This window comes from Macaca nemestrina, chromosome 5 (genome assembly GCF_043159975.1).
Source record: "Macaca nemestrina isolate mMacNem1 chromosome 5, mMacNem.hap1, whole genome shotgun sequence".
Classification (NCBI taxonomy): Eukaryota; Metazoa; Chordata; class Mammalia; order Primates; family Cercopithecidae; genus Macaca; species Macaca nemestrina.
The window spans coordinates 149,454,144-149,576,039 of record NC_092129.1 but is presented as its reverse complement, the minus strand read 5'-3'; the positions used below and the strand labels follow the sequence as shown (position 1 = coordinate 149,576,039).

The 121,896-nt window shown below is 49.3% G+C and overlaps 10 protein-coding genes and 1 long non-coding RNA gene across 25 annotated transcripts in view; 4 read left to right on the top strand and 7 right to left on the bottom strand.

Moving 5' to 3' along the window:
• Positions 1 to 2,396: 2,396 nt before the first annotated feature.
• Positions 2,397 to 30,271, bottom strand: LOC105474449 (VPS52 subunit of GARP complex). Of its 3 annotated transcripts, none has more exons than XM_071097203.1 (20): positions 30,189 to 30,271; positions 23,326 to 23,410; positions 23,126 to 23,178; positions 22,871 to 22,946; positions 22,617 to 22,684; positions 22,138 to 22,313; positions 21,623 to 21,773; positions 21,232 to 21,332; positions 20,992 to 21,124; positions 20,809 to 20,866; positions 20,315 to 20,448; positions 19,685 to 19,840; positions 17,570 to 17,688; positions 17,162 to 17,285; positions 16,797 to 16,892; positions 16,561 to 16,668; positions 16,271 to 16,336; positions 4,329 to 4,440; positions 3,985 to 4,103; positions 2,397 to 3,100 (listed from the first exon to the last, which is right to left on the bottom strand). In XM_071097203.1, exons 1-20 carry the CDS (start codon positions 30,207 to 30,209, stop codon positions 2,954 to 2,956), a joined length of 2,103 nt encoding a protein of 700 aa, XP_070953304.1. In that variant the 5' UTR covers positions 30,210 to 30,271; the 3' UTR covers positions 2,397 to 2,953. The 3 variants fall into 3 exon arrangements, with proteins under 3 accessions (XP_070953304.1, XP_011727386.1, XP_070953305.1); XM_011729084.3 differs by lacking the exon at positions 30,189 to 30,271 and adding an exon at positions 24,402 to 24,712; XM_071097204.1 differs by lacking the exons at positions 23,126 to 23,178; positions 30,189 to 30,271 and having other exon boundaries at positions 23,326 to 23,343.
• Positions 24,799 to 29,310, top strand: LOC105474448 (ribosomal protein S18). The gene is made up of 6 exons (XM_011729082.3): positions 24,799 to 24,936; positions 25,442 to 25,540; positions 28,605 to 28,691; positions 28,773 to 28,874; positions 28,988 to 29,079; positions 29,192 to 29,310. The coding sequence occupies exons 1-6, from the start codon at positions 24,934 to 24,936 to the stop codon at positions 29,265 to 29,267; spliced, it is 459 nt and encodes a 152-aa protein (XP_011727384.1). The 5' UTR covers positions 24,799 to 24,933; the 3' UTR covers positions 29,268 to 29,310.
• Positions 30,208 to 36,821, top strand: LOC105474447 (beta-1,3-galactosyltransferase 4). Its single transcript, XM_011729081.3, has 2 exons — positions 30,208 to 31,803; positions 36,342 to 36,821. Exon 1 carries the CDS (start codon positions 30,208 to 30,210, stop codon positions 31,357 to 31,359), a length of 1,152 nt encoding a protein of 383 aa, XP_011727383.1. The 3' UTR covers positions 31,360 to 31,803; positions 36,342 to 36,821.
• On the bottom strand, positions 31,912 to 41,433 carry LOC105474450 (WD repeat domain 46). Its single transcript, XM_011729086.2, has 15 exons — positions 41,109 to 41,433; positions 40,802 to 41,011; positions 40,618 to 40,698; positions 40,362 to 40,474; positions 40,152 to 40,239; positions 39,960 to 40,021; positions 39,594 to 39,698; positions 39,335 to 39,485; positions 39,069 to 39,204; positions 38,771 to 38,870; positions 33,360 to 33,673; positions 33,115 to 33,209; positions 32,581 to 32,676; positions 32,310 to 32,423; positions 31,912 to 32,189 (listed from the first exon to the last, which is right to left on the bottom strand). The coding sequence occupies exons 1-15, from the start codon at positions 41,184 to 41,186 to the stop codon at positions 32,079 to 32,081; spliced, it is 1,854 nt and encodes a 617-aa protein (XP_011727388.1). The 5' UTR covers positions 41,187 to 41,433; the 3' UTR covers positions 31,912 to 32,078.
• A 4-nt stretch (positions 41,434 to 41,437) lies between these two features.
• LOC105474451 (prefoldin subunit 6) lies at positions 41,438 to 42,901 on the top strand. Of its 3 annotated transcripts, none has more exons than XM_071097207.1 (5): positions 41,438 to 41,453; positions 41,777 to 41,927; positions 42,155 to 42,225; positions 42,307 to 42,431; positions 42,689 to 42,901. In XM_071097207.1, exons 2-5 carry the CDS (start codon positions 41,864 to 41,866, stop codon positions 42,816 to 42,818), a joined length of 390 nt encoding a protein of 129 aa, XP_070953308.1. In that variant the 5' UTR covers positions 41,438 to 41,453; positions 41,777 to 41,863; the 3' UTR covers positions 42,819 to 42,901. The 3 variants fall into 3 exon arrangements, with proteins under 3 accessions (XP_070953308.1, XP_011727390.1, XP_070953309.1); XM_011729088.2 differs by lacking the exon at positions 41,438 to 41,453 and adding an exon at positions 41,535 to 41,635; XM_071097208.1 differs by lacking the exon at positions 41,438 to 41,453 and adding an exon at positions 41,647 to 41,662.
• A 726-nt stretch (positions 42,902 to 43,627) lies between these two features.
• On the bottom strand, positions 43,628 to 51,473 carry LOC105474452 (ral guanine nucleotide dissociation stimulator like 2). Of its 6 annotated transcripts, XM_011729091.3 has the most exons (18): positions 50,825 to 51,473; positions 50,409 to 50,605; positions 49,013 to 49,096; positions 48,586 to 48,764; positions 48,402 to 48,452; positions 48,016 to 48,313; positions 47,496 to 47,747; positions 47,310 to 47,413; positions 47,118 to 47,202; positions 46,969 to 47,037; positions 46,673 to 46,747; positions 46,018 to 46,050; positions 45,779 to 45,900; positions 45,589 to 45,684; positions 45,397 to 45,508; positions 45,001 to 45,291; positions 44,416 to 44,530; positions 43,628 to 44,299 (listed from the first exon to the last, which is right to left on the bottom strand). In XM_011729091.3, the coding sequence occupies exons 2-18, from the start codon at positions 50,562 to 50,564 to the stop codon at positions 44,088 to 44,090; spliced, it is 2,334 nt and encodes a 777-aa protein (XP_011727393.1). In that variant the 5' UTR covers positions 50,565 to 50,605; positions 50,825 to 51,473; the 3' UTR covers positions 43,628 to 44,087. The 6 variants fall into 6 exon arrangements, with proteins under 6 accessions (XP_011727393.1, XP_011727392.2, XP_011727397.1 ...); XM_011729090.3 differs by having other exon boundaries at positions 45,779 to 46,050; XM_011729095.3 differs by lacking the exon at positions 50,409 to 50,605 and having other exon boundaries at positions 50,825 to 51,401.
• Positions 51,474 to 51,651: 178 nt separating this feature from the next.
• TAPB (TAP binding protein) lies at positions 51,652 to 66,892 on the bottom strand. Of its 3 annotated transcripts, XM_071097205.1 has the most exons (8): positions 66,575 to 66,890; positions 66,261 to 66,431; positions 65,783 to 66,043; positions 56,986 to 57,384; positions 56,295 to 56,636; positions 56,126 to 56,215; positions 55,951 to 55,985; positions 53,568 to 53,734 (listed from the first exon to the last, which is right to left on the bottom strand). In XM_071097205.1, the coding sequence occupies exons 1-8, from the start codon at positions 66,609 to 66,611 to the stop codon at positions 53,723 to 53,725; spliced, it is 1,347 nt and encodes a 448-aa protein (XP_070953306.1). In that variant the 5' UTR covers positions 66,612 to 66,890; the 3' UTR covers positions 53,568 to 53,722. The 3 variants fall into 3 exon arrangements, with proteins under 3 accessions (XP_070953307.1, XP_070953306.1, XP_011727401.2); XM_071097206.1 differs by lacking the exon at positions 55,951 to 55,985 and having other exon boundaries at positions 51,652 to 53,734; positions 66,575 to 66,892; XM_011729099.2 differs by lacking the exon at positions 53,568 to 53,734 and having other exon boundaries at positions 53,741 to 55,985; positions 66,575 to 66,892.
• A 97-nt stretch (positions 66,893 to 66,989) lies between these two features.
• On the bottom strand, positions 66,990 to 70,307 carry LOC105474454 (zinc finger and BTB domain containing 22). The gene is made up of 2 exons (XM_011729097.3): positions 70,216 to 70,307; positions 66,990 to 69,549 (listed from the first exon to the last, which is right to left on the bottom strand). The coding sequence occupies exon 2, from the start codon at positions 69,478 to 69,480 to the stop codon at positions 67,579 to 67,581; it is 1,902 nt and encodes a 633-aa protein (XP_011727399.1). The 5' UTR covers positions 69,481 to 69,549; positions 70,216 to 70,307; the 3' UTR covers positions 66,990 to 67,578.
• Positions 70,308 to 71,113: 806 nt separating this feature from the next.
• On the bottom strand, positions 71,114 to 75,520 carry LOC105474456 (death domain associated protein). 3 transcript variants are annotated; one of them, XM_011729101.2, is made up of 8 exons: positions 75,399 to 75,520; positions 74,268 to 74,527; positions 73,286 to 74,117; positions 72,933 to 73,141; positions 72,552 to 72,777; positions 71,930 to 72,395; positions 71,547 to 71,769; positions 71,114 to 71,354 (listed from the first exon to the last, which is right to left on the bottom strand). In XM_011729101.2, the coding sequence occupies exons 2-8, from the start codon at positions 74,472 to 74,474 to the stop codon at positions 71,295 to 71,297; spliced, it is 2,223 nt and encodes a 740-aa protein (XP_011727403.2). In that variant the 5' UTR covers positions 74,475 to 74,527; positions 75,399 to 75,520; the 3' UTR covers positions 71,114 to 71,294. The 3 variants fall into 3 exon arrangements, with proteins under 3 accessions (XP_011727403.2, XP_011727404.2, XP_070953303.1); XM_011729102.2 differs by having other exon boundaries at positions 74,268 to 74,524; XM_071097202.1 differs by having other exon boundaries at positions 74,268 to 74,457; positions 75,399 to 75,485.
• Positions 75,521 to 82,120: 6,600 nt separating this feature from the next.
• LOC139363184 (small integral membrane protein 40) lies at positions 82,121 to 82,360 on the bottom strand. Its single transcript, XM_071096088.1, has one exon. It carries the CDS (start codon positions 82,358 to 82,360, stop codon positions 82,121 to 82,123), a length of 240 nt encoding a protein of 79 aa, XP_070952189.1.
• Positions 82,361 to 119,739: 37,379 nt separating this feature from the next.
• Positions 119,740 to 121,896, top strand: part of LOC105474457 (uncharacterized) — a 5,269-nt gene continuing 3,112 nt past the window's right edge. The window contains exon 1 of one of the 2 annotated variants that reach the window (XR_982778.2): positions 119,740 to 120,280. This is a non-coding gene — a long non-coding RNA (uncharacterized lncRNA). The remainder of the gene's footprint in view (positions 120,281 to 121,896) is intronic. The other variant, XR_982777.2, reaches the window with a different exon arrangement.

The window sequence follows — 121,896 nt, the reverse complement described above, 5'->3', positions numbered from 1 at the left end:
TGTTGAACATAAGACTTTGCTGTTGAACACGAAGTAAACGTTTCCCAGAAAGCCCAGTTTAAGGAAACAATTCAGGGCGAAGTGAGGGCACAAAGGTAGAGAAATAAAGGGAAATGATATCTCTTTAAAGGACAGAGATCCCTGAATAGCACTGGGGGCTGTTACAGCCCATGAGGACATCTCCAAGTCCTTCTATATAACACTAGGAACCCCTGTGCCATATACAGACACTGTTCTCAGAGATTAGCAGGGGGAAATAGGATAATGACACAGTTATGTCCTTCGGAATGATTCCAGATGCTTCTGAGTCTGTGAGGCCCCTGTGTCCGTCATCAGCAAAACAAGTGTGGGAGAAGTTTGAGGAGTTACGAGTTTAAGCCTGGGAATCTTAAACCACAGAGCAGAGGATTTTGGGCTGAAGAAACAGACCCTCCGCAGCTTCAGCGCGAAGAGGGCGGCGGGGGCCGGCGGTGGTGGGGGTGGAACCTCGCAGCCTTGGGAAGCGGGAGTAAGCCGCAGAGGCTGCGCGGGGGTTTGAGCGGAGCGTGAACAGCTCCTTCCCTTGATCATGCTGCCCTCCGGAGGTCAGTGTAGGCATCGCTGCTCCCTTTCACGCTAGTCTGTCTCTTCATCGTCTGTTCTGGATCACCCTGTCCAGAGAGACCGTTGGGTCAGAAGGTTCCAGTGGACCCCCGGGGCGAGCTTAATGTCCCTGAAAACTGCGTGCTTCAGTATCACTTGAATGCCCACCGGGTTCCGGAATCTCGAGCCTCCGGAGCTGTCCCTTTGCCCCACGGCTCACATTCCACGCGTCTGCCCCTCAGCGACTTCAACAACACGCGCTTTTCGGTCAGCTCTGAGGATTTGGGTTCTGCGACGGACAGGGGAAGGAAAGAATGAAGGCTGTGAAGAACCGTGGTGGCTGCCTGCACAGCCCTCCCCGCATGCGAGCATTAGTTGACTAAAGCCGTCTGTCTCGACAGTCTCCCCTGAGGGGTATCTGGGGACCCTTTCTTTGGGAAACCACGCTCTTTGTCAGAGTAGCTAAATGCCTCTCCTGTCCCAAATCTCATACCCTTGGCCTTTCTCCCGTCCTCGCGCTTAGGCTGGAGTCAGGTCAAATGCCAGAACATCTGGATGCCCCAAGAGTGACACCTGGGAGTGGGTGGCCAAGAAAGCAGCAGCGGGAAGGGAAAGTGGAGGAGCAGAGGATTCCCGGGGCTGGCGTCTGGGGTGAGCTCGCGGCCCCTCAGAGCCTGGCACACCGCCGCCTGGCATCCAGCAGGTGTGAGGGAACGCATAGCGCAGTGAGTCAGGCGGTGTAAACCCTGAATAACGCGGAGCGGGTGAGCGGGGCAAGTGCGAGGTCACTTAAGGACGCAGTTCTGGCCCCGCCCTCAAGACACGCCTGGCCAATCAGAAATCGCTGATTCTCCAATCCTCTCCGCCTGTGCTCGCCCTCCTCTGCACTTCGGTCTCAGGCGCAAACACTTTCAAAGTCGCTAGGCCAAAGCGCTGAGATACGGCTTCCCAAGCCAATCAGAGAGCGGCTCTCAGATATGGGGCGGAACCCTGAAAAGGCGAGAGCTGAGATCCCGCTCCTTTCTGCCTTACCACGCCACCTCCCGCGTCCGCCAATTAGGAGAGCCCGGAGCCGGACCCGCTCTCAGCCTCAGCACGCAGCAGCCTCCGCTCCGCGGCGGGTGTGCTCGGCAGACTCACTCAAGACACCTCCGGTCGCCGGCGGTCTAGACCCGCATCCGGAGGGCCTAAGGCGGGGAGTAGAATCCGCTTTCTTTCCACCACTCTCCAGGGACCTGGGAAGGGAATGTTTAGGCCGTGGGGGTGGAGGAGACAGGAAACATCCCCAAATTACCATTTTTCCTCAACTGCACCTTTCCTCTTAGGCCTTAAAGGGGTCCCTGTGTCTCTCCAGTCTAGAGCCTAAAGTCAAACGAAGCGTATAGGCATGGGCAGCAGGAAGGCTCCAAGTCAAACAAATAGATGACATGGATGAATTTTGCCTCGTCTACCCCTGCCCCAGCGGTGTGGGTGTGGGTTGGCTGCTGCAGCCCAGGAGGCAAGGGACTGTGACAGCCACAACCAGAGGAGCTACGGAGCTGCTACAGAGGAGGGATTCCAGAGTCAGCTTGGGCTTGTCCCAAGGGAGCCCTCGAGATAGTGTCTGGGGCTGCGCGGCCTGGTTCTCAGCCCTTGCAGCATCTGCTTTAGCCAGGGGCCACCTTCCTCCTCTGGCCTGGAAGTAGCTAGAGGTTAGAGGTTACACCCGCCATAAGGGATATAAGCCCATGAAGCAGTCAGAAAGGAAAGGTCACTCTAGAGATGGGGCCACCTTAAGGCCTTCAGGAGGAAGGAGAAAGGAAATGGGAGAAGTGTCATGTCATATTAAATATTTATTTTCTGCATACCGACTTGGGATTAATTCTTGAGCCAGGAGGGGAGGGGTTAGTGTTCAAATTGCTGAGATCTCAGGTCAAAAAACTACAGAAATCACTTTGAAAAACACAATGACAGAGGCAGTCACCCCTTGCCAGCAATTCCAAGAGCTGAGGCTTCATGCCTCAAGACATGGTGACTAGTTGAGTGAACCAGAGATTGACGCAGTGAAGGTTTTTACAGGGGAAGAAACAAGCCTTGGGTGTATGGGAGCAGGAAAGGAGGGTGACAGACTGGAGAAATGATAAAGGCCATTTTGGAAGCCCACAGGGAAGTGGTCTTGGGAAACCTGAAGACACTGGGAAATTTAGACGGCCAAGGAGATCCAGCTTATCCTGTTGGGCAAGGTGCTGGGAGGGAAGGCAGGTAAGCCATATTAAGGGCCTGGGAGGCAAGGGAAAAACTGGAAAGGGGACCCCCAGGTGAAGAAGGGTATGGAATGGGGTGCAGAAGTCCATGGAGATGACTGGCAGATCTCAGGGTGGTTTCCGGCACATCAGAAGTTGGGCTTATGCTTCTTGAGCTCCACCATAAGGTGGTGAATGTTGATGAGCTCAGCCCGGGCAGGCAGGGCTCGGAGCTGTGGCTGGGACAGCACCCGGTGGAAGCGATGATAGACCTGGATCAGCTGGGTCAGCGCTCCCTGGTCAAAGAAAGTCATTGAGGGATCAAACTGTAAAGTGGTGCTAATAGTAATGATTAAGAATCAGGTTAGGGCCGGGCGCGGTGGCTCAAGCCTGTAATCCCAGCACTTTGGGAGGCCGAGACGGGCGGATCACGAGGTCAGGAGATCGAGACCATCCTGGCTAACACGGTGAAACCCCGTCTCTACTAAAAATACAAAAAACTAGCCGGGCGAGGTGGCGGGCGCCTGTAGTCCCAGCTACTCGGGAGACTGAGGCAGGAGAATGGCATAAACCTGGGAGGCGGAGCTTGCAGTGAGCTGAGATCCGGCCACTGTACTCCAACCTGGGTGGCAGAGCGAGACTCCGTCTCAAAAAAAAAAAAAGAATCAGGTTAGGCAGCCAGGCGCAGTGGCTCACACTTGTAATCCCAGCACTGTGGGAGGCCATGGCGGGCAGATCACGAGGTCAGGAATTCAAGACCAGCCTGGCCAACACAGTGAAACCCCATCTCTACTAAAAAATACAAAAATTAGCTGGGTGTGGTGGCAGGTGCCTGTAATCCCAGCTAATTGGGAGGCTGAGGCAGGAAAATCACTTGAACCCGGGAGGTGGAGGTGGAGGTGGAGGTGAGCCCAGATCGTGCCACTGCACTCCAGCCTGGACAACATAGCTAGACTCTCTCAAAAAAAAAAAAGAAGAATCAGGTTAGGGCTCATCCAGCACTTTGGGCACAGCTAGTAACTGAAGACCAAGGGTAACTTAGATGATGCTGAGCCCAGCAAAATGATGGGAGAAAATAATAAATGATGGGGTAACTTAGATGATGCTGAGCCCAGCAAAATGATGGGAGAAAATAATAAATGATGGGGTATCTGAGTGGGGGCTGGGACTTGCAGGTCACCTGAATGATACTGGTGCCATTTCTGAAGTTGGTGAAACTCCGCATTACATCCTGACTCAGAGATTCCACTGAAGATTTCCAGGAACTACCAAAGCCACGGATCAGCTGAGTTACCCGGGCTAATAGCAGGAGGAAAGAGAGTGTCAGAGACGGATCTGGCTGATCTTCAACTCCACTAAGTTCTCCCCAAGGTATAGCCATCCTTACCATCAAACCCTCTTTTCTGGTATTCTCTCAATCCAGTCTTTCATACTCTATTCCCCCACCATGTAATCTGCATCCTTTCATTTTTCTTTTCCACTTCCCTTACCACTGACCCCATCATTACCGCATTTTCCTCATACCTTCTTCCCCTCGAAGTCGCTCAGCCTGTCCACGCTCAATCAAAGCCTCAGCCTCCTTCACAAATGCCACTAAACCCCCAAAAGGGGGAGACAGCAACTCTTCAATGAATTCCTGGAAAGACAAACACATATACACAGGTGTCCTGGTGTCAGCAGATTTGCCCAATTCTGGCATCATGACTAATGTAGATCCGTGTGAATGGCATCTTTCAGCTGCTGCAGAAGTGAAGGAAAATTCTCTATGGAGAAAAATATCCTCAATCCTAATTTTGGCCCATACAATTCCCCTGGTTAAGATCAAACAATGAACTCAAAGATAACTAGACACAAAAGAAGGGCAGCTACCAAGAGAGTCAGCAGACACAATAAGCAATAGCTGCTGACCTTAGAACTATCAGATACAGATAGCAGTTGCACTGTTTGCAATGTCAGAAGTTAAGGATAGGCCAGGCACGGTGGCTCACACCTGTAATCCCAGCACTTTGGGAGGCTGAGGCGGGCAGATCACCTGAGGTCAGGAGTTCAAGACTAGCCTGGCCAACATGATGAAACCCCGTCTCTACTAAAAATACAAAAATTAGCTGGGCATGGTGGTGGGTGCCTATAATCCCAGCTACTCGGGAGACTGAGGCAGGAGAACTGCTTGAACTCAGGAGGCGGAGGTTGCAGTAAGCTGAGATCGCGCCACTGCACTCCAGCCTGGATGAAAGAGCAAGACTCTGTCTCAAAAAAAAAAAAAAAAAAAAAAAAGAAAAGAAAAAGTTAAGGATGTAAAAATGACCAATTAGTAAGAACTATTAGGAATGAACAGACTTGAAAAAAGGAAATTTTTTAGATACGAAAAGCCAATTTTAGAAAGTCAACAGATTAACAAGAATTATACAATGAACTACAATTTATAACTGAAGAAAGGACTCAAAATGTAGCACAGACAGAAGATAGAAAATTCTGAGATAGTAGGAGATACAGAAATCTAATTAATGTATCTAGGCACTGAAATTGATGGCTACTAACATCACAAAGAGAGCCAAGAAGACATTATGCGCTTCCTGATGGAAATGCATACCACTACCTCTCAAATATCCCTGTAGAAAAAAAAAACTAATTTAAATCTGATCAAACCTTTCCATCTAATTACACATTTATGAGAAACACACCAGACAGAGGAACAGTTTGGCCACACCATGGAATGCAGTCAGCAAAATCTAAACTGTACATCATTCTAGATGACAAATGACTTAGTAACTCAGTTTCTTCCACAAATAAATTGCAGAAGAGAGGAGGTTAAGATGGAAGGGAAATCTATAGATTAAAAAAAGACACATATATGGACTTTATATGGATCCTGATTTGAACCATAAAAATCATTTATGAAGGCTGGGCGCAGTGGCTCATGCCTGTAATCCCAGCATTTTGGGAGGCCGAGGTGAGTAGATCACCTGAGGTCAGGAGTTTGAGACCAGCCTGGCCAACATGGTGAAATCCTGTCTCTACTAAAAATACAAAAAAGGGCGTGGTGATGGGTGCCTATAATCCCAGCTACTTGGGAGACTGAGGCAGAAGAATTGCTTGAACCCAGGAGGCAGGCAGATGTTGCAGTGTGCTGAGATCGGGCCATTGCACTCCAACCTGGGGGCAACAAGAGTGCAACTCTGTCTCAAAAAAAAAAAAAAAAAAAAAAAATCATTTATGAAATAACTGGGGAAATCTGAATAGTAGTTATTTTAAATAAGATAATATTTTTAAGTGTGATAATGTAGTTTTTAAAACCATTCTGTTACCAGGTGTGGTGGCACACACCTGTAGTCCCAGTTACTTAGGAGGCTGAGGTGGGAGGATCACTTGAGCCCAGGAGTTCGAGGCTACAGGGAGCTGTATCATGCCACTGCACTCCAGCCTGGGCACTATAGCAAGGCCCTATCTCAAAACTAATTTTCTTAATAAAAAAGAAAAACATTCTGATACAGATGAAGTGATAATAATGTATAAGATTTAATCCAAAGTAACCGGGGGACACAGAAGGAGGATAAGCAATAGGTGTTGGTATAGATGAAACAAAACTGTCCATGAATTGTTATACACAGAATATCACTGATGGTGCCGGGGGGTTCACTATGCTTTTCTAATAGCATATTGAAATTTCCCATAGCCGGGCACGGTGGCTCAAGCCTGTAATCCCAGGACTTTGGGAGGCCAAGACGGGCAGATCACAAGGTCAGGAGATCGAGACCATCCTGGCTAACACGGTGAAACCCCGTCTCTACTAAAAAAAATACAAAAAACTAGCCGGGTGAGGTGGCGGGCACCTGTAGTCCCAGCTACTCGGGAGGCTGAGGCAGGAGAATGGCGTAAGCCCGGGAGGCGGAGCTTGCAGTGAGCTGAGACAGCCTGGGCGACAGAGCGAGACTCCGTCTCAAAAAAAAAAAAAATTTCCCATAATAAAACGTTAATTTTTGTTTAATGTAAAAGGGAGATTCAAACAAAAAAAACCCATAAAAACAACCCAGACAATAAGATCTGGTAAGAAGAAAGTGAAATTATTATTCCATTTAAAAATAAATTATTAATACAAAAATTAGCCAGGTGTGGTAGTGCATGACTGTAATCCCAGCTACTTAGGGAGGCTGAGGCAGGAGAATCACTTGAACCGGGAGGCAGAGGTTGCAGTGAGCCGAGATCATGTCACTGCACTCCAGCCTGGGCGACAGAGCAGCAACTTGTCTCAAAAAAAAATATATATATAAATATATATATATTTATATATATATATATATATATATATATATATATATAATTGCATCTTTTCTATTCTTCCCTCAAAATATTCACTTATATACACTGATGGTGTCAGATAACTAATGTGAGACTAGGGAGATATGCTGCAAGGAAGGATCTTTCTATAATCAAGGCATCATTGTGATGTGATTTTGGACAGAGATTAAATAACCAAATTCAACCTATTACAGTTGTCTAAATGCAATCTCACACACACATATACAACAACAGTGCAGCAGTGTAGTGTGGGGCACAGGGAGTGGACTGCCAAAGAAAAGTTGAACTAACAGTGATAACCCCTGCTATGCAGTAGCCATAAATTACATGTGTTGTAAGCATGATATATACACCTGATTTTGAAGACTTCATATGGGAAAAAATTTTAAGTATATCTTTTTTTTTTTGAAACAGGGTCTTGCTTTGTCACCCAGGCTGGAGTGCAGTGGCACAATCACAGCTCACTACAACCTCGACTTTCCTGGTTCAGTGATTATCCCACCTCAGCCTCCTGAGTAGCTGGGACTAACAGGCATGTGCCAACACGCCCCACTAATTTTTTTTGTATTTTTTGTAGAGATGGGGTTTCACCATGTTGTCCAGGCTGGTCTCAAACTCCTGGGCTCAAGCGATCCTCCCTGCCTTGGCCTGTGCTGGGATTACAGGTGTGAGCCACCGTGCTGGCCTCAGTACTATTTTTTATTGATTATATGTTGAAATAATAGTATTTTGGATGTAGTGTTTTAAAAAATTATTTCATCTGTTTCTCCTTTCTAATGTAGCTTCTAGAAAAGTTAAAATTATTTAAGTGGCTCACATTTGTTTCTCCTTACTTTTTAATGTAGCTTCTAGAAAATTTAAAATTATTTACGTAGCTTCTAGAAAATTTAAAATTATTTACGTGGCTCACATTTGTGGCATGCATTATATTCCTATGGGAGTACTGGTCTCGACTTGGATGAACTTTAAGCTTTCTATTACACAAAAGACAACACATTGATAGCAGAGGAGTGACCAGAGGGAAACAGTGCACTGGGCTTTAACAATCTTTCCTACATAGTATCAAGCAGCAGCCAACCAAAAAAGGACTAAAAGCATTGATGGCAGCTGGCCAGTCTCTCTCTATACCTGGCAAATCTAGTGACAAATCCCAGCTGCTCTCAGCAGAAACAACTGGTTTAAGTGCATCTTTGTGGTGCCTTAATCTCCTGCAATTATCCCGCCTCAGCCTCCCAAGCAGCTAGAACTACAGGTGCATGCCACTATGCCTGGCTATTTTTCTTTTTTTTTTTTTAAAGAAATGGGATCTCAGCCGGGCATGGTGGCTCACACCTGTAATCCCAGCACTTTGGGAGGCAGAGGCGGGTGGATCACGAGGTCAGGAGATCGAGACCATACTGGCTAACATGGTGAAACCCTGTTTCTACTAAAAATACAAAAAATTAGCCAGGCATGGTGATGGGCACCTGTAGTCCCAGCTACTCGGGAGGCTGAGGCAGGAGAATGGCGTGAACCCAGGAGGCAGAGCTTGCAGTGAGCCGAGATCGCGCCACTGCACCACTCCAGCCTGGGAAACAGAGTGAGACTCTGTCTCAAAAAAAAAAAAAAAAGAAAGAAATGGGGTCTCACTATGTTGCCCAGGCTGATCCCCTCAAACTCCTGGGCTCAAGAGATTCTCCTATCTCAGCCTCCCAAAGTGCTGGGATTACAGGCATGAGCCACAGCGCCAGCAACAATTCTTTCAAAATCAGGAATAGGAAAAGGGTTCTCACTATCACCTTTCTATTCAGCTTCTAAACATCATCCTGGGAGTGTTAGCCAATAGAATAAGAAATCAAAAACATAAGACATTAAAGACAAAAGATTAGAAAATATTTATTCCTAGTAGGACTAAACATACATATTATGCCCAACTAAAAATATGGCAAATGACTTACAGTGTCTTTGTGCTGAAAATTTAAAAACGTTATCAAAAGGCATTAAAAGATTATCTTAAAAATTGGAGAAGGAGGCCAGGTAGAGTGGCTCAGGTCTGTAATCCCAGCATAGTGAGACACTATAAAAAATTAAATTTTTAAATTTTGTATTCTCACAGAAAATTAAAAAAAATTTTTTTTAATTTAAAAATTTTTTTAAAAAAGGCAAGTGTGGTGCTGTGTGCCTCTAGTCCTAACTACTCAGTAGGCTGAGATAGGAGGAGCTCTTGAGCCCAGGAGTTCAAGGCTGCAGTGAGCTATGATTGTGCCACTGCACTCCAACCTGTCTCAAAAAAAAAAAAAAAAAAAAATCACAAAGTATCAATTCTTCCAAATTAATCTATAAACAATGTAATTCTAATCAAAATCATTAAAGACTTTTTAAAATGTGAAAACTTGTCGAGACCAGCCCGGCCAACATGGTGAAACCCCGTCTCTACTAAAAATACAAAAATTAGCTGGGCGTGGTAGCACATGTCTGTAATCCTAGCTACTCAGGAGGCTGAGGCAGGAGAATCACTTGAACCCAGGAGACAGAGGTTTCAGTGAGCTGAGACTGTGGCCCTGCACTCCAGCCTGGGTGACAGAGTGAGACTCTGTCTCAAAAAAAAAAAAAAAAAAAAAAAAAAAGGAAGAAAAAGAAAAGATTTTCTATAAATGGTTCTGGGCCAACCATCCACATAAAAAAATGAAATAGATCCCTACCTCACATCATACACAAAAATTAATTCCAAGTAAATTTCAGACTTAAAGGTAACAACAAAATTCTCTCTATATATTTGCTTATTCTCTAATTTTATTATTATATTTTTTTGAGACAAGGTCTCGCTCTGTTGCCCAGGCTGGAGTGCAGCAGCGCAAACAGGGCTCACTGCAGCCTCGACCTCCCAGGCTCAAGTGATCCTCCCACCTCAGCTACCTGAATAGCACAGACTACAGGTGTGTGCCACTATGCTTGGCTATTTTTTTTTTTTTTTTAATTTTTTGTAGAGATGAGGTCTCACTATACTGTCTAGGCTGGTCTCAAACTCCTGGCTTCAAGCAGTCTTCCTGCCTTGGCCTCCCAAAGTGCTGGAATTACAGTCTTCAGCCACTGCACCCAACCAAAATTCTACAATATTAAGAAGAAAATGTAGTATAATATTTTTCTGGCCTTGGAGTAATAAGGAATGTCTTTTTTTTTTTTTTTTTGAGACGGAGTCTCACTCTGTCACCAGTCTGGAGAGCAGTGGCACAGTCTTGGCTCACTGCAACCTCCACCTCCCTGGTTCAAGTGATTCTCCTGCCTCAGCCTCATGAGTAGCTGGGACTACAGGTGCGCACCACCATGCCCAACTAATTTTTTTGTGTTTTTACTCGAGACGGGGTTTCACCATGTTGGCCAGGATGGTCTCCATCCCTTGACCTTGTAATCCACCCCCACTCGGCCTCCCAAAGTGCTGGGATTACAGGCATGAGCCACAGGTGAGATGGATAGTGGCTGTAAGCCCAGCACTTTGGGAGGCTGATGCGGGAAGATCACTTGAGGCCAGGAGTTTGAGACCAGTCTGGGCAACATAGTGAGACTCTGTCTCTACAAAACAACAACAACAACAAAAATTAGCTGGGCGTGTGGCACACACCTATAGACCCACTTACTTGGGAGGCTGAGGCAGGAGGGTTGCCTGAGCCCAGCTGGTTGAGGCTACAGTGAGACATGATCACACTACTGCATTCCAGCTTGGGTGACAGAGCAAGACTGTTACTAAAAACAAAGACATAAAAATGAAAGACAGATAAATTCAATCACATTAAAATTCTAAATTTATTTCATCAAAAAGCAACATTAAAAAAACAAAGGTTGGACGCGGTGGCTCATGCCTGTAATCCCAGCACTTTGGGAGGCTGAAGTGGATGGATCACCTGAGGTCGGGAATTCAAGACCGGCCTGGCCAACATGGCAAAACCCCATCTCTACTAAATATACAAAAATTAGCCGGGCATGGTAGCACACACCTGTAATCCCAGCTACTCAGGAGGCTGAGACAGGATAATTGCTTGAAGCTGGGAGGCGGAGGTTGCAGTGAGCCGAGATCATGCCATTGCACTCCAGCCTGGGCAACAAGAGTGAAACTCCGTCTAAACAAAAAAAAAAAAGAGGTGCAAGGATCTCCATAGAAAGACCCTCATCTCACCAAAAAAAAAAAAAAAAAGGTAAAAAGATACATACTAAAAGATAATCTGTAACCTATATATAATCAACAAGATTAGTATGTAGATGATACAAAGAACTCTTATAAATCAAAAAATACCAGCAGACTTATTTTTTTCTTTATTTTTTGAGAGAGTCATGCTCTGTAACTGAGGCTGGAGTACAGTGGCATAATCTTGACTCACTGCAACCTTCACCTCCCAGGTTCAGCGCCCTTGAGGAGCTGGGACTACAGACATGTGCCACCATGCCTGGTTAATTTTTGTACTTCTAATAGAGACAGGGTTCTGCCATGTTGGCCAGGCTGGTCTTGAATTACTGGCCTCAACTGATCCATCCACCTCAGCCTCCCAAAGTGCTGGGATTACAGGTGTGAGCCACCATGCCCAGCCACAACCCGATTTTTAAAAGGTCAAATGCTATGACAGCCATTCTACAGAAAAAAAAAAAGATGGTATAGTTGTGGTGATGCTCCTCACACAGAGCACCAGCTGCGGGGAGTCTGTCCCTTGCAGACCCCTGACCCGGCGACGGATGAATGAAGTACACTGACACAGATATTCTGCTTTGCCAGTCCAGCTGAGTGTGTCCAGGCTGCTTACAAACTCCCTGTAGAGTACTGTAAACAGTTGCGATGGCAGCCCTGACCAGCTAGTGAGACTCTCATTTATTCAGTAAAGATTAATTGACAAAGACTTGAGTCAACACCACTACAGGGTAACTGACACTGTGGACTTCCTGAGTAGAAAGCAGTTAAGCACCTGCGGTACATGAAAGGTTAGTCTTAAGACCACATGAGTAAACAAGCTAGCTAGCTAACTTCCCCACATTCCTTTGTTATTACTCTAATTTATTTAACTAAAGGTAAAGATCAAGTCGCCTTCAACCATATCTATTACTGAAGTTATGCAAACTCTCAGGCCTTCGAAGAGGGTTTGTGGCTATCATAACTAATATTTTTCCTACCAGCCTGACTGAACCCCTACATATAGTTACTAAACATTTGAAATGATACTCAATGTTATTAGTAATCAGGAAATTACAAATAAAGACCCACTGAAATACAGGTTGAGTATCCCTAATCCAATAATCTAAAATCCAAAATGCTCCAAAATTCGGAAGTTTTTGAGTATCAATATGATGCTCAAAGGTAATGCTCTTTGGAGCATCTCAGATTTCAGATTTTCAGACTACAGATGCTAACCAGTAAAAATAATGAAAGTAATCCAAAATCCAAAAAAACTCAAAATCTGAAACATTTCTGATCCCAAGCATCTTTAGCAGCATCTCTGGTCTCTTAAAAAAAAAAAAAAGAAAAAAATGGCAAAGATCTGGTAATACCACATGTTGGAGAAAATGTGGCTCAGAAGGAATTCTTACATATTGCTGGTAAGAAGGAATTACTTAGGAAAACAATTTATCGTTGTCTTATAAAGACTAATACTGCCTATCTTATAAACAGCAAAAATACTGTCCTAGGTTTATACCCAAGAGAAACTTCTGATGAAGATAATCAGTATCTATGTGTGCTAAAAGACATGATTATTCATAAAACAATGCTCACAGAAGCAAGAAACTGGAAACAATCCATTTATAGAATATGTTTAATCACACAAGTCATATATGGCAGTGAAAAAGAATGAGCTATAGCCATATGCAATAACATGACAATATTAGAAAAATTATGCATGAAAAAAATCCTGTGATTCTGGGGATTTTTGTTTTGCTGTTTGAGACAGGGTCTTGCTCTGTTGCCAAGGGTAGACTACAATGGCATGATCACAGCTTGCTGTAACCTCGAACTCCTGGATTTCAAGTGGTCCTCTCGCCTTTGTCTCCCATATAGCTAGAATTACAGGTGCACACCACCATGCCTGGCTTTTTTTTTTTTTTTTTTTTGCCTTGCTGTTTTCTTGCCTTGTCTCATCAGTGTTTATATCATTAAAAAATAAAACAACCCAGTGCAGTGGCTGTTTTGTTTTTTAATGATATAAACACCCACGAACACACCACACAATCCAAGAAGTAGCAGCTTGGCAAAAGCCACTATCAAACTATGAAATCCTCCTGAAACTATCCCTGTGCCTCTCATGCACAGGTACTCGTTGATCTAAACGTTGCATTTATTGTACTCCTGCTTTTTTCCCCCTTTTGTGTGTGTGTTCTTGCTTTTAAAAGTAGAGCTATATATATGCCAAAACAAAAATTCATTCTGTTTTTCAGTGTCATTAAAAACAGAATCTGGGCCGGGTGCAGGGGCTCACGCCTGTAATCCCAGCACTTTGGGAGGCTAAGGCGGGTGAATCACCTGAGGTGAGGAGTTCACGACCAGCCTGGCCAACATGCTGAAACCCCATCTCTACTAAAAATACAAAAAGTAGCTGGGCATGGTGGCACGCACCTGTAGTCCCAGCTACTAAGAGGCTGAGGCAGGAGAATCACTTAACCTGGGAGGCAGAGGTTGCAGTGAGCCGAGATCGTATCGCTGCACTCCAGTGTGGGAGACAGAGTGAGACTCCGTCTCTAAAAAAACAAACAAACAAAAAAACCAAAAGAATCATTAGATTTTTCACTTGAGGGCAGTAATTCAAGAACAGTCCAGGCAACATGGCAAGACACTGTCTTTACAAAATTAAAAAATTAGCCCGCACACACCTACAGTGAATTCATTTTTGATAAAAGTGCCAAGAACATACACTGGGGAAAAGATAGTCTCTTGGTCAGGCACGGTGGCTCATGCCTGTAATCTCAGCACTTGGGAGGTCGAGGCGGGAGGATCACTTGAAGTCAGGAGTTCAAGACAAGCCTGGCCAACATGGTGAAACCCCACCTCTACTAAAAATACAAAAACTAGCCTGGCGTGGTGGCAGGCATCTGTAATCCCAACTATTCAGGAGGCCGAGGCAGGAGAATCACTTGAACCAAGGAGGCGGAGGTTGCAGTAAGCCAATACTGCACCACTGCACTCCAGCCTAGGTGACAGAGCAAGACTCCGTCTGAGGAAAAAAAAAGAAAAGAGATAGTCTCTTCAATAAATGGTGCTGGGAAAACTGGCTATCTATTACACAGAAGAATGAAACTATACCCCATCTCTCGCCACATATGAAAACCAATTCAAATGGATTAAAAACTTAAATCTAAGACCAAACTATGAAACTACTACAAGAAAACACTGGAGAAAATCTCCAAGACATTGGTCTGGGCAAAAATTTCTTGAGCCATACCCCACAAGCACAGGCAACCAAAGCAAAAATGGCCAAATGGGATCACATCAAATTAAAAAGCTTCTGCACAGCTGGGCACGGTGGCTCATGCTGTAATCCCAGCACTTCGGGAGATGGAGGTGGACGGATCACCTGAGGTCAGGAGTTTGAGACCAGCCTGACCAACATGGTGAAACCCCATCCCTACTAAAAATACAAAATTAGCCAGGCATGGTGGCACATACCTGTAATCCCAGCTACTTGGGACGCTGAGGCAGGAAAATTGCTTGAACCTAGGAGGCGGAGGTTGCGGTGAGCCAAGATCGCACCATCGCACTCCAGCCTGGGCAACAAGAGCTAAACTCCGTGTCAAAAAAAAAAAAAAAAAAGCTTCTGCACACACAGCGAAAGAAATAACAAAGTGAAGAGACAACGAATATTTGCAAACTACCCATCTGCCAAGGGATTCATAACCAGAATATATAAGGGGCTCAAACAACACTACATGACAAAGTCTAATAATCCTATTAAAAAGTGGGCAAAAGATTTGAATAGACATTTTTCAAAAGAATACAAATGGCAAACAGGCATATATGAAAAGGGGCTCACCATCACTATCATCAGAGAAATGCAAATTAAAACTACAGTGAGATCTCATCTCACTCTAGTCAGAATGGCTTTTATCCGAAAGACAGGCAATAACAATGCTGGCAAGGATGTGGAGAAAAGGGAACCCTTATACACTGTTGGTGGGAATGTAAATTAGTACAAACACTTTGGAGAACAGTTTGAAGGTTGCTCAGAAAACTAAAAGTAGAGCTACCATACGATCCAGCAATCCCACTGCTGGATATATACCCAAAAGAAAGGACATCAATACATTGAAGAGGTATCTGCACTCCCATGTTTGTTGCAGTATTGTTCACAATAGCTAAGATTTGGAAGCAACCTAAGTGTCCATCAGCAGATGAATGGGTAAAGAAAACGTGGGACATGTACACAATGGAGCACTATTCAGCCATAAAAAATAATGAGACTCAGTCATTTGCAACAACATGCATAGAATTGGAGATCATTATATTAAGTGAAGTAAGCCAGGCATAGAAAGACAAATGTCATGTGTTCTCACTTATTTGTGGGATCTAAAAATCAAAACAATTGAACTCATGTACTCATGTACGAAGAGAGTAGGATGGCTACCAGAGGCTGGGAAAGCTAGTGCAAGGCTGGGGATGATTAATGGGTACAAACAAAAATAGGAAGAATGAATAAGACCTACTATTTGACAGCACAACAGGGTGACTATAGTCAATTATAACTTAATTGTACATTTTAAAATAACTTAGAGTGTAACTGGATTGTTTATAACACAAAGGATAAGTGCTTGAGGGGATGGATAAAGAAAAAAATAAAATTCATTCTAAAAATAGAAAATTAGCTAGGCGTGGTGGCTCATGCCTGTGGTCCCAGCTACCCAGGGGCTAAGGTGGGAGGATCGCTTAAGCCCAGGCTGTCGAGGCTGCAGTAAGCCATGTTCATGCCACTGCACTCCAGCCTGGGTGACACAGCGAGACTCTGCCTCAAAAAAGGAAAAAAAAAAAAAAAAAAGCAAAACCAAAGACAAAATAAAATAAAGTAGACCAATAATGACAGTATGTTGTGGATCAAGAGTTACAGTAATTCCATGTACCTGAGGTCCATTATGCCACTCCCTACACACACACACACACACACACACAAACACACAGGAGCTGAAAACAGCACACAAAGCTGTCCCTTCCCTTTTCCCCACACCCCTACCTGTGTCCGAGCATTGAGCAGCTGCTGGAAGCTCTCAACCTCTTTGCTGTCATCTGCAGCCCGCTCCTAAGGGAAGACAAAGGGAAATGTCAAGTTTGGGGAAAGCAGTCCTTCACTTCAGGATGTCCCCTTCATTCCACACTTATTGTACTAAGCTGGACACTGTGCCAGACTCCAAGAGTAAAACGCTGAACAAGACAGGCATCATCTCTGCCCTCACAGAGCTAACAAAGCAGTGGGGGAAACCAAATTTTCTGGGTAGGAAGACAAGGAGAAGGAGCACCTATTACCATCAGCACACCCAGCATCATGTCATAGTTGTTGATCAGAAACACAAGCTGCTCCTTCCTTGAGGAGAACTCAGCTGCCACTCGAAGGACAAAATTCTCCACCTCCACCTGAAAAGGCAGAGAGGAAGAGGTGACACCAGAAAGCAAGGCCATCACATCCCCCTCTGGCTCCTCCTCAGCCTCCACCCACTGGCAGCAGCCCTGCTGCTGGTAAGTCTCTCCTGTCTGACCCTTACCTGCAGCTGTCCCAGCAATTGCATGGTCCGTTCATTGGGAATTGTCTGGTTGATGCTGACAAGAGCGGAGGAGAACTCTGCGTAGCGGCGTGTGATCTAGGACAGAATGGGAAGGAAAATCACACCCACCTCCTGGCCCAACCACCACCACCTCCCAACTCCCTTGGTCAACCTGCCACCATGTGATGTGACTCTACCTCCAGTCCCTCCTACCCACAGTGCACCACTCACAATGAGTTTTATCACCCTCCCAGAATGCCTGCTCATAGCGTGGCCCATGACACAACTGTGACCGTGGCCAACCCCACAATGATGCTTAGAGCCCTGCCTTTCAAGAACCCTTTGTTACCCTTGCCCTCCCTCACATAGTGGGGCCGAGTATCCAACCCCCCTAGGCGCTGGGGGTCAGTGCTTCGGACGCTCTGGACATTCATCTCCAGGATCAGCTCAAACCGTGGCCATAGCAAGGCAAGCACCTGTTCCCAGTACCTGTGGGCTTAATCAGAATCTGAGGTCAGCCGGCAAGGAATGTTGGAGAGGGATGGGAGGGAGTGGGGCACCATTCAGTTTAATGGTCAACAGTTAGTTGTGGGGATGGGGGGGCAGTGGTTGGAGAAAGGTGAGTCAAAAAGCAGCAGTACTGCCTCTGGAGCAAATCAATGGGAATAAAGGTTAATGATACCAGGTCAGTAGAAGTCTAAGGTCAGGGCAGAGTCATGCAAGACCAAGAGAGTTTGTGGCCTGTTGGGCATCAAGGACCAGAATTCAGTGACCTGTCCAGAGCAGGAACATCCCTCTTTGCTGCAATGTTACGGAACCGGAGAACAATGTGGATACAAAGAAAAACAGCAATGGCATCGTAGCAGTCAGCGAGATAGGACTCCAGGTGTTTCTATGTGATTGGGGAACAAGCAGAGGATTAAAAGAGAATGTCAGTTTGTTTTCCTCAGTGACTATGAACAAACGCATGTGTTTCTTTGGGGATGATGCACTGGATAGGACAGAAGGGAGAGATGTAAAATGCAACTGCCCCCTGCTTTCCTATCCACTGCCCCGGGGTGGTCCTACTGCCTTACCCACCAGGATCTATGTTTTTGGCTTTTTTTTTTTTTTTTTTTTTTTTTTTGAGACGGAGTCTCGCGCTGTGTCACCCAGGCTGGAGTGCAGTGGCGCGATCTCGGCTCACTGCAAGCTCCGCCTCCCAGGTTCACGCCATTCTCCTGCCTCAGCCTCCGAGTAGCTGGGACTACAGGCGCCCGCCACCACGCCCGGCTAGTTTTTTGTATTTTTAGTAGAGACGGGGTTTCACCATGTTAGCCAGGATGGTCTCGATCTCCTGACCTCGTGATCCGCCCGCCTCGGCCTCCCAAAGTGCTGGGATTACAGGCTTGAGCCACTGCGCCCAGCCGTTTTTGGCTTTTTTTGTTGTTGTTTTTTTGAGATGGAGTTTCGCTCTTGTCGCCCTTGTCGCCCAAGCTGGAATGTAGTGGCGCAATCGCAGCTCACTGCAACCTCCGCCTGCCTCCCAGGTTCAAGTGATTCTCCTGCCTTAGCCTCCTGAGTAGCTGGAATTACAGGCGCCTGCCACCACGCCTGACTAATTTTTGTATTTTTAGTAAAGATGGGGTTTCACCATGTTGGCCAAGCTGGTCTCGAACTCCTGACCTCAGGTGATCCGCCCACCTCAGCCTCCTAAAGTGCTCGGATTACAGGTGTGAGCCACTGTGCCCGGCGTTTTTGACTTTAGAGACAGGTTCTTGCTTTGTCACCTAGGCTAGATTGCAATGGTACAATCACAGTTCACTGCAGCCTCAAACATCTGGGCTCAAGTGATGTTCCCACCTCAGCCTGCCAAGTAGCTGGGACCATGGGTGTGTACCACCATGCCTGGCTTATTTTTAAATTTTTGTCAAGACAAGGTCTTGCCATGTTGCCCAGGCTGGTCTTGAACTCCTGGCCTCAAGCAATCTTCCTGCCTTGGTCTCCCAAAGTACCGGGATTACAGGTGTAAACCACTGCACCTGGCTGCAGCAGGATCTACGATCACAAGCCTATCACAGCAGAGTTCCAGGCTGAGCTTGGGTCAGGGGTTTGGAGGACCCTCAGTTTTCACGTGCTATTGCCTGATTGTGGGGCAGCAGCAGGGGGAGTCTCAGGGACCCTACACTCTGAGGATTTCATGGGAAGTAACACTGTGACAAGTCTAAGTAACAAGGCTTAGACTTTTTTTTTTTTGAGATGGAGTCTTGCTCTGTCACCCAGGCTGGAGTGCAGTGGCACAGTCTTGGCTCACTGCAACCTCCTCCTCCTAGGTTCAAGCAATTCTCCTGCCTCGGCCTCCTGATTAGCTAGGATTATAGGCTGCGCACGCCCGACTAATTTTGTATTTTTAGTGGAGATGGGGTTTCACCATGTTGGTCAGGCTGGTCTCGAACTCACAGATCCTCCCGCCTCAGCCTGCCAAAATGCTGGGATTACAGGTGTGAGCCACTGTGCCCAGCTTTTCTTTTTTTTGTTTTAAGAGATAGGTCTCACTCTGGAGTGCATGGCTCACTGCAGCCTTGACCTCCTGGGCTCAAGCAATCCTTCCACCTCAGCATCTCAAGTAGCTACGACCACAGGCATACATCAACACACAGCTGGCTAATTTTTTATTTTTCATAGACAGGCCAGGCTGGTCTCAAACTCCTGAGCTCAGGCAATCCTACTGCCTCAGACTCCCAAAATGCTGGGATTATGGGCGTGCGCTACCGTGCCCAGCCAAGGCTTAGACATTTTAGAATGAGGATCCTGATTGATTTCAGTTCTACCAGAGTCATGACCCCACTATGCTGCTGATGAAGACTGGGGACAAAGGTGTTGAATAGTACAGGAAATAGGAATCTTACCAGGGTCATGCTGAGTGTACGGCCCATGACAGCATGGAACAGGTCATGTGCAGCCGGGCCAGACACAACAAAAAATTCACAGATGAAAAGGTATTCGCGGCAGGAATTGTCTAGGAGGGCGTAGTGCTGGCTGCGGAAGAGGGCCTCAAATGGATACTGGGAGAGGAGAAGTAAAGAAGAAACACAGAAGGGATGGACCCCAACACTGACTTCCCATGGATATGGCTGCAAAATCAGTAAACCTGGGTAATAAGAGCTGGGCAGACCCTTGGCATCCATCTAGGTCCAGGCTGTCAAAGAGCAAGCTGAATGGGCACTGAAAAGGTGGGGGAACATAGGGGTACAAAAAGGGCCTACACCCACCTGCTGTTGCTACTCCTGCATCCACCTCAACACCTGCCTCTGACCGTCATTCCCCTCATCCAGTCTCTCCCCTCTGCATGCCCTTAAGTCAATGGTTCCCAGCTCTTTTCACATCACAGCAGGCTGGAGTGATTGGAGAAGGCCACTCCCAAGTCTAAGGGGATCGAGACAGGGCCTGCAGGTTGGGAAGCTCTGCCCTGAGGTCTGGCCTTCCCTCCCTCCATGCTCAGAGTCTCTTTCATGACTGAAGCTTGTTCCTCCTCATACCCTCTGCTCTCCACGCTGGGCTGTGTGAGGCACCAGGATGGGGGCCTCAAGTTCAGTGGGGGAGATGACAGAGCCACGGGTTCCTAGGGTGAAAATGGTGTTCCTGCTGCGGAGTGATGGCTTTGAGAAGAATCGTAAGATGGGTCAGAGTCAGGGAAAACAATGAGACCATAACTGGGCCCAAAGACTCACTATCTGCAGGGACCCCAGACAGCGAGACATGGCCTAGTCAGCCCTCTTTCCCAGTACTAGGGCCCCACGTGATGACATCTGTGAACGGACTTCAGGGTGTCTCCCCACCTCCTGCAATCATATGCAAAACTATGTGTCAAAATGACGTGTGCATCTTTCTTAGGAGGGAGGCTATAGCTTTCATCACATTCTAAAAGGTTTCAGTCCCATAGGAAAAGGTAAGGAACAGTGCCTTGGTGGCTGCAGCCGAAAGTCCTCCCACTCTCAAGACCTGGCATGAGGGTTCCCCAGGACTAGGATATCTTTCTTCGCTGTATCTTCCACGCCCATTAGATCATCTTTCTCAGCAACTTCCTCATACTAAGAAAACAGAAAAGAGAACTGATAACCGTCTCTTCCGACAACACAATAAAATATTCCTTGCCCAGGGATGTCCCCTCCTCCCAGTCCACGTGCCCAGGAATGCCTCTCCCTCCTGACCTTACCTGCACCTTCATGAGCCGCCCCAGGTAAGAGCGGTAGTAAGACAGGTAGATCTTGCTCAGCGTCTCCACGTATTCATCCCTGATTTCCTTTGCTGTTGCTCGTTCATTGCCCAGCAGAAACTGATAGAAGAACCTAGGAGGTCAGGAACATGTCAGTCTACCTGTCTCCCAGGAAACCAGATGCCATTAGGCTGCTCAAAAGCTCAAAGGCCATCCCATGCACTTCCTTGGGGTTGTGACCTGTACTTCAGCAGGGCCGTCTGGGGGATCTGATAGTTGGTCATTGGTTTCCTGAAGGAATAAATCTTCTGGAGGATAAACTCTCGGATCTTCATCACTGCCTAGATGTGGGGAACCAAGCACAGAGCATGAAGCTGCAACCTTTTTGCTGTATGAGAGGAATTGGGGGAAGCAACAAATGGTAAACATAGGTTGAAAAGTGGTGCATATCTCTTTGGTATTTCTCAAGATTTTCAAGGAAACCCAGAGAGGCAAGAATGGGGCTGCCCAGAAAAGGCAGGGTGAAGTTCTTGGAGACAGGCTACAGTGAGCTCTGCCAAGAAAATCCATAGTGAAGATCTTGGGAGGGCTGCTTCTAGTAGCCTCCAGGGTATCCATCCCTACTTCCCACCTTGACCCGGAGCCGATCGAGCACGCCTCTGACATCCGCGCAGGCTGCTGTGCCTCTAGCTTCCTGCTCTCTGACTGCAGCTGCCTTGGCATCCAGCTCCTGTAGCTGCTCCAAGAACCTGGGCTCTGTCACTGGAGCCTCCAGAATTGCCCTGGGTAGCAGGAAGGGGTGGGATAAGTTACAAGGGAAACCCAGACATCCCTAAACCAGACCCAGACCACACTCCTTACCTCCAGCTCCTATCATCTCTACCACCTTGCACTGTACCATATAGTCAGGACACATGTACAAAGTTTTCTATTCCTGGACCTTCCCACTATACACCTGATCTTACATCGTTCTTAATCTTAATCTTTGATGCCTAATGCATGCCTAAAAAAATGGTGGTTAACCTGGCTACTAATTTCTAAAAAGCACTTAATCTGGAGCCAGTAGACCCATATGGTAAATAAGGTAGGTCACCCCAGCCCATTCACCTGCCACGGACATCATGACCCTTCAAACCGGTAACTCACGTGACCAGAGCAGAAGGCACGACCAGACCATCAACAAGCTCCCCAAGTTTCCCCCGAACTGCCTGGCGATTTCGAAGTCGAATGTTCATGGCTCCTGACTGTTCCTGCAGTGTCCGGATCTCAGAGCTGATGGAGCTGAGGTCACTCTGAAAAGCTCCCAACATCTGCTCCATTCGCTGTAGGGAAGGTAGAAGATGTTGCTGGAGTGCTATAGGGTTTGTAGGGGATAAGTGGGCCACCAAAGCCTCTCTGTGAAGTCCTCAGTATTCATCAGTCCATGAGGGTGGCAGAGGATGAGATACCCCAGATTACCAGGAAATAACATTAAATATGGCAGCAATAACAAAAAAGGCTCCTGAAGTCATCTTGAAAATGACCCTAACTTGTCCCCATCTTAAGGCTGATGACCTAAAAATGGCACCAGAGTCCATGATCTGGTTCAGAGCAGCTATTAGGGGTCACAGTTCAGGATTACTAACCTCCAGGACAGCATCACAGGCTGTGATCTGGTTGTGCAGAGATGCTATATTCTCACTCTCTTGAATATCTGACCCACAAAAAGTCAAGGGGCCTCGTGGTGAAAATGGGAGAGCCTCAGATTTGTAGTACCTCTCCAATTGCTCTCTGAAGTGACCGAAACCTCACAGATGTTGACCCCAGCTGAGACATCTGTACCACACACCACAAAATCCCCATATCAATAGCACCGCCCCTTCCCTCTGCTGGAGGATACAATCCCGAATGGATTTCTGTTCAATCTGCTGTAGCTCCAGTTCAACTTGTTTTGAATAGTGACGAAGATCTACACCCTGGGAGGACATAAAGATGACAGGTCAGAAAAAAGTCTCAGTAAAGGGACACTGTAACAGAATCAGTGAAGGACTAAAGGATCAGATACCAGGCTGATATAACAAAAGCAAAAAACTGTTGTTTTTCCTTTTGGGGGAGAGTAGATAGAAGGGCAGATTAGTATAGGGGAAATCCTCACCGTTTTAAGAGCTTCCTTTACTAACTCATCCTCCAGATTTGCCTGAATGTGAACTGGAAATAGAAGTTTATCGTAAGGGTTCAGCTCCACAGCTCCCTCTCCCCACATTGAGTATCTGCACACCAATCCCTACCTTATTCCTTCCAGCTCCCATGCCTCTCAGATTACAGGTACTGCACCCACTCCACGCCATCACTTACCATCCACTTCATCCAGGATGAACTCATCAGAAGTGATATCCAACTCCCCAAGTTGCAGTGATTCCTGGAGCCCAGCACCACCCGCCTGAAAAGGAATAAGTTAATGGGAGTAGGATACAGTGAAAGACAGAAAGAAAAAATGTAATTGGATATCCCCAGTCCTTCAAGTGAGAAGGAGGTGCTTTTGCTGGAAGCCACAGGTACCGCTTTGAAAAACTGTAAGTCTCACATTGTACCCACTCTCCTATTTTGTGTTGATAGGTAAGGAATACGACAAGGAGTGAGACGATCCAATGAGACAGTGGAGGTAGCCCAGCATGGTGGCGGGCTCCTTGTAGTCCCAACTACTTAGAAGCTGAGACTGGAAGACTGTCTGAGGAGATCAGGAGTTCAAGGTCAACCTGGGTAACACAGGGAGAACCGTCTCAAGAAAAAAAAAAAAAAAAAGTAAAAGACAAGACAGTGGAGATGACCTAATGAGGAAAGCTAGGAATTGCAGAGGATGGAGCTGAACTTGCACTTAAATTTAGGACCCTCAGGCTCCTGCCATCTTGGATGTTCTATCACACCTCTGGGGAACCCCAGGCTTTCTATAAATGTCAAAATACATAGTGTTTACCTGCGTGCGAGATGCAATCTTAAACATACTCATTCATCTAATCCTAACAACGATGTATACAGTAGGTTCTATTTTCCTCATCTTATAGGTCTGAGAAATGATGGCACAGAAAAGCGGGTTAACTTGCCCAAGGGAACACAGCGTGTAAGTGGCAGAGATGGAATTAGAACCCAGACAGTCTGGCTCCAGAGTCCATGTTCTTAACCTTTACACTATATTACTTCTTGACTCTACCCCAAAATGTGGAGCGAAGTTGAAATTGTGCCCCAGAATATGAGTTTCAGCCACGAGGGTCCCGCTCAGGGTCGGGTCTGATCACAGGGAAGGGTACGGGGAGTCAAACAGGTAATATCACAGGTAGCAGCCAAGTTCCCACCCTTGTGCCTAAACCCAGCTCAGGTCTTTCTGAAGCTAGGAGCACCGGGACTACGGAGGAGAAACAGTTCCGCGCTCTCACCAGCGGGCCCTCTTCCTCCTCCATGTCTGACGTCCCAGCCCGCAACACCAGTTCCCGGGCGGCAGCCGCCATGGTCGCAGCGGCGGCCATTCCCCGCAGCCTCACTTCCGGCAACTGTCAGGCCGGCGAGTCTGTTCCCCGGAGTGGAGCTACAAGTCCCAAAGGGTCTTCCTCAGCGCGAAATCGTTCCCAGATATTTGAGTTAAATTGTTTGACTCCAGCTGTTCCCTTTCAGTTCTAACCACTTCACCCAACTCTAAACGGAAATGTGGAAGTCTGAAGCACAAACTAGCCCGGAACCTTCGCTTCTCTTAAACCTATGAACTTTACGAACTGTAAAGAAAGGCGCACCGGAAGTTGTGGTACCCGAGCCATACTCTCCTAAGTCCAACTAGGTCAGGCTGAAACAGTTTCCGGAAGCACTTCTCCTAGATCGCTCCGCCTCTTCCTCCTGAACGCTATATAATGATACCGCGTCACTTCCGCTCTCTCTTCCACAGGAGGCCTACACGCCGCCGCTTGTGCTGCCGCCATGGTAAGCCTGGAATCCGTGCCGTGATCCAGCGACATCGCAACTCGGGCAAGGAAAGCCGGCTGTTGGGGTTCTGGAAACGCCCTGTCCTGAGGGCCTGAGACTTTCCGTATGAAGCCTTGGATCGCGCCCCTGGAAAGGGACACCAAAGATTTCCAGTTCCGGAGAGCGGGCCCGAGGAAGGGTCACTGCTCTGGCGCACGGAAGCTGCCTAAGGCTTGGGCGTATATGGGGAACTCTGGCTTCCGCCACGCACTTTTGGGAATGGGCAGGAGACCTGCCTCCTCTCTCCAAAGGTTGCATTTTCCCAAGCTTGAACGCTTCATGTACCTACTCTGCAGGACTGAGGAGTTTGCTGTGTGGTGTGAAAACCTTAGGGGTGGGGATCGGGTGCCTTTGCCACTTGTGTGACAGGCTTAACCGTTTTGTATGAAGTTCGTTTGCCTTATCAACCTTACTGTTTGATAGTTTACTGTGTCTAATTTCTCCCCCGTACTTTTTAAACCAGTCTCTAGTGATCCCTGAAAAGTTCCAGCATATTTTGCGAGTACTCAACACCAATATCGATGGGCGGCGGAAAATAGCCTTTGCCATCACTGCCATTAAGGTAAGTAAAGTAGGGTAAGGAATAGGGAATGTAAATGAGAATTGGGTTGTGAAGACATGAGCAAAAATGAAGCAAGGTTGAGGAGACTTGAGTCTCATCCAGAGCACCTTGACTGCTGGATTAAGAAAAGAAAGTGGTTTAGGGAGAGACTAACCCCTTTAGCACTTACCACATTTACCACAGAAAATAAGTGATTAAAGCCAAGAGAGTGGTCTAAGGTCAAGCCAAAACATTTCACCCGGGGGAGTGGGAAGGAGGTATGGTTGCTCACCCGAATTCGCTAAGATTTTCCTGAACCGTGAGATTCTTCTAGATTCGGTTTCTTTACCCACCCTGCCATTATAACAGCAACCCTTCCTGTGAAATTTATATTCCCTCAGAATTGGAGGATTATTGGGCATCTTGAGGGATGAGTAAAAATGCCAACAGATAAAAAGTGTGAAGAAACTTGTAGATGGAGGGTGGAAGAAGTATGAGCAGGACATTTACTCATATGTCAGAGTTGACACTCCTGTTAAAGTGTGAAGGAGTACATCTCTCTCTTCGGCTTTTAAGAATCGAATCAGTGAATGCAAGAATAATTATTTCACTTGGGTATTTCTCTCCACAAACCTAATAAACTCCTGGCTTTCTAGATACACACGTTCTTTTTTTTTTTTTTTCTTAAGTCAGAATTTGTAGTTAGTTGTGGAAATAGCCTACCAGTATGTGTCCACTTCATGGGTGCAGGGCTAGGCCTGTCTTACAGTTCTTGGCTTCTGTTGCATGGTAGATACTTAGGCGATGTTAGCTAATGGATAGTAGTAGGGATACTGTTGGCTGGTTTAAGGAATGTGTAGAGGAAAATTCCTTCTGTTGGGTGCTCTGTGAAACTAATAAGGCAGTGTGAAATACTGTAGTTAGATACTTGCTGTGAGGCTTAAGTAGAGGTGCACCATTCAGAAGTGTAATAGAGAATAACTTTCATGGATGAAAGTTATTCTAACTAAAATTAGAAATCTCATTTTATCTATCTGTCTTCCCACTCTCATTTTGAAGTAAATATTCATTTGTAAACATATAATTAAATTTGAGGCTGAGTGCAGTGGCTCACTTTCAGAGGCTGAAGTGGGTGGATCCCCTGAGGTCAGGAATTCAAGACCAGCCTGGCCAACACGGTGAAACCTCGTCATTTAATAAATAAATAAATATATATATTTGAAAGACCCTGCTCTCTTCTGAATAAACCTAATAATTTGACCCTTGGTCACGTTTATTTATTTATTCTGAAACAGAGTCTTGCCCCATCACCCAGGCTGGAGTGCAGTGGCGTGATCTCATCTCACTGCAACTCCAGCCTCCCAAGTAGCTGAGATTACAGGCACACGCCCAGCTAATTTTTGTATTTTTAGAAGAGGGGGGGTTTCACCATGTTGGTCAGGCTGGTCTTAAACTTCTGACCTCAGGTGATCCACCCACCTTAGCCTCCCAAAGTGCTGGGGTTACAGGCTTGAGCCACTGCGCCCAGCCACATTTATTTTTTGAAAGGCTGGAGTGGCGGAATCACCATTCACTGCAGCCTTGACCTCCAGGGCTCAAGTCAATCCTTCTGCCTCAACTTCCCAAGTAGTTGGGGCTATAAGTGTGCACCACCACCACGTCTGGCTAATCTGGATCTTGCTGTGTTGTCCAAGCTGGTCTGGAACTCCTGGGCTCAGTGATCGTCCACCCTCAGCCTCCCAGAGTGCTGGAATTACAGGCATGAGCCACTGTGAAGCCAACCCTTGATCTCTCTCTCTCGCAGAGAGGAACTGCCATTTGTTTTAGTTTCCTGGGGCCTACTATAATAAGTTCATATAAACTAAGAAAATTACTTACGGTGCTGGAGGCACTTAATAACCTTGCCTCTTCCTATCTACTGGTGGTTGTCAGTAATCCTTAGTGTTCCTTGGCTTGTAACTGCATTACTCCAATCTGTTGCTGTCATCTCATGGTCCTCTTCATGTCTCTCTTATGATTTGTCATTGGATCTAGAGCCCACCCTAATCAAAGATAACTTCATTTTACCTAATTATTTCTGTGAAGACCTTATTTCCAAATAGGGCCACATTCTGAGGTTCTAGTTGGACAAAATGAGGGGCAGGGCTTACTATTCAGTTCATCCTTCACTCTCCAAATCACTTTGGTTCATGAATTTAGATAGCATGGGTGCTAGTGCTGGTGTTGATATGATGCTACCAATGTAAGCATTAGGCTTTTTTTATAATCACTTGGGCGGTCAGTTCTGGGCACTGACAAAATTCAGTTTGTGATCTTGGAATACTTTGATTATAGGGATACAGTGATTTGCCTTAGAGATTCTGAGGAACTGACAGCCCAAATACCTTAATCAAATCCTGTAACTCATAAGACTCTGGTTTACTGCATTAGCTTGGAGAGGCAGGCCCCTTGTTCTCCTAAATGCAAGAATCAGAAGGCACTTAGTGACAAATACATATGCTGAGCAATGAGGAGAAAAAAAAAAGATACTGCCTGCTTTCAAAGGGTTGTCTATAACACTAAATTCTGTGTTCATGATTCAGTTGTGCCCCTGAACAAAGTAACCTTTTTTTTTTTTTTTTTTTTTTTGAGACGGGGTCTCTCTCTCTCGCCCAGGTTTGAGTGTGGTGGTGTGATCTCGCCTTGCTGTGACCTCCGCCTCCCAGGTTCAAGCAATTCTGCCAAAGCCTCCCAAGTAGCTGGGATTACAGGCACCCACCACCATGCTCGGCTAATTTTTTTGTATTTTTAGTAGGGTTTCACCATGTTGGCCAGGCTGGTTTCAAACTCCTCCCCTCAAAGTCATCCACCCACCTGGGCCTCCCAAAGTGCTAGGATTACAGGCGTGAGCCACTGCGTGCGGCCCAAAGTTAACCTTCTATCAAATGGTTTATATCTGGAAAGGTGGGTGACGAAAGGGTGACCTAGGGAATTGCAAAATAGATTATTGCAGATCCTACCTTTGTGAGCTTTTTGAATAATGAGGCTATAAAGGAATTTAAAAATCAGATTGAACCCTAATTCCGAAAACCCTCACTTCATTCAGGGTGTGGGCCGAAGATATGCTCATGTGGTGTTGAGGAAAGCAGACATTGACCTCACCAAGAGGGCGGGAGAACTCACTGAGGATGAGGTGAGGACAAGGAAGGGGGCTGGGGGTGGGGTCAGCCTCAGAAAGGGGGTCATGTAGATCTGACCTTGTCCTGCCTGCCAGGTGGAACGTGTGATCACCATTATGCAGAATCCACGCCAGTACAAGATCCCAGACTGGTTCTTGAACAGACAGAAGGATGTAAAGGATGGAAAATATAGCCAGGTGTGTACTGAAATGAGGGCAGGATTAGAGGAAGGGTGGAGGGTCCTGATAGAATTGGGCATAGGTAGGTGGTCAGGGGATAAAACATCCCTTGCCGCCGCCTCTCAATCCAGGTCCTAGCCAATGGTCTGGACAACAAGCTCCGTGAAGACCTGGAGCGACTGAAGAAGATTCGGGCCCATAGAGGGCTGCGCCACTTCTGGGGGTGAGTGGAGGTCTCATCTCACTGCCTACCTCGACTCACAGCATTCCTCCTACTCGCTCTTCCTTTTCTTTGTGCTGTGTATGACCTATGACCCTTCTCTTTTTACCTGCAGCCTTCGTGTCCGAGGCCAGCACACCAAGACCACTGGCCGCCGTGGCCGCACCGTGGGTGTGTCCAAGAAGAAATAAGTCTGTAGGCCTTGTCTGTTAATAAATAGTTTATATATCTATGGCTTCCTGTCCTTTCTGTCCATTCTAATAGGGAATGTTAAAGTGCTGGGTCCCTTTTCCATTTAGAGCTGCCCTACTCAGTTGCCCACACAGTGCTATTGGTTTTAGCAGTGGTGATGCTGCAGACCCCTCAGTCTTCCTATGTGTAGCTAGTGATGTCTCTCTCTGTAAAGAGAAATGTGAGGGGAAAACAATTCCCAGCCTCGAGAGGGTGACCCAGACCAGTTTAGAGACCAGTCCCCTGGGGTTGGTGTGCAGCATGGTTGTGGAGTGGGTAGCTGAGCCTAGACAGTTGCAGTTCAGGTGAGTTTGCAGGTCTTAGTCACTGGGTTTTTTTTTGTTTTGTTTTTAAAAAAGGGGTCATCTAGTTATAAGAGAAAATCTTCGGGGCTGTGACCAAAGCAACAAAGGCAAAAACACAGACGTTGGTTATGTAGGGTGTGGTCCCCCTGGTGGAATACGTGGGTGGGTTGGGATGGGGAGTGGCTGGACAGAGCGGTCTCGCTCCGTTTGGTGCCACTCCACCCGCCCGGGTTTCCGCGCCCTGCCGCGCTGCTCCGACGCCGCTTCCGGCGGGGATGGGAGCGCGCAGCGCGGAAGCGGGTGGCAGGCCGGCCGCCGGGGCGAGGCGGGGGAGGGGCCGTGAGTGCCGCAGTCGGCCAGCCATGGAGCGGAGCTTGCTGGCGGCGAGGCCACGACAACAAGGTAGCCACCCCCGCAGCATACCTCGACCGCGGTCCGCACCGCCTTCCCCCGACCCCCAGGGTGCGCTGGTCCCGGTCGCGCGCTCCGCCCTCCGCATCCCAGGTGTGGTCGGTTAAATCCCCGCCGTGACCCAGGCCCGGGGAGCTAGTCTCCGCCCTTCGCTCTCCGGATTACCCTTGGAGTGCGCCACACCATGCCGCTCAGGCTCTTCCGGCGCCTGCTCTTCACCGCTCTGCTGCTGGTGATCGTCTGGACCCTCTTCGGGCCTTCGGGGTTGGGGGAGGAGCTGCTGAGCCTCTCACTAGCCTCCCTGCTACCAGCCCCCGCCTCACCGGGGCCGCCCCTGGCCCTGCCCCGCCTCTTGATCCCCAACCAGGAAGCTTGCGGTGGTCCCGGGGCTCCTCCCTTCCTGCTCATCCTGGTGTGCACGGCTCCGGAAAATCTGAACCAGAGAAACGCCATTCGGGCCTCGTGGGGCGGGCTGCGCGAGGCCCGGGGACTCAGGGTACAGACGCTATTCCTGCTGGGAGAGCCGAACGCACAGCACCCCATGTGGGGCTCCCAGGGGAACGACCTGGCCTCGGAGTCAGCAGCCCAGGGGGATATCTTGCAGGCCGCCTTCCAGGACTCCTACCGCAACCTCACCCTCAAGACCCTCAGTGGGCTGAACTGGGCTGAGAAACACTGCCCCATGGCCCGATACGTCCTCAAGACGGACGATGATGTGTATGTCAACGTCCCCGAACTGGTATCAGAGCTGGTCTTGCGAGGGGGCCGTTGGGAGCAATGGGAGAGAAGCACGGAACCCCAGAGAGAGGCTGAGGTTGGAAATGAACAGCAGGAAGGAGGCCAGGCCTTGCACAGCGAGGAAGTGCCTCTTCTGTACCTGGGCCGGGTGCACTGGCGAGTAAACCCCTCTCGGACACCAGGGGGCAGGCACCGTGTATCAGAGGAGCAGTGGCCTCACACCTGGGGCCCCTTCCCACCCTATGCCTCAGGCACGGGGTATGTGTTGTCAGCGTCTGCTGTGCAGCTTATTCTCAAGGTGGCTAGCCGGGCACCCCCTCTCCCGTTAGAGGATGTCTTTGTGGGGGTAAGTGCCCGAAGAGGAGGCCTCGCCCCAACACAGTGTGTCAAGCTGGCTGGTGCCACCCACTACCCACTAGACCGGTGCTGCTATGGGAAATTCCTGCTGACGTCCCACAGGCTGGACCCCTGGAAGATGCAGGAAGCCTGGAAGCTGGTGGGTGGCTCTGACGGGGAAAGGACTGCGCCCTTTTGCTCCTGGTTCCAGGGAGTCCTGGGCATCCTGCGGTGTCGAGCAATAGCCTGGCTTCACAGCTGAGAGTGCCTGGGGCCACAGGAAAGGCAGGAACAGGACCTTCTCTCTCCCAGGCCCAACGCAGGGGCCCTCACTGGCTGGAGCTGATCTGTTTCCTCATACCAGATCCTCAGTCTCACTAAAGACAGGGATATGGGAGACACCCAGGGGCCTGGCCCGCCAGCCTGAAAGATGGTCATCAGGAAGAGAAAAAGAAAAAAATGCTGCAGCTGTTCTCTCAAGCTAGGGCAGAAGAGGGCTGTCAAGCTCCTCAATAAACTTGTCTCCACTTCTTCGAGTGCAGTGTGGTCTTCACCAGGACCCCCAGAACACCACAAACCTGGAGACCCCAGAGGCTGCCAGACCCTGCTTCATGGGAAGGACATCTCCAGGGACATGGGAGAGAGGACAGCCTCTCTGAGGAGGAAGGCCCCTAAAAGGCAAAGCTAAGGCCACAGCAGCCACAAGGTATGGGGGTGGGGGTAGAGGCAGGACACTGACTCCTCTGATCCTAGAATGGCCTCATGCTGGGCAAGGGGGAGGGGAACAGGTCCACAAGATGATCCAGACACATGATCCAAAAAACCGCTTTCCTCTTTAATACCAACCCACCCCAGGAGCCAGCTGTCCACCCCCAGTTGGGGAAAGGACCACAGTGCCCCACCTCCTTGTTCCAGGGAACACTCTTTTCCCTACAGGTGATCTTGGGGAGAGACTGTTCCCAGGCAACCCTGGAGTCTGGCTCAGCGCACAAATCTGTCCAGGGCAGATGGCCGGGCCCCTGTGGACTTGGCCTTCGCTTCCTTCTGCTGCTGCTGCTGCTGCTGCTGCTGAAGGCTCTGCCGGACCTTGTCCTGGGGACCGGAGAGGGGGAGGACACAGGGACAGTGAGAAGTGGCAGGCTGACAAGGGCAGAGGCACAAGCAGGAGGGTGCAGCCTGTGGAAGGCCCGGCCCATCCCAATACTCATCTACCCTGTGTTCCTCATCCATGACCTTCCTCTTCCTCTTCACCAGGCTTGCTGTGGAGCTGCGGCCCTTCTGCTTTGGCTTTGGCTGGAAGGGAGCCTTAGCCTCTGGGTCATAGCCCTGAGGGAGGGGACAGGAGTGAAATCTGTTAGAGCCTTTGTCGGAGTCAGGGAACTGGCAGCACCCACCTGCTGGCCACACTTCTGGGGACAAGCCATGGTGGGGAGAGGATGTGGGGGAGAAGACAGGCCTGGGCATTCAGGGGCCTGCTCCATACCAGCCTCTCTATCCGCTCCTTCTTTCCCTGCTCCAGAGAGATGACATCCACCTCGGCCAGGGCTCGCGGGTCAAGACAAATAAGCTCTGCAGGTACCTGAGGGTTTCACAGAGGGATAGGACTCAGCAAGGAGCCACAGGAGGGTAGCACCAAAAAGGGAAGCCAGGAAGGCTGCTGAACCCCTCTACCCAGGACCCCCAGCATGAGACTTCAGGATAGCTTTCTCTACCTCCAACCCAAAACCACATGCATACCTTCCCCAGCAGCAGGGGCCTCACAAGCATGCTGCACACCAGCCAGCAGGGGAACCTCACCTTCTCCAACAGGGGCAATCTCACCCTCTCCGCCAGGGGGAACCCTGACCTCTCCAGCAGGGGGAACCCTGACCCTCTCCAGCAGGGGGAACCTGACCGTCTCCAGGAAGGGGGAACCTCACCCTCTCCAGGAGCGGGGAGCCTGACCCTCTCCAGCAGGGGGAACCCTGACCCTCTCCAGCAGAGGGGAACCTCACCCTCTCCAGCAGGGGAGCCTCACCTTCTCTAGCAGGGCCTTCACCTCCCACTCCTGGCGTTGCTTCCGGCTTCTGTAAGGATTACTCTCCAGGCCATCAAAGTTGGGCTCACCGGCCCCTGAAGGGAGGGAGGGAGGAGCATGGAGCCGTAAGGAAAGACCTAAGTCCAACAGCTCCAGCCCAACCAATCCCCCAGCTCCTGGGTGTCTCAGGCCCAAACTTCCACCCAGAGTTCATTCACTTCAAGCCCCATCCCTGGCCCACTCACCAGGGACCAGCATGCTGGTGACGCCCCCACTGTGCCCCACCCCTAGCACATCTTCAAAGGGGCAGAACTGAAGGCCATGCACAGGGCCTGAGAGCCGGTGGGTGAGGTAGGGCTGTTCAAGGGAGGGTGGGCTGGCCTTCCCCTGCCCTGCCCAGATGTTGACAACATCACCCATTCCCGCCACCAGCAGTCCCCTCTGGGAGAAGGCCAGGTGCCCTGCTCCATGGGGCAGGGTCCGAGTGCTCAGAGGCTGGTAGGTCCCTCTCAAGTCAAAGATCTTCAGCTGGTGGTCTAGGCCAGAGGTGGCCATGTACCTGGTGAGAAAAGAGGGATCAATTAATCTGTCAGTAAATGGGTTTACGAAGCAAACTGTGGCCAAGTCCAGGCATCAAGTCTGGCTGGGGAGAAAAAGATTAATAGTAATAACCACTATCATCACCCTGAACACTCCACAGGCATCCTCTTGGTTAAGCTGCACACAACTCTTACGATTTTTATTTCCCTTTAAGAGGTGAGGAAACAAGCTCAGAGAAAGGAAAGCTAGGTCAGTGGATGGTCAGGCCTATCTCTTTAGCATCTGCCTCTCTGCTAACACCACACAGCCCTCTCAAGACACGGGAGTCAAAAGGAGCACCCACACGACAGGCTGCACCTAAATGTGATGTCCCCCTGTACACACATGCAGCACACAGCCCAGCGAGGGGAAAGAGCATCGGCAGTCGTCAGAAAGGCTTCATGGGAAAGGTGGGATTTGACCCATTCTAGGTAATTCTCAAAAAAGTACAGGAAAGAGATACACAGCAGGTTCACATGCATTAACACCAGAGTGTGGAGACTGAGAGGGAAGCAGAGGTTATGTTAGCAGGATTGGTGGGAAACATGGTCAGGAAAATCAGGAGCGGAAAATTTGTGGGGTTTCTTTAAAGTCAGACCGAGGACCCACAGCTCACAATCCCAACGTTGCTCTCTGGCAATAACAAATCACAAACTGAAGGCTCCAAGGACTTGAGAAGACCTACTCAGAAAGTGGTGAAGTATCCCTTGGCTTGCCCCTCTGTGTGCTTTCCCTGGAAGGAGGGAGTGAAGGTTGGGACCAAATCCTCTCCAGGAATCATGTACAGTATAAGTTGTTTACTTTCAGAAGTTGGAATTTTTTTTTGAGACAGGGTCTCACTCTGTTGCCCAAGCTGGAGTGCAGTGGCGTGACCTTGGCTCACCGCAGCCTCTGCCTCCCTGGTTCAAGTGATTCTCGTGCCTCAGCCTCCCAAGTAGCTGGGATTACAGGCATGCGCCACCATGCCTAATTTTTGCGTTTTTAGTAGAGTCGGGGTTTCGCCATGTTGGCCATGCTGGTCTTGAACTCCTGGCCTCAAATGACCTCAAATGACCTCCTCTGCCTCCGAAAGTGCTGGGATTACAGGTGAGGTTGGAGTTTCTATGTTCAAGTTATTCCTTAAAGAGGGAAGCTGAAGGGGAACCAGCCAGGTAGGGGATGTATGTTTGCCAAGAGGCCAAGGACTCTCTTTTGCCTTGGCTGTGAACCCAGAAGGGAACTAAAGAGTTTTTATGAGCAGAGACTTGCACAGTGATGGAGCCCAAGGGAGGCCCAACTGGATGCTTCCGACAAGATAATCACGGCCCTGACTTTACCACAGAGAAAGGCCATCAGTGCAAACCAGGAATTACCGAGCACTCCTGGAACACAGGGTCACATCCTTTGGTGAACTAACAACTCAAGGATGCATGCTGGCTCTTCTCCCCTCCACATACCCATCTATGGGATCCCCTGGGTAAAGACCAGCCCAGTGCCAGATGGGAGTCTGGGCCATACTACTGTACTACTAAACTTGCAAGCAGCAGTTCGACTCTGATAAGTCAACCCAATCCAATCCTAATGCAGGCTACCAGAACACCTCTTATGAAAGATGGTCGGCTTCATCGCTGGAGTCCCCGTGGCCTATCTGACAAGCTCCTGAGAAGGACCAGAGAAAAGCAGGGATGGGCTGAAGATCACAAGGACCAGAGCTGTTCAGCATCAAGGTGTTGATTAAACTTCAGGCCTCAGCTAACTAGTGATTAAGCGCTAAGCAGAGGAGTGGCTGACCCAGGTAGCCCATGGAGGGCAAGCTACAGCTTTGGCCCAGTGGCCCAGAGAGGGCAGAAACCCTTGGGCAGGCCTTCCGACTCTCCTAGAGCCAGGCTGGTATAGATATGGAGTAAAAAGGGCAGAACCAAATCACTTGTTCACAAAGATACAATTACAGAGGCCAGGAACAGTGGCTCAGGCCTATAATCCCAGCACTTTGGGAGACCAGATGGGCGGATCACAAGATCAGGAATTCGAGACCAGCCTGGCCAACATAGTGAAATTCCATCTCTATTAAAAATACAAAAATTAGCTGCGCACAGTGGCATGCACCTGTAGTCCCAGCTACTCAGAGGCTGAGGCAGAAGAATCACTTGAGCCTAGGAGGCGAAGGTTGCAGTGAACCCAGATCGTGCCCCTGCACTCCAGCCTGGGTGACAGATCAAGACTCCATCTCGAAAAATAATAATAATAAATAAATGCATCACCTGGCCAGTCATTCTCAAAAACCATAGCCATGGCCAGGTACAGTGTGGCTCATGCCTGTAATCCCAGCACTTTGGGAGGCTGAAGCAGGTGGATCACAATGTCAGGAGTTCAAGACCAGCCTGGCCAAGAGGGTGAAACCCTGTCTCTACTAAAAATTTAAAAATTTACCGAGCGTGGTGGCGGGTGCATATAATCCCAGCTACTCAGGAGGCTGAGGCAGGACAATCGCTTGAACCCCCGGGGACAGAGGTTGCAGTGAGATTGCGCCACTGCACTCCAGCCTGGGTGACAGAGTGAGACTCTGTCTCAAAAAAAAAAAAAAACCCATAGCCACAAGTTTTTATACCCAAAGGGTAACTGGAGCACCACACCAAGGCAGGCTCAATGATTCATCCTTTTATCTCCAGAACTTCAGCACAGAGCCCCGCCCACAGCAGATGCCCAGTGAATACCTGACAAAACGAATCAGAGGAAAATACAAATCAGAGAGAACAGCTGTGGAAAATGCAGATACTCTCTCAGGAACAGCAGAAATCCAAAGCAGACACCACCTCTACCCTCACATCAGCCAGACCTGGAGAGAACGATCATCTTGAATGACAATGATGAATACAGCACTCCCTATTTGCTAAGCACTGTGCTAAACTATATGCCTTAACTCATCTTAATGTCTACAACAGCTTTTATAAGGGCTTTAAACTAGGGCTTGGTAAACTACTGCCCATGGGCCAAACCTGGCCCATCATCTAGTTCTGTATAGCCCACAAGCCAAGAATGGTTTTTACATTTTTAAGTGGTTAAAAAAAATCAAAAGAATATTTTGAGACCGTGAAAACTGTATGAAATTCAAATTCCAATATCCACAAATAAAGTTTTATTGGAACATGGCCACTCAGTATTTATTTACACCGTGGCTGCTTTTGCTCTACAACACACAGCCGAGTGGTCATGACAGAGACTACGGCATCCTGATTTGCACTCCTGCTTTGTACGCTACAAGTCACAGTGACACAATCATAAGTGCTTCACAGCATTTTGAGCACCTCACATATCACCTATCATTACCTAACTGTGTGAAAAGATATTTTCAAAGATGAAATACATGAAATCTCTACAGATCAGCATGAACATGAGTATCTACAGTAAGTTTGATCATTTGGAACACTAACTTTGTACATGAACTAGGCAAAATGTTATCCTCAAAAAGAGAAATTCAGTTCTTCCCATTAGTAGATCTGTATTACACAAATATCATATTTATTATTATTTTTTAAGACAGGGTCTCCCTCTGTTGCCGATGGAAGAGTACAGGGGGATGATCACAGCTCACTGCAGCCTTAACCTCCTGTGCTGAGGTGATCCTCCCACCTGAGCCTCCTGAGTAGCTGGGACTACAGGCATGCACCACCACACCCGGCTAATTTTTCTATCTTTGTAGAGACAGAGTTTTGCCATGTCACCCAGGCTGGTTTCGAACTTCTGGGCTCAAGCGATCTGCCTACCTCAGCCTACCAAAGTGTTAAGATTACAGGCATGAGCTACTGTGTCCAGCCTCATATTATGTTTAACTTTTTTTTTTTTTTTTTTGAGACGGAGTTTTGCTCTTGTTGCCCAGGTTGGAGTGCAATGGCACAATCTCGGCTCACTGCAACCTCTGCCTCCCAGGTTCAAGCAATTCTTCTGCCTCAGCCTCCCAAGTTGCAGGGATTACAGGCCCCTGTCACAACACCCGGCTAATTTTGTGGATTTTTAGTAGAGACAGGGTTTTGCCATGTTGGCCAGGCTAGTCTCGAACTCCTGACCTCAGGTGATCCACCCGCCTCAGCCTCCAAAGTGCTGGGATTACAGGCGTGAGCCATTGCACCTGGCCATATTATGTTTAATTTTATAACTTAAAAATGTGTGGGCCGGGTGCAGTGGCTCACAGCTGTAATCCCAGCACTTTGGGAAGCCGAGGCGGGCAGATCACCTGAAGTCAGGAGTTCAAGACCAGCCTGGCCAACATGGCAAAACCCCATCTTTACAAAAAAATGCAAAAATTAGCTGGTCATAACGGCAGGTGCCTGTAATCCCAACTACTTGGGAGACTGAGGCAGAAGAGTCACTTGAACCCGGGAGGCAGAGGTTGCAGTGAGCTGAGATCACGCCACTGCACTCCAGCCTGGGAGATAGAGCAAGACTACATCTCTCTCAAAAGATTAAAAAAAAAAGAAAGGTCAGGCACAGTGGCTCACGCCTGTAATCCCAGCACTTTGGGAGGCTGAGGCGGGCAGATCACTTGAGGTCAGGAATTCGAGACCAGCCTGACCAACATGGTGAAACCCTGTCTCTATTAAAAATACAAAAATTAGCCAGGTGTTGTTCTGGGTGCCTGTAGTCCCAGCTCTTTGGGAGGCCAAGGCAGGAGAATCACTTGAACCTAAGAGGCGGAGGTTGCAGTGAGCTGACATTGCGCCATTGCACTCCAGCCTGGGCGTCAGAGCGAGACTCCATCTCAAAAAAAAAAAATTGTGATAATTTGTTTTCTCTTGGTATTTAAATACCTACACAGTACCCTTTGATTTTACTTCTTATCAGCAAATCATAAAATATTTACTATCTGATTCTTTACAGAAAAAGTTTGTGGACCCTTGAACTAGACACTCATATTTCCATTTCTGGGGTGAGAAAACGGTGGCACACAAAGGTTATGCCATATGCCCATACTTACAAGGCCCATCAGTGGTAACATTGTGATTTAAACCTGGGCATCCTGGCTTTAGAGTCTGTGCTCCTAAAGCACACTACCTTCCACAACTTTCTGCCCACCTAACGCCTCATCCCACCAGTAACTTACGTGCCTGTAGAATCTACTGCCACAGCCCGGACCCCACCACGATGACAGAGAATCTTTGCCAGTGGCTCCTTCATAGCTGGACTCCATAAAGACACAGTACCTGGAAGAGAAGAAGAACCAAAGTTGCTAATACAAACCTGACCCTAAGGTTATTAAACCTGGGAAAGATGGGAACTCAAGACCAAGAGATAACAAAAAAGGGAAATAAAAGGGTAACTTTAAGAGACTCATGAAGTATAAATATAGAAGAAATGCAAGTCAGGATGGTCGGAGAGTCAAAACTAAGCTAGGTACTGACCATTGCTGTGTCCGAGATGGATGACAGCATTGTAAGGGTTCTGACTCATGACATCGAGCCGCCCAGCTCGAACATTCAGAGCTGCCACGATCTTCCCCACTGATACATCCAGGTAGGTCAGAAACCCTGTTTCTGACTGAGAAAGAGAGAGACAGAGAGAATGACCCAGTCCTGATTGCCCTCTGTATTCCCTCTCCTGGGGTCCTAAAGGAGAAGTGGTCATCCCAAGGGCTGCCACCCAGTTCCTGAGCTCCACGGCCACTCACAGCTGTAGCCAGGAGGAAGTGGAAGGGCAGGAACTCAAGCCGTGTCACTCGGTCACACCGGCGGATACAGTGGAGCTCAATGCCCTGATTGTCATAGATGTGGAGCCAGCGGTTCTGGGCAACAGCAAGCAGTGCCTCAGAATGGAGAAACCTGGGGGAGAGGAAGAGTGGTTCAATTGGGAAATGAGGTCACAGGCTATCATTCAATCAAGGATGGACTATCTCACCCCTACTGACCGCTGACAATGAGGCCACTGACCGGATGTCCCGCACTGCCTCCATGACGTTGATCTCGCACATAAGCTTCTTTGTTACCCAATCAAGGGCAGCCACATGACCTCGGCGCCCTCCAAAAGCCAGGTGTCTGTTGGAGGTGAGGGGCAGGCAGGGTGTTAAGGCAGGGGACCACCGACTCAGATGACTTGAGGTCTGCCCCATGCCAGCCCCATCTCTCCAGGTGGGCAGACACATGTTGCTGCAGGTGCTCACCCGCACACACATGCAAATCAAAGGACCCTCCCCTCATCAACAACCCAAACATACACTGCGAATGGCTGAAGTGGGCATGGCTAAAGCGGTTAAGGAAACACATCTTAGTTCAAGAGTCACTAGAATTCAACCTTACCTTCCAGTTCGAGAGTAGTTTAGTCTGTAGGGCCCAAATTGCCTCAGATTCAAGTCAAAGTGCTGGGAAAGAGAAGAGTGAAAAAAAAAAAAAAAATGAGTACCCTGCAGGAACGCCTTCTTCTAGCCCCCATTCCTCTCTTGTCCTGCACCACCAATCAATCCCTTGGCTCCTTTACCTCCTCAGGCTCACCTTGGCTGCACTTGCAATGTCCACAGCCTCCACAATGTCAGCCTGGCATATCTTTGCTGTGTCTTCCCCATCCTCCCCTTCCAGAAACCTGAAAGCAAGGGTTAGGATAGCAGTAAAGTTTCCCAATATGAAGCAAGTGTACCAACATAAAAACGAGAAAAGACAGTCCTATAAGGCAAGGATTGGGGGTCCAGATTAGGGCCCACTCACCCCGGTTCCTCAGCAAGCAGCAGCTCAGAACGAGCAGCTTTGATACTTGTTTCCTCTTCCTCAGCTTCAGCCACCTCAAGTCGGCTTCGAGTTTTGGCTTTAGAACGTGGTAGCTATAACATTGTTGGTGGGGAGGAGTGGCAGAAGAACCATAGGATAAGTGGGGTCACAGGAGAGCTACCTAGCCCAGCCTCCATTCAACTCACCCAGACACTCCCTGCCTCCAACACTTCCCAACTCTCCGGCTGGACCTCACCTTTCGGGATTTGTCAATACGACAGAACTTCTGGACCACCTCCACAGGGACGGGGGCGGGGCCTGGGAATGGATCTTGGGCCTAGGGGAAAGGAGAACGCAGTTAGTAGACAGCCTTGGATTGACCCCAACCCTTTCAAAGCACAAGGCGGCCTGCCTCGCCACCCATTAGGTTCCACGTTCACCCCGGACAAGCTCCGCTGGGACTCCGGGTTCTTCCACTCTTGGGGTTTCTTCGGGACCTGAGGCTGCTTAGAGATCCGAGACTTCTTTAATATGTGAGCATTTTTTGGTCTCTGAGGACGGAGCTCCCGATTCTTCTTGTTACAAGGAGGCCCTGGAGAGGCTCCGTCTGTGGTCGGAACAGTCTCTTCCTCCCAGTATCGCCGCGGTTTCTACAAGCAGATCAGGAACTCTGATACTCCGCACCCACGCCCCGCCCCCCCGACCCCGCAGCAAAAAACTTCCTTTCCCACCCAGGGAGGCCGATACCTTTCTCTTGGTCTGAAGTTTGTCTTTCTTGGGCGGGACATCCCTGCCCGGCTTGGGGGCTGTCTCCATCTCGCCCATCCGAACAGCGATCCACGTGCAAAACTCCTCTCAGCTGCCCCACAGTCGGCTTGAAAACTCCCGGAAGCCCTCTATCCTTCATCCAATCAGCAGCGTACCAGGTCTGAAGCTCTCTAGGCGCCATCTTGAGTGAGGGCACGCTCTCCTTAGAGGGGCGGAAGAGCTCTTGGCACCTTATCGGGAGCGGCAGCTTATGCAAGAGTGACTTACAAAAGAAAGGCAGGCCCGGGACCAGGGGCTAAGTAGCGGTGCGGTTTCTTTTTCCGGGTTAGTTTCCCCATCTTGCCTAAAAATATCCGAGTCCAGTCTTTGTAGCAGAACTCCATTCGCTAAACATGTCAGAACTACACTTCCCATCAAGGGTCAGAAAGAAACTTCCGGCGCAGTCTTTTCCCGGCATTCCTCGTTTACTTCCGGGTTTATTACTACTGAAAGCAGAACGTGAATAGGTTAGGATTTCGGTTGAGAGGCTTACGGTCTTGCGTTTCGCCCACCATATCCTGGGGACGGGGTGGAGTCGATACCCAGGACGGGGGGGAGGTGGCGGTGCCCCTCAGGGCTGCCTCTCAAGAGTGCTATCATTTCCGCAGGCGAGATCAGAAAAGGGAGCTCAGGTACCTTCCAGAGAGTGAGACGCAGCGCCCTTGTCTCGCTCCCCGTAGGCTTTCATCCCCGCCATGGCGGAGCTGATCCAGAAGAAGCTGCAGGGAGAAGTGGAGAAATATCAACAGCTACAGAAGGGTAAGGGAGCAGGGTCGGTATGGCCTCGCCCAATGCACTCACAACCCAAAGCCATTACCGAGATAAGGTTTGTTGCCCCATCTGGGCCCTTGCGTGCAGAGACTTTCCCGCTTCAGTACTCTTCCCTATTCACTGACCCGCTGCCCCCATCTTTTTCTGCTTCCTCAGATCCATATCCACCTGACTAGGATTGATGTTTCTAATCTTGCCTTTCCTCTTATCCCCAGACTTGAGTAAATCCATGTCGGGGAGGCAGAAACTTGAAGCACAACTAACAGAAAATAATATCGTGAAAGAGGTGAGGGACTGGGATTTGTGGGGCGAGGAGGGACCTGTACTAGCCATGGTTCTGATCACGTATGTCCCATCCCTCCATCAGGAACTGGCCCTGCTGGATGGGTCCAACGTGGTCTTTAAACTTCTGGGTCCGGTGCTAGTCAAACAGGAGCTGGGGGAGGCTCGGGCCACAGTAGGGAAGAGGCTGGACTATATCACAGCTGAAATGTGAGTCTTTATTCCACCACTGTGTGCTGCACCCTGTGATGCAGTGAACCATTGGAGTAGAGGTGTTGAACCATTGCAGAACAGCTCTCCATAGTGGCCCCTAGTCCTCCAGTTCCTCCAACCCCTTCCTTCCCTTTTAACCCCCCTTCTCCCTTCCCTAATCTCAAGTTTTCCACCTATCTCTTTCTTGCGTTTAGCACCCTCAGTAAGTCCTACTAATTTCTCCCTTTCTACTTGTCTCCCTTGTCTCTCTTTAGTAAGCGATATGAATCCCAGCTCCGGGATCTTGAGCGGCAGTCAGAGCAACAGAGGGAGACCCTTGCTCAGCTGCAGCAGGAGTTCCAGCGGGCCCAGGCGGCAAAGGCAGGGGCTCCTGGCAAGGCCTGACCCCTTGGTGGGGGGAGGGGAGGGGAGGGAATGAGGCAGCTCTAGCATCTATACTGTAGCTAATAAAATGTAAAAACACCTGGCTCCGTTTCCTGACCAGGCGCTTCTGTCATATCCCCACAGTCCCTTCCACCTTCACACACACCACCTGTATTACCCCCTCAGGTTCAAACTCTTGCACTTGGAACTTCTTTGTGGCACGATGTTCTTTCTTTCTTGAAAGTGAAATCCTAAATGTCCTCAAACCTACTTCTTGCCTGTATATACAACCCTTAACTTTCCCTCATCTTGGTTGGCATGATTATTTTGGAAGGGCATTTACAACATAGCGTATTACTAGGAATGTCAGTTCAATTGAAAAAGAATTCACAGTTCTCTAACCTGAGGCCCCAGGATGAAATGTGGTTACCCTCTTTGCCAGCAGCCCTGGCATCTCTATTGGTACTTTTCAGCCTCTGTCTTCCTAGAATTTGCTTGAATGTAGCTTAAACTGACTTAAAATCCCAGCACGTAATGCTTTGTAGTGTATAAGTCCTCCCAAGTTTATATGTTGTCCATAAAGTTGTTCTGCCATTTCCTTGTCCTAAAATTGTTTTATACACATTTGCAGCAAGGGACCAGTGGTAGAGAGGTTACTGAAGAAAAATTGTTCTGAGGAAACTTTTTTCACCAATACCTCACTCACTTTTTGCTCTGTTCATGGGGATAGAAAACATTGTGCCCCTTCCTGTTCCATGGCATCTACCTTCAGCCAATTCCCCACCCCCACTCATAGCAGCCAGTTCATACGCACTACAAGGACAGGGGAGTAGAATTCAGGTAGTGTTTTGGTTTATTATCTTAGTGTTGTCACAGTGATAGAAACCCCCAGAGTGGGAAGAAGAACTCCTGCGAGGACCTATTTTTTGCCATTTCCCTCTGCCCTGGGGCTCAGAGCCTTGAGGCCTTTGCTTAGCCCTTTGCATATTAGGATATGGCCAAGAATCAGAAACTGATGTGTTTTTTCCAGCACTACCTGTGTGCTGCACAGGTAGGAAGCACACACAGGTGGGAAGCTACACACAGGTATCCAACTTGGTTATAAGACACCAGTTCCCACAGGGCTGGATTTCTCAGCTGTCTGGTAAACCAGTGGTACTTCACTGCCCCAGGATGGCTGGCTACCTTTCTGAATTTCTGTCTCAATGTGATATAACTGCCACCATTCAGGATGGCTACCCACATCTGGTATGAACACCATGACTTCTGTAAGCCAACGGGGCTTCCTCCTCAGAACAGTGCCCGTGCAATCTTCCTCCCTGTGGCCTTGATCCTGGGAAAGGAGCCCCCTCCTCCCTCACTCGGAGGAGTTCCTGAGGCAGACGGGCCACTGGTGACGCCAGGTGTAGCAGCAGAGGACCTTCGCCGCTGCCGCAGGAGGAAATCGTGTGAAGCTCCATCCATGGCGTAGAATACGTTAGCCGAGGCTGGGATAGTCAGCTCTGAAGGTTCAGGGGATGGATGTCAAGCACAAGCACAGTCATTCCCCCCACAGCCGCCCAGATGTGGAAGCACTCCACTCTCCTCCCGAGTCTGCCTTTCCCTCGTGGCCTCTGACCTCGCTCCCCTGGCAGCAGCTGTACCAGCTCATACTCTGAAACCACTGCAGAGTCACGATTGTTTTTCTTAAGGACACGACTGATGACACTTGGAGCCTTGTCCTGGCTTGTCACCTGGCAGGACAGGAGACCAAAAGAGCAATCAATCAGCCATGAATTCCCATCCTTCTACCCTTAGCCACTGAACCCAACCACAAAAGGTTACTTGTGTCCAAGGCTTTAAAAGGAACAGGGAAACCCAATACGGTGGCTTCCTATACCCCATAAGCCAGCCCACATGGTGCCCAGTGAAACAGAGCTGCTTGCCTTTGGGGAAACTGCTGTTGATTCTGAAATTTTAATATGGCCACCAAAAGTTTAAGGTGTAGCAACTAATGCAAAATAGCCATCAAAATAAAACAAATTTTAGCTTGTATTGAAGACCAGAGTTTACAAGATAAAATTAAAAATAAATAAAACAACTGCCAAAACCAAAAGTCAAAATTAAAACTACATTCAATTCCATTTGGTTGCCCAAACCTCAGACATTTATAGTCCAACAAGACACCATCCTTCACCCCAACTCCATCCCAAGGCTCCCTCACCAAAATGCTCTTATAGACACTGCCATCTTCCCCCAGCTCCATCTGGACTCGGATGATTCGGCAATCAGAGGCCCCTGGCCCAGATCCCCCTCCCCCATATCCAGTCCCCCCGGAGGCCCCTTCTGCACCCCCACTCAGCGGGGAGCCACAAGAGGCTGAGCGGCGGTGACCTCGAGAAGGCCTAGGGGAGGAGGCTGGTGGGGAGAGATGGCTAGGGTCAGCTGGACTGTGCAGGGATGGACTGCTTTCCAGGGCAGAGTCTAGTGACGAGACAGATGGCCACTTCATGTGCTAGGAATAAACAACATGGGACTGGCATGAAGGCAGGGAAATTAAGGAAGAAACATTTACAGAGTGAGAGTCAGCATCAAGGTCAGAGTCAGGAGCAGAGCTCACCTGGGCCAGCCGAGTCAGCAGAGGAGCAGGAGTTGTAGGCACCTCATCTCCCGCCATACTGGGCCGCTCGCAGGACACAAGCGGGGTAGGGACCCCAACAGAGCCCAGAACCCTACAGTGGCAGGAGATTGGGAGGATCAGAAGTAAAGTGGAAGTTCCAAGTAACCATCCCCCAGCCAGTGAATCTCTCACTCTGTCCACTGCGAGATGACCAATGTTGGCCGAAGCACCCGTGGGGCAGGAGGGTCACTGGAACCAGGTGGCTCCACCTCACAGGATACACGATGGCTGGGTTAGGGGGCAAAAGACAGAGCTCAGGACATGACACCAATCCCCCACACCTGGCCAGAGCCCTAGAGTCCCAACCTCACCCGCCAGTCACCTCTGAGCCTCTGTCAGTGGCCGGAGCCCCTGTAGCCACCTCTGGATATCATGGTCAGGTTGGAGGTTATAGCCACGACATTCATTCTGGAGCCGTCGCAACTCAGAAAGGACTGCAAACTCCTGGGAAGGAGCCCTCAAACTGCAGGAGCCAAAACTCAGGGACACCTGACTTTCCCCACTCCCCTTCCGGGAACATGGATTGAGAAGTCCAGCATCCAGCCCAGGCACTCCACTCACCTTCCTCCGCTTGTCAAAATTGATGTATCCATTCTGCGAGGAAAATGGCGATGGGGTGAAAGTTCTAACACTACCTTCCAGGCCACAGAGAGAGAATATCCCCTCTCTTAAACACACACAGCCACATCCAACTCACAATCACTTCCCTCTAGCCTCTCTGACTCTTCCATCCCTCCCTGCCTTCCCCCTCAATCTATCATGGCCTAAGCACTGCACTTGACCCTTGAAATTTAATATCTCAGGTAGACAACTAGTCTGCTTTGCAGATGAGAAGACTGGATAGTATCCAATTGGATAGGATTCCTCATCCAGAGAGGATAAGGAACTTGCCCAAGGTCTCAGTATTTGTTTATTTAACAAACTCTAGCAATAGAGCAGGACCCCATCACAAAACCTAGATGTGCTTACGTTTCAGGCATGTTCTAAGCACTTGACAAATACAATTCATTTAACCCTTATAATAACAGATCAATGTAGATGCTATTTCTAGTTTCTCATTTACAGACCACTGAGGCGACTTGGCACAGAAATAGATCTGGCTTTGTCCTACACTCAGCTATTTGTGCCTTACAGCCCCTTGCAAGGGGGGGATCTGTCGGACCCTGCAGCCCACTTGTTACATCATCATAATGACACACACACACACACCACTGACCTCCAACTCATCCTTGGAGGCTGCATCCAGCATCACAAGGTCCTTCAGGAAGGTGCCAAGGTATGGGACTATACCCTGAGGTCAGGGGTCAGGGTCAGACGTGCCTGCCATTGATGTGAGGGCTCTCCGTCCCTCCGCACTTGCCCTCCCCATTGCCTCAGAGAACAGATTTCATTCTCCTCACCCCTCACCCCTCTGTGCCTCCCTTATCCATCCTTCAGGCTGCTCCCCTAAAACATACTCCTCACCCCTTCATAATCACAACCCCCAAGCCCACCACCCAGCTAGTCACTCACCCCACCCCGGGAGCCAGACCTCGGGGCCTTCTTGGAGTGTGGCTCCAGAGGAGACTGCAACTTTACCTCCTGGTGGTGACAAAATAAAGAGACATGGGGGAGCAGTAGGGAGCAGGGAGAGGGGGGAATGCCACAAACCAGGCTCTCACCTGCACGAGCAGCTCCCGACTCTGGGAATAATTATCCTCCTCGGAGAAAATCTGGCAGAGGCTAGAAAAGACTCTGAGGCTGTCCCTGGGGGAGGGAGAAAAGTGGCCCTGAGGACAGGCCTGGCTCTGTCACCCCCTCTTCCCTGCCTTCTGAGGAACCCCCACCCCAGTCCAATGCCTCAGCCTCCCCACCTGGTTGCTTCCCCCCAGGCTGCCCGAAGCCTGTGGATGGGGCTGGACTGCAGGGCTGACACCACAGCATAAACTGAAGAGAAGTTTCGGAGCAGCCGGCACTCCTGTGGGGGTCAAAGAGAGCTAAGGCTATGGGAGCCCTCTCCATGCCATGGCCACCCACCGTGGAGCAATCTTCTTTCTCACCTCCGCCACGCGGATCCACTTCTCCAGGAGGCGGGCCCTCTGGGGGGGACGGAGTGGCCGTATGGTCACCTCCCCAGGTCCCTCTCCGGTGGAGGTAGCCCCCAGGACAGAACTAACCACTGCCCCTGCCACCTTGTTGAACTGTGTGACAGTAGCTCGGACAGATGGGCAGAGGTGAGAATGTCCTGGCCGGTCTCTGTGACCCCACAGGCCTCCCAGGCACTGAGAGGGGATCAAATTGAGAAATAGCTCCTGCAGGGTAGAGGTAAGAGGTTAAAGTTCATAGTCAAGTGAGGTCAGCCTTCCAATATTAGGGATCTGAGGATCTCAGGTGGCCAAGGAACCAGAGGGGCACAGGGTTTGAAGGGTAACAACCAAAAGGAAAAAGGGAAAGTCAAAATGGTAGGTGAAGGAGGCTAGGAGCTGGATCAGGAAAGGGTGGAAGCAAGGAAAGGATCTGGAGTCAAGGAGAGGTTAGTAAGGGGTCAGGGGGCATACGGGCCAGAGGTCAGGGTCTCACCGCATCTAGCAGGGTCAGCTGTTCGGCCAAGTGGTCAGCGAGGAACACCAGGACATCCGTGGGGTCAGCAGGGGGATCGCCGGGGAGGGCCAGGGGCTTAGGAAGGTCGGGGGCCTGAGGGTCCACCCGGGACCGGAGGTTGCGGATGAGGTCAGCGCTGCCCCCCCCAACACCCTTCCCTGCTGCATACCCTGTCTGAAGTAAGAAGCTCTCAAGCCGGTCAAGCTGACCCTTGGCCTCAGAGCCAAAATCCTCAGGGTGAGAGGCCAGCCAGGTTGACAGCACAGAGATGGCTACCCTGGGAGAAGGGAATCAGCCAAGGGTGAGAGGTAAAGCTGCAGCCTAGGCAGAGTGGACTGTGAGATTAAGAAACAGGGGTCACTCACTCTGTTGTCCTCTCTAGTTCACCGGTAGGATGAGATTCAAGGGCTTCCAGCCTGAGGGGAAGAAGAGGATCTATCTGTCCATTTTCCCCAAACCCCCAGTGGCCTTAACTATTTTGGTGGGATGTTGGAACTTTAGGAAATCTGGACAGACACTCCACGACCCTGGGTCCCTTATGACTCTGACCTGTCAGCCATAAGTCCTAGCAAGGCAGGCGTCGAGGTGAAGGCCCGGTGGGTGGCCAGGAAGGCTGACATGAAAGTCCCATCAGTCCCTGATGTCCGGGTATCCAGTAGGTGTCTGACCAGGGCCTCCAGAGTGCCAGCTCGGAGCCGTCGGGAGGAACGCGGGGGAGGCATAGGGACCTGGAGGACACAAAGAGATGATCACCAACACTTTCTCCCACTCTGCCCCTAGATTTCTGAGGACAATCCCAGACCCAGGAGATGTTCCAGCCTCATTTTTCTGATATTTAGAGAGGGCAAAAGTCTTGGCCTATGTCATACAGCGGAGTCCAGGACTCCAGAACTCCAACCTAGCACTCTGGCCAGAAAGTCAGCCAGAGGAAGCAAACTGAAGAGTCAGAGGTGAAAAGCTAAAGTCATGATCTCACCAAGGGATCAAGAGGTCGATATTGGCGGCTTGTGATGGTAAACACGGCACCATCCTCCTCCTCATCCCAGACGGACACAGGGGCCTGCAGGAGCAAGGAAGGGGAAGTCAGACAGTTCCATATCACCCCCCACTGCCCTCAGCCTTCACCCCAGGCCCTGCTTCTCCCTCTATACCCCTCACCTGTGGTGGCAGGGCATAGTACCAGCGAGTGCGAGGAAGGGTGGGGGGAGCTGGTGACCCCAGGTCTCCCCCACTGGGGCCCAGACAGCCCCACCCCAGTCGCCTCAGGGCCCCGGTGGAGTCGAAGGGGCTGTAGTGGAGGCGTGGATGGAGTACAGGAATCCTGATCCTGGAGACCCCCAAAGCCCTTTCCCCCCAGAGCTGAACCCACACACGACAGAGAAGCAGGGTACAAAGAGCAGGAGAGGGAAGCGAGAGGCAGCAAGCCAGAGGCAGAGACTAGGAGTAGCTGAAACCTCAGTTCAGGCACTGCCGCATGCCCCGCCCCTCCCCGCCAAGGACTAGACCAGCCCAGAGCTTTAGTCCTTCTCAGGCCCCCTTTCACACTGGTCCCTCGGGTAATGCCTCCACTATCTCAGCCCTAAGGGACCCCTGAAGGTAGCAGCTCCAATCCCAGTCCAGGAAGGAAAAGGGGAAGTGGGATGATGGGGGCTGGGGGGCAGTAGACTCAGAGAGTCACGTGGCCCCAGTCCCTCCCCCGACCGATCCCGAAAAACCAGCCTTGCCAGTCAACCTGCCCTCACTTAGGATCTGGACCTAGGAGTTCAGGGCCTCGGGGCCCCAAATCCAAATTCTGGCCCCTCCTGAGGCCTAAAATCCTGCTCCTGGCCACCACCATTAATCCCTAATGAAAACAGGTAACCACTCTCTACCCACCCTAGGATCGTTCCTCCAGGTCCCAGAACCGTGGCTTCCCTGCCTTTACCCAGGATGGGGGGGGGGGGGTAAAGGGGAGGGAGGGAAGGAGGGGTCACGAAATCTGAGGGTTCCCTCCCCAATCCCAGAGTCAGAGGAGCTGGTTACTGTGGAAACAAACCCCTCCCCGCCAAACAAAAACAAGGAGGGAGACAGGGGGCAAGACAAGACTGCTCAGAGAAGTAGGCACACTCAGGCAGGCAGAGGCAGAGGGCCAGAGACCCGCAGGGACAGCCAGCCAGAAGTTCCAGGCAGGTTCCTGCGGGCAGGTCCTGAGTCACACTGACAGAGAACCACAGAGACGCCGGGACTCCCCGCAGCAGAGAAACGGGCCGACGCCCAGGGAGGCGCGAGAATAACTGAGGCAAGGAGGAGGAGATGTAGGGACCCAGAGACAAGAGAAAAGTGGAGACTTCAGAAATACATCCGACCCCTACCTCCCACCACCCGCGTCTCACCTCTTCTTCTTCCTCCTCCTCTTCCTCCTGCCCCCCGCCCACGACCAGGCCACCTGGGCCCCCACCCTCATCGGGGTCCCGGCTTCGGAAGCTGCTCAGTACGACTCCCCCTGGGGGGCTCGTGTCCAAAAGCAGCCGCAGGGGCCGCGGGAGCATGGCCGAGTGAAGGAATCAGCGGGGTCGGGCCATGGGGGCGCCTGGGGAGAGACGGGGTGGGGTGGGGGTGGAGAGTCAGGTGGGCGCGGGGGAGCCGGGCAGGGAAGGGACGTGGGTGGGTGTCAAGAAGACCGGAAGGGAATTCTGCAGGAAGGCTGGGGGAGGGAGGCAACAGAAGGGTGAAATAGGGTGGCCCTTGGTGCAGTTGGGGGAGGAGGGGGTCACGAGTACGGGGACGCGCAGGGTGCTCAGGCTCTGACCTGCTCGGGAGGGGTGGGGGCAGCGTGGGTCCTGGGCCGCTGTTGCCGTCGGTCTCCGGCCCCGGACCAAGTCCCCTCCCCGGCTTTTCCGTACCCCCTTGAACCCCTCCCGCTAGGCTCCCGGGCCCCTTCCGCCCTTTCCGCTCCCCCCCGCGTCCGCCCGCTCCGAGAGCAGGAGCCAAAAGGGGAAGGAAGTGAGGACAGGAGCCAGGGCCGCGGACTAGGGGAGCGCCGGACGCTCAGGGACCAGGACCCAGGCGCCCGAGTCCCCAGCTCCACTGTTCTCCGCCTCTACACTCGGGGATTCTGGAGACCACGTCGCTCCGCACTGAACTGGAATAAAGATTCCAATCTCCAGCCCCTGGGGTAAGGCAGGAGCAGAATTTGACATTCCCTTCCCCAACAATAACACGGCTAAAACTCCCGCGGGAAGCGTTTCAGGAGGAGAGAGAGCGGGTCACTCCATCCCCACGGGATTACGCTCCCCACCACAACCCACGAACTCCGCTGACCGAAATCCCGGCCGCGTTTTCCGAAGGGCCCTCGGTTCCCGCCCCCTCGGCAGGGGGCGGGGCAGGAAGCAGCCACATCCGGTTCCAGATTCGGCTCTTTGGGGCTTCCGGCGCCGAGGCGGGGATCCCTGTTGGCTCGGCGTTGCTTTGCGGTTGGAGTGCCCTCCGCTTGAGCGCATCTTATGCGCCAGTAGTGGCGCCCAACCCCGAACGGTGTCGACGGGGCGTTCTCTGAGGGGTTCAAGGTCACTGGAAGGGACCAGAGATGATTGGAATATTCATTTTGCTTGGAAGGGGGTTGGAATGAGAGGCCCGTTTGGAAGCACTGGAATACAACTTTATTCCCACACCATTAGACATGTTACCCCGTCGGTCTGGCCGACAGTCCTGACTCGGAGATCCCTGAGCTGCGCCGCCGCTTCCTTCGTCAATATCCAGCAGCTATTTGATGAGCGCCCTCCAGTGGGGCCTTACGTCCCTATGCCGGCGCGTGGTTACAGCAGTGGACAGACAGGCCGGTCCCTGTCCTCGAGGAGCCCATGATCCGCGGGGAGACAGGCATTTAACGACGACTCACATGATCACTTAAAATACAACTGTGGTGAACCGCACAAGAGGGACGCGCGGCGGTCTGCGGGGAATGACGAGGCCGACCTCGTCTGCGACCCAGGGAGGCCGAGGGTGGACCAGGCAAAGGGAACAGAGGGCTGGGAACTGGAAGTGGGCGGGAGGCGGTTGGTTCATTGGAGGAAAGGAATAGCCCTGTGTGTGATGAGCATTGAGAGGAGGGCTGGCGAGCACCATCTTGGGCTGGAGAATTAGGCAGTGGCTCCAGTGTGGGGCGGTGGGGGGAACACGTGGGCCAGGGCAAGAAGAATGGGTTTGGCCCTAGAGCACGGGTTCTCCAAGTGTAACCTCGGCCCTACAGGTCGCTGAGACTATGTCAGGGGGTAGGTGAGAATGACTATTTTTTATAACAAAATTAAGATGTTATTTGCAACCAAGCGCGGTGGCTAACGCCGCTAATCCCAACACAGGGAGGCCGAGGCGGGCGGATCACGAGGTCAGGAGATCGAGACCATCCTGGCTAACACGGTGAAGCCCTGTCCCTACTAAAAAATACAAAATTTTAGCCAGGCATGGTGGAGGGCGCCTGTAGTCCCAGCTACTCGGGAGGCTGAGGCACCAGAATGGTGTGAACCCGGGAGGCGGAGCTTGCAGTGAGCCGAGATCTCGCCACTGCACTTCAGCCTGGGCGACAGAGAGAGACTGGGTCTCAAAAAACAAAACAAAAAAAGTTTTTTGCCTTCTTCATTCTATGAGAGTGTACAGTGGAGTTTTGCAGAAACTACATGATACGTATTGACACCATGGTTCCCACAATGAATGGAATGTGTGCCTATGTATTCTCGTGTTTTAAATTTTTCTGTTTTAAGTTCTAGTACCATAAATATTGATAGCTATAACCCACATACCCAAAAGCTTTTTGGAGTCCTTGATGATTTTTAAGAGATCCTGAGAGAAAAAATTTTGAGAACCACTGTCCTAGAGCTCCAAGAAGGTGAATGCCATAAGATGTGTGTTTTTGCCGGGCGCGGTGGCTCAAGCCTGTAATCCCAGCACTTTGGGAGGCCGAGACGGGAGGATCACGAGGTCAGGAGATCGAGACCATCCTGGCTAACATCGGTGAAACCCCATCTCTACTAAAAAGTACAAAAAACTAGCTGGGCGAGGTGGCGGGCGCCTGTAGTCCCAGCTACTCGGGAGGCTGAGGCAGGAGAATGGCGTAAACCCAGGAGGCGGAGCTTGCAGTGAGCTGAGATCGCGTCACTGCACTCCAGCCTGGGCGACAGAGCCAGACTCCATCTCAAAAAAAAAAAAAAAAAAAAAAAAAAAAGATATGTGTTTTTTAAAAAATCATTTCTTGGGCCTGGTGCAGTGGCTCACACCTGTAATCCCAGCACTTTGGGAGGCCGAGGAGGGCGGATCACCTGAGGTCAGGAATTCAAGACCAGCCTGGCCAATGGTGAAACCCCGTCTCTACTAAAAATACACAAATGCGCTGGTGTGGTGGCATGTGCCTGTAATCCCAGCTACTCCGGAGGCTGAAACCAAAGAATTGCTTGAACCCAGGAGGCAGAGGTTGCAGTGAGCCAAGATCACGCCACTGCACTGCAGCCTGGGCAAGAAAGTAACACTGTCTAAAAAAAAAAAAAAAAAAATTATCCCTTGTATAAGTGGAAAAAAAAAAAAAAAGCATTCCAGCCACTCAGTGGAGAGAGATTGGAGGGAGTAGGAACAGATGATGGGGTATTATTTTGGGGAGCTACTACAGACGCTTGGGCCAGAGATGATGGTGGCTTCCACAGGATGGAGGTGAGTGCCCTCACTCTGCTTTCTGGAAGAGAGGAAGGTGGTGAGGAATTCAGAATATTAGAAGGCAGTTGAGGTGTACATGGTCAGTCCAGAGACATATAAACTATCATGGGCACAGATGATGGGAGAAGGATGAGGCTAACATTTTCTGCCCTCCAGACACTGTGCTGAGTGCTCTATCTCCTACATCTTCTAAAGGAGATACACTGTCTTCCTTAATCCTCCTAACAGTCCTCTCAGGCTCCGCTATCCAATATGGCAGCCACCACCCACATTTGGCTATTGAGCATTTGACATGTGGCTAGTCCAAACTGAGATGTGCTGACTGTTTAAACACCTGCTTTCGAATACTTAGGGTGGAAAAAGGGCTGCAATTTCTTTTCTTTTTCTTTTTTTTTTTTCTTTTTTTTTTTTTTGGAGACAGGGTCTCACTTTGTCACCCAGGCTGGAGTACAGTGGCACAACCTTGGCTCATTGCAGCCTCGACCTCCCAGATTCAAGCGATCCTTCTGCCACAGCTCCCCAAGTAGCTGGGACTATAGGTGTGTGCCACCGTGCCCAGCTAATTTGTTTTGTTTTGTTTTGTTTTTTGAGACAGAGCCTCCCTCTGTTGCCCAGGCTGGAGTGCAGTGGTGCGACCTCGGCTTACCGCAACCTCCACCTCCCTGGTTCAAGCAATTCTCCTGCCTCAGCCTCCTAAGTAGCTGAGATTACAGGTGCGCACCACCATGCCCGGCTAATTTTTCTGTATTTTTAGTAGAGACGGGGTTTCACCATGTTGGCCAGGCTGGTTTTGAACTCCTGACCTCAGGTGATCCGCCCACCTCAGCCTCCTGAAGTGCTGGGATTACAGGCGTGAGCCAACTCGCCTGGCCGAGATTGTAATTTCTTTTTCTTTTCTTTTTTTGAGACAAAGTTTTGCTTTTGTCTCCCAGGCTGGAGTACAATGGTGTGATCTCGGCTCACTGCAACCTCCGCCTCCCAGGTTCAAGCAATTCTCCTGCCCCAGTCTCCCAAGTAGCTGGGATTACAGGGGCCCGTCACCACGTCTGGCTAATTTTTTGTATTTTTAGTAGAGACGGGGTTTCATCATGTTGGCCAGGCTGGTCTCGAACTCCTGACCTCAGGTGATCCTCCCGCCTCGGCCTCCGAAAGTGCAGGGATTACAGGCGTGAGCCACCGTGCACAACAGCCTGTAATTTCTTATATTGTTTACATGTTGCAATAATGTTTTGGATGTACAGGTTGAGTATCACCGGTCCAAAAATCTAAAATCTGAAATGTTCTAAAACCTGAAATTTTTTTAGTGCCAACATGATGCCACAAGTGGAAAATCCCACAGCTGCCCTCATGTGATGGATCACATATATTATTAAAAATATTTGTGGCTGGGTGCAGTGATTCACACCTGTAATCCCAACGCTTCGGGAGGCCAAGGCCATGGGCGGATCACCTGAGGTCAGGAGTTCGAGACCAGCCTGACCAACATGGCGAAACCTGGTCTCTACTAGAAATACAAAAATTAGCCGGGTGTGGTGGTGGGTGCCTGTAATCCCAACTACTCGGGAGGCTGAGGCAGGATAATCGTTTGAACCCAGGAGGTGGAGGTTGCAATGAACCGAGATCACACCATTGCACCCCAGCCTGGGCGACAGAGACTCTGTCTCAAAAAAAAAAAAAAAAAAAAAAAAAAAAAAAAAAAAAAAAAAACAAGGAAACAAAGTCTTCAGGCCATGTGTATAATGTGTATAGGAAACAAATGATTTCTTGTTTAGGTTTGGGTGTGATCCCAAAGATATTATATATGCAAATATTCCAAAGCCTGAAAAAAATCCAACATCCAAAAATACTTCTAGTCCCAAGCATTTCAGATAAGGGACCAGAATTATTAGATTAAATAAGGTATATTATTAAGTTAATTTTATCTGTTTCTGCTTTTTTTTTAATGTGACTACTAGATTATTTAAATTTACATATGTGGCTTGCATTATCTTTCTACTGGACAGCACTGCCTAAGTAACTTTTTAAAATCCCTACACCCAGGGAAACAGATATAGATTAAGTAGCATGCACAAAGAGTCCTACAGTTAGGATATAGTGCCAGGTTTTAACCCAAATCAGCGTGAATTCCAAGCCTAGGTTCTGCCTACCGCACCAGCAGCCTCCCTCCATGGGTTTTGAGATAGGATGAGGAGATAAAGTGACAAGGGAAAGATACAGAGAGGTGGAGCAATGTACCTTCTTTGAATCCTTGCAGGTGGACAGGTAGACAGCTGTGGGAAAAGATTGAGAAGGGATGGGATGCCGGAGTGGTACAGGTGGAGGGCAGAGGGATGGGTATCAGGCTTCTGGGAGTAGAGCGGGGAAAAGTCCACCAGCCTCAGGTCATGGTCAGGGTGGGGCTCACACTCACCAGCCCAGCCCAGTGCCTTGAAGAGCCCGAGCAGAAGAAAGGCAGACAGGAAAAGGCCTATGCTGTCCTCGAGGGAGGGTCCTGAGAGACCTGGCAGGCAGAAGGGATGAGAGTGAGCTCCTGTCTTCCCGAAGGCTGGCTCAGGCTCCGCGGAGCTCCCAGCTCTTACCTGCTACCTCCAGGGTGACCTCAGCGCTGCGCCCCGAGGCAGGCAGGCTGGGATGGTGAATTCGACAGGCATAGCGTGCCCCATGCTGCTCAGTGGTGACTGGAGGCGGCTGCAAGTGCCCAGAGAGGCTGACAGAGCCATCGGAATGGTGGCGCAGGGCCGAGAGCCACCTCTGCCCCTCGGCCTTCTGAGAGCGGCCCCCTGGGCCACCCCGGAGTTCCCACTCCACCTCCAGGCCCCCAGGAGGGTAGAAGTGGGACACAAGGCAGAGCAACTCCGGGGGTGCCTCCCCTGGGGCGGCCCATGCAAGGGTTGCTGGCATCAGGGACACTTTGGGGGGTTCTGGGGAAAGAGGACGAAATGAGCATAGGGAAATCAGTCCATACTGTCCTCCCTAAGAGACCCTCAGTTTGCCTTCTGGCTTCCTTAGAACTAAAGAAGGTTGGGTTTCTTCTCCTGAAATGGGGAACCCACTGTCTCTCCATTGGTGCATCACAGAAATACCCATGCCAAAGCCCCTCAAATTCCCAGGAACCCTCTAGCCTCCCATTACCCCTCTGACTCCCAGGAATCCGTTTCTATCTCTACTTACTTACCCAGGCACCCTCTTCTCCATCATCCCTCCCCCATCATGGTCCCCACAATCCAGTGCCCACCCTCTACCCTTGGAGACCTCTGTCCCCCAACTCACTGTATACAGCAAGCTCCAGGGTGACCTGTCCTTGCAGGTATGGCAGGTGTATGGTGGCCAGATAGGTGCCCTCCTGGAAGGGTTGAACTCTAGGCAGCCAGAAGGTCCCATTTCCGGTCCATGGGCCCCATGGCTCATCATCATCCCAAGCAGCAAATGCCACGGCCCCTTCTTGGGCTGCTGGCATCTGGCCATTCAGCCCAGGAGTTGCAGCCAGGAGCAGATGTCCCTTACCCAGGTGCTGGCGTCGCCACTCTAGCCCAAAGGGAGGGGGACCCGCAGCCAGAGATGAGGCGGCCTCAGAGGTGGGGGGCATGTAGGCAAAGCTCAAGTCCAGCAGAGCATCTTGTCCCAGTCTCACTCGAGGGGCAGGGGTATGGGTGAGGACAGTCAGTACCACTGACGAAGATAGGGAGATGAGGGGTTGGGAGGGGCATGAGGGAGAAAAAGAAGGAGAAAAAAATAGAGAAATGCATTATTGGGGAGGACTAAACTGCAGTTTACCCACCCCTCAGAGGACACCTTTTCTGATACTCACCATTTCCTAGCCCTCCCTGCGAATTCCTTTTGCTCTGCGACTGAGTGGCACCTAGTGTGGCTGAGGGTGAGCAGAGAGGTCTAGGGGTGGTGAGTAGGGGCAATGAGGGTATATGGCCTTTGAAGCCTACTCTGAACACATAGCACACTCAAGCTTGGGACTGCAGAATCTGAGGTCACTTCTGACACAACCTGAACCACTCTATCTCCAAGCACCACCCTTGAGGAACCAGGCCTTTCTTGCGTATGGGTGAAGACAATGATTGAGCCATGACTGTCAGTCCTGTGGTGCTGTACAGAACATTTACTGACTCTAGAAGGTTACAGCTATAGCCTAGACCTGAGCACAGACCTCTATGCTCTACTGAAGCAGTACAGTGCAGTGGCTAAGTGCCTGGAGCCTGGCTGACCTGGTTCAAATCCCCTCTGCAGCTTATTTATATGGCCTTGGGCCACTTCATTTTTCCATGGCTCAGCTTCCCAATCTCTAAAATTAAAAGTTGATAATAATAATAGTACCTACTTCATGAGGTTGTTGTGAGGGTTAAATCATTAATACCTCTTGCTACTCAAGTCTATTCAGTTCCCAATTTTAGATAATAGAGACACCTAAATATCAAGGGTGCTTAGAACACTGTCTGGAACACAGTAAGTCTACACACATATTTGCTATAGTTACACCTAACTTAGCATACCCCAAGTCAATAGAATCTCTGCAACATTCCCCACCCTGCTCCAATGCCCATCTTCCCTGTCTTTGATGAATGATCACCAAGCTCGCCAGACACTAAAAGCAAACCCTTGGAGTTACTCAGATTCATTTATTCATTCAGCAACTATTGAGCACTGAAGATGTTCAAGGTATCCTGGTAGAAGACAGAATGGTGAACAAGACAGGCAGTCCCTACCCTCAAATTGCCTATAGTCCAATGATAGACAAGCAAATTGTCAAAAATTATGTGCTATGTGCTTTCCCCACCAGGACCTAACAGATCTCATATCTGTTTCCAACTCAGGTTCTCATCAATGTACATTTAGACAATTACAACAGCCCTCCTGTCTGATCTCCCTATTCCTTCAACTCCTCCTTCACACTGTAGCCAAACAAGGTGACTACAAGTCTGATCCCATCATTTACCTGTTTAAAAATCCCAAATATGGGCCAGACGCGGTGGCTGGTTACACCAGATGGGAAGCTGAGGCAGGCGGATCACCTGAGGTTGGGAGTTTGAGACCAGCCTGACCAACATGGTGAAACCCCGTCTCTACTAAAAATACAAAATTAGCCGGGTGTGGTGGCACATGCCTGTAATCCCAGCTACTTGGGAGACTGAGGCAGTAGAATTGCTTGAACCCAGGAGGCGGAGGTTGCAGTGAGCCAAGGTTGTGCCATTGCACTCCAGCCTGGGCAACAAGAGGGAAACCCCATTTCAAAATAAAAAAATCCCAAATACGGCTGGGCGCAGTGGCTCATCCCAACACGTTGGGAGGCTGAGACGGGTGGATTACCTGAGGTCAGGAGTTCAAGACCAGCTTGGCCAACATGGCGAAAACCCATCTCTACTAAAAATACAAAAATTAGCCAGGTGTGGTGGCAGGCACCTGTAGTCCCAGCTACTTAGGAAGCTGAGATGGAAGAATCACTTGAACCTGGGAGGTAGAGGTTGCAGTAAGCGAAAAATCATGCCACTACACTCCAGCCTGGGTGACAGAATGAGACTCTGTCTCAATAAATAAATAAATAAATAAATAAATAAAATAAAAATCCCAAATACCTAGGAAGTCAGTCGATAAAGGCATAGACTGAAGCCACATGGCCTGGGTTCAATTTCTAGCCCTAATTTTTTTTTTTTTTTTTTTTTTTTTTTTTTTTGAGATGGAGTTTTGCTCTTGTCGCCCAGGCTGGAGTGCAGTGGTGCGATCTTGGCTCACTGCAACCTCTGCCTCCCAGGTTCAAGTGATTCTCCTGCCTCAGCCTCCTGAGTAGCTGGGATTACAGGCGCCCGCCACCATGCCCAGCTAATTTTTGTGTTTTTGGCAGAGACAGGGTTTCACCATGTTGGCCAGGCTGGTCTCAAACTCCCGACCTCAGGTGATAAGCCTGCCTCAGTCTCCCAAAGTGCTGGGATTACAGGTGTGAGCCACCACGCCTGGCCTCTAGCTCTGCTTCTTACACACTGTGTGTCCTTGGGCAAATTATTTAACTAGTTTGTGTCCCATATTTCTCCATCTGCAATATAGGGATAATATTAAAACCTATGGCCTATGGTTGTTGAGAGGAATAAGTGAGATTATGCATATAAAGTGCTTAGAACAGGGCCTGGCATATAGAAAATACTTGATAAATGTTAGCTATTACTGTTTTCATTACCTTCATCATTGTCATGGACTTGCTGGTTAACTTGGGAAAATCATTTATCGGGTATTTTCCCCACTAGTCCAAAGATCTGACCTTTGTCTTTTAAAAGAATCAAGTAAAATAACAGGTTTTTTCTGGGCATGGTGGCTCACACCTGTAATCCCAGCACTTTGGGAGCCTGAGGCGGGTGGATTACCTGAGGTCAGGAGTTCGAGAGCAGCCTGGCCAACATGATGAAACCCCATCTCTACTAAAAATACAAAAAACAAGTTAGCTGGGTGTGGTTGCGGGTGTCTGTAATCCCAACTACTTGGGGGGCTGAGGCAGGAGAATTGCCTGAACCCAGGAAGCAGAGGTTGCAGTGAGCCAAGATTGTCCCATTGCACTTCAGCATGGGCGACAAGAGTGAAACTCCGTCTCAAAAAATAAATATGTACATAATAAAAACAGGCTTTTTAGGCCGGGCACGATGGCTTACACCTGTAATCCTAGCACTTTGGGAGGCCGAGGCGGGCGGATCATGAAGTTAGGAGATCGAGACCATTCTGGCTAACATGGTGAAACCCCATCTCTACTAAAAAATACAAAAAATTAGCCAGGCGTGGTGGTGGGCGCCTGTAGTCCCAGCTACTTGGGAGGCTGAGGCAGGAGAATGGCGTGAACCCAGGAGGCAGAGCATGCAGAGAACCGAGATCGCGCCACTGCACTCCAATGTGGGTGACAGAGCGAGACTCTGTCTCAAAAACAAAACAAAACAAAACAAAACAAACAGGCTTTTTAGAACAACCAGCCCTCCAAAAGAACTTCTGATGGTTCACTCTCACCTACAGAACAAAGCCCAGCTTTCAAGGTATTTGAACCCACCCTTCCAGACTTCTCCTGCACCCTACAGACCAGCCACATAGAACCCCTTCCTTGTGCCTAGTAGAAGTGGTCATCATTGGGCATCTCTTTGTTTTGGTCATGAGGTCCCTTCAGTTTACAATGTCTTTCCCATTTTCTCCCAAACATCTATCAAGCTTGTCCAACCTCCAGCCCACGGGCCACATGCGGCCAAGGACGGCTTGGAATGCAGCCCAACACAAATTCATAAACTTTCTTAAAACATTATGAGATTTTTTTTCACAATTTTTTTTAGCTTATCAGCAATCGTGTTCGTGTATTTTATGTGTGGTCCAAGACAATTATTCTCCCAATGTGGCCCAGGGAAGCCAAAAGATTGGAGACCCATGATCTAAATACTCTATGTACTTTAAGGTCATTTTCACTGCTGTTTCTTCCCAGAAATGTCTAGGTCCTTCGGGTAGAAATAATCTTTTTCTTCTTGTTATTATCTGTATGTTCTTTTTAGTCCTAGCTTCTGAGGCCTATAAGGTTAAACTGTTCTCAGCTTCATGGAATTGTTCAGTAGAGTAAAAACAGTATGCAATTTCACTTAGTTTGTCAAAATCCAGAAACATACTTTTTTTTTTTTTTTTTTTTTTTTTTTTTTTTTTTTTTGAGATGGAGTCTCGCTCTGTCGCCCAGGCTGGAGTGCAGTGGCGTGATCTCGGCTCACTGCAAGCTCCGCCTCCCGGGTTCACGCCATTCTCCTGCCTCAGCCTCCTGAGTAGCGGGGACTACAGGCGCCCACAACCACGCCCGGCTAATTTTTTGTATTTTTAGTAGAGACGGGGTTTCACCGTGGTCTCGATCTCCTGACCTTGTGATCCGCCCGCCTCGGCCTCCCAAAGTGCTGGGATTACAGGCGTGAGCCACCGCGCCCGGCCAGAAACATACTTTTGAATTGTTAAAAAAAAGATCCACAGGCCGGGTGCAGTGGCTTATGCCTATAATCCCAGCACTTTGGGAGGCCGAAGCGGGCAGATCTCCTGAGGTTGGGAGTTTGAGACCAGACTGAAGAAACCCCATCTCTACTAAAAATACAAAATTAGCCGGGCGTGGTGGTGCATGCTGGTAGTCCCAGCTACTTGGGAAGCTGAGGCAGGAGAATCACTTGAACCTGGGAGGTGGAGGTTGCGGTGAGCTGACATCATGCCATTGCACTCCAGCCTGGGCAACAAGAGCAAAACTCGATCTCAAAAAAAAAAAAAAAAAAAAAAAAAATCCACAGGATTAATAAACAAAACCTGGCTGGGCAGGGTGGCTCAGACCTGTAATCCCAGTACCTTGGGAGGCTGAGGTTGGAGGATCACTTGAACCCAGCAGTTTGAGACCAGCCTGGGCAACATAGCAAGACCCCATCTTTATTTAAAAGAAAAAAAATTAAAATAAAACCTAAAGGTTTTACAGTTTAACTCTTTTTTTTTTTTGAGACAGGGTCTCACTCTGTCACCCATCGAAGGTGCAATCCTCGCACCACAGCCTCCAGAGTAGCTGGGACGACACCCAACTTTTTTTTTTTTTTTGAGACAGAGTTTCACTCTTGTTGCCCAGGCTGGAGTGCAATGGCATGATCTTGGCTCACGGCAACCTCCGCCTCCCAGGTTCAAGCAATTCTCCTGCCTCAGCCTCCCGAGTAGCTGGGATTACAGGCATGCGCCACCATGCCCAGCTAATTTTGTATTTTTAGTAGAGACAGGGTTTCTCCATGTTGGTCAGGCTGGTCTTGAACTTTCGACCTCAGGTGATCTGCCCACCTCAGCCTCCCAAAGTGCTGGGATTACAGATGTGAGCCACTGTACCCAGCATTTTTTTAATATTTAGTAGAGACAAGGTCTGGTTATGTTGCCCAGGCTGGTCTCAAACCCCTGAGTTCAAATGATCCTCCCACCTAGACCTCCCAAAGTGCTGGAAGTACAGGCATGAGTCACCTCACCTGGCTCAGTAATATTTTAAAAGAATGGTGAGAATGTATATTTCTTAATATACACAAAGTATATTAAGAAAGTATAAGCCTGGCATGGTGGCTCACGCCTGTAATCCCAGCAATTTGGGACGCTGAGGTGGGTGGATCACCTGAGGTCAGGAGCTCGAGACCAGCCTGGCTAACGTGACAAAACCCTGTCTCCACTAAAAATACAAAAATTAGCTGAGCGTGCTGGTGGGCACCTGTAGTCTCAGCTACTCAGGAGGCCGAGACAGGAGAATTACTTGAACTCAGGAGACAGAGGTTGCAATGAGTAGAGATCACGCCACTGCACTTTAGCCTGGGCAACAGGGTGAGACTCTGTCTCAAAAAAAAAAAAAAAAAAAAAAAAGGTATATTTGGGGCCAGGCAGCTCACACCTGTAATCCCAGCAGTTTGGGAGGCCAAGGTGGGCAGATCAATTGAGCCCAGGAGTTCAAGACCAGTCTGGGCAACCTGATGAAACCCCATCTCTACAAATAAAAATACAAAAATTAGCTGGGCATGGTGGCACATGCCTGTGGTCCCAGCTACTCAGGAAACTGAGGCATGAGGATCACTTGAGCCACGGAAGTGGAGGTTGCAGTGAGTTGAGATCATGCCACTGCTCTCCAGCCTGCACTGCACTCCAGCCTGGGCGACAGAGGGAGACCCTGTCTCAAATAAATAAATAAGTATATTTGTCAACAAACATTTTAAAATATTTGATAAGACAAGTATAAATGTATATTAGCAAAATTATCAATGATCTTTGACCCTGGAGAGATTTCATTTCTAATTGTACATCAGCACAACAGCTTTCATTTTCTTAAATCCCAAATCAAGCAAAAATGCTTGAAAAGAAAGAGCACAGCAGGCTGGGCGTGGTGGCTCACGCCTGTAATCCCAACACTTTGGAAGGCCAAGGCAGGCAGACCATCTTAGGTCAGGAGTTCAAGACCAGCCTGGCCAATATGGTGAAACCCTGTCTCTACTAAAGATACAAAAATTAGGTGGGCATGGTGGCATGCACCTGTAATCCCAGCTACTGGGGAGGCTAAGGCACGAGAATTGCTTGAACCTGGGAGACAGAGGTTGCAGTGAGCCAAGATCATGCCACTGCAACTGCACTCCAGCCTGGGCAATAAGAGGGAGACTCTGTCTCAAACACAGATAGATAGATAGATAGATAGATAGATAGATAGATAGATAGATAGATAGATAGCAGGCCGGGCACAGTGGCTCACGCTTGTAATCCCAGCTCTTTGGGAGGCGAAGTGGGAGGATCACCTGAAGTTGGGAGTTCAAGACCAGCCTTACCAACATGGAGAAACCCCATCTCTACTAAAAATACAAAATTAGCTGGGTGTGGTGGTATGCACCCGTAATTCCAGCTACTCGGGAGGCTGAGGCAGGAGAATCGCTTGAACCAGTGAGGCGGAGGTTCCGGCGAGTGTGAGGTCATGCCATTGCACTCCAGCCTGGGCAACAAGAGCAAAACTCCATCTCAAAAATAAATAAGTAAATAAATAAAATAAAAATAAAAAATAGCATAGCACCTTGCTTTGACCCCAGTTGTCTGTGAGATACAGACAATCTTACCACCTGGACACTTCCAAGGCTCCCTGTCTGCACGTCCTTCACTTTCTACTTTACATTAGGATTATCTGTGGCAAATCCGCCCAGAACCTCCTGGAGAGCAGAATCTACATCGGATCATCTTTGTGACCCTCAAGGGTACCCAGGGCCACCCCAGAGATTCTGATTTAATTGACCAAGTCAAGCATGGGATTGAATGAGGTTTCAGTATATTTTAGAAACCTCCAACAGGATTCTTATTTCCAGTGTGGACTAAGAACTGCTGAGTCCCAACTCATTCTTGGTGCTAATAAGTATTTATTAAGTCAATGAATAAATTAACACAGTGCCATCTCTTGATAGTCACAACAGGAAAGGCAGCTGGGAAATAGTATGCACATTTTACAGTTGGAAAAACAAACTCAGAAAGCAAAGACCATTCTCATCATCACCTCGGTGGAGCCAGTAGCCCTAGGAAATATTCCCCCCACCAGAGAGAGCCACTGTCTACACAAGAGCAGTGCTCCTCAGCTTCTGCCAGGGTGGGGGCTTAAGACTAAGAATGGAGGTGTAGGCAGAGGTGAGGGTTTCAGCGTGGGTTTCAAGTCTGTCTCCCTGGTTCTGTGGGTAATTCTCAGGAGGGTGGAGGGAAGGGAGGGTGCAGGGTTGGCCTGTCCATCAGGCTGTGTCGCTTACATAAAATCCAGATAGAAAAGCTAAGAACTCTACAGGTATTCTACCCAGGAATACCCCGCCTCCACTGCCAGGACGGAGAGCTCCCAGATATCCAGGTCAGATTCTCCTCATTCTTGAATTATCTGCACAGTCCCTCCCACGTCCCAGCCCAGCAAAGCTTCCGACCCCTGGGCCTCAAACTGCAACGCACCCTGCAATGCAATAGGAACCACCCAATCTCCAGCAGTGTCCATCCGCCACTCGAGCCCACTTGTTTGCGGACCACAGAGCGGCAGCACATCCCCACACGCGGCTGTCAGGGAAGGTCAACGCGCTAGAGTGCAAGAGCCTTTGCTTTGCGGATTGCCGCAGCGCCGGGTGTGGGCGCAGGTGGGGCTAGAGAGCTGGGTTTTGAAAGAGTGAACCGCAAAGCTGAGGATGCCGAGCAAGATACAGATCTGGCAGGAGCTCCTGTCTCTGAACCCCTCCCACCTCGCATCACCTGACAAGTCTCTCCAGGTCTGGTGTCCGGAAATCCCACCTCTTCAAAGGCCCGCCCTTCGAAACATCAGAAAGTAACCCCCTTGACCGCCTCGGCTCTCCCCCCACACCCCCGCCAAGCCGCAGTATTTTTTTTTTAACTGGGTGAGGGCTAGAAGGAGCGGTAGAGATTGATTCATTCTAGCCAAACACCTCTCTTAACAAAAAAAGGAAACTGAACCCCGATTAGCGAAATGTCTTGCTCAAGTCCATAAAGCGAGACCACCGGCTGATCTGGACCCTTAGAATCTACCCACCCTTCACCTCCCCTCCCCAGCTACCTGTTGCCATGGTGATGAGAACAGGCTCCTGCTGAGGCTCTGGCTGTCGTCGCAAGAGGCTGGAGAGGCTGAGGACTGGGCTGGACATGCTGACCATCAGCCAAGCCCCATCCAGGGCCCGCGGGCAGTTCCGCGCCGGGGTCAGGCCGCTGGCCCAGTTCGCAGAGGCGGGGAGAGGGACGAAGCGGCTCATCTCACAGTGTGGTGCGGGGGCGTCCCGGGGGTACCGCCTGAAGGCAGCCTGGAGGAAGCCCGCGGGGTCTGAGTGTAGAGAAGGAAGTTGCAGCTGTAGAGTCACCGCCGGGAAAGGGGCTGGAAGGGCAGCGTTCAGGGAACTTCAAATGCACAGACTACCCCATAGTGAGACTCACTTTATAGAGGGGGAAGCTGAGGCCCGAGGTCACTGCCGGATCTAAAGAAGAGGGGGTTTCGGTGGAGGCGACAGAGGTAGGGGGGCGGCGAGTCCCTAACGACTCACCGTGCACATTGAGGTAGAGCTCAGGGTCGAGGTCCGGCCGGGGCGGCGGTTCCCCCTGTCCCTGGCGCAACAGCAGTGCACCGGGTCTCTTGGCCAGACCCTTTCCGCTCGTATCCTCCACGAACCAACACTCGATCACCGCGGGTCCTGCCGAGACGGCGGTCGCCAGGCCTGGCGTATAGGGGCGCGAGTGAGGGGCGGCTTGGATATCTGGTGACCTGCCCACTCCCACCCACCCTGGCGTCGGCTCCAGTGGGGCCACCTCCCCCCGCTTCCCTCTAGTTCCTGGGCGATGAGTCGCGGGGTTCGCTCACCCAAAGCCACAGCGAGGAGCAGAGACAGCGACTTCATGGCTCTGCGACCTCCTCAGCCAGCAACCCTCCTCTTCCTCCTTTCACTTTCACTTTCCTCCAAAGGGCGACGGGAGGGGCGGTGGAAATCCCCGCTCTGGTTAGGTGAGGGTGCCTGGGAGACCAGTGTTTCCTCACTGGCCAGGCAGGGACCCGGGAAGATCCTCTCCAGTTCTCACCAGGACACCCCAGTCTTACCGCGCCCTCTTGGACTACACAGCAGCCCCGAGTTCGAGCCCTCCCTAAGCCCAGGCACCCACTCCCCGCTCCCCAACTCCTGTGTGTGCTCTGCAGCATCCACTTGCCCGAAAACCATTACTCCTGCTTTCCCCCATCTGTGCCGCGTCCCCACCAAACACACGGTTGTTGGGAAGCCAAGTAAATGACCAATAAATATTTTAATCACTGTTAAAAAAAATAAAAACCTTGTACTCCTAAGACTTACTCCCTCCTTGTCTCCACCCACTCCTCCATGAGAACCGAGTTGGGAATTTCCACGGGAAGTGGGGGGTGGCGAGGACAGAGGGTAGAAATAAAGAGCGCATCCTTGAGAGGGGGTAGGTTCTAGGACAAGGGTGGGGCTCATAGGCCTGGTCTCCACGACAACACAAACACAGACTTCAGGCACAGACTACAACCACCTGACCCCTGACCCTGTGACTGCAAGATGCTCAACACGCCCCCTCTCCTACCCTCCTCGTGCACCCTACTCTGTGGAGCAGGGGCTTCAGTGTACCCATCAGAGGGAAAGGAAGGGCTTAGTTCCGGAAATACCTTGGGAGGGAGGGGCTGAGTAGTAGAATGGGCGGGCGATGGTGCAACTGTGGCTCCCCTTCCAGAATATATACAAGTCCACAGAGATAAAGGAAGACAGAAAGAGTGGTGGGAGATCACCCGGGGGTCACAGCGCCCTTGTATCGTGCTTATTCCTTTTCCCGAAAGCTACCCCACCCCAGTAGCCTGCCCCTTCAGTTTGCTCCTCCACCTCCACTGAAGCCCATCTCCACCTTGTGGACGCTGGGTGGGGACCAGACACGTCTACTGGACGGGGGCGTGGCCGCACTCGCTTCATCGCCGCTGCCCCCGCCCGTTCCGGAAGACTCTCTCTTAGAAGGCAAGGAAGGCCCCGTGGGCGTCCCAGGCCCGGGTCCGGCTCCGCCCCCACCCAGGCGGTGCCGGCGCTCACAGTGTCCTCGGTGGCGCATGAAGCTGTCTCGCCACATGAACTTCTTGGCGCAGACTCCGCACTCGTAGGGCTTGAGACCTGTGTGCGTCTTCATGTGCTCAGTCAGATGGTGCTTCATCTTGAACTTTTTGTTGCACACGGGGCAGTCAAACGGCCGCAGATTGAGATGCATGTTCACGTGCCGGTCCCGCATGCTCTTGTGGGAGAAGGCCTTCCCACAATGGCACAGAAAGATCTTATTCCCGTCCCCGCTGCCAGTCCCTCCAGGGACCCCCCCAACGCTACCCGGCACACCCAGGCTCCCCACCGACGTGCCCCCCACAGTCACTGCCCCGTGTTCTGCTTGGTTCCCCGGTGGTTGGCCAGGAGCCTGTGAGGAGGAGGATGAAGACGACGGGAAGACCAAGATCTGGTTGCCCTGCATGTCCAAGGGAAGAAGTGGTCGAGGAGGGTGGGAGGGTGCATAGGAAGAGGGAGTTGGCCCCCCTGAGTCATCAAGACCTGCCCCAGGACCCCCACCCTCATATGGGCCAAAGTCATTGGAGGACTCACAGAAGTTAACCTGCTCCTCTCCCTTGTCTGGGGGCTCACTCAGGGTACGGACATCACTTATGCTGAGGGTAGCCTCAGGCCCTCCCCCTACTGGAACCCTGGAGCTACCCCCTAGCTCTTCATCTTCATCATCCTCACAGGTCAACACCAGGTCTTCCTCTTCCTCTTCCTCCTCCAGATCTGGGTCTTGGGGAACCAGCGGTGCTGGTGCTGGGCAATTACCACCTCGCTTCACGTATACCCAGTGTTTCTGTGGCACGATGCTAGGGGGTGTGTAGGTGGGTCTCCGGACCCCAGTCCCAGGAACCACTGCCCCCCTCCCATCCCCACCATCATCGCACAGCTCATCTGCCTCCAGCAGCAGCTTTCCAGATGTGGCCCCCCCACTGCCAACGACAGGGGCTGGGAACACAGGGCCACCTCCTCGACGCTCCCCACTGCCTACTGCAGAAGCTGCAAATGCCTCTTGAGAGGAAGATGAGAAATCAGTGGACTCCCTGGGGCTGAAGTAGTTGCTGCTGCTGGGAGATTGATTCTCACTGGCCCGGCTGGAGGCATGGGAGCGTGCAGAGCCCATGGTAGCAGGGGCCACAGTGCCCCCACTCCCGGATGGGACCCCAGCACCAGGGACAGTGACAGAGGTGGCTGCAGCAGTAGTGATGGTGGTGGTAGCTGAGGCCCGGCCTTCTCGGAGTAGTTCAGTGCACTTGTCCACAATGTGCCACATTTGGAGCACAGACCCCACTGTGAGGAAGTTGACAATGTCAGCAGCAGCCATGCTGAGGCGGCCAGTGTAAGCGGAGGCTAGGACAGTCTCAAAGGCGCCTGGGTCCATGACACTGGGCAGTGAGATGGAGGTCATGCCCTTGAGTAGGACCTGATCATGGAAGTAAGGGGAGGAGGCAGCCAGGACAGCCCGATGAGCCCGGAACTCACGGCCCTGCACTCGGATAGACACATCGCAGAGCTGGCCCTGCAGACGCTGCTGATTGAGGGACTCCAGGAGGGCACTGGTCACCTCAGGGAAGGACACATGTACCACCGCAGCTGCTGGCAGGGGTAGTGGGGGCGGAGCCAGCGACAGCGGCAGGGGAAGTGCTGCCCCACTGGGAGACAGAGGAGATGGCTCCATGTTGTGGAGGGAGGGGATACCCCCCCAGCCACAGGAACAAAGAAAGGAAGAGGGCGGCCGGGGGGGTCTCTGGGAAGAAAAAGAGAAAAGAATAATGATAACATCTTATAACGACACAGCCCATTACAACTCAAAAATATGTTCACACCCATTATCTGTGTAACTCCCCACAACAGTGAGGTAGGTATTCCTCTCAACCCCATTTGACAGATGAGGAAACTGAGGCTCAGAAAGATTACAAGATTATCCAAGGTCACACAGCAAGTGGCACCGCCAGCAAACACAGGTATCTGACAAATCCTGTGCCCTTTCCTTGGAGGTTAGAGAAATAAGGTGCTCTTAGCGGGTGGAGTGGCTTCCTTCGGAATTACACCCTATTTCCCATTTACCTGGGAGTCTGACATTCCAAAATCTACCTTTTTGGTGTTTTGCACCCACTTTTTGGGAGGGGGCAGGGCAGCTCCGCTACTGAAAACCAACCCTTGCTCCATCTCCCCTCCATGCTATGCCCCGCAAGCTCTCTCGTCGACCACGCCCCCTTTACCCCAGCTTCTCTCTAGCCCCGCCCCTTTCCAGGCCCGCCCCCGTGCCCCGCCCACTATCGGGCCTTTCGACCCCGCCCCTTGTCTACCTCCGCCCACAACGGACCCCGCCCCCCCCGCTCCGCCCCAGGCGCTACCTCGGCCTCTTCTCCCACTCGGAAGGCGCCCCCCAACCTCGCGCGTCCCCGCTTACCGGGCCGCGCGCCCCCGGGCCCCCCCCGCCCCTCACTCGGCGGCCAGAGCAGCAGCCTGGGCCCCTCCCGCCGCCATCTTGCGCCGACTTCCTCCGCCCTCCGCCTCCGCTCCGCCTCCCGCCCCTCTGCCTTTAAAGGCACAGCCGGCCACCCCGCCCGTGCCGCTGGGCAATACTCGGCCGACTCGGCCACTTTGCCTTTAAAGAACCGTCGCCTCATTCCACCTTAAAAGATCAGATTCCCCCTCCTCCGCTGGGAACTCAGGACTTGGTTCGGCCGAAGCATTTATTCCCCTTTAAAGCTATAAGCCTGTCTTTTCCCATTGGCGATGGGTTCAGGTATCGTTCCCCAGGCTCCGCCTCTGAGCTGTGACCATTAGCTGGTTGGTGGGATCTAATCGCCCTTTTCCTAGCTCCTTACAGCCCCCTGAAGCCCCGCCCCCTTTCTCCGGGCCTGGATTGGCCAAATAACCTTGAGTCGGCCCCTCATTGGCTTTTTCACTCCTACTGCACGAAGTGAAAAAGTAAAGTGCGTTAAGGCGGCTGAAGCACTTAAAAAAAAAAAAAAAGTACAGCCTGAACAACATGGCGAAACCCTGTCTCTACAAAAAATACAAACAACAAAAACAAAAAATTAGCCAGGTATGGTGGCACGCGCCTGTAGTCCCGGCTACTCGGGAGACTGGGGCATTATCACTTGAGACTGGGAGGTCCAGGCTGCAGTGAGCTGTGATCGCACCACTGCACTCTGGCCTGGGCGACACAGCGAGACAACAACAACAAAAGACCAGGCTAGAAAGGACAGATCGGGACTACCCCGGGGATATTGGGCTAACCCTGAGCAAGGGGACAGCTAATGCCAATCTGTAACAGTAGAAGGACAAGAAAAAGACAGTGATACAGTAAGAAAAGAACTTTATTATTAATGTTTCTGTGTAAAACTTAAGCTTTTTTTTTTTTTTAAAGAAACACCACCAAAAGGGGATTAGCTTAGTCCATCCCTTCCTCAGTCATCTGCTTCCCACATTCCTCCACATGCTATCCCAAAACATTCTGGAGGCAGGGAGAAGGGGAGGCAGCTAATCAGAGTCTGAGAGCACGATGATCTCTTCTGGATCGCATTGTGTGGCCACACTTGTCTGCAGGGAAGTCAGAGACAAAGAGTCAGAGCTCGAGAGTACAGGAGAAAAGAAACAGACAGGAGGATTTACAGGATAAAACGGGTGGGAAAAAGAGACAGGATGTGGCAGGTGCAATATTCAGACAGAGCAGCTGAAACAGACAATGAAAGAGAACAAATTATCAGAGGAAACATGGCCTCCCCTTCTTACCTTGTAAGTACTGGGCCGAGGAGGTTGTGATTGGGGGGTTTGGGACAGCTGGGCTGGAGAAGGGATGCAGAGGGAGCTGGTCACCAGGCCATGGCTGGGAGAGTCCACCCTCGTGGAGGAATCAGCAACCGGGGCCAAGGAAGCCAAGGGGGAAGGTGGGCTGGGCAGGGTACATATCTTTTTCCCATTCTTCTCATGCACTGACCTTTGCCTTTCCACATAGCTAGAAACCGAAACATAAATATGCGGAGGGGTAAGGGAAGACTGAGGCTGGAGGAGGGCAGTCCAGTCTCTCCCAGCAGACTCAGTTCCCCAATATTCCTCTCCGAAAGTCCCCTGCAATCCCTCCTTGGCTTCCCTCTTCCTCCTCCTGTTGTTATTACCTGTTTCCTAATGGCCCTGATCCTGTTTGCTTCTTCTCCTTCCGAGATTTTTTGCAGGGGGGACCAGAATCTCCCCAGTTGTGAGGAGAGACGCCTCCATTGAAGGAAGTAGAAGAGACCATGCCTGCCCCATTCTCTAAGACAGTGGTGAAGGGCTCCTCTGATTGCTTCCTGGAAGAGGAAATGTCCATCTCCACAGAGGAAGGGGTATCCAGGGGCAAAGCTTCAATCTCTAGCTCAAAGAGCTGAGACACAGGGCTTTCTTCCTCCAGGGTCAGCTCCTCAGGCTGTTCTCCATTGCTTTCAGCATCTATGCTGGAGGGGGCCAGGGGTTCTTCTGACAGTAACAAGGGTGACACTTTGTTTTGCTGCTCCCCTGAAGACCTGCTGATCTGTTTGCCAGGTTCCAGGTTCTTTTCAGTGGAGATCTGTGGTGAGGACATGGGGCTCCCGTCTCCATCTTTACCTGGAAAAGAAGAAAAGGGGAGAGGGTAGCCCGAGAATGAGGGGAAAAAATACTGCTGAGAGGACACTAGGAGGAGGAAGGGAAAGGTCTCAAACAGGTGGCTTATGCCTAACAAAAACAGAAATGACAGGTGAGGAGAATGTTCCCTTGACATACCTGCTGCTTCTTCCTCTTCCTCCTCCTCTTCATCGTCCTCCTGACCCTCCTGCATCTGTTCCAGATCCTCCTCCTCTTCAGAATCTGTGGCCTCCTCCTCTTCTTCTTCTTCCTCCTCCTCCTCCTCATCCTCCTCCTCTTCCTCATCACTCTCTTCATCTTCTTCGTCATCTGTCTCAGCTTTGGAGGCAGAAGGGCACCCCTGGGATGCCATTCCACTAGGGCCCTGGGGGACAAAGAAGTTTCTCTAAGGAATCCCTTGCCCTAGAGGGTTTGGTTCTTGCATTCCTTCTCATGCTCCCCCATCAGTCAACCTGGACTCCCTGGTGGCCAGTGCAGGGGAAGGACAATGTCTCTCTGAAGGCTTTACCCCATCCACACCTCACCAGAATCCAAGGAGGCGGGGGTGTCTTCAGAGTGGGAAGAGGTGCCTTGGAGCCGAGCTCTTCTCTTTTTTCTCTCGCCCTCCTCACTTTTGTCTTGCAACATTGCATATTTGGAGATGACCTCATCCAGCCGACTCATGGCCAAACTCCGGTTTTCCCGAAGGCGCCGGGCCAACACAGGATCTGATAGTGCAGGGTCAATGCCTACGTGGGAAAATATAAAGTCAGAGCACTCAGCCGTGGAAGGGACTAGAAGAGTACAAACCCTAGAAAGGACTAGAGAGATGCCCCATCCGCCTCATACCTGACATATAAGGGTCACTGAGAGGCATCCCACTAACCCCCTACCTGGCCTATAGTCATCTGTGAGGTGGCAGCCAAAGTTGTAGATGAGATCGAGGTGACGTCGTTCCTGTAACCTGATGCCCACATCTCGGAAGGCATCCTGAGCCATGAGCTGGAGCTGCTGTCGGGGGAGGCCAAGGCTGTGTCGGGCAGCTGCCTTCTCTACTGCCCGAAGCACATCCCCATAGTCAGGGAAGGTATCAGGCCCTGGCTTGTTGATGAGCCGCTCAATGCGCCTGTTAACCTCTGGGTAGCGGGTGCCACGGTAGGTGATGCGCTGCTCTATGACACGGCCGGTCAGTGAAGAGCAGTCTTTCAGCTCACATAGTCGCCCAAAGAGGCGGATCAGCTTACGCTTCAACCGTGCCTCCTGCAGGTATGTGGAGTCTGGGTCATCCAATTCTGAGAGATCCAACTCCTTTTCCTGCAGCCGCTTGATCTCTGCCACATAGAGCGCCAGCAGCTGCTCCAAGCGCTGGATCTGCCGCCGGGAACCACGGGTCCTTGGGGCCTGAGAGGCAGTGTTTTCAGCGTTTGTGGGGTCCAAGGAGAGGTGTGTGGGAGGGTTATTCCCAGAGGGCTCATTGGACGTGGTGGCAGCAGGGGCCAAGTTCAGCTTCTTTTTGGCTGAGTGGGCCTTGAGAACAGTGCAGAGCTCATTGATGTAGACATAGAGCTTAGATGGCCGGCTCTGGGCCCGAGATAGGACCCGAGAGAGGATGTTGCAGAACTCCGCCGAGGCCAAAAACAGAGAGTGGGCACGTTGCTGCCGGTTAGAGAGGAATGGGACCACCTCAGGGTGGTCCGCTGTCTGCGTCTTACAAAGTTCAAGGAACTAGAAGGTTCAGGGGAAGAAGGAAGGGGAAGAGAGACAAGGGAGGGGGTTGAGAGAAAGGGGAGTGGGGTTAGTGGGGAAGAAAGGACAGGAGAGCCAGTCAGCCATCCCCCTCCCTGGGGTACAACGATCTTCCCCGCTAAAGCTCACCTCTTGGAACAGCTTCTCATTCTCCAGCTTGTAGCACTTCTTGCCGCCCGAACTACTGCTTCCTCTGGCCCCATGAGGCTCAGAAGAGCTAGGGGCTTCTGCCCCTGGTGAGGCTGTACTGGGGAGTGGGTGGGAGGGCCCTGGCTGAGCAGCTGCTTCATCTTCGTCATCATCATCCAGCACAATGATGCTGTTAGCGGTGGCCATGGGGGAATCAAATCCCCCGGAAGGAGGAAGTGGTGGGGATTTCAGAATTCCTGCTGGAAGGGGATGGGGCCTCAGAATGAGCCCCTCCAGCATAGCCCCATCCCTTCACCTCACGCATTTTCTGAACTCCTTGGGTTTCAGCCCTGACCAACACTGTCTTCACCACCTGATTTCAATAACCATTAGTTCTATATGCTTTTCGGGCCCTTCAAGTGGTGTGTGGGGGGGCAAACCCCCCCACACCTTAAGTTGCCACCTTCTGCTCCACCCCTCACGTCGATTTCCGGTCTTTCTGTTGCATTTCCCCACTCTTTCTCAGAGTTGGCAAGTTGGTTCTTTCTCCCACACTGCACCCTAAATCGTCCTGACACCCCCTGGCACAGACAACACACTCCTGTGGGCGCCACCTCATGTGTTTGCCCCCTCTGCCCTCAAACAAGTCAACCCCACACCCGCCCCATCCTGAATGATCACCCCAACTCCTAGACTCTCTGAGGTGAAAGAGGTTCCCTCCCAACAGTCCGTTCTCTTTTCCCCTCCTTGAATTATCTCCGTATTTCACCCTCAGATGAGTCTCCTCAAACTGGGCCTTTAGGTTGAAGATATTTTACCCAAGTCCCCTCCCTTTCACCCCACCCTAATTTTCCCCATTCTCTCGGAGACCTGTAACTAATTAGAAGTCCCCCCGCACCGCGCTACGCTCTCCCGATTCCTCTTAGATCCCAACCCTGGGTCCGGCCGGTCCGGTAGATGCGCTTCCCGCCAAATCCCCCTCCCCCAGTTCAGCCCCCGGCCGCCCCACTCCCTTTCAGGGATAGGAAGGTACCACAGTTTTCCCCTCAGACTCAGAGCCCGGCTCTCCCCAATACCTCTGCCTCGATATCCCCGCCCCCGCCTCTGATCCCCGCACCATCCGGCCCCCACCTCAGAAACCGTCTCTCGAGGCGACCCTCGCCGCAGATCTCAGAACCTCGCATGGTTCCCTCCGCCTTCCTTCCCACTCCCACCGCAGGCCCCACTACGGACCGGAAGCAACAGAGTTTCCGCCTGCATGCAACTAAGCGCCGCCATATTGTCGTACGGAACAAGGCTTCCTGTGGCCGGAAGCGGCCGTAGGCCCGCCCCGCGAACACCTCCAGTGCCGCCCACATAGTCAGCGCGGTCTTCCAGGTCGGAGTTTGTCTCCCCGAACCCGGGCGTCCCAAAGCAGCTGGGGGCCGCCATTTTGCCGTACGGCGCTGGCTACGCCAGAACTTCGGTGCGCAGCCGGAGGAGCTCTTTTCACCCGGTGCTTCTCTGACTCCGCCAATCAGAAACTTCCTCCCTGGGGTCCAACCGCCGGCGAGTAGCGCGTGGGGAGAACGGAGCCTCCTTTCCAAGGAGGGGCAGGGGAACCGAACAGGGTGGTTTAGGAATTGGGCTTTCCAAAGCTGCGTAGGGTTTCAGGGAATGGCAGAAGTCTCTTAAAAGGGAAGTAAAACCTTTATCTTCAACTAGGCTATTGGCAAGCTATCTGGCCCTGCTTTCCTGTCCCCCAGGTTCCCATTTCCACGGCTTATTCGGCTGACCCAGCCCCTTCCCCTGCAAGGGCGGCGCGCTCCTTGCCGCTGTCCAGCAGCTGCTTCTACTGCCAGGTGCTGCGTCCCACAGTCGTTATAACACATGCGTACAAATAAGCACAATGCGCCATACAAAAGTGTTATTATTATTACTATTGTTGCTGATTTGCTTTTCAAGCTTCACCACAGAACTAATGACCAGACGGTTGGGACCTGAATGGTTCTCCTCCAGAGGGGGTCCTCGAAGGGCCGTCGGTGCTGACTGTGAGGCCGTGCTTTGTCGTGGAGGCCCAGGGTCTGCGGATGGGCGATGATGGGGTGGGGCTTGGAGGAGAGTTTGAGCCTCTGCAAGGGCTGCTGTGAAACGAAATGAGGCTCATAAAATACTTTGGGTTTCCTCCTCCTCTTCTGGGAGAGGGTAAAAAAGAATGAAGGATGAAGAAACAGACTTGATACCCACCTCGTTGAGTTTAGGGAGGTTGGAGGGAGTCGTGGAGGCAAGGCTGGGTCCAGAGGTGAGCTTATGAGGAAACCAGAAAGATTAACAAGGTCCCAATCGCAAAGATTCCCATTTCCACAAGTGGTGGGCATCTTGCCGCTTAACTAGGTTCACAGAATTTACTACATCCCTAACGCTGAGTCATAGAATCGCAAACACCCGTCCATTGAACAATCCCACATCACTTCTCTCCAGTCGTCAAAGTCTACAGCTTTCAAAATGGGGAACATAAAAAACCTCCGCGAGGACTGGAACTTGGGAGATGTAAGGGATTTAATTTCCAGAACCTCAACTTTCCCAAAATTGGTCTTCCTAAGGAAACACCTGCAGTACAGGTTCTCATTCTTCACTTCTCCTTTTACAATAGAGACACCCTCTTAAGAAAAAAGAAAAGAATAGTTCTCTCTTTTTCCCCTCCGCCCTCAAAAGTGTAGTTCTCAACCATGAAATCTCCTGGGGTATTCTTACCTGTTTAAAATAAAGGGAGATGTACCCTGTTTCTTTCACTAAGGCACCATGAACACCTTTTCTTTTTTTTCTTTTATTTCCTTTCTTTTTTTGTTTGTTTGTTTGTTTTTTTAAAGGCAAGGTCGGCCGGGCGCGGTGGCTCACGCCTGTAATGCCAGCACTTTGGGGGACCCAGGCGGGCGTATCATGGGGTCAAGAGATGGAGACCATCCTGGCCAACATGGTGAAACCCCGTCTCTACTAAAAATACAAAAAATTAGCTGGGCGTGGTGGCAGGCGCCTGTAGTCCCAGCTACTCAGGAGGCCGAGGAAGGAAAACCGCTCGAACCCGGGAGGCGGAGGTTGCAGTGAGCCGAGATCGCATCATTGCACTCCAGCCTGGGCGACAGAGCGAGATTATCTCAAAAAAAAAAAAAAGAAAAGAAAAAAAGGGTCTTGTTTTTTTTTTTTTTTTTTTTTTTTGAAATGGAGTCTCGCTCTGTCGCCCGGGCTAGAGTGCAGTGGCCGGATCTCAGCTCACTGCAAGCTCCGCCTCCCGGGTTTACGCCATTCTCCTGCCTCTGCCTCCCCAGCAGCTGCTGGGACTACAGGCGCCCGCCACCTCGCCCGGCTAGTTTTTTGGTTTTTTTTTTTTTGTATTTTGTGGTAGAAACGGGGTTTCACCGTGTTAACCAGGATGGTCTCGATCTCCTGACCTCGTGATCCGCCCGTCTCGGCCTCCCAAAGTGCTAGGATTACAGGCTTGAGCCACGGCGCCCGGCCAGCGTCTTGTTCTATCAACCAGGCTGGAATGCGGGTACGATCATAGCTCACAAGCCATCCTCCCACCTCAAGTAGCTAGGACTACAGGCGCACACCACCTCACCCGGCTAATTTTTTTTAAAAAGTTTTTTGTAGAGACCGGGCACGGTGGCTCATGCCTGTAGTCCCAGAACTTTGGAAGGCCGAGGCGGGCAGATCACCTGAGGTCAGGAGTTTGAGACCAGCCTGGCCAACATGGTGAAACCCCGTCTCTACTAAAAATACAAAAAATAGCTGGGTTTGGTGGCACGCGCCTGTAGGCCCAGCTACTCGGGAGGCTGAGGCAGGAGAATCACTTGAACCTGGGAGGCGGAGGTTGCAGTGAGCCGAGATCAGCCACTGCACTCCAGCCTGGCGACAGAGCAAGACTCAGTCTCAAAAAAAAAAAAAAAAAAAAGGTTTTCTTATAGCAACAGAGTCTCACTATGTTGCCCAGATGGATCTTGAGCTCTTGGCCTCAAGCAATCCTCCCACCTCAGCGTCTCAAAGTGCTGGGTTATGGGGTGAACCGCCACTCCCAGACTACTATCTTATTAAAAATTTATTTTTAACAGTTATAAAAATGTGTACCATCGGCCAGGCGCGGTGGCTCACGCCTGTAATCCCAGCACTTTGGGAGGCCAAGGCAGGCGGATCACAAGGTCAGGAGATCAAGACCACCCTGGCTAACACGGTGAAACCCCGTCTCTACTAAAAATAAAAATACAAAAAAAAAAAATTAGCAGCGCGTGGTGGCAGGCGCCTTGTAGTCCTAGCTACTCAGGAAGCTGAGGCAGGAGAATGGCATGAACCCGGGAGGCGGAGCTTCCGTGAGCCGAGATCCCGCCACTGCACTCCAGCCTGGGCGAAAGAGCAAGACTCCTTCAAAAAAAAAAAATGTGTACGATCACATGTTTATAAGAACATTCTGTTCTTATAATAATTGTAACAGTTACTCCAGAATAATTTTTAACAACTAGAGTCTTACAAACACAAGAAAGATATTTTTCATCTCCATTAATATATATGTATATGCAGGAAGATGTAAAAGTTTGGTCAATAAAGGACTTTCAAGTATAAAAGCATAAAGTTTGTGGGGAAGTGGAGTAGTAGTAGGAGCTCAAGGAGAAAAGAGGCGATGAAAGAAAAAAAGGAATGATTCCCAACTGGTAAGAACTTATTTATACTTTTTTTTTTTTTTCAGACAGAGTCTTGCTCCGTACCCAGGCTGGAGTGCAATGGCACAATCTCGGCTCACTGCAACCTCCGCCTCTCTGGTTTAAGCGATTCTCCTGCCTCAGCCTCCTGAGCAGCTGGGAATACAGGCGCATGACACCATGCCCAGCTAAATTTTTGTATTTTTTTTTTTTTTTTTTTTTTAGTAGAGATGGGTTTTCGGCATATTGGCCAGGCTGGTCTCGAACTCCTGACCTCGTGATCCACCCAACTCGGCCTCCCAAAGTGCTGGGATTACAGGTGTGAAGCACTGCACCCGGCATCACTATGGTATTTCAATTCCACTGGACAATAAATGGTGATCTAATTGTTTTATTTTAAAATGCCGGGCCAGGCATGGTGACTCATGCCTGTAATCCTAGCACTTTGGGAGGCCAAGGTGGGCAGATCACTTGAGGTCAGGAGTTTGAGACCAGCCTGACCAACATGGTGAAACCTTGTCTCTACTAAAGATACAAAAAATTAGCCAGGTGTGGTTGTGGGTGCCTGTAATCCCAGCTACTTGGGAGCTGAGGCAGGAGAATCCTTTGAATTTGGGAGGCGAAGGTTGCAGTTAAGCCAAGATCGTGCCACTGCACTCCAGCCTGGGTGACAGAGCAAGACTCTGTCTCAAAAAATAAAAAAATAGGCCGGGCGTGGTGGCTCACACCTGAAATCCCAGCACTTGGGAGGCTGAGGTGGGAGGATCACCTGAAGACAGGAATTCGAGACCAGCCTGGCCAACATGATGAAACCCTGTCTCTACTAAAATTACAAAAAAATTAGCTGGGTGCAGTGGCGGGCACCTGTAGTCCCAGTTGTTTGGGAGGCTGAGGCAGGAGAATTGCTTGAACCTGGGAGGCGGAGGTTGTCGTGAGCCAACATCGCACCACTGCACTCCAGCCTGTGGCTCCAGCGCGTGGCTCATGCCTGTAATTCCAGCACTTTGGGAGGCCGAGGCGGGCAGATCACGAGGTCTAGGAGATCGAGACCACCCTGGCTAACACGGTGAAACCCCGTCTCTACTAAAAATACAGAAATTAGCCGGGCGAGGTGGCGGGCGCCTGTAGTCCCAGCTAGTTGGGAGGCTGAGGCAGAAGAATCGCTTGAACCCAGGAGGCGGAGGTTGCAGTGAGCCGAGATTTTGACACTGCACTCCAGCCTGGGTGACAGAGCAAGACTCCATCTCAAAAACTAAAAAAATTTTTTAAATAATAAATAAATAAATAAATAAAATAAAATAAAATAAAATGTGGCCAGATACTGTGGCTCACCGCCTATAATCCTAGCACTTTGGGAAGTTGAGGTGGGTGGATTGCTTGATCTCAGGAGTACAGACCAGCCTAAGCAACATAGTGAGACCTCATCTCAATAAATAAATAAATAGGCTGGGTGCAGTGGCTCACGCCTGTAATCCCAGCACTTTGGGAGGCTGAGGTGGGTGGATCACTTGGCATCAGGAGTTCCAGACCAGCCTTGCCAACACGGTGAAACCCCGTCTCTACTAAAAATACAAAAATGGCTGGGCATGGTGGCGCACACCTGTAATCCCAGCTATTTGGGGGCCTGAGACAGGAGAATCACTTGATCTGCGAGGCAGAGGCTGCAGTGAGCCGAGATCACTGCCACTGCACTCCAGCCTGGGCGACAGAAGGACTCTGTCTCAAAAAACAAAAAAGGAGTTCGAGACCAGCCTGGCCAACATAGTGAAATCCCTGTCTCTGCTAAAAATATAAAAATCAGTCAGAGGCCGGGCGCGGTGGCTCAAGCCTGTAATCCCAGCACTTTGGGAGGCCGAGACGGGCGGATCACGAGGTCAGGAGATCGAGACCACCCTGGCTAACACGGTGAAACCCCGTCTCTACTAAAAAATACAGAAAACTAGCCGGGCGAGGTGGCGGGCGCCTGTAGTCCCAGCTACTCGGGAGGCTGAGGCAGGAGAATGGCGGGAACCCGGGAGGCGGAGCTTGCAGTGAGCTGAGATCCGGCCACTGCACTCCAGCCTGGGCGGCAGAGCAAGACTCCGTCTCAAAAAAAAAAAAAAAAAAAAAAAAAAATCAGTCAGGCGTGCTGGTACACACCTGTGGTCCCAGCTACTCAGAAGGCTGTGGCAGGAGAATAGCTTGAACCCCAGAGGCAGAGGTTGCAGTGAGCCAAGATTGTGCCACTGCAGTGCAGCCTGGGAGACAGAGCAAGACTCCACCTCAAATAAATAAATAAATAAATAAATAAATAAATAAATGTGAATATTTTCAATATGCCAGAATTACATCCTTGAAACAATTTTTATTTATTTATTTATTTATTTTTGGAAGGAGTCTCACTCTTATCACCCAGGCCGGAGGGCAATGGTGTGATCTCGGCTCACTGCAACTGCCTCCGGGGTTCAAGCGATTCTCCTCTTCAGCCTCCAAGTCGCTGAGGCAGAGAATCAGGTGCCCACCAACTTGCCCAGCTAGTTTTTGTATTTTTAGTAGACACAGGGTTTCACCATATTTGCCAGACTGATCTTGAACTCCTGACCTCAGGTCGGCCCCCTGCCTCGGCCTCCCAAAGTTCTGGGATTACAGGCATAAGCCACTGTGCCCGGCCACAATTTTAACTGATGATGAAAATTTTTAGATACCTACTTAAAGATATGTGAAGGAGTATATACTTTTTCAAAATTATTTCCCTGAGTATAGGTGCAGAATTTAAGATTGCTGCCCTGGCCGGGCGCAGTGGCTCACGCCTGTAATCCCAGCACTTTGGGAGGCCAAGGTGGGCAGATCACCTGAGGTCAGGGTTCGAGACCAGCCTGACCAACATGGAGAAACCCTGTCTCTACTAAAAATACAAAATTAGCCGGGTGCGGTGGCACATGCCTGTAATCCCAGCTACTTAGGAGGCTGAGGCAGGAGAATCCCTTGAACTCTGGAGACAGAGGTTGCAGAGAGCCAAGATCGTGCCATTGCACTCCAGCCCCAGCAACAAGAGCAAAACTCCATCCCCCACCCCACCAAAAAAAAAGACTGCTGCCCTAAGCTATCCAAGCGTCTCCTCCACAGCCCCCAACACTCCCATTTCCCTCCTGTCTCCCCTCTCACCTCCTTGGCGAGGAAAGAAGATGTTTATAGGAAAGGTGGTCACAATTCCAGCTCCTCCTCCTTCTGAGGTGTCCCCAGGAGCCAGTCCCCTAACTTTGCCCATGGTAGTGACCACAGCAGCTTATAAGCAACCTCCAGCATCAGCAGTGTCAGGAAGAGGGCCAGGAAGATAAAGAAAGCCTTGTCCAAGGCACGTCGCATGGGACCCCTGGGAGGAGAGGGACCCTGGGCAAATGCCAGGAACACATCCCCCTCATCCACATCACCTTCCTCTGCCATCCTGACTCACAGTCAGACAGCTGGCTGGATCGGGGGCTGGGATGGAAGGCCTTGCTCAGCACTGCTGGGATTAAGGGGCATGGCCATGGCAAGTCCTGCACCTGCCAGTCCTGACCCTAATTCCCACACTTAAGAGAAAAGAAAGCGGACCCTCTGAGCCTTCGGATCAATTATGTAAACATCCAGTGTGATGTGAAAGGTCTGGACTAAATGATCCATGAACTCTTTTCAGCTTTTTCATAGTATAATTCTGTGATTTGGAAACTGAAGGCCCAACATGGAGGCATAAGCTAGAATTGCCTGTCACTCTGGGTCTCAAGTCTCAAAGCCTCACGGCTCAAAGTCTTATGCCCCAACTGATAGAGAGTGAGGAAATGGAACTACCATGCATCTGTGGGCCATTGTCAGTCAAGGATCTAAAGCCCCTTCTGGCTGGATGGTAGGGGGTGAGATGGTCTATCCTAACCAAGGCGGGTGGGAATAAGCAGAAGGGACTTGAGTTCTCACAGGAGTAGTTCTCCCCACTGGGTCTGCAGGCAGCTAAGTTTGAGATGTTATAACCCAGAGCACTCTCTTCCTAATGATAATGCAAGGATTATCATTGACTGCATGAGCCCAAGGGGAGGCTTATAAAAAGACAAAGACCATGATGGATCAGCAGGGCAAGGGTATGTGATTGGGACTTGGCTATTGGGTTGGGGTTATTTTACTCTACTTATTTATTTATTTATTTATTTAGAGATGGAGTCCCGCTCTGTCTCCCAGGCTGGAGTGCAGCAGCACAATTTCAGCTCACTGCAATCTCTGTCTCCTGGGTTCAAGCAATTCTCCTTCCTCAGCCTCCTAAGTAGCTGGGATGTTGGGAGCAGGCCCCCAAAATCTGGCCATAAACTGGTCCCAAAACTGGCCACAAACAGAATCTCTGCAGCACTGTGACATATTCATAATGGCCCTAACGCCCAAGCTGGAAGGTTGTGGGGTTACGGGAATGAGGGCAAGGAACACCTGGCCCACCCAGGGTGAAAAACCGCTTAAAGGCGTTCTTAAGTCACAAACAATAGCATGAGCCATCTGTGCCTTAAGGACATGCTCCTGCTGCAGTTAACTAGCCCAATCTATTCCTTTAATTCAGCCCATCCCTTCATTTCCCATAAGGGATACTTTTAGTTAATTTAATATCTATAGAAACAATGCTAATGACTGGATTGCTGTTAATAAATACGTGAGTAAATCTCTGTTTGGGGCTCTCAGCTCTGAAGGCTGTGAGACCCATGATTTCCCACTTCACACCTCTATTTTTACGTGTGTGTGATTTTAATTCCTCTAGTGCCACTGGGTCAGGGTCTCCCCTACTGAGCTGGTCTCAGCACTGGGATTACAGGCATGTGCAACCACGTCCAGCTAATTTTTTTGTATTTTTAGTAGAGATGGGGTTTCACCATGTTGGTTAAGCTGGTCTGGAACTCCTGACCTCAAATGATCTGCCCACCTCAGCCTCCCAAAGTGCTGAGATTACAAGCGTGAGCCACTGCACCCAGCCAGGGTAATTTTAAAGAAGAGTGAAGTTTTCCCATCGATGGTCCAGGTCTCAGAGGCTACTGGTAGAGGATGTGGTTGAGGAACTTGTGGGGGCAAGGATTGAAGACCTTTTCTTTTCTTTCCTTTTTGATTGATTGAAGACCTTTTCTTAGGCCAGGCGTGGTGGCTCACACCTGTAAGTGGTGGCGCGTGCCTGCAATCCCAGCTACTTGGGAAGCTGCTGCAGGAGAATCTCTTGAAACCGGGAGGCGGAGGTTGCCGTGAGCCAAGATCATGCCACTGCAACTGCACTCCAGCCTGGGTGACGTAGTGAGATTCTGTCTCAAAAAAATAAAAATAAAAAAAGAAGACCTTTTATTGATCCTGTTCCCCAGGCATTGGCCTGAAGGTTGGGTAGGGAAATTGAAGGCCATCTAGAGACAAGGGATTTCCCCAAGTGAGGGTGAGGGAGGGGAGGGGGAACGGTGGAGGAAGCAGTGTGTGTAGTAGTGAACCTTATACTGGGAACCTTTAGAGCCTCCTACCTAAAATATTTCATTTTCATTTTTACATCAATAGGAAGACCTTGTTCCTTTTTTTTTCTTTTTTTCTTTTTTTACCAGATCTTTTTTTTTTAAGATGGGATCTCACCCTGTCACCCAGGCTGGGGGTGCAATGGCACGATCTCAGCTCACTGCAACCTCTGCCTCCTGGGTTCAAGCGATTCTCCTGCCTCAGCCTCCTGACTAGCTGGAATTACAGACACGTGCCACCACGCCTGGCTAATTTTTTAGTAGAGACGGGGTTTCACCATGTTGGCCAGGCTGGGCTCAAACTCCTGACCTCGTGATCCACCCACCTCAGCCTCCCAAAGTGCTGGGATTACAGGCGTGAGCCACCGCACCCAGGCTACAGGATCTTGCTCTGTCACCCAGGCTGGAGTGTAGTGGCTCAAACATGGCCCACCGCAGCCTTGATCTCCCTGGCTCAAGCAATCCTCCCATCTTAGCCTCCTGAGTAGTTGGGACCACAGGTGTGTGTCACCATGCCTGGCTCATTTTTTAATTTTGTAGAGACAGGGTCTCGCTATGTTACCCAGGCTAGTTTCTAACTCCTGAGCTTAAGCAATCCTTCCACCTCAGCCTCCCATCATTCTGGAATTACAGGCATAAGCCTCCATGCCTGACTAGGAAAACCTTCCTTACTCAGAAAGTCAAGTCACCCCCCAAAAGAGCAGAAATGATGTTATAATGTTTCGAGGGTTGGGCACGGCGGCTCACACCTGTAATCCCAGCACTTTGGGAGGCCAAGGTGGGTGGATCACAACGTCAGGAGTTCGAGACCATCCTGGCAAACACGGTGAAACCCTGTCTCTACTAAAAATACAAAAAATTAGCCAGGAGTGGTGGCGGGGGCCTGTAGTCCCAGCTACTCGGAAGGCTGAGGCAGGAGAATGGCGTGAACCCCAGAGGCGGAGCTTGCAGTGAGCTGAGATTGCGCCACTGCACTCCAGCCTGGGCGACAGAGCAAGACTCTGTCTCAAAGAAAAAAAATGTTGTTTCAAGTCGTGCCGCATTGTCTTTTACAGCAGCGGCAAAGGAGTCTCAAAAGAGTAAAAAAACCCTGGACTAGAATTTAAACTGATCTCTTAGTTGTGTGAAGCTGTGGACAAGTCACATGACCTTTCTTTAGTTTAGTTTTTTTTTTTTTTTAATAAAATCAGAAAAAGTTCTTGCCTCCCAGAATTATTCTGAGAGATAAATGAAACAAAGGTTTTTTGATGTTGTGGGTGTTTTGTAAATTATAAAGCCCTATGTAAATGTAACATATTAATCTCTGATACCCTCATTTACGTCCCAGGCAAGTGGGCAATAAGGCCACACAAATACCTTTATTGTCTCTTTACCATTCCTTTCACATGGTAGGTTCAGCACCAAGATCTTGTGTAATAAATAAACCTAGCACCTTGTTGGAATTTTTTTTAATTTTGAAATAATTTTCAGCTTACAGAAAAATTTAAGAACAGTTCCAAGAACTTTGGCATGTACCTCTTTCACTCAGATTCTCCATTTGTCAACACTTGGCTGTATTTGTTCCATCTCGCTCTCAACCCCAGTATAACCATGTGTTACAGGTTGAATTGTGTCTCCTAAAAATTCATATGTTGTGTAGCCATAAAAATGAACAAGAGCTGGGCTGGGTGCAGTGTCTCATGCCTGTAATCTCAGCACTTTGGGAGGCCAAGGCGGGCAGATCACGAGGTCGGGAGGTCGAGACCATCCTGGCTAACGTGCTGAAAGCCCGTCTCTACTAAAAATATAAAAAATTAGCCAGGCATGGTGGCATGGGCCTGTAGTCCCAGCTATTCAGAAGGCTGAGGCAGAAGAGTGCCTTGAACTCAGAGGCGAGGTTGCAGAGAGCCAAGATCGCATCACTGCACTCCAGCCTGGGCAACAGAGCGAGACTACATCTCAAAAAAAAAAAAAAAAAAAAAACAAGATCAGGTCAGGCGCAGCGGCTTATGCCCCTGTAATCCCAGAACTTTGAGAGACCAAGGCGGGCGGATCACAAGGTCAGGAGTTCGAGACCAGCCTGGCCAACATGGCAAAACCCCATATCTACTAAAAATACAAAAATTAGCTGGGCATGGTGGCAGGCACCTATAATTCCAGCTAGCTACATGGGAGGCTGAGACAGGAAAATCACTTGAACCCAGGGGACCGAGGTTGCAGTGAGCTATGATCTCACCATTGCACTCCAGCCCCGGTGACAGTACAAGACTCCTCTAAAACAAACAAACAAACAAACAAAAAACGGTGAAGAATTCATTTGTCCGCATGTTCTCACTTATAAGTGATGATGAGAACACATGGACACAGGGTAGGGAACAACACAACTGGGTCCTGTCGGGGGGAGGGGGGGAAGGAAGAGCACCAGGAAGAATAGCTAATGGATGCTGGGCTTAATACCTGGGTGATGGGATGATCTGTGCAGCAAAGCACCATTGCACCTGTTTACCTGTGTAACAAACCTACACGTCCCACACATGTACCCCTGAACTTAAAATAAAAGTCAAAGGAAAAACAATAAAATTCATATGTTGACGTCCTAACTCCCAGTTCCTCAGAATGTAACCTTATTTGGAAATAAGGTCGGGCCGGGCGCGGTGGCTCAAGCCTGTAATCCCAGCACTTTGGGAGGCCGAGGCGGGCGGATCACAAGGTCAGGAGATCGAGACCACAGTGAAACCCCGTCTCTACTAAAAATACAAAAAATTAGCCGGGCGCGGTGGCGGGCGCCTGTAGTCCCAGCTACTCAGGAGGCTGAGGCAGGAGAATGGCGGGAACCCGGGAGGCGGAGCTTGCAGTGAGCCGAGATCGCGCCACTGCACTCCAGCCTGGGCAACAGCGTGAGACTCCGTCTCAAAAAAAAAAAAAAAAAAAAAAAGGAAATAAGGTCGTTGCATATGTAATTGGTTAAATGAGGTCATACTGGAGTTGAGTGGGCCTCTCACCCCCTTTATTAAAAAGGGAAGTTTGGACATAGGCTTGCAGATAGAAAATGACATGTGACCATGAAGGCAGAGATCAGGTTGATATGTCAAAGATTGCCAGCAGGCCAGGCACCACGGCTTATGCCTGTAATCCCAGCACTTTGGGAGGCTGAGGCGGGTGGATCACCTGAGGTCAGGAGTTTGAGACCAGCCTGGTCAACATAGTAAAACCCCATCTCTACCAAAAATACAAAAATTAGCTTTGCATGGTGGTGGGTGCCTATAATCCCAGCTAGCTACTCAGGAGCCCAAGTTAGGAGAATCGCTTGAATCCCGGGGGGCCGAGGTTGCAGTGAGCCGAGATCGCGCCACTTTACTCCAGCCTGGGTAAAAGAGCAAAACTCCATCTCTAAAACACACACACACAAGGGCGGGCGCAGTGGTTCATGCCTGTAATCCCAGCACTTTGGGAGGCCGAGGCGGGTGGACCTGAGGTCAGGAGTTCGAGATCAGCCTGGCCAACATAGTGAAATCCTGTCTCTACTAAAAATATAAAAAATTGGCCTGGCACAATGGCTCACGCCTATAATCCCAGCACTTTGGGAGGCTAAGGCGGGCAGATCATGAGGTCAGGAGTTCGAGACTAGCCTGGCCAACATGGTGAAGCCCCGTCTCTACTAAAAATACAAAAATAAGCAGGGCGTGGTGGTGAGTGCCTGTAATTCCAGCTATTCGGGAGGCTGAGGCAGGAGAATTGCTTGAACCTGTGAGGTGTAGTTGCAGTGAGCCAAGATCGTGCCACTGCACTCCAGCCTGGGTGACAGAGCGAGACGCTGTCTCAGAAAAAAAAAAAAAAAAAAAATATATATATATATATATATATATATAAAATATATAACGTTATATATATATAATATATGTGGGGAAAAGAAAGAGATCAGCCTGTTACTGTGTCTATATAGAAAGAAGTAGACATAAGAGACCCCATTTTGTTCTGTATTTGAGATGCTGTTAATCTGTGACCCTACCCCCAACCTTGTCCTTGCAAGAGACATGTGCTGTGGTGACTCAAGGTTTAATGGATTTTGGGCGTGCAGGGTGTGCCTTTGTTCCTCGAAAAGCTAGGTATTGTCCAAGGTTTATTCCCATGTGATAGGATGAAACAATGCTGCTAAAAGGTTTATCTCAAGGCACAGGATTTTCCTTTAAACTTATTCACGTCACAGAGATCCTTGTTCTTATGTCTTACTGCTGATTTCCTCCCTAAAAATGATCCTATTGTCCTGCCGCTCCCTTATCTTTAAGATGGTAAAGATAATTACCTATAAATACTAAGGGAACTCAGAGACCGGCGTGGGTCCTCTGTAAGCTGAGCACCGGTCCCCTGGGCCCCCGCTTTTCTTTCTCTATTCTTTGTCTCTGTGTCTTATTTCTTTTCTCAAGTCTCTCGTTCCACCTAACGAGAAACACCCACAGGTGTGGAGGGGCAGGCCCCCCCTTCAAATATATATAAAGTTATATATATATAAAGTTTATATATATATATATATAAAATAAAGTTAGCTGGGCGTGGTGGTAGGCGCCTGTAATCCCATCTACTCAGTTGGGAGGCTGAGGCAGGAAAATTGCTCTAATCTGGGAGGCAGTGGTTGCACTGAGCCGAGATCTCGCCATTGCACTCCAGCCTGGGCGACAGAGCAAGACTCCATCTCAAAAAGAAAAAAAACTTAGCTGCGCGTGGTGGTGCACACCTGTAATCCCAACTACTCAGGAGGCTGACTGAGGCAGGAGGACCGCTTGAACCTGGGAGGCAGAGGCAGAGGTTGTAGTGAGCTGAGATTGTGCCACTACACTCTAGCCTGGGTGACAGAGCAAGACTCCATCTCAGAAAAAAAAAAAAAAAAAGGTCTAGTGTAAATGTATATTCTTTGAAGTAGAACTGCTAGGTCAAAGAATATGTAAATACTTGATTTGGGTAGATATTTTTTAAATGCTTTCTGTAGAGGCCGCACCAGTGTACCTTCCTTCCTGTCAGCAATGTGTGACAGTATCAGTTTCCTTTCCCCACCCCTGTCAGCTGAGAGTGTAATCAAACTTTTTTTTTTTTTTTTTGAGGCAGAGTCTCACTCCATCACTCAGGCTGGAGTGCAGTGGTATGATCTCGGCTCACTGCAACTTCCATCTTCTAGGTTCGAGCCATTCTCATGCCTCAGCCAGTAGCTGTGATTACAGGTGTATGCCACCATCAGCTAATTTCTATCTTTTTAATAGAGACAGGGGTTTGCTATGTTTTTTTGTTTGTTTTGAGATAGGGTCTTGCTCTGTTGCCCAGGCTAGTGTGCAGTGGCATGAACATGAATGGTTCACTGCAGCCTCAACCTCCTGGGTCCAAGTGATCCTCTTTTCTCAGTCTCCCAAGTAGCTGGGACTCCAGGAGGGCGCCACCATGCCCTCCTAAACTGTACCTTTTGGTGACAGTGACTAGCCACCAAGGCACACTGTAAAGGCCTCGGATAACAGGAAGTGGTAGAGAACTGCAGCCAATCTAACACCTAGACAAATTCAAGGTGGGACCTATCAGGTACTATGCTTGTTACTTGGGTGATTAAATTACCTGTACACCAAAGCCCCATGACACACATTTTACCTATATAACAAACCTACACACGTACCCCTGAACATAAAATAAAAATTAAAAAATAAAATAATGCAAAGTTTGGGCTACAGAGTATAAGCGGGAGATATTCAGCTATTGGGAGTTTATAAAAGACCCACAAACATCATACTAGAGCAAAAGTCATTTGAACATCTGCCATAGCCAGAGGAAACCAAAATCACTAGTAGTGTGTGGCTGTCAGGTAAAGCATTTTGTCCCCCTCACCTCCTCTGCTTCCAGCTGTGAGGGGGAGGGTGGAGAGTCAGACACAGGAAGGCAAGAAAGAAATTCTTGAGGAAGCCAGCCACTCTGCCAGTTTCCCACTGGCAGCTTCCCGTGTCAAGACACTCAGTCGGAGCTGGCCGAGAGAAAAATATAATTCAAAATGATGCTTGGAGGATTTTTTTTTTTTTGGTTCCAGGGATTGAGCAGACATGATCTGTGGCCTGCCTGAGTTATCTTTCACGGGCAGTGGGAGAACTAACCCCACAGGACAGGTTTAAAGGGATGGGGACACTTGAGTGTGGGGGGTGCATGGCAACATATTCAAGCTTATGTACATGGCATTTGAGGTCCGGACATGGAAAAATACTGAGGCACTGTGTGTATGTTAATTGTGCGTGAGAATGAAATTCCTTGACCCTGAAAACAGGACAGGGAGTGGAGGGTGTGGTGAGATAAGGAACGCTGAAAATAGCCTCCTGAGAATGTGATTTGAGTGCTTTTACAAGGCCGCAGGTGTCTCACAATCTGACCTCAAAAAAGCCATCTAGTGGATGTTTGTGATTTAACAAGCCCTTTCAATAAGTATTTGGCAGACTGACGCTGCGGCCGGCCCTCTTAGAAGGACTGCCCCCGCCCCCCCACGCTCCCCCGGTCGCACTCAGCTGGCATTGTCTAAGAACTCATTCTTGGCGTTCACTGCGAGCTATAAACTCTGCAAGGCGACGCGATCGCCTTGAAGTTATGCGTGAAGGAGGAGAGCACATCAATTTTCGGAGAATCCCAGTAAGAGACACTCCTGACTGCAATCAGGTGGATAGGACCCACGCGAAAAATACCAGGGGTTCGGTTATCGTGGGTCAGGAAATGAACAAAGAACAAAAAGTGTTTTTGTTTTTTTTTTTTTTGTTTGTTTTTGTTTTTTTGAGATGGAGTCTCACTCTGTCACCCAGGCTGGAGTGCAGTGGCACGATCTCGGCTCACTGCAACTTCCGCCTCCCTGGTTCAAGTGATTCTCCTGCCTCAGCCTCCTGAGTAGCTGGGATTACAGGTGCGCGTCACAACGCCCGGTTAAATTTTGTATTTTTAGTAGAGACGGGGTTTCTTCATGTTGGTCAGGCTGATCTCGAACTCCTGATCTCGTGATCCGCCCGCCTCAGCCTCCCAAAGTGCTGGAATTTCAGGCGTGAGCCACTGCTCCTGGCCTCAGAAAGTATTTTTTAAAACAGTGCAACAGCTACTTCAGGCTATCCAGTGCACTGTAGAGCCTGAAGCTCTACACAATCTTGTGCTTTTTTTTTTTTTTTTTTTTTTTTTTGAGACGGAGTCTCGCTCTGTCGCCCAGGCTGGAGTGCAGTGGCCAGATCTCAGCTCACTGCAAGCTCCGCCTCCCGAGTTCACGCCATTCTCCTGCCTCAACCTCCCGAATAGCTGGAACTACAGGCGCCCGCCACCTCGCCCGGTTAACTTTTTGTATTTTTTTAGTAGAGACGGGGTTTCACCGGGTTAGCCAGGATAGTCTCGATTTCCTGACCTCGTGATTCGCCCGTCTCGGCCTCCCAAAGTGCTGGGATTACAGGATTGAGCCACCGCGCCCGGCCCAATCTTATGCTTTTAATTAGGCAGGAATGTCCTTGGTTTCCTGATCAAGGAACCTTAAATTTAAAGTTACGGGAGCAGGTAGGTCGCTGCCTGGAAAGAGGATATGAGCAAGGTCATTTTACTAATGTTACTATTTTGACCATCTGCGTTGTATCTTCTTAATTTGCCAGATCGTGGGGAGTTAGAACGCCTATTACCTCCACCTGAAAAGAATTCAGAAGATTTAAAGGGAGAGATTCCTCTCCTCCCTTCATTCCCTTCTATGGGGAATAAGAGATTTTTTCTAGTGAGGAAAAATAGGAACCAGAACAGCAGGAGGGTGCTCCTCTCTCTACTTCATTCCCTTCTGCAGGGCATAAGGAGGATTTTTTTTTTTCTAGTGAGGATAAGGAGGAACTGGAGCCTTTTCCTCTCTCTATAGAAAAGCCACTGCCTCCTTTCCTCCACCCTTAAAGGGACCTGCATTTGTTGGCTCCATTCAGCCAACAGCGCCTCCCATCCACCTTAAAGATTGGAATCTGGGCCGGGCGCGGTGGCTCAAGCCTGTAATCCTAGCACTTTGGGAGGCCGAGACGGGCGGATCACGAGGTCGGGAGATCGAGACCATTCTGGCGAACACGGTGAAACCCCGTCTCTACTAAAAAATACAAAAAAACTAGCTGGGCGAGGTGGTGGGCGCCTGTAGTCCCAGCTACTCGGGAGGCGGAGGCAGGAGAATGGCGTAAACCCGGGAGGCGGAGCTTGCAGTGAGCCGAGATCCAGCCACTACACTCCAGCCTGGGCGACAGAGCCAGACTCCATCTCAAAAAAAAGATTGTAATCTGCCCAAAAGTCCGTTCTTAGATAAGACCCCCGGTCAGCGAACATTTGTATGATGGGGTGGCCGCATCTCCTGGACAAACCCTGGAGGGGTGCCTCCAGGACTGAAGGAAAGTGGCTGATTATGATTGTATCCCTCATATGCAAGTTCTCATTTCCTACTTCCAGCATCAGCCTTCTGGCCTCCTCTGTTTTGTTTCCCTTGTTATATACAAAGTTTCGGTGCCACAAAAGGAATAGCATTCAAATATAAAATTTTCTTTTTAATTCTCAGCAAGGCAAGGTATTTCTATATAGAAGGGTACACCCTTACAGATGGAACAATGGTGAGCGCACACTTGGACAAGGTGGAGGAAGGGGTTCTTATCCCTGATGCACGTGGCCGCTGCTGCTATGTCCTTCCCCTATTGGCTAGGGTTAGACCGCACAGGCTAAACTAATTCCGATTGGCTAATTTAAAGAGAATGACGGGGTGAGTGCTTTGGTGGGAGTCAGGGCAGAGCAGGTAGCAGGTAATTGAAATGAGTTAGGGTGGAACAGGTGATCCGAATGAGTCATGCTGGGGTAGGTAATCAAAAAAGATTGCTTTACAAGGAAGTAAAGTTTAAAAGCAGAAGGCAAAGAATTGAACATACTGACACATTAATTCTTTGAAAAGAAATTTAGAACTCACATCTAACAACCCCTCCCCTTGTATTTCCTTACAGCTTTTCTTTTCAAACTTTTAAAATATGTCTTAGCTTAGTTGTTTTGCTTGATTTTCCAAAAGCAGCGGCTTCTCTGGATAAAGTGGAGGATAGTTAAGGGAGGTTTTAGTAGGTGCCATTTTTATGAGCCTCTGCATCAACTTACAGATGCATGGTATGACACAGCACCCGACAAGAATAAGTACACCTATTACACCAGTGAGGGAAATAGAAATTGAGACTATTATTCCTTTCCATATACCAAACTACTTTTCTAGCCATCCTGTAAAGGGGTCATTTACCCCTGAGTTGCTGGCTAACTCATTGGATAGAGCAGTCAGACCTTGCAATGCCATTGTTATACTTCCATTAGGGGCGGTGTTGTTTGGGATGAAGGTGCAACATCGAGTTTTAATCATGGTGTAGACTCCTCCTCTTTCTGCTAATATCATGTCTAAGGCTGTCCTATTTGTCAGGCCTCTTGTGGGGAAAAGAAAGAAAGATCAGCCTGTTACTGTGTCTATATAGAAAGAAGTAGACATAAGAGACTCCATTTTGTTCTGTATTTGAGATGCTGTTAATCTGTTACCCTACCCCCAACCTTGTCCTTGCAAGAGACATGTGCTGTGGTGACTCAAGGTTTAAAGGATTTTGGGCTGTGCAGGGTGTGCTTTGTTAAACAAGTGCCTGAAGGCAGCTTACTGGTTAAAAGTCATCACCATTCTCGGCCGGGCGCGGTGGCTCAAGCCTGTAATCCCAGCACTTTGGGAGGCCGAGACAGGCGGATCACGAGGTCAGGAGATCGAGACCATCCTGGCTAACACGGTGAAACCCCGTCTCTACTAAAAAAAATACAAAAAACTAGCCGGGCGAGGTGGCGGGCACCTGTAGTCCCAGCTACTCGGGAGGCTGAGGCAGGAGAATGGCGTAAACCCAGGAGGCGGAGCTTGCAGTGAGCTGAGATCCGGCCACTGCACTCCAGCCTGGGCCACAGAGCAAGACTCCGTCTCAAAAAAAAAAAAAAAAAAGTCATCACCATTCTCTTAATCTCAAGTACTCAGGGACACGTACACTGCCAAAGGTCGTACACTGCCAAAGGTCACAGGGACCTCTGCCTAGGAAAGCTAGGTATTGTCCAAGGTTTCACCCCATGTGATAGTCTGAAATATGGCCTGTGGGAAGTGAAAGACCTGATCGTCCCCCAGCCTGATACCCGTGAAGGGTCTGTGCTGAGGAGGACTAGTACAAGAGGAAAGAAGGCCTCTTGGCAGTTGAGATAGAGAAAAGCATCTGTCTCCTGCCCGTCCCTGGGCAATGGAACATCTCGGTGTAAAACCTGATTGTATGTTCTATTTACTGAGAAAGGAGAAAACCACCTTAGGGTGAAAGGCGGGACTTGCTAGTGCAATGCTGCTCTTTATGCACTAAAAAGGTTTATGGAGATGTTTACATATGCATATCAAGGCAGAGCACTTTTCCTTAAACTTATTCATGTCACAGAGAACTTTATTTATATGTCTTACTGCTGACTTTCTCCCTATAATGATCCTATTATCCTGCCACTTCCTTTTCTTTAAGATGGTAAAGATAATTATCAATAAATACTAAAGGAACTCAGAGACCGGTGCCGGCATGGGTCCTCTGTATGCTGAGCGCTGGTCCCCGGGGCCCACTTTTTCTTTCTCTATACTTTGTCTCTGTGTCTCATTTCTTTTCTCCATTCTCTCGTTCCACCTAACGAGAAATGCCCACAGGTGTGGAGGGGTAGGCCACCCTTTCACCTCTGAGCCCAAGCTAAGCCATCATATCCCCTGTGAACTGCACGTATACATCCAGATGGCCTGAAGCATTTGAAGATCCACAAAGGAAGTGAAAATAGCCAGTTCCTGCCTTAACTGATGACAATCCACCATTGTGATTTGTTCCTGCCCCACCCTAACTGATAAATATATTCTCCCTGTCCTTAGGAAGGTACTTTGTAATATTCTACTCGTCCCAACCCTTAAGAAGGTACTTTGTAATATTCTCCCCTGCCCTTAAGAATGTACTTTGTATGCCTATCCCAAACCTATAAGAACAAATGATAATCCCACCACCCTTTACTGACTCTTTTCGGACTCAGCCCGCCTGCACCCAGGTGAAATAAACAGCTTTATTGCTCACACAAAGCCTGTTTGGTCTCTTCACATGGACACCCTTGACGCTATTTTCCTAAGCCATCTGGCTAGTAGCCCCTAATTGTTCAGCTATTCCTTTTTTTTTTTTTTTGAGACGGAGTCTCGCTCTGTTGCCCAGGCTGGAGTGCAGTGGTCGGATCTCAGCTCACTACAAGCTCTGCCTCCCGGGTTTACGCCATTCTCCTGCCTCCGCCTCCCGAGTAGCTGGGACTACTGGCACCTGCCACCTCGCCCGGCTAGTTTTTTGTATTTTTAGTAGAGACGGGGTTTCACCATGTTAGCCAGGATGGTCTCGATCTCCTGACCTTGTGATCCGCCTGTCTCGGCCTCCCAAAGTGCTGGGATTACAGGCTTGAGCCACTGCGCCCGGCCCAGCTATTCCTTTAACAGCATCTCTAGTGTAGTTAATAAATTGCTGTTGGTTGTAATAGATGTAGTTTATCCAATCTACACTTTTATTAATTGTCACCCACCAAAATATTGACTTAAATCCTGCAGCGATTTGATTTCGGGCTTTAAATTGATCTAGTATTCCCTGTGGGACTCTTAATTGTGTCTAAACAGACATAAGAGTCGAAAGACCCATAAGGGGCTTCTCTTGCTTTATGATATCTTATTTTTCCTTCCTCTGGTTGATGAAATGCCAGGGTGAAAGGGATAGCCAATTGGAATAAAGCACAAGTGCCATTCCAGTTATTTGGCAGAGTGTCCAGTAAAAGTCCACCACAATACCACCACACATCCGCTTGGGGATAAACAAGGGCTGACTGAATGATAAGTTCCCGAAAATTCTTAAGCTCACTGCATCCTTTCAGGTCTCCAAGGAACGCTAAGTTTCCTTCCTGTTGGGAGAGACATGAAGTGAACTTAGTGTTGGGAGACAGAAGCTGGATGGCCCTTGGGGGCTGACCCACAGGGTGCCAGACTTTGGGATATAGCAGAGAGAGAGCTTGGCATGACTTGTTACTCCAGGCTGTAGAATCCTGGAAAAGAGCTACCATGCAGCCCACACCTGGTCGACTGGAGGACCACCTTAGTGGAAAGGGGACAATCTGGGCCTCTGGCCTGCCGAGTGCACAAGCGTAACAATTGCTTTTGTTTAACGTGGACAGAATATTTGATCCATTCCAACCAGGCATTTGCATCTTGGTATCCTGTCTTAATTGCCAAAATGTTTTTTAAGTCTTTAACTTCTATGATCCTCTAGTAAAATGAATGTGTGGTTTTACGAAATTACAAAAACTGGTTGGGGCAATCCATACTTGCTCTTTAGTGATCCACAGAACGCTGGACCAACTACAGCATAAAGGCTCTACATCAGAGGTCAAGACTCCTGGTTGACACTGGGGACTTTATTGAAATCCCCCTGGATTCAGTGGTCCTAATTTACTAATGCCCAGTCTGAGGAGAGTCAGGACAGACAGAGGTACTTTTCTGAAGTAGAGAGCTGTCTTTGACTTGGCAAGTTCCCACGGGGTAAAACAAAGCAAGCATTAAATGCAATAGTTTGAGATGAAATTGACTTGGTTATGTTAATAACTAGATGGTCAGCAATAGAGAGAGGAAAGAAGCGTAATAGAATAGATGAAAGAGTTAAATTTTTCTTAGCTTTAGTTTGGTAGGGTTTCCCCCTGGGACTATAGCCCACAGCTCTGGAGGGGGTGGCGCTTTCTTGACTCCAAGTGTGATGAATCCATCCCATTTTCGCTGTACAAACAGCAGTCTCAGTGGTTAGCAGCACAAGGTAGGGTCCTTTCCAGGCTGGCTCGAGTTTTCCTTCTTTCCACCCTTTGATGACAACGTGATCTTCAGGCTGGTGCTGGTTTACCGGAAATTCTAGGGGTGGTATATGTGCTAAAAGACTTTTAGTTTTGAGGGAAAGGAAAGTGGAAGATAAACCAAGCATATAATTTCTTTTTTTTTTTTTTTTTTTTTTGAGACGGAGTCTCGCTCTGTCGCCCAGGCTGGAGTGCAGTGGCCGGATCTTAGCTCACTGCAAGCTCCGCCTCCTGGGTTTTTACGCCATTCTCCTGCCTCAGCCTCCCAAGTAACTGGGACTACAGGCGCCCACCACCTCGCCCAGCTAGTTTTTTGTATTTTTTAGTAGAGACAGGGTTTCACCATGTTAGCCAGGATGGTCTCGATCTCCTGACCTCGTGATCCGCCCGTCTTGGCCTCCCAAAGTGCTGGGATTACAGGCTTGAGCCACCGTGCCCGGCCCAAGCACATAATTTCTAAGAAATTGACCTTTTGTTTTAAATGTGAGGACATTAGCAGTGGACTTTATAGTCATTGATGTCTTCTTACTGAGAAATTTCCTTTAGCACTTATTTTTATTAGTTTTTAGACCAAAGAACGCCAAACACCGTTTTATATTTGACAGTGCTTCCTGTATGATTTTTAGACCAGATAAGTGAAATTTCACTTTTATATTTGTGTTATTATTGTTTTTTTTTTTTTTTTTTTTTTTTTTGAGACAGAGTCTCGCTCTGTCGCCCGGGCTGGAGTGCAGTGGCCGGATCTCAGCTCACTGCAAGCTCCGCCTCCCAGGTTCACACCATTCTCCTGCCTCAGCCTCCCGAGTAGCTGGGACTACAGGCGCCCACCACCGCGCCCGGCTAATTTTTTGTATTTTTTAGTAGAGACGGGGTTTCACCGTGTTAACCAGGATGGTCTCGATCTCCTGACCTCGTGATCCGCCCGTCTCGGCCTCCCAAAGTGCTGGGATTACAGGCTTGAGCCACCGCGCCCGGCCTATTTGTGGTGTTATTATTATTATTATTATTTTGAGATGGAGTCTTACTCTGTCACCCAGGCTGGAGTGCAGTGGGGTGATCTCAGCTCACTGCAACGTCTGCCTCCCGGGTTCAAGCAGTTCTCCTGCCTCAGCCTCCAGTAGCTGGGACTACAGGCACATGGTGCCACGCCCAGCTAATTTTTTTGTATTTTAGTAGAGACGGCGTTTCACCTTGTTGCCCGGGCTGGTCGCGAACTCCTGAACTCAGGCAATTCGCTTGTCTTGGCTTCCCAACGTGCTGGGATTACAGGCGTGAGCCACTGCGCCCGGCCTATTAATGTTAAACTTAGTTGTTTTTTTTGTTTTTTTGTTTTTTTTTCTGAGACGGAGTCTTGCTCTGTCACCCAGGCTGGAGTGCAGTGGCCGGATCTCAGCTCACTGCAAGCTCCGCCTCCTGGGTTTATGCCATTCTCCTGCCTCAGCCTCCCAAGTAGCTGGGACTATAGGCGCCCGCCACCTCGCCCCGCTAGTTTTTTGTATTTTTTAGTAGAGACGGGGTTTCACTGGGTTAGCCAGGATGCTCTCGATCTCCTGACCTCGTGATCCGCCTGTCTCGGCCTCCCAAAGTGCTGGGATTACAGGCTTGCGCCACCGCGCCCAGCCAAACTTAGTTTTAATAACACTTTGTAGACATATTTATTCCCCCACCTTTTTTGTTTTTTGAGATGGAGTCTCACTCTGTCACCCAGGCTAGAGTGCAGTGGCACGATCTCAGCTCACTGCAAGTTCTGCCTCCCAGATTCATGCTATTCTCCTTCCTCAGCCTTCTGAGTAGCTGAGTAGCTGGGACTACAGGCGCCCGCCACCATGCCTGGCTAATTTTTTTGCATTTTTAGTAGAGACGGAGTTTCGCCATGTCGGTCAGGATGGTCTTGATCTCCTGAGCTTGTGATCCACCTGCCTCCGCCGCCCAAAGTGCTGGTGAGAGGTGAAGCCGATTGGGCTTCTGGGTTGGATGGGGACTTGGAGAACTTTTCTGTCTAGCTAAAGGATTGTTTTTTTTTTTTTTAATTTTTTTTTTTTTTTTGAGACGGAGTGTCACTCTGTTGCCCAGGCTGAAGTGCAGTGGCCGGATCTCAGCTCAATGCAAGCTCCGCCTCCCGGGTTCACGCCATTCTCCTGCCTCAGCCTCCCGAGTAGCTAGGACTACAGGCGCCGGCCACCTCGCCCAGCTAGTTTTTTGTATTTTTTTAGTAGAGACGGGGTTTCACCGGGTTAGCCAGGATGGTCTCGATCTCCTGACCTCGTGATCCACCCATCTGAGCCTCCCAAAGTGCTGGGATTACAGGCTTGAGCCACTACGCTGGGCTGCTAAAGGATTGTAAATGCACCAATCAGCGCTCTGTGTCTAGCTAATTGGGTAAAGAGCCTTGGAGAACTTTTCTGTCTAGCTAAAGGATTGTAAATGCACTAATCAGCACTCTGTGTCTAGCTAAAGGTTTGTAAACCCACCAATCAGCACTCTGTAAAAATGGACCAATCAGCACTCTGTAAAGTGAACCAATCAGCTCTCTGTAAAATGGACTAAAAAGCAGGATGTGGATGGGGCCAAATAAGGGAATAAAAGCAGGCCACCCGAGCCAGCAGCAGCAACCCGCTTTGGTCTCCTTCCACGCTGTGGCAGCTTTGTTCTTTCGCTCTTCACAATAAATCTTCCTGCTGTTCACTCTTTGGGTCACCACTACCTTTATGAGCTGTAACACTCATCATGAGGGTCTGTGGCTTCATTCCTGAAGCCAGCGAGACCACGAGCCCACCAGGAGGAACAAACAACTCCGGAGGCGCCACCTTTTAAGAGCTGTAACACTCACTGCGAAGGTCTGTGGCTTCACTCCTGAAGTCAGCAAGACCACGAACCCACCAGAAAGAAGAAACTCTGGACACATCAGAACATCTGAAGGAAAAAACTCTGGACACACCATCTTTGAGAACTGTAACACTCACCGCGAGGGCCCGCGGCTTCATTCTTGAAGTCAGAGAGACCAAGAACCCACCAGAAGGAACACACTGGGATTACAGGTGTGAGCCACCATGCCAGCCTTTTTTTTTTTTTTTTTTTTGAGACGGAGTCTCGCTCTGTCGCCCAGGCTGGAATGCAGTGGTGTGATCTTGGCTTACTAAAAGCTCCGCCTCCCAAGTTCACACCATTCTCCTGCCTCAGCCTCCCGAGTAGCTGGGACTACAGGTGCCTGCCACCATGCCCGGCTAATTTTTTATATTTTTAGTAGAGTCAGGGTTTCACCATGTTAGCCAGGATGGTCTCGATCTCCCGACCTTGTGATCTGCCCACCTTGGCCTCCCAAAGTGCTGGGATTATAGGCGTGAGCCACGGTGCCTGGCAGCCATTCTTTTCCAAAGTGAACTTCCTTCATGTTTGTGGATTAGACTGCCTAAGATTAGAAGTTAGGATAATATATGTTACACTGTTAACTTTTAGCAAACTTTACTTTTGTTGAAAACCTTGTAAGTTTGGGATTTCAATTATCTTTTGCTGTTAATAAGACCTTGTTTAGTTCAAATTAACTTAAAATTGGTATAGATGGGGCCGGGCACAGCGGCTCACGCCTGTAATCCCAGCACTTTGGGAGGCTGAGGCAGGCAGATCACAAGGTCAGGAGATCAAGACCATGCTGGCTAACACGGTCAAACCCCGTCTCCACTAAAAATACAAGAAATTAGCCGGGCGTGGTGGCGGGTGCCTGTAGTCCCAGCTACTTGGGAGGCTGAGGCAGGAGAATGGCGTGAACCCAGGAGGCGGAGCTTGCAGTGAGCCGAGATCATGCCACTGCACTCCAGCCTGGGCGACAGAGCAAGCCTCCATCTTAAAAAAAAAAAAAAAAAAATTGGTGTAGATAATTCCTTCCTTTTTTTTTTTTTTTTTTTTTTTTTGAGACGGAGTCTCGCTCTGTCACCCAGGCTGGAGTATTCCTTCCTGTTTTCCCTTCTCTTTCTCTCTCTTTTCCTTCTCTCTTTTTTCTCTCCTCTCTGTTCCCCTCTCTCTCTGCTGGTCTTTCCTTGCCTCTGCCAGCTGCTTATGCTGCTGTTCTCCCCTATCCTTCCTCTTCCCCTAGGGAAGGGACTGGTGGGAGTAGAGCTACTCTTATCTTCCCCTAAGAAGAAAGGTGGGGTTTGTGTGAGGTTCAACCCCTCAAACCAGGGATGTGTCACCTTGCCTGTCCTGGAAGGCTCAACCCCTCAAACCAAGGTGTGTCTTGCCTGTCCTGGAAGGCACAACCCCTCAAACCAGGGGGTGTCTTGCCTTGCTTGTTCTGGGAGGTTGACCTGTTTCCCTGCTTTCCCTCTCTGAAGGTCCTTTGCACACTTCCCACTCGTGCTGTCCTCTCTGGCTGTTCCCCTAAAGGAGAATTAGGCCCCTCTTAGTGTTGGCATGCTGGTATAAATCCCACAGCAGGAGCCGCCCTAAGCCATATGAGGTAGCTATGGAACCGTGGAGAGGACCCACTCTCCATCCAGCAGTAGGACTTGTCACCATCCACACAAACAACACCGCAGGCAGGGTTGTTGGTCACTCACGTGCACACACACACATTTAGCCCTCCAGAATGTGACCACCAAGGAAGTACTTTACCGGCTACCACAGCTTCTGCTTCCTTGGTCTATGCACAGAGTCATCACTGCAGCATGTGAGGATCCTTTAAGCTAGGTTGTGTTGGGAGAAAAGCTGAGTGTTGGGAGAGAAGCTGAGGCAGGGCCTGGAACATGTCCCGGGTCCACGGTAAAACCCCTGGGGGCCTTTGGAATGTGTCCAGACTTGCTGGCTCCTTGCTTCTAGCTCTCCTATTATCTCAAGTAGCCATACGTTTCAAAGAAAATGCTAAACCATCACAGCTGTAGTTCATTCACTTGATACATCTTCCTTTCAACCCCCACATCCTCACCACCTGTTTCTTTGTTTGATCACCAGTCAATAGCGTGGGCTCCCAGAGCTCGGGACCTTCGCAGCCTCCATACTAGCGTTGGCTCCCTGGTCCCACTTTCTCAAGTCTTAACTTGTGTTTTCTCATTCCTTTGACTCTGCTGGACTTCGTAGCCCCCACGGCCTGGTGTTGGGTCTGATCACCCAACATTCCTGGTGCCCAACGTGGGGTGACGAAGACCCTGGTGAAGGAACCTAGAGCATGTGAAAGTGGAGGATGCATCGTCAGAGGACACCCGAGGATGATTGAAAGAAGCTTGGCGGAAAACCAGGGTAACAATGGGACAGAGTGAAAGCAAACATTCTGCTTATTTGAATTTCTTAAGGCATTTATTATGAAGAGGGGGAGTGAAAGTGAGTACTCAGAAATTGTTACCACTCTTTAGTACAGTGGAGCAGTTTCGCCCGTGGTTTCCAGAACAAGTGACTATGGAATTGGATGAATGGGAGAGAATTGGAAGAGATTTTAAAAAGGCGTATAAAGATGGAACAGAAATTCCAGTTTCCATTTGGTCAATGTGGGTGCTAATAAAAGCAGCTCTTGAGCCATTTCAAACAGATGATGCGGCCGATTCAGATGAGGAAGAGGAGGACAGGTGTAAAAAACCACAGATTCTGAGTGTAAGGAACAGCTAGGAGGAGATTAAAGAAAGGAAAACTATAAAAAAGGTATGTTTTACTAGCCGGTCGACTCCACCTGCTGAATTAAGTGAATGACCACCTCCTCCCTCTCCCCTTAATGGGTGAGAAAATGAATTAGCTGAAAAACTTTCTGCTCCTGTAGTTGCAACATTAAAACCTGGAGCAGTTGATGGTGCTATAGGAAATTCTATTCAAAAAGCTAGAGCTGAGGGAGACCTCGAAGCATGGCAATTTCCAGTTACTATAACCCAGCAAGGAGGACAGAATATAGCTAATTGGGCCACTTTTCTTTTTAAGTTATTAAAAGAATTTAAGCAAACCATTAGTCAATATGGACCAAACTCTCCTTTTGTGCAAACTTTGTTGAAAAATGTGGCTCTGATAATAGGTTAATACCATATGATTGGGATGCTTTGACAAAATCTGTTCTCACTCCATCTCAGTATTTACAGTTTAAAACCTGATGGGCTGATGAAGCTCAAACTCAGGCAAGGGAAAACACACAAGCACTTGTTTCCTTTGAACAATGAATGAGAGTTGGCCTTAACTGGGGTCTATTAGAGAATCAAGCAGTAACGGAGGATGTTGCCATTTTTCAGCTGCGCCCTGTGTGCTTATGGGCTTGGGAAAGGATAAATGTTACAGGGGAAAAATATCCTTCTTTCAGTTCTGTCCAACAAGGACCTAAAGAACCATATATTGATTTTATTGCTGAGCTCCAAGAGGCTGTGTATAAAGCCATAACTGATAAAACAGCTCAGGATGTTGTAATACACCTTCTTGCATACGATAATGCTAATGCAGAGTGTCAAACTGCTATTAGACCCCTGAGAGGGAAGGCTCATTTAGCTGAATATATTAAGGCTTGCAATGGCATTGGAGGTAACTTACATAAGGCTACTCTTTTAGCTCAGGCTATGGCTGGATTGAAAGTAGGACAGTAGCCCCCACGGCCTGGTGTTGGGACTAGGTATTACATTCGAATACCCTGGAATATAAGGGGAAGTTGCATGCTGCCTCCTGGGGTTTATTCCAGGTAGCTCTAGCTTTCTTGCTGCCCACAGAGGCCTGGAGCAGGAGAGTTGCTAAGATGCCACGGAGTGCCCATTTGGTCACTGGCAGTCTGGGCAGGTTGCCCCTTTCTGGGTTTGTGGTGACGGAGAGGAGGCCAAAAGGCACAGACCGAGTCCCCGGGTGGCTGCAGGCAGCTCCAGCCCAGTCCTGAGGATCCTCCTCACCATGGTCACCTGCCTTAGTAACTCTGCCCAGGAAGTGGCCTGCTGCTTGCTGTGCTGCTGCTTTTCCTACTTCTGCCCTTCCCTGCCATCCCTCACAAGTCTCAGTTGACAAGCAATTCCTCGTCTTCCCTGGCCCCCTAGGGAAAGGGCTAAGAAACAGTCCGTGTACACCGCGACCTTACTAGCCTAAGGTGGGCGAAGGAGTGTGGAGCTGCCTAGAGTACAGAGCCCTTGGGGAGGAGCCCGCTAATAAGGGATGCTCTCCCATAGCCACATTTAAATGCTAACTAGACTGAGGTGGACGAGCTCTGCCAGCTGCTGTCATCTTCAGAAGATACATGCAGCAGTACGGAATGTTTGTTTCGCTTTTTTGTAAAATGTTTAAAAGCACTGTGGCTAAGAAAATTCAGGCCGGGCGCGGTGGCTCATGCCTGTAATCCCAGCACTTTGGGAGGCCGAGGCAGGCGGATCACGAGGTCAGGAGATCGACACCATCCTGGCTAACATGGTGAAACCCCGTCTCTACTAAAAATACAAAAAATTAGCCGGGCATTGGGGCAGGCACCTGTAGCCCCAGCTACTCGGGAGACTGAGGCAGAAGAATGTCATGAACCCGGGAGGCAGAGCTTGCAGTGAGCCGAGATCGCACCACTGCACTCCAGCCTGGGCTACGGGGCGAAACTCTGTCAAAAAAAAAGAAAAAAGAAAACTTCAAAGCAGACCCTGTGCTGCTTGTCTGCTCTCCCCTGAGCCTCTCTGCTTGAGGGTGGTAAAAATAATAAAAAGCCCAGTATATTTTCAGTACCTTACCTAACAGGGTTGGCTGCAGGCATAGGTGGCCTAGAAGATAAGGGGAGTGGTTTTCCCCCAGCCTGTTACCTTCCTGCCTCCAGCCTCCACGCTTACACACACACTTTACCACCTGGTCCTTCTCTGGCCTCTTAATGCCACTTGTAGTCTTCTTTCCTTCCTCTCAGGGTAAAGGCAACAACTAGTGGCAGGCCATTAAAAAGAGAAGCTGCCTAAGGATCTCAGAACAAATAAAAAGAAACCAGTCACAGCCCTACTTTCCCAAGCTCACTTCTAAGATATTCCAGCTAAAGTCTGATGCAGGAAAATGGCTAACACCAAAGGACATTTTTTAGAGTTTTTCTTTTTTTCCCCCTTTTTTTTTTAACACACTTAAGCTAACTCAGTGCAGGTTTATTATCCCGGTGACTTGCAGTCACATTCTAATGACTTTCAAGGGCCAAAATATAGTAAAAATTATTTAAAATATCCTTCCCTTCCATGCCTGAGTTGAACAGGTAGGCTTTATCTTTTGCCATTTCTGTATTTTATATGTTATGTATCTGTCTCATAATCCCTCTAAACATGTACAAAAGACTACAGATTTAATAGCTTCTTTCTCATAAAGGTATGCCAACGTTGCATCTAGCTGTCAGGATATGACCCTGCTACTCTTTTCCTACCTTTAAGCAAGGAACAATTTCATACTCTCTTAGCTTGTGATCTTGATTGGCAAGTAGCAATGGCTGACTTTATTGGTAATATCAGCTTTCATTTACCAGCCTCTAAGCTCCTGAACTTCTTACAAACTGTGCCTGTTAAATTTGCATCTATTGTTGTCTCTGAGCCTTTACTTCATGCCACCACTGTCTTTACAGATGGTTCAAAAAAAAAAGAAAACTGAAAAAGCAACTATATAGTGTGGCAAGATGCCATGCAGAACTGGCAGCACAAATTCCAAGAGCATTTTAAAATCTACGCAACAGGCAGAATTACGTGCACTGATATTGGCCTTACAAATTTTCCTCACCAAAACATAAATATAATTAGTAATTCCACTTATGCGGTGGATAGTATTACTCATTTAGATCTTCCATTACAAATGAACTCCTACTAGCTTTGTTTCTTGTGGCACAAGAGCTCCTCTGTATCCGCTGTCGTCACCCTCTTTAGATCACATATATTCAGCTCTCATTCTGGGCTACCTGGTCCCTTATCAGAAAAGAATGCTCGAGCTGATGCTCTAGTATGACCATAGATGTGGTTTGCAGATTCTCCTGCTTTTCTGCAAGCTCAAGCTGATTATGCTTTTTTTCATCAGAACGCCCGCAGTCTTAAACAACAGTTTCATTTGACACTTACTCAAGCTCACATGATTAATAAAACTTGTCCTGATTGCCAACCGCATTCTCTTTCCCCGTTTTCCTTAGGCCTTGGTGCCAACCCATGAAGGCTAGTGCCTAACGCTATTTGGCAAATTGATGTTACTCCGTATCCGCCCTTTGGATGTTTCAAATCTCTCCACATTACGGCACAGGCCTGATACATGCTATCCTCCCAACCGGAGAAAAAACTAAAGATGCAATTGCTCTTTTGTTTAAATCTATTATGACTTTAAGCTTTCCACACACTATAAAAACTGATAATGGACCTTGCTATCTTAGTGTTCTATTTGCATATGCATTACAACTTTGGCACATACAACACAAAACTAATATTCCTTACAACTCGACCAGTCAGGCCATTGTTAAACAAGCTCATCAAACTCTTAACATATATCTTATTAAACAAAAACAGGGGAATATGGGGCTCATCTCGAGAATAGGCCGGGTTGTTGGAGAACGAACAATGACGTTGATGACTCAGAAAGCACCTGACATTACCTGGGGACAGCGAAAGAAACTGGATCACCGGGTGCGGTGGCTCACGCCTGTAATCCCAGCACTTTGGGAGGCCAAGGCAGGCGGCTCACAAAATCAAGAGATCGAGACCATCCTGGCCAACATGGTGAAACCCTGTCTCTCCATCCTGGCTAACACGGTGAAACCCCGTCTCTACTAAAAAATACAAAAAATTAGCCGGGCGCGGTGGTGGGCGCCTGTAGTCCCAGCTACTCGGGAGGCTGAGGCAGGAGAATGGCGTGAACCCGGGAGGCGGAGCTTGCAGTGAGCTGAGATCTGGCCACTGCACTCCAGCCTGGGCGACAGAGCGAGACTCCGTCTCAAAAAAAAAAAAAAAAAAAAAAAAAAAAAAAAAAAAGAAACCCTGTCTCTACTAAAAATACAAAAAAAATATTAACCGGGCGTGGTGGCATGCACCTGTAATCCTAGCTACTCAGGAGGCTGAGGCAGGAGAATCTCTTGAACCCGGGAGAAAGAGGTTGCAGTGAGCTGAGATTGCACCACTGCATTCCAGCCTGGTGACAAAGCAAGACTCTGTCAAAAAAAAAAAAAGAAATTGGATCAGCAAGTACCTCTCTGGCATGCAGCCGTGGAAGCCCCTGCAACTGCAAAGAATTGGTCTCTTTTTTTTTTTTTTTTTTTTGAGACGGAGTCTTGCTTTGTCTCCCAGGCTGGAGTGCAGTGGCCGGATCTCAGCTCACTGCAAGCTCCGCCTCCCGGGTTCCCGCCATTCTCCTGCCTCAGCCTCCCGAGTAGCTGGGACTACAGGCGCCCGCCACCTCGCCCGGCTAGTTTTTTGTATTTTTTTAGTAGATACGGGGTTTCACCGTGTTAGCCAGGATGGTCTCGATCTCCCGACCTCGTGATCCGCCCGTCTCGGCCTCCCAAAGTGCTGGGATTACAGGCTTGAGCCACCGCGCCCGGCCCCAAGAATTGGTCTCTTATGTGTCCGACGGTAACTGGGGAAACTTCTGAGAAAGTAAGACAGACATGGATGTTGGGGTGGCTGGTAATTCTTGTCCTTTGCCAAGTGGGATAAGCTCAAGAACATGTTTATTGGAGTCATGTTCTAAATCCCCCTGTTTTTAATGTTATTACATGGTGGGATGCTGACCTGCCTTTGTCATCTAATGATACTTCTTGGACAGAAGGTCGACGGATGCCCCTGTCTTACCCTTAACTGAAAATTTGGGATGGGGCCGGGCGCGGTGGCTCAAGCCTGTAATCCCAGCACTTTGGGAGGCCGAGGCGGGCGGATCACAAGGTCAGGAGATCGAGACCACAGTGAAACCCCGTCTCTACTAAAAAAAATACAAAAAATTAGCCGGGCGCGGTGGCGGGCGCCTGTAGTCCCAGCTACTCAGGAGGCTGAGGCAGGAGAATGGTGTGAACCCAGGAGGCGGAGCTTGCAGTGAGCCGAGATCGCGCCATTGCACTCCAGCCTGGGCAACAGCGTGAGACTCCGTCTCAAAACAAAAAAAAAAAAAAGAAAAGAAAATTTGGGATGGATTAAACTTAATGACTTCTTGATTTTATTGTCTAGTAATCCCTCTCTTTGTTTTTGCACAATAGCACATAAGTGTGTTACTCTCATTCCTCAGGAGTATCTTTACTATCAGCCCAAAAGGGATACTAAGCTTGCAAACTTGACCTTTATTTCTGCTGTTACCACTAATCTTACTGAGGTGTCTAATGAAGCTACACAACTGCCTAATCTTCCTATATGCTATCCAAGTAGGGACTGGCAATATAAGTCTGAGGCCGTCCAGTGGTCGCTGTGCAGACAACCTGCACCGAGTCAAGGGCCTGTTTGATAATGGCACCTTACTTGATTGGGGTCCCCATGGTAATCTTATGTCTGCAAATCAAACTATTGGATTTGGAAGTCCCTCCAATAATTCTATTACCTAGTCAGAGTATGGGCTTTCAGGACCAAAAAAAATTTTTTTTTTTTTTTGAGACGGAGTCTCGCTGTGTCGCCCAGGCTGGAGTGCAGTGGCACGATCTCGGCTCACTGCAACCTCTGCTGCCCGGTTTCACGCCGTTCTCCTGCCTCAGCCTCCTGAGTAACTGGGACTACAGGTGCCCGCCACCACGCCCAGCTAAATTTTCGTATTTTTAGTAGAGACGGGGTTTCACTGTGTTAGCAGGATGGTCTCGATCTCCTGACCTCAGGATCAATATTACAACTGAAAAGGAAACAAGCTTTAAGCCCTGCTCATATCCAAATTTAGAGATTAGGACTTCCTTTTTTTGAACGGGTTTTTTCACATGGTGAGTATATTACTAGTGGTGGCAACTATACCCTCTCCTGGCATAATAATGTTACTGACACAGTCTTAATTTGTACTACACACCCTTACATACTCTTGTTTGGGCAAGGTGTTCCTAACATAGAGCAGAATCAATCCTTTCATAGTATTAAAGTCTCTTCCAGTAATTGGTATGCTACATGCTTGTCTCATGAAAATGTTACCCAGTTGAATATAACCTATGTCATGATCTTAAAATGGCGTGCAGAATTGTGGTTGCCTGTAAATTTAACCCAGAGCTGGGAGGGAGATTCCACCCTGCAGCTATTTAGAAAAGCATTGTGTCTGCCGGGCGCGGTGGCTCACGCCTGTAATCCCAGCACTTTGGGAGGCAGAGGCGAGAGGATCACGAGGTCAGGAGATCAAGACAATCCTGGCTAACACGGTGAAACCCCGTCTCTACTAAAAATACAAAAAATAAAATAAGCTGGGAGTGGTGGCAGGCGCCTGTAGTCCCAGCTACTAGGGAGGCTGAGGCAGGAGAATGGCGTGAACCCGGAAGGCGGAGCTTGCAGTGAACCGAGATTGCGCCACTGCACTCCAGCCTGGGCGATAGAGCAAGACTCCATCTCAAAAACAAAACAAACAAAACAAAACAAAACAAAAAAAAAGCATTGTCTCATACTTGGAAAAAAAAATATTTCTGGCCACTTTAATTGCCTTTTTAGGCTCAGCTATTATTATATTAGCAACTGCCGCTACTACAGCTGTTTCTCTGACAATCTATTTACACAGCCTCAGTGGTAAGTCAACATGGTATATAATGTAACCCATGAACTTCAAGAACAGGTAAATATTGATAAAACTATTCTGTCTCGCCTGAAGGCTCTTGAAACTGCTGTGAAATAGCTGGGGAATCAGCAGCAGGCATTCATTACCCGTCAAAATTTACATTGTGATTGGAAATATAATATCTGTGTCACACCGCTGCCATATAGTACCTCCCAATATGCTTGGGAGAGAGTAAAAACACCTCTACGAGGGGCTTATCACAACCATTTGTCTTCTCAGATTTCCACTCTTGAGTGTAAATTAAAGAAATAACTTGAAGAATAGTCACAGTAACTACTAACAAGTACCGTTCAGCAATTACAAGAAGGTTTTCAATGGTTAAACCCTAACACTTGGTAGTGTGGGTTAAACATATGCATTTAGGTGATGGCTGTTGTACTTATTCTTTCTGTATCTGTTTGCTAGGCATCTGCAGATGACTCTGTACTGCCACCCAACACATCTATGACCAGGGAAGAATGATAGAAGCTTACCTTGCATTGGATGACCCGCAGGCTTTGTTTAAAAAGGGGGAGATGTGGGGGGTGGTGCGCACGGCAACATATTCAAGCTTACGTACATGGCATTTGAGGTTGGGCCATGGAAAATACTGAGGCACTGTGTGTATGTTATTTGTGTGTGAAAATGAAACTCCTTGACCCTGAAAACAGGACAGAGAGTGGAGTGTGTGGTGTGATAAGGAACGCTGAAAATAGCCTCCTGAGAATGCAGTCTGAGTGCTTTTTACAGGGCCACAGGTGTCTCACGACCTGACCTCAAAAAAGCCATCCAGTGGATGTGGTTTAACAAGCCCTTGCAATAAATACTTGGCAGACAGATGCGGGGGCAGACTCTCTTAGAAGAACTGCCCCTGGCCCCAGTCAGCTGGAATTGCCGAAGAACTCATTATTGGCGTTCACTGCAAGCTCTAAGCTCTGCATTCAGCCCATGAGTTGGAGGCTGTAGTGCTCAATGACTGCACCTGTGAATAGTCCTGGCATTGCAGCCTGGGTAACACAGGGGAGCTCCATCTCTAAAACTACTGGGGTGGGACTGGAGAAAGCAGCTATCTGATGCAATTTACAGGTCCACAGGCTCCATGTACTACCACAGAAGTAAAATGATGACAGATTAGAGTAAGTGATATGAAGGAAATAGTGTGATAGACAGAGATAGAGAGTGGGGAGAGATTTAGTTACTTGATAGAGTGGCCTGGAAAGAGCTCCCCAAGGAGGCGACCTGAAGTAGAAGAATGCTCCAGCACTTCAGGCAGAGAGAACACTGGTCCGAAAGTCCCGAGGTGGGAAAGACCGCGGCATGTTCTCGGACAAGGGCTTGCTTTCTTCTTTTTTCTTTTTATTTATTTATTTTTTTGAGACGGAGTTTCGCACTTGTTGCCAAGGCCGGAATGCAATGGCGCGATCTTGGCTCACCGCAACCTCCGCCTCCCAGGTTCAACCAATTCTCCTGCCTTAGTCTTCCGAGTAGCTGGGATTACTGGCATGCACCACCACACTTGGTTAATTTTGTAATTTTAGTAGAGACCGGGTTTCTCCATGTTGGTTAGGCTGGTCTTGAACTCCCAACCTCAGGTGATCTGCCCGCCTCAGCCTCTCAAAGTGCTGGGATTACAGGCTGAGCCACCACGCCTGGCCTCTTTCTTTTTATAAAACCATAATTCATGGGGTAAAATAACACATTATACTCTGCAATCCAGAACACACATCTAAAACAAAAAGTTTATAAGATAGTCCTTCTACATAAAATACTAAAATGCATTCATATTTTATTTTCTTTCTTCTTTTTTTGTGGGGGGTGGCCAGGGTCTTGCTGTGTTGTCCAGACTGGAGTGCAGTAGTGCCATCATAACTCACTGCAACCTTGAACTCTTGGCCTCAAGCAGTCCTTTTACGTCAGCCTCCCAAAGTAGAGATTGCAGGTGTGAGCCACCGCACCTGGCATAGGTGTACAGTTCTGTGTGCTTTGATAAGTGTACAGAATTATGTGCACCATCATCATCAAGATATAGAGCATTTCTAATTCCCTAAAAGTTCCCTCTGGCTCCTTTGTAGTCAATCTCTCCCCTAACTGGCAGCTCCTACAAGCAATGACCTAATCTCCTTTATCTTTATTTATGTATTTATTTATTTATTTATTTATTGAGATGGAATCTCGCTCTGTTGCCCAGGCTGGAGTGCAGTGGTGTGATCTTGGCTCACTGCAAACTCTGCCGTCTGGGTTCAAGCAATTGTCCTGCCTCAGCCTCCCGAGTAGCTGGGACTACAAGTGCATGCCACTACACCCGGCTGATTTTTGTATTTTTAGTAGAGACGGGGTTTCACCATATTGGCCAGGCTGGTCTTGAACTCACGACCTTGTGATTCACCTGCCTCGGCCTCCCAAAGTGCTGAGATTACAGGCGTGAGCCACCACGCCCGGCCACCAGTTTTTTAATATAGTTTTTCTCTTAATGTGTCTGTCTAGCAGTTTATTGATTTTTTTTTTTTTTTTTTTTTTTTTTTTTGAGACGGAGTCTCGCTCTGTCGCCCAGGCTGGAGTGCTATGGCTGGATCTCAGCTCACTGCAAGCTCTGCCTCCCGGGTTCCCGCCATTCTCCTGCCTCAGCCTCCCGAGTAGCTGGGACTACAGGCGCCCGCCACCTCGCCCGGCTAGTTTTTTGTATTTTTTAGTAGAGACGGGGTTTCACCGTGTTAGCCAGGATGGTCTCGATCTCCTGACCTCGTGATCCGCCCGTCTCGGCCTCCCAAAGTGCTAGGATTACAGGCTTGAGCCACTGCGCCCGGCAGTTTATTGATTTTTAATGATCTTTTCAAAGAACCAGGTTTTGGTTTCACTGACCCTCCCCTTTCCCCTTCCCCTTCGCTTTCTCCTTCCCCTTCCCGCAGTGTCGTGATCTCAGTTTACCGCAACCTCCGCTTCCCAGGTTGCAGCAATTGTCCTGCCTCAGCCTCCAGGTAGCTGGGATTACAGGAACCCGCCATCGCACCTGACTAATTTTTGTATTTTTAGTAAAGACAGGGTTTCACCACTTTGGTCAGGCTGGCCTTGAACTCCTGACTTCGTGATCCACCTGCCTTGGTCTCTCAAAGTTTTGGGATTACAGGTGTGAACCACTGTGCCTGGTCTCTCTATTGTTTTTCTGTTCTCCATTTCATTTCTACTTTATTTCCTTCCTTATTTGCTTTGGATTTAATTTCCTCTTCTTTTTTCTGGTTTCTTTAAGTGGAATATTTAATTACTGATTTGAAACTTTCCTTGTTTTCTAATTTAATGTTTAAATTTTCATTTAGGCCGGGCGCGGTGGCTCAAGCCTGTAATCCCAGCACTTTGGGAGGCCGAGACGGGCGGATCACGAGGTCAGGAGATCGAGACCATCCTGGTGAAACCTAACATGGTGAAACCCTGTTTCTACTAAAAAATACAAAAAACTAGCCGGGCGCGGTGGCGGGCGCCTGTAATCCCAGCTACTCAGGAGGCTGAGGCAGGAGAATGGCCTAAACCCGGGAGGCGGAGCTTGCAGTGAGCTGAGATCCGGCCACTGCACTCCAGCCTGGGCGACAGAGCGAGACTCCGTCTCAAAAAAAAAAAAAAAAAAAAAAAAAAAATTTTTTCATTTAAACACCACTTTGGCTGTGTCCCATACATTTTTATATGTTGTGTTTTTATTTTTATTCAATTCAAACTATTTGTTCATTTCCCTTGTGACTTCCTCTTTGACCCTGCGTTATTTAGAAGAGTGCTGTTTACAAATATTTGGGGGATTTTCTAGGTATCTTTCTGTTATTCATTTCTAATTTAATCCAGTGTGGTCAGAGAACATACCTTTTATGATTTCAATTGTTTTAAACGCGTTGAGGCTTGCTGTGTGGATCAGAATATCATTTATCCTCATGAATGCTCCATGTACTCTTGAAAATGCTGTGTGTTCTGTTGTTAGATTAAATGACCTATAAATGTCAATTAGCTCAAATTTGTTGATAATATGTCCGGGTCTTCCATATACTGAACTGATTTTCTGTCTACTGGTTTGTTTGTATTTTGTTTTTTTTGAGATGGAGTCTCACCCTGTCGCCCAGGCTGGAGTGCAATGGCTCCATCTCAGCTCACTGCAACCTCCGCCTTGCGGATTCAAATGATTCTCCTGCCTCAGCCTCCTGAGTACCTGGGATTATAGGCGCCAGCCACCACGCCCAGCTAATTTTCGTATTTTTAGTAGAGACAGAGTTTCACTATGTTGGCCAGGCTGGTCTCGAACTCCTGACCTTGTGATCCACCTGCCTTGGCCTCCCAAAGTGTTGGGATTACAGGTGTGAGCCACCGTACCTCCTGGGTTCAAGCAATTCTCCTGCCTCAACCTCCCAAGTAGCTGGGACTACAGACATGCACCACCACGACTGGCTAATTTTTGTATTTTTAGTTGATGCAAGGTTTTACCATGTTGGCCAGGCTGATCTTGAACTCTTGATCTCAGGTGATCTACCCGCCTCAGACTCCCAAAGTGTAATTTTTGTTTTTTGTAGAGACGGGGTTTCACCATGTTGGCCAGGCTGGTCTTGAACTCCTGGCCTCAGGTGATCTGCCCACCTCCGGCGTGAGCCATTGCACCAGACCACGAATTTTTAAATTCTGTTTTTCTCTCATTTTTCATCTCTTTTCACTCCACTTTCTGGGAGATTTCATGAACTTCATCTTCCAAATTTTCTGGGATACTTTTCATTTTTGCCACCATATTTTTCTAATTTTCTCCCTTCCTTCCTTCCTTCCTTCCTTCCTTCCTTCCTTCCTTCCTTCCCTCCCTCCTTCCTTCCTTCCTTCCTTCCTTCCTTCCTTCCTTCCTTCCTTCCTTCCTTCCTTCCTTCCTTCCTTCCCTCCCTCCCTCCCTCCCTCCCTCCTTCCCTCCCTCCCTCCCTCCCTTCCTTCCTTCCTTTTCTTTTCTTTTTTTTTGACAGAGTCTTACTCTGTCACACAGGCTGGAGTCTTGGCTCACTGCAACCTCTGCTTCCCGGGTTCAAGCGATTCTACCGCTTCAGCCTCCCGAGTAGCTGGGACTACAGGCGTGTGCTGCCACACCTGGCTAATCTTCGTATTTTTAGTACAGATGGTTTCACTATGTTGGCCAGGCTGGTCTCAAACTCCTGACTTTGTGATCCGCCCGCCTTGGCCTCCCAAAGTGCTGGGATTACAGGTGCGAGCCACTGCACCAACCTCCCCGCCCTTCCCCTCCTCTTCCCTCCCTCCCCTCCCTTCTCCTCTCCTCTCCTCTTTTTCTTTTTTTGGACAGTCTCGCTCTGTTGCTGAGGCTGGAGTTCAGTAACACGATCTTGGCTCACTGCAACCTCCGCCTCCTGGGTTCAAGGGATTCTAGTGCCTCAGACTCCTGAGTAGCTGGGATTACAAGTGCATGCCACCACAACCGGCTAATTTTTGTATTTTTAGCAGAGACAATGTTTCACCATGTTGGCCAGGCTGGTCTCGAACTCTTGACCTCGTGATCCACCTGCCTCCACCTCCCAAAATGCTAGGATTACAGGCATAAGCCACCGTGCCCAGCTCATATTTTTCTAGTTATCAAGAGCTCTGTTTTGCTGGGCATGGTGGCTCACGCCTATAATCTCAGCACTTTGGGAGGTCGAGGCGGGCAGATGATGAGGTCAGGAGTTTGAGACCAGCCTGGCCAATATGGTGAAACCCTGTCTCTACTAAAAATACAAAAAATTAGCCGGGCATCATGATGCATGTCTGTAATCCCAGCTACTTGGGAGGCTCAGGCAGGAGAATTGCTTGAACCCAGCAGGCGGAAGTTGCAGTGAGCCAAGATCACGCCACTGCACTCCAGCTTGTGCGATACAGCGAGCCTCCATTTCAAAAAAAAAAGAGCTCTGTTTTATCTCTAGATTTTTTTTTTTTTTTTTTTTTTTTTTTTTGAGACGGAGTCTCGCTCTGTCACCCAGGCTGGAGTGCGGTGGCCGGATCTCTGCTCACTGCAAGCTCCGCCTCCCGGGTTTACGCCATTCTCCTGCCTCAGCCTCCCGAGTAGCTGGGACTACAGGCGCTCGCCACCTCGCCCGGCTAGTTTTTTGTATGTTTAGTAGAGACGGGGTTTCACCGTGTTAGCCAGGATGGTCTCGATCTCCTGACCTCGTGATCCGCCCGTCTCGGCCTCCCAAAGTGCTGGGATTACAGGCTTGAGCCACCGCGCCCGGCCTAGATTTTTTTTATAGTATTTTTTTCCTGATTTCATGGTTATAATTTCCTTTCTTAACTCTCTTAAAGATATAGATAATAGATTTTGGTAAGTTTTCTTCCTTTTGTTTAGTCTCTATTTTCTCCAAGTTATTATTTTATTTTTGTTTTGCTTAATCTCCATATTTCAAGTTAGAGGTCTTTCTGTCATTTCTGGTAATCTTCCTCTGCATATATTTTTTAAAAAGCTTACATCACTAAAAAGCTGATGAGCAGGGCTGGGCGTGGTGCTCAAGCCTGTAATCCCAGTACTTTGGGAGGCCGAGGTGGGTGGATCACTTCAGGTCAAGAATTTGCGATCAGCCGGTCCAAGATGGTGAAACCCTGTCTCTACTAAAAATACAAAAATTAGCTGGGCGTGGTGGCATGCACCTGTAATTCCAGCTACTCGGGAGGCTGAGGCAGGGAATTACTTGAACCCGGGAAGCGGAGCTTGCAGTGAGCCGAGATCCTGCAACTGCACTCCAGCCTGGGCGACAGAGCAAGACTCCATCTCGAAAATAAATAAATAGATAAAGACATAAATAAATAAAATAAAAATCCAAAAATTGGCCAGATGTGGTAGCTGGTGCCTGTAATCCCAGCTACTCTGGAGGCTGAGGCAGGAGAATGGCTTGAACCTGGGGGGCAGAGGTTGCAGTGAGCTGAGATCACGCCACTGCATTCCAGCCCAGCTGACAGAGCAAGACTCCGTCTCAAAAAATAAATAAATAATAAAATAAAATAGAAAGCTGATGAGTAGCTTTGTTCATCTTGCATGGGACTTGGTGACTTTAATGTGATTTTCTTAGCTTGGGTTCCCCCCAAGAGACCCTAAGACATGGATTTGAGTAGAGTGCTCAGTGGAAACACAGGTGGGGAGTAGGAATGTGAGACAGGGAAGCTAAGGCAGCCATGATGCTAACTATGACTGAGAGTGACTGAGGCTTAATCCTGCAGAGGACATTTGGGAAGAATGCAAAACGTACACCTCAGAGTTATTGCACGCAAGGGCAAGGGAGCTGGGGTATTTATAAATCAAATTCTGACAGTTGTTGGATGAGAGCTGCTCCCGGGGTCATTCATTCCCTACTACTTCTGCCTGCCTTGTTCCTGGGCAGAGTAACCTTCCCTGGCTTTGAAGAGACACTTCAAGCAACATGCCACAGTCACTGGCAGTCGGAAGTCAGCAGAAGTACATTAAAGTGGGACTGCCCACGGGGTATGGATGGGTCAGTGACATGCATTACAGTGACCTAGCTGGGCTGTTACTTGGGAATTCCCATCAGTATTTTTAGGTCTTTTTTTCTTTTTTGTCCCTGTCAAGTGTCCTGGACAATCTCTTGTCTGGTGGGTTTCTGTCTGGATGAGAGACCCAGACGTGTGACCTAGTTGAGCAGTTCCAGCCACCCCCTAGCCATTCGAACTCTCCAACCTGAGGCTCTAGGCGTGTAAGTTAAGAAGCCGTCATGGGCCTTGCATCCCCAGCAGACATCACATGGATCAGAGGCAAGCTGTGCCCTTGTGGAATTCTGACCCTGCATTTTGCGAAATATACAGTGGTTGCTGTTTTAAGAAACAGTTCTGGGGCAGTTTGTTACACAGCAATAGATAACCCAAGTAAACCAGAAAAGAAACTGAGTTACTGATGTTTGAGGTTTTTCCTCTACACATCAGGAAGACCTGGCAACATTTAGACTTGAACAGAGAGAGTAGCTAAAAGTATATGTTAGTCTGGAAGAAAATATGCATTTTAGAATTTTAAAAATCTTTAGAAAGTATTAACTTTAGACTTTTTTTTCTTTACCCATAGTTCCATTCTTTATTTTATTTTTTATTTTTTTGAGACGGAGTCTTGCTATGTGGTCCAGGCTGGAGTGCAGTAGTGCGATCTTGGCTCTCTGCAATCTCCGGCTCCCGGGTTCAAGAGATTCTTCTGCCTCAGCCTCCCGAGTAGCTGGGACTACAGGTGCCCACCATCAAACCCAGCTGATTTTTGTATTTTTAGTACAGACAGGGTTTCACCATGTTAGCCAAGCTGGTCTCGAACTCTTTTTTTTTTTTTTTTTTTGGTTTGTTTGTTTGTTTGAGACAGAGTCTCGCTCTTGCCCAGGCTGGAGTGCAGTGGCGCAATCTCGGCTCACTGCAAGCTCCACCTCCCGGGTTCATGCCATTCTCCTGCCTCAGCCTCCCGAGTAGCTGGCAGTACAGGCACTCGCCACCATGCCCAGCTAATTTTTTTTTCTTTGTATTTTTAGTAGACACAGGGTTTCACCGTGTTAGCCAGGATGGTCTCGATATCCTGACTTTGTGGTCTGCCCACCTCGGCCTCCCAATGTGCTGGGATTACAGGCGTGAGCCACCGCGCCCGGCCTTGAACTCTTGACCACAGGTGATCCACCCGCCTCAGCCTCCCAAAGTGCTGGAATTACAGGTGTGAACCACTGCACCTGGCCCATAGTTCTGTTCTTTAAAAGCCCAAGTTTATTTATTTACTTATAAATCACAAACCATGATGCCATAAAAGCCCAAGTCTAAAGACAAGAGTGGAAATGCCCTCAACAGTACCTCCAGATCGGGTGGCTTTTTTATCCATCTCAGAGGCTCAAGCAATCTGCCCACCTCAGCCTCCCAAAGTGCTGGGATTACAAGCATAAGGCACTGCACCTGGCCAGTAAACTCATTTTATGTATGTGTGTGTGTGTGTGTATGTATGTATGTATGTATTTTCTTGAGGCAGAGTCTCACTCTGTTGCCCAGGCTGGAGAGTAGTGGCATGACCTCGGCTCACTGCAACTTCCACCTCCTGTGTTCAAGCGATTCCCATGCCTCAGCCTCCCAAGTAACTGGGATTACAGGCATGCGCCACTGCTCCCAGACCAAACTGAGGGTTGGGCTGCTATTTCTTTTGGCCCAATAACAAGATGTAGATGAACTGGGGAGGAAGAGAGTTTTTATTTCTGTAACCAGTGATGAAGAGAAGGCCTGGAAATTACGCCAGACCAACTCAAAATTACAAAGTTTTTCAGAGCTTATATACCTTCTAAGCTATATGTCTACATGTAAGTTTGCATTCATCTAAAGACATGTGATTAATTTCTTTTACTAAGGTCCAAGTCCTGAAGACCTTCTCTGGAGCCTCAGTGAATTTACTTAATCTAAATGGGTCCAGGTGCTGGGGTGATTACCCTTATCTTGTCTCCTGCTAAATCATGGAGGTTTGAGGAGTTCCTTCAGACCCCAATAAACTTGTTTGTGGAGGCCTGGGGAGCTTCCTCAGACCCCCCAGTAAAACTTGTTTAATCCTGAATGGGTCCCATTAAGAATTCCTTCATTATTTTGTCATGCTTTAAGGTCCAGGAAAGGCCTAGGCAAAACTCCTGATGGGCTTTTGTTACATCCCAGCCTTTGTACAAGGGCACTGGCTTTTAATGTTTAACTTAACCACGCAGTCAGTACTGAAACAGTTGTTACTGAGACCTGGCCTGCCACACCACAGTGCCCAGTGTAGGGTCCAGCCCTACGGGGCTTAGCGGGTGTGCTCCCCATGTGCGGAGATGAGAGGTTGTAATAAATAAAGACACAAGACAAACATAAAGAGAAAGCAGCTGGGCCCGGGGGACCACTACCACCAAGACGCGGAGACCAGTAGTGGCCCCGAAAGGCTGGGCTCGCTGATATTTATTGCATACCAGACAAGGGGGCAAGGTAAGGAGGGTGAATCTTCTAAGTGATTGACAAGGTGAAGCAAGTCACATGATTACAGGATAGGGGACCCTTCCGTTTTAGGTAGCGGAAGCAGAGAGGGAAGGCAGCATAGTTCAGCGTTTTCTTCCCTGCACTTATAAGAAAGATCAAAGATTTTAAGACTTTCACTATTTCTTTTACTGCTATCTACTACGATCTTCAAAGAGGAACCAGGAGTACGGGAGGAGCACGAAAGTGGACAAGGAGTGTGACCACTGAAGCACAGCACCACAGGGAGGGGTTTAGGCCTCTGGATGACTGCTGGCAGGCCTGGATAATATCCAGCCTTCCACAAGAAGCTGGTGGAGCAGAGTGTTCCCTGACTCCTCCAAGGAAAGGAGACTCCCTTTCGCAGTCTGCTAGGTAACAGGTACTTTCCCAGACACTGGCATTACTGCTTGACCAAGGAGCCCTCAAGTGGCCCTTATGTGGGCGTGACAGAAGGCTCACCTCTTGCCTTCAAGGTCACTTCTCACAATGTCCCTTCAGTACCTGACCCTATACCCGCCAGTTATTCCTAGGTTATATTAGTAATGCAACAAAGAGTAATATTAAAAGCTAATGATTAATAATGTTTATAATAATGATTACTAATTGTCCATGATCATCTCTATATCTAATTTGTCTTATGACTATTCTTATTCTAACTATTTTCTTTATTATACTGAAACAGTTTGTGCCTTCAGTCTCTTGCCTCGGCACCTAGGTAATCCTTCGCCCACAGCCCAGCTAATTTTTGTATTGATAGTAGAGACAGGGTTTTACCATGTTGGCTAGGGTGATCTCAAACTCCTGGCTTCAAGTGATCCGCCTGCCTTGGCCTCCCAAAGTGCTGGGATTACAGACATGAGCCACTGCACCCGGCCTTATTCTTGTTTTAAAAGTAGTGGCCGGACGGCCGAGCATGGTGGCTCGCACCTGTAATCCCAGCACTTTGGGAGGCCGAGGTGGGTGGATCACAAGGTCAGGAGATCGAGACCATCCTGGCTAACACAGTGAAACCCCGTCTCTACTAAAAAAACAAAAAATTAGCAGGGCATGGTGGCGGGCGCCTGTAGTCCCAGCTACTCAGGAGGCTGAGGCAGGAGAATGGCGTGAACCTGGGAGGCAGAGCTTGCAGTGAGCCGAGATCGCGCCACTGCACTCCAGTCTGGGTGACAGAGCAAGACTCCGTCTCAAAAAATAAATAAATAAAAATTAAAAAATAATAAAAGTAGGGGCCGGACTCAGTGGCTCACATCTGTAATCTCAGCACTTTGGGAGGCCGAGGCAGGAGGATGGCTTGAGCCCAGGAGTTCCAGACCAGCTTAAGCAACACGGCTAAACCCCGTATCTAAAACATACAAAAACATTTAGCTGGGACTGGTGGCATGCACCTATAGTTCCAGCTACTCTGGAGGTCAAGATGGGAGCCCAGGGAGGTTGAGGCTGCAGTGAGCCGAGATCGTGCCACTACACCCCAGCCTGGGCCACAGAGTGAGACCCTGTCTCAAAAAAATAAAATAAAATAAAATAAAAACTCCTACAAGGAAGAAAGTAGTCATCTTGATAGAGTCCTCTCCGTGTAGTGCTAGCACGATCTCTCAAGAGGCACCCAGTGTAGAGAAACGATGGTGAAGTTAGCAGCACCGAGGAGCAGGGTTTGAATCCCAGCTCTTTCATGTTTTAAATGTTGGGCTTTGGGGAAGTTATTCTACCTCTTTCAGCCTGTGCACCCTGTCTCATCATTAAAAAATGAGAATGGGCCGGGCGCGGTGGCTCAAGCCTGTAATCCCAGCACTTTGGGAGGCCGAGACGGGCGGATCACGAGGTCAGGAGATCGAGACCATCCTGGCGAACACGGTGAAACCCCGTCTCTACTAAAAAAAAAAATACAAAAAACTAGCTGGGCGAGGTGGCGGGCACCTGTAGTCCCAGCTACACAGGAGGCTGAGGCAGGAGAATGGCGTAAACCCGGGAGGCGGAGCTCGCAGTGAGCTGAGATCC

What these genes read in the sequence shown, in the direction of transcription:
- LOC105474449 (XM_011729084.3), bottom strand. Translation starts at nt 24,491, where the DNA reads ATGGCCGCCGCTGCGACCATGGCGGCTGCCGCCCGGGAACTGGTGTTG. An exon ending in GCGACTTCGAGGGGAAGAAG is followed by an intron (nt 4,104 to 4,328) that starts GTATGAGGAAAA and finishes TCCTGCTATTAG; the next exon opens with CCCGGGTAACTCAGCTGATC. An exon ending in ATGGCACCAGTATCATTCAG is followed by an intron (nt 3,101 to 3,984) that starts GTGACCTGCAAG and finishes TTCTTTGACCAG; the next exon opens with GGAGCGCTGACCCAGCTGAT.
- LOC105474448 (XM_011729082.3), top strand. An exon ending in TTGCCATCACTGCCATTAAG is followed by an intron (nt 25,541 to 28,604) that starts GTAAGTAAAGTA and finishes CACTTCATTCAG; the next exon opens with GGTGTGGGCCGAAGATATGC. An exon ending in AGGATGGAAAATATAGCCAG is followed by an intron (nt 28,875 to 28,987) that starts GTGTGTACTGAA and finishes CTCTCAATCCAG; the next exon opens with GTCCTAGCCAATGGTCTGGA.
- LOC105474447 (XM_011729081.3), top strand. Translation starts at nt 30,208, where the DNA reads ATGCCGCTCAGGCTCTTCCGGCGCCTGCTCTTCACCGCTCTGCTGCTG.
- LOC105474450 (XM_011729086.2), bottom strand. Translation starts at nt 41,186, where the DNA reads ATGGGCGAGATGGAGACAGCCCCCAAGCCGGGCAGGGATGTCCCGCCC. An exon ending in AACTTCAGACCAAGAGAAAG is followed by an intron (nt 41,012 to 41,108) that starts GTATCGGCCTCC and finishes ATCTGCTTGTAG; the next exon opens with AAACCGCGGCGATACTGGGA. An exon ending in CCCAGCGGAGCTTGTCCGGG is followed by an intron (nt 40,699 to 40,801) that starts GTGAACGTGGAA and finishes CCTTTCCCCTAG; the next exon opens with GCCCAAGATCCATTCCCAGG.
- LOC105474451 (XM_071097207.1), top strand. Translation starts at nt 41,864, where the DNA reads ATGGCGGAGCTGATCCAGAAGAAGCTGCAGGGAGAAGTGGAGAAATAT. An exon ending in ATATCAACAGCTACAGAAGG is followed by an intron (nt 41,928 to 42,154) that starts GTAAGGGAGCAG and finishes TCTTATCCCCAG; the next exon opens with ACTTGAGTAAATCCATGTCG. An exon ending in GACTATATCACAGCTGAAAT is followed by an intron (nt 42,432 to 42,688) that starts GTGAGTCTTTAT and finishes GTCTCTCTTTAG; the next exon opens with TAAGCGATATGAATCCCAGC.
- LOC105474452 (XM_011729090.3), bottom strand. Translation starts at nt 50,564, where the DNA reads ATGCTCCCGCGGCCCCTGCGGCTGCTTTTGGACACGAGCCCCCCAGGG. An exon ending in CCACTGACAGAGGCTCAGAG is followed by an intron (nt 45,685 to 45,778) that starts GTGACTGGCGGG and finishes CCCCTAACCCAG; the next exon opens with CCATCGTGTATCCTGTGAGG. An exon ending in GTGTCTATAAGAGCATTTTG is followed by an intron (nt 44,531 to 45,000) that starts GTGAGGGAGCCT and finishes CTGTCCTGCCAG; the next exon opens with GTGACAAGCCAGGACAAGGC.
- TAPB (XM_011729099.2), bottom strand. Translation starts at nt 66,611, where the DNA reads ATGAAGTCGCTGTCTCTGCTCCTCGCTGTGGCTTTGG. An exon ending in GCTCTACCTCAATGTGCACG is followed by an intron (nt 66,044 to 66,260) that starts GTGAGTCGTTAG and finishes CTCTACACTCAG; the next exon opens with ACCCCGCGGGCTTCCTCCAG. An exon ending in CCTGGAGCTTGCTGTATACA is followed by an intron (nt 56,637 to 56,985) that starts GTGAGTTGGGGG and finishes CTCTTTCCCCAG; the next exon opens with AACCCCCCAAAGTGTCCCTG.
- LOC105474454 (XM_011729097.3), bottom strand. Translation starts at nt 69,480, where the DNA reads ATGGAGCCATCTCCTCTGTCTCCCAGTGGGGCAGCACTTCCCCTGCCG.
- LOC105474456 (XM_071097202.1), bottom strand. Translation starts at nt 75,451, where the DNA reads ATGCGAGGTTCTGAGATCTGCGGCGAGGGTCGCCTCGAGAGACGGTTT. An exon ending in CACAGATGACTATAGGCCAG is followed by an intron (nt 73,142 to 73,285) that starts GTAGGGGGTTAG and finishes TTTCCCACGTAG; the next exon opens with GCATTGACCCTGCACTATCA. An exon ending in CCTCCTTGGATTCTGGTGAG is followed by an intron (nt 72,778 to 72,932) that starts GTGTGGATGGGG and finishes TTTGTCCCCCAG; the next exon opens with GGCCCTAGTGGAATGGCATC.
- LOC139363184 (XM_071096088.1), bottom strand. Translation starts at nt 82,360, where the DNA reads ATGGCAGAGGAAGGTGATGTGGATGAGGGGGATGTGTTCCTGGCATTT.